Genomic DNA, 144179 nt, shown 5'->3' with positions numbered 1-144179 from the left:
TGGAAGGTATGCACACTACCTATGAAGTGGTACAGCATTACTTGAAAGTAGACTTAGATAAGTTATAAATGTACACTGCAAACTCTAGGGTAACCACTAAAAAAATACAAAAAGTGTAAAAGTGCTTGGCTGTCTTAGTTGGTAAAGCGTGCAACTCATGACCTCGGGGTTTTGCGTCTGAGCCCCACCTTAGGTGTGAAAATTACTTAAAAAATAAAAATCTTGAAAAAAATATTAAGGTCACCTGGGTGGATCATTTGGTTAAGTGTCTGCCTTTGGTCAGGTCATGATCCCAGGGTCCTGCAATCAAGCCCGTGCAGCTCCCTGCTCAGTGGGTAGTCAGCTTTTCATTCTTCCTCTCCCTCCGTCCCTGCCCCCTGCTCACATTCTCTCTCTCTCTGTCCTAAATAAATAAAATCTTCAAAAAAAATTTTTTGAGAAATAAAACTGATGGGAAGCCTGGGTGGCTCAGTCAGTTAAGCATCTGCCTTTTGCTCAGGTTGTGATCCCACAGTCCTGGGACCGGATCCTGCATCAGGCTCCTTGCTTAGCAGGGAACCTGCTTCTCCCTCTGTCTGCCACTCCCCCCTGCTTGTGCTCTCTCTCTCTGACAAATAAATAAGTAAATAAAATCTTTACTAAAAAAAAAAGAAAGCTAAAATGCTAAGAAAGAAAACAGAATCATGTAATATTCCCCAATAAAACCAACAAGGCCTTAGAAAGTACAGAAGACAAAAGTGGGAACAAATAGAAAACACTAACAAATATGGTGAATGTTAATCCAACTGCACTTTAAAAGTCAGTGGTCTAAATACACCAATTAAAAGGCAAAGACTATCAAAGGGGATCAAAACACAAGACCCAACTATATGTTGTCTACAAGAAATCCATTTTAAATATAAAGATACATATAGGTTAGAAGTAAAGGAATAGAGAAAGATATACCATATATATGCAAATGATCATACAAAAAGATGCTCAACATCATTTACCATCAGGGAATTGCAAATTAAGACAATGAGGGTCCCCTACACACCTATTAGAATGACCAAAATCCAAAATAATGACAACACCAAATGCTGGGGAGGATGCGGAGCAACAGGAATTCTCATTCACTGCTGCCATAGTCACTTGGATAACAGTTTGGCAGTTTCTTATAAAACTAAACATACTCAGGGCCCCTGGGTGGCTTGGTAGGTTAACTGGCTGCCTTCAGCTCTGTCCATGATCGTAGAGTCCTGGGATCAGGCCCCATATCGGGCTCTTTGCTCAGCAGGGACCCTGCTTCTCCCTCTCCCTCTGCTGTTCCCTCTGCTTGTGCTCTCTGTCCCTCTCTCTCTCTCTAATAAGTAAATAAGATATTTTAAAAAAAAACCTAAACATACTCATGCCATGCAAATGAACAGTTGTGCTCTTCGGTATTCACCCAAATGAGGTGAAAACTTATGCCCACACAAAAACCGGCACACAGGGGCACCTGCGTGGCTCAGTCCTTGGGTGGGCATCTGCCTTTGGCTCTGCTGTGGGACATTGACAGTTGGAGAGGCTGTGCACGCATGGAGAACAGCTCAAATAACAACAAAGGGGAAAAAATAGATGAATGAAGCATGTGCAGATGCTTGTAGCGGTGATCAAAATGACAGGACCAGTGAATAATTTGTTGACGCTATTAGAAAAAGTATATTTAAGTATCATTAAATGTTAAGGGGTGAACAGATAAAAATATAATACATAGCTTTTCAACCAGCAGAAAAAATAAAGGGAACACAGAAAGATTTATTAATCCACCCAAAGGTTGGAGAGCAGGAGTGGGGTAGGGAGGGGAAGAAGCAAGGAAAAATGGTTGAGAAGTGGAATGAAAACTAAGTGCAAAGATGTGAGCTGCAGAAATACACACACACACACACACACACACACACATATAAACAGACACAATTCACATGAAGTTCAAAAATTCCCAGAAGACCAAACTACTTAATGTTTATGGGTACCTACATGATAAACACAAAATTTGCGACAGCAGTTATCTATGGAGAGAAAGGAGAATAAGCTGAATGAATAATATAAAAAGTACAGAAACACTGAACATGCTCCTTTCTACTTTCTAAATCTTTTTTTAAATATTAAAACATAGGGGTGCCTGGGTGGCTCAGTCGGTTAGGCATCTGCCTTCGGCTCAGGTCATGATTCTGGCGTCCTGAGATTGAGTCCCACATCAGGTTCCCTGCTCAGCAGGGAAGCCTGCTTCTCCCTCTCCCACTCCCCCTGCTTGTGTTCCCTCTCTCGCTGTCTCTCTCCCTCTGTCAAATAGATAAATAAAATCCTTCAAAAAAGCGGGTGGGGGGGGACCTGGGTGGGTGGTTTTTAAGTGTCTGCCTTCAGCTCAGCTCACGGTCCCAGGGTCCTGGGATTGAGTCCCACATCGGGCTCCCTGCTCAGCCAGGAGTCTGCTTCTCCCTCTCCCACTCCTCCCACTGGTATTCCCTCCCTCGCTGTCTCTCTCTGTGTCAAATAAATAAATAAAATCTTTAAAATAATTATAATAAAATAATAAATAAATATTGAAACATAATATTAAGACTTAATAAAGAGGGGCATGTGGGTAGCTACGTTGGTTGAGTGTCTGCCTCTTGATTTCTGGCTCAGGTTGTGATCTCGGGGTCATGGGATCCAGCCCATTGTCAGGCTTCCCACTCAGGAGGGAGTCTGCTTCTCTCCCTCCTTCTCCTTCTGCCCTTTCCCCAGCTTGTTCTCTCTTGCTCACTAAAATGGATAAATAAATCTTAAAAAAAAAAGATGAAGATAGGTGGTGTGTTACCCAGGTCTTCATTATTTTACTTCCTATTCTTGTCTCCATGTTTGAAATAATTCCTATTTTAAAAATAAGTTAAAAAAGGAGGGCAAGGCATAAAAATTCATGCATATGTACATATTTTATATGAATACTTAAAGTAATGTGGATGTTGGGATAAGCACACAAAAAATGCACCCTTAACTGTTAAGATTGTCTCTAGAGGATTGCATTGCAACCTACTTTCACTATCTGTTACATATTGTAATTTTTTGTTTCGTTTTACAATGAGCAGGCATTACTATGGTAAGCAGTAACAGTAGTTGTTGTTTTTTTTTAAGAAGTAGGGAGTTGGGGTAAATTGGAAGGGGAGGTGAACCACTAGAGGCTATGGACTCTGAAAAACAATCTGAGGGGTTCGAAGTGGTTGGGGGGGAGGTTGGGGTACCGGGTGGTGGGTATTGTAGAGGGCACGGATTGCATGGAGCACTGGGTGTGGTGCAAAAATAATGGATACTGTTTTTCTGAAAATAAATAAATTGAAAAAAAAAAAGTAGGGACAATATGGGGTGCCTGGGTGGTTCAGTGGGTTAATTAAGCCTCTGCCTTCAGCTCAGCTCACAATCTCAGGGTCTGGGGATCAAGCCCCGCATTAGGCTCTCTGCTCAGCAGGGAGCCTGCTTCCCCCACCCAACTCTACCTGCCTCTCTGCCTGCTTGTGATCTCTGTCTGTCAAATAAATAAATAAAATCTTAAAAAATAAAAAGAAGTAGGGACAATAAAAAAGAAATCAAGGGAGTCTGAACACAACTTTAGTCTTCTTTTGGAAAACTCAAAGTAACAACAGTTAAGACAAAAGGGGGGGAAAAAAAAACAAACTTCCAGAGAAATGCTATTTCCGAGCAAACACCCTCTGAATGTATTGTCAAAATGCTGCGAGAAGCAATAAACAAATCAGGGCAAAATGTAGATATTTTCTTGTATTCTTGCTCAGCATTTCCATTATTACAAGGGGCAAATATGAAAGAAGAAAATGTTACAATTTTGATGAAAGGGGTGCCTATGCTATCCTATGGCAGCTGGCCTCGAAGATTAGGCCATTCTTGGGCCATAATCGGATAATGCTGGCCTTGCTGATTTGAAGTAGAAGGCTAATCTTGGCAGTTTACGGTGACAAGGAAACTGTTAAAATTGCTGGCACGGTAACAGGAAAAGAAAAAAACAAAATGTAATTAGATAGTGGCAGCTATCATTCATTGCACATTGGGCTTCAAGTATGTTTATATTCCATATAAATATTGTATATTTGCAAGTATAAAAGTCTTAGCATAGATCATGAACATATTGTATCACGAATACAGTGACATGCAATCACAAAGACTACACACTATGATTCCATTTTATGATATGTCCAGAATTGGCAAATCTATACAGATATTAGTATTTGCCTAAACCTGATGACCTTAGAGAAAAATTAGGAATGACCACTAATGACCAGAGTGTTTCTTCTGGGGGTGTGTCGTGAAAATTGTCCTTTGTGTCTTAAATGTCTCCGAAAATTGATTGTGGCACTGGCTGTAGATCTCTGTGAACACACTGAAACTATTATAGTGTACACTTTGGATACATTTGGAAACACAATACAATGGATGAATTGTACTGTGAACCACATCTCATGAAAACTGTTCTTTGTTTGTTTTAAAGATTTTATTTACTTAGTGGGTGCCTGGATGGCTCAGTGGGTTAAAGTCTCTGCCTTCGGCTCAGGTCATGATCTCAGGGTCCTGGGATCGAGCCCCACATTGGGCTTTCTGCTCAGCAGGGAGCCTGCTTCCCTTCCTCTCTCTCTGCCTGCCTCTCTGTCTACTTGTAATCTCTGTCAAATAAATAAATAAAATCTTTTTTTTTAAAAAAAAAGATTTTATTTATTTATTAAAAAGAGAGAGAGCACAAGCAGGGAGAGCAGCAGAGGGAGAAGGAGAAGCAGGCTCCCTGCTTCCATGAAAACTATTTTTAAAACACCATTTTATAGACACAGATAAAAATAACAAAATTAAAAAGAGAGAAGTATGCATAGAGATGAAATCAAAAGAATTACTGTACAATAATTTACTCAATTCTATACAAATAAATTTAAAAATTTATGTGAAATGGATAATTTCCCACAAAAATTTGAATCACCAAAATTAGCCCAATAAGAGATGAAAAATAAACTAATTACTATGAAAGAAACTGGAAATGTTGTCAATGGATACCCTAACAATCAAGGAGGCCCAGAAATATCAGGTAAATTTTACTAAATCTTCAAGTACTGAATAACTCTGATAGGATTGTACCTATTTCACGCCAGGGAAGAATCCAAATTACCTTCTTCAAATTTCAAGGAAAGCTTGAGCTAAATCTCATTTATGAGTAACAAGGCAAACAGATTATGCCAGATGTAAACAAATTACATAGCCTATTGAAAGAATTATACCACCAATCACCAAGTGGTCTATTTATGAAAGAAAAAAATATTAATGTCAGGAAATCCATTAATATAATTCACTATATTCATAGATCAGGGAAGAAAAATAATATGATCATCTTCATAGATGCCAAAATGTATCTGATAAAATTCAACATTGACTGTGTATTTCAAATGCTCTTAATAAACTCGGGATAGATAGTTAAGCAACCTGTTGCTTAACATGGTATTTAAAACCTTTGGATACTGATACATAAACAGAAAGACAGACATAGCAACAGAACAGAATATAGTCCAGAAATAGAGACAAACATATATGGGACTTTCGGAATAAAAGCCACATTTCCAATCAGTGGAGGAAACACTAATATTCAACAAATGGCATAGTAACAACTGGCTGGGCATACACTAGATCCCCACTACATTCCTTGTACCAAAATAAATTACAGATGGGATTAGTTCTGAAGAAACTAAAATATATTAGGAAAAATTAACGGGCTATGTTTATCATTTTGGAATAAGAAGAGTCCATTTAAACAAAGCACAAATTCAAAAGCCCTAAGGAAAATTTTCATATACTTGACATTAATAAAAATTAAAATTTTCTGCAGGAAAAAACACTCCTTACCTCACAATGGTTCCAGATGGATCAAAGATTTAAACATTTTTTTTAAAATTGTAAAAAAATAGACAGTTTCTTAAAAATAATCCCAAAGTGGGGAAGAAATTTCAACAGTGCATAAAATCTAGAAGCCATAAAGAAAATACTGAACAATTTGCATGCATAAAAATTTAAAAGGTCTGCCTAGAAAAAAACACTATAACCAAACTTAAGACAGGCTTGACAAATATTAGCAATTCATATCACACACATCACTAGTTTCCTTAATATATAAGGAAGCCCTACAACTCAAAAAGGAAAAGATCAATAAAGAGACAAAGGATATGGACTGACAGTTCACAAAAAAGGAAATTGCTTTTAGAATGTCAAAATCACTAGAGCTAACTCATTAAAAAGACACACGCTTACAATGAGATACCATTTTCACCTATTAAGTTGTGAAAGATCTGAAGGCTTAATAACACTATTCTTTATGAGGGAGTAAGAAAAATAGGCACTCATAAATATCTTTTCTTTTTAAGATTTTATTTATTTGAGAGAGAGAGAAAGAGAGAGCACGAGCAGGGGGAAGGGGCAGAGAGAGAGGAAGAGGGACAACCAGATTCTTTGCTGAGCACAGGGCTCCATCCCAGGACCTCAAGGTCACGACCTGAGCTGAAGTTGGACACTTGACCAACTGAGCCACCCAGGCGCCCCACCCTTTTATTTCTGATGGCAGTGTAAATTGGTGCAACCAGCATAGAGAACAATTTAGCAATACCTAGGAAGATTTAAAATAATTGACCTGGCAATTACATTTCAGGGAATTTATACTACTGTTATATTCCGACATTTATGAAATGACATATGTATGGGGTTATTTACTGTAGCACTGTTCACAACAGTAAGAGTCGGAAACAACCAAATGCCCATCAAATAGGGGACAGTATAAATAAAAGATGAGGGTCCCTGGCTGGCTCAGTCAGTAGAGCATGGAATTCTTGATCTCAGTGCCATGAGCTCATGCCCCACATCAGGCATAGAGCTGACCTAAAGAATAAACTAAGAATAAAATAATAATAATAAATATATACGAGGCCTGGGTGGCTCATTTGGTTAAGCATCCAACTCTTAATCTCAGCTCAGTCATGAGCTGGGGTCAGCGTAGGTCATGATCTAGGGGTCCTGGGATCGAGCCCCGCATTGGGTTCCCTGCTCAGCGGGCAGTCTGCTTGAGATTCTTTATCTTCCTGTCCTTCTACCCCTTCCCCTGCACTCATTCTCTCACTCTCAGAATAAATAAATCTTCAAAAACTTTTTTAAAAAAAGATCTATATGATTATATACATGATCTCTAGAGGACACATAAAAAATGATAGAAGTGGCTATTTCTGAGGCAGGAAACTGATGGACTAGGGTTCAGTGATTACAAAGAGATTTACTTCCTTTAGAACACATTTATCAAAATATTCCTTGAGTTTTTTACTATGTCCATAATTTACCTATTTTTGAAACTATTTTTATGTATTTAATAACCAATGAGAAATTGACATGTGCCTGGGGGCACCTAGGTGGCTCAGTGGTTAAGCATCTGACTCTTGATTTCGGCTCAAGTTGATTTCAGCTCAGATAATGATCTCAGATTGAGATTGAGCCCCCTGGTGGGCTCCACCCTCAGCAGGGAGTCTACTTCTCCCCCCCCCACCCCCGCTCCCACTTGCGCATGCGTGCACATGTGTGCTTCCTCTGCCTACTCTCCCAATAGGCTCTTTCTCTCTCTCTCAAAAAAAAAAAAGAAAAAGAAAAAAGAAACCGGCATGTGCCAAACACTATAAGCTTTCTAAATATTAATTTCAGGTATTTTCCATAACAACCCTATGACATAGGTACTATTATTGTCTCCACAGATGATAAACCCCAGGCAGAGAGGGTCACGTTATGACTTCCATGGGCCCTAGATAGCATAAATAAATACTGAAAATTATATTTTAAATATGTTTTTATATATAACAAATATAAATCAGGCTGGATTCATTATTATAGACTCATTAGTTTTATAGTCATTGTTTTACTTCTGTTTTTTAAAAGATTTATTTATTTGAGAGGGAGAGAGCAGGTACAAATGAACACATAAGCCGGGGAGGGGCAGAAGGAGAGGGAGACAGAGAATCTCCAGCAGATTTCCCACTGAGCCCACGTGGAGCCTCATTCGGGGCTCGATCCCAGGACCCTGAGATCATGACCTGAACTGAAATCAAGAGTTGGACGCTCAACTGGTTAAGCCACCCAGCTGAGCCACCCAGGCACCGTGCTTCTGATTTTAAAATTAAAACATTTCATAGGCTCCTAAAAGTATAACAAGTCCTAGGCAAGGTGTCTCCTACAGGCAACAGAAAGGTTAAGTAATTTGCCCAAGGTCACAGAGCCAATAAGTGGTAAATCTGGAATCTGAATCCAGGTAGTGTGGTTTCAGAATCTGTGCTTTTAATCTGTACGTTAAAGCAAATCACAGGGGGGAAATGTATGGATAGAGAGAGACAGACAGACATGGAATTACCTCAAGAAAAATCAAATGAAAAAATCATGAAGGAAAATAGTGTACATATTATGTTTTGTAAAAAGAAGGTTTCCACATACGCACTATATCTGGAAGAATTTTTTTTTTAAGAGAGAGAGTGCACAAGCAGAGGAGGGAAGAGAGAGGAGAGGGACAGCAAACTCCCCGTTGAGCACAGAACCGGAATTGGGACTCTAACCCAGGACCCTAATATGGTGACCTGAGCCCAAGTCAGATGCTTAACAGACTGAGCCACCCAGGCACCCGTGGAAGAATGCATTTTAAATGTCTGGAGAAAAGGACTGGGGAACTGGGAGCTCAAGGAACTTACTTTTTCACTGTATGTCCCTTTGCACTATTGGATTTTTTTTTTAAACCATAAGCATATATTTACCAATGAGGAAACTGAGGCTCAAACAAGGTTAAGTAACTTGCCCAAAGCTACACAGGTGGTAATGAAACTAACAGTATACAAGTATGAACCATTCAGCCAATCAATAAGACAGAGCTATTTCTAAGTATAGACCTTTGAACGTATCCCTGTTAAATTTCATCATTTGTATCCATAGGACCAGTTGGCTAAGCTTTCTTTGAGTCATGATTCTGGATCCATTTCATTCATCTTTATGACACCCTTAAATCTGGCAAGCATGCTTTCCAAGTTTCCACCCACATTATTGATGAAAATGTTTAACACATGACAAGGCTTTAGCACAGCTCTGCTGGTGAAGCTAGGATCCCTCCAGGATCTCATCAATCCATCTCTTTGGGTAATGAGCTGGCTACCAGTCCAAATGATTGTGCCATCTATCAATTCCACTCACATCCCCCCATTTACCCTTGCCCAAAGGTTATCTGAAGAGCCAAACATTTTACTGCAAAGTGTCCACAGCCTTCCCTTGCTCAGTGAGCTATTCTGAAACCTCTTCTATAGCGGTAAATGATTGGTTTCTTTCTTATGTTCTGCAGGCTTCTGAAGTTTACAACCTAGCCAATCCCCCGGAACTCAGACGGTTTCAGGAAGACTGATCTCCACCCCCAAATTTCTCATAATACATTTGAACAGAACATTTTAAAAAGCAGAGATATACAACTGTTTTCCCACTGGAATCAGCCCACTGCCACCCAAAATAACCCAGACAACTGAACACAACAGCTGGCAAAAGGACAGCCGTCTCTAGTCATGGGGGGAAGGGAGTGAAATGCACACTAGGGAAGAAGCGCTCTTTGCAACAAACCCTTGCTCTATTTCTAGCTAAAACACACAGGCTGTAGTCAAAGTGTTGAGGAAGACCATAGTTTCTGCCTTCCCCTGTCATCACACACCATGGCATTGAATGGACATGGGTAACCTTCATAGAACACAACTGCTATGTTTCTGGTAAGTTTACTGCAAAGCAGAATTTAAGGAATTCATTTTTGCCTTGACTTGCCCACCACATTGGAGCCATACTGCCCTGCAAAGAATTTGGTTTCCTGATGATTAAAAAAAATGTTACACATGCAGCAGAATTTTCAATTACATATTTTAGAGAAAAACAACGTGATTAACACTAAAATAATAAGTAACATGGTTTATTCAAAATGTCACAGAGTAGGATGACTAAGAGCAAAAGCGCTGTAAAATGTCAAATTCCAGTCATAGGATGACTTAGCTAATATTGCCTCATATGTTTTTCCGCTATGAGAGCTCAGTTTTGTGCCATTTCTAATGCTTTCCCCATTTTAGATCTGCCATTCCCCTTCTCAGACCGCTTCATCAGATTAAGTCTGTATCATTTGTTAAACAATTCGCTTAAGGGGTGCCTGCGTGGCTCAGTTGGATAGGTATCTGCCTTCGGCTCCTGTTGTGGCCTCGGGGTCCTGGGATGGAGTCATTGGGCTCCCTGCTCAGCGGGGAGTCTGCCTCTCCCTCTGCCCCACACCCCCGCCTTGTGCACAAGCCCATGAGTGCATACACACACTCTCTCTCAAATAAATAAATAAAATCTTTTTTAAAAAAACTATTTGCTGGGAATCTGGGTGGCTCAGTGGGTTAAAGCGTCTGCCTTTGGCTCAGGTCATGATCCAGAATCATGACTCAAAAAGAGCTTGGCCAACTGGTCCTACGGATACAAATGATGAAATTTAACAGGGTTCCGGGATCCAGCCCCAAGTCGGGCTTCATGCTTAGCAGGGAATCTGCTTCTCCCTCTACCCCTCTCCCACAACTTGTGCTTTCTCTCTCATTCTCTGTCTGAAATAAAATATTTTTAAAAACATTATTCGCTTTGATGGAAAAGAACAATGTATAAAGTAGGTCTGTTTAGGGACACCTAGGTGGCTCAGTCGGTTAAGCATCTGCCTTCCAGTGGGGTCATGATCCCAAGGTCTTGGGATGGAGTCCCACAGAAGCCTGCTTCTGCTTCTCCCTCTGCCTGCTGTTCCCCTTGCTTGTGCTCTCTCTCTCTGACAAGTAAATGAAATCATTTTCAAAAATTAAATAAATAAAATAAGAATTTTTTTAAAAAACTAAAGTAGATGTTTAAATATGCAGTTGACTGGCAGCTGCTTAATGTCCCAAAAATGATGAGTAAACTAAACTGTGACTCTACTATTCCCAATCTAATGGTTAAAATGGTTGTATTGCTCACTGAGCCATGTTAATGTATCAAAACAGTGGCCATTGAGACACAAAATGCCGATCAAAGTAACTCTTTGCTGTCTTTTATCATTCCAGGATAGAGCAAGGATAGCTAACTTTACTGAGCATTCACTATATACTATATCCTAAATACCGTGTGAAGTGTTTTATGTGCATTTTCACATTTAAGGCTGATAACAACCCTACAAAATAGAAAGCATTGTTTTCCCCATTTCACAGAAGAAACTGAGGCACAGAGGGGCTAAGCAATTTGACAAAGATCACATGGGAGGTAGCAGAATCTCGTATGAAGCCACATTAATTTCAGAGCCTAAACTCAGCCACTACCCTAGGAAAAGAATGGGGCCTTTCTTCCTTTCTTTTTTTGAAGATCTCATTTTTAAGTAATCTCTACACCGACTCAAACTCACAACCCTGAGACCAAGAGTCGCACACTCTACCAACTGAGCCAGCCATGCATCTCCGAATTGGGCACTTTTGTTGATGATGAATGGGGGGAATAGATATAAAAGCAGCAACTTTGTTGTTTTTTTAAACAATGAGGTTGTAAAAAAAATACGTGCACAAAAATGAGATTGCTGTTTGTATTTACTAAATGAATTTCTTGATTTCGGAGTTTATCTAAATCCATGAATGACAAATGAGAGACACCTATCTACTTCAGTTGGACTCTGTACACTTACCAGGAACACATTAATTAGTTCAGTGCTCTTAAGACTCAACTCTCTTAAAGGGAACCCTCCTGCACTGTTGGTGGGGTGCGAACTAGTGCAGCCACTCTGGATAACAGCATGGAGGTTCCTCAAGATGGTAAAAATAGTTACCCTATGACCCAGAAATTACACTACTAGGTATTTACCCCAAAGATACAAATGTAGTGATCCGAAGGGGCACAGGCACCCCAATGTTTATAGCAGCAATGTCCACAATAGCCAAACTATGTAAAGAGCCTAGATGCCCATCGACAGATGAATGGATAAAGAAGATGTGGTACATATATGCAATGGAATACTATGCAACCATCAAAAAAGAAAGCTTGCCATTTGCAACTATGTGGATGGAACTAGAGGTTATTATGCTAAGCAAAATAAGTCAATCAGAGAAAGACAATTATATGATCTCACTGATATGGACAATTTGACAAACAAGGCAGAGGATAACAGGGGAAGAGAGGAAAAAATGAAATAAGACGAAACCAGAGAGGGAGATAAACCATAAAAGAGACTCTTAATCTCAGGAAATAAACTGAGGTTTGCCAGAGGGGAGGGGGCTAGGAGGGATAGGGTGGCTGGATGATGGACATTGGGGAGGGTATGTGCTATGGTGGTCACTGTGAATTATGTAAGACTGGAGAATCACAGACCTGTACTCCTGAAACAAATAATACGTTATATGTTAATAAAATTAACAAACAAAAAAGACTGAATTCTCTTTTGCATATAAATTATTGAAAATCCCAATGTGGGGCTCGTTCCCAGGACCCCGGGACCATGACCTGAGCAGAAGGCAGATGCTTAACTGACTAAGCCACCCAGGCATCCCTAATATTGATATTTTACATTATTGTTTTATAGTTAAATAGTCATATTAGAAAACAGGGATTCTAAAACAATGATCCTCTGTTTTAACTGTACTTAAAAATATATATATACTAACCAGGGCACCAGGATGGCTCAGTCTGACTCTTGATTTCAGCTCAGATCCTGCTCTCAGGGTGGTGAGATCGAGCCCTGCATTGGACTCCACACTGGACATGGAGCCTATTTAAGATTCTCTTTCTCCCTCTCCCCCTCCCCTTCTCTCCCTCTCCAAAAAAAAAAAAAAGAAGAAGAAGAAGAAGAAGAAGAAGAAACATACACACACACACACACACACTAACCAACTGAGCTGCACCCCGACCTCTGAATTATACACAGGTCCTTCTCCCAACCCTCTATAACCTCTCTTCTCTATAAAGTCTCTCACAGTGCCTGTTGAGTAACAGCTCCCTGATTATCACAAAACCAGTCCTACATCTTTTCCCCTGAAATTTGTGCAAATCACCAATCTTTCACTCTCACTCTAAAATAAATCTCCTGTCCACATCCCAAATCAGTTACTGCTTTTATGCTGTGTCTCTTGATTTAGGAGAGGTAACAATTATTATTATTTCTAGTATTAGTCATGGTTTCCAGAGAAGAGCAAGGCTATAATTCATGCTTTACTGCAATTGGTAAATCAGGCAAGTGAAAAACAGCAGAAGCCCATAATTTAAATCCTCTTTAAGTTCTTAATCTAAGCCTCTGACATTTGAATTAGGAACAATAATATATGGTTAAAATTAAACCATGAAGCAAGTCTATATAAATTACTATAAAATCTAATTCTATCACCCAGACTCTCATAAATTAAGATGCGAGATTAAAACTCTGCTCTTAATTCTTAGTATTATACCTTAATACTGCAATATATAACATGTTAAATAGATGTATATTTTGGTTTCATTTAAATTGCCTGTTATATAGAGTAAGGCCTTTTGATCTTAACTAAAAGCCAGTAATTTGTGGCTGACAAGTTATTCCTCTGAAAACATATTTTTCCAATTAATGAAATTCCAGAAAGCATTTTTATATCATTAAATCTACACTCCACTTATTCTCAGTAACAGAAATTATATCCTCTTTTCTCTTAATTGTGATTTAAGTCTAGACTCTTTTTCCCATCCCCTACTGTTTCCCTTTGATGCTGGTTTTCTAAGAATCAGCTAAGATTAGCTAAATTGCATGAGACTGGAAATATAGCTTATAAAAAGAAAAACTACCACACTACTTCGGAGGGTGCAAGGGTAGGTGGTCTTTGATGCTGTGTCCCCAGATTTTTTTCTTTTTTTTTAAATATTTTATTTATTTATTTGACAGAAATCACAAGTAGGCAGAGAGGCAGGCAGAGAGAGAGGGAAGCAGGCTCCCTGCTGAGCAGAGAGCCCGATGCAGGGCTCAACCCCAGGACCCTGAGATCATGACCTGAGCTGAAGACAGAGGCTTAACCCACTGAGCCACACAGACACCCTCTGTGTCCCCAGATTATGTATGAATGGCCATCGCATTGGGGTGGCAGTCATCATTTCGCCTTAGTTCTATTGCAGGCCGCTCTCCCTCTCTTACTAGTTCCTTTTTTTTCCTGGGGTTAGTAGTACCTCTTCCATTTAGCCCTGGTCCCATCTTGCCTAAGTGCTGACAGACAAATGGACACCTAAAAGAGAAAGGTATGCCACTAAAGTTTCTCGAATCCTTTTTGGTGTCAGGCGCTGGGCCAAGCATTTTTACATGTCCCGCCACTTAATTCTATTATCAGCCCTGCAAAACTGGAGCTATTATCCCCATTGGGCAGGTGATACCCACGGGGTAAACTATCAGCTTCGCACACAGAGCAGAGAGGCCTGATATGAATTGCAATGAAGTATGTCACTCCCAATTGTTCTGCAGCTAGTAGGAGAGACATTGCTAGTTTCATGAGTGCCGTGGGCCCGCGGTATCTAGAACCAGGCTTCCTCCCTTTGTGCCCACAAAGCCAAGTTCAAGGGAGCATAATCTGTGCAATCACAGGGAGCTCCCACTCACAAAGGCCAGTGCTTGATTTAAGGCTCTGCTGTTGTCATCTTGAAATTCTTAATAATTTTATCTTTGAATTTATGTGTTGTAAGTTAAGTTCAACGGGACAATGGATCATTCATGTGAGCCAAGAAGATAATGTGGAAGAAAAAAAGCTTTGTATTTTAGTACTTTTAACAGTCATTTTTTTCTTGCTTGCTTTTGAAAAGATCATTTTCATTTTGCGCTGGGCTGGGCCAATGAGATAGCCAGTCCCACATGGCCGCCCCATTTTTCCTGCAAGACACATCAGCAACTACCACAAATCTGCCAACCAGATACCCTAGCTCTGCTTCAAGGAACCTGAAACTTTAGGGCCCTTATTGCCTTTTTTCCCCTTCATTTCACAAAGTACGCTCACTAGAAGGAAATCAGAAAATATATTTCATCAAAAAGAAAAATATAGGGGTGCCTGTGTGGCTCAGTCGGTTTGCTAAGCATCTGCCTTCAGCTCAGGTCATGACCCTGGGTTCCTGGGATCGAGCCTCACATGGGGCTCCCTGCTCATCAGGGAGTCTGCTTCTCCCTCTGCCTGCTGTCCCCCCTGCTCGTGTTCTCTCTCCCTCTCTCTCTCTGAGAAATAAGTAAATAAATAAATAAAATCTTAAAATTAAAAAAAGAAAATAAAAATATACAAAGATCATTGTAAATCCCGAGATCCAGAGAAAAATACTTCAATATATTGGCATCTCATTCCAGTGTTATTTGGAGAGTGAGCTGGCCCAGGTTCCAGGAACTTTCCAGAGCCTTCTGTAGGTCCCAGCTACATCAGTCTAAGTGTCATAGGAAACTAGGGGACGATTTTTTTCTTTCTTTCAATTCACCACCCCATCACATTCTTTTTAAACTTTTATCTCAATAGGATCATGTTGAACCCGATACTTCTCTAGGGGAGCCTACTGTTTCCCCAGCCTACATTTAGAGATGCAGGCCCTACTTACTGCTCTAAGCATCTCTCAAACTTCTTTGGGACCACTCCACTCTCCTTCTGAGGCCATTGCCTACAGGAACAAGAAAGAGTTTATATTTTACTTCTTCCTACGTGGACAAGACAAAATGTCCCTTCTCAAAGTGGCATTCCTCTCTCCATTTCCTAGAGACTTAGTGGTGGAAAGGTATCACAGTATCAAAAATGAAACACACTGAGAGGTATTTCAAAATTATCCATGTCACACACATTTTAAGGCCTCAAGACTTATTACCAAACTACCCTACAAAATACAGTACCAATTTAAACTGCCAGTAGCAATATATGAAGTGCCCTTTCTCATAGTTCTTGAACAATGGACACTAAACTTGGCCAAAATGTGCAAAATCTCGTTATTTCAATCTTTTAGTTTGCATTTCTTCAAGTACTAGTGAAATCGACAGACTGTGTTATGTTTATTTGTTCTTTTGTGTATTCCCTGCTCAAGCTCTTTGACTATTATTCTACTCATCTTTTTATATTTTTCTTATTGATTTATGAGTACTCCTTATGTTACCAACTAGACCCTAAGATCTGGCCTTCACTACCCACCGGCTTGTACCCACTAATCTTTGTCTTACATTTTCCTCTAAGCTCTTCATTCCGGCTTTCCTCTTGACTCTGGGCAAATGAAACCCAAAAGCACCCCCAGGGTAAGTGGCAACCTCTTGACAACACCTCACTGGCCCAGACCACCCAGATCCCTTTGAGCTAAACCTGACGTGCACCTGTGCAGATAGACCATGAAGTGACCTCTGGAATGACCTCCAATTACCTTTACCTCATTATAATACTAAAATCTCTTACATAACATACAATGCATATATAGGCATCTTTCCTTAAGGAACATGCGGGACTTTCTGCCAGCCTCTACACTGGATGACAAGGTTTCCCTATCTAAATATTCATCCTAACACTAAACCGAAGGAACCCATTCACCCTCTCCTGGGGAGTCAGAGCTTTGGAAGCCATTCCCCATGATCTCATTTGCTGCAAATAAGGTTTACTCTGTAGGACCACTCAACCTGGTGCCATTGGACTCACCAAGGAGCGAACCCACATTGGTTCACTAACACTTATATATACAAATGCTGACAAGTTTGCCATTTGTCTTTCAATTTTATTTATGGTATGTTTTCCTTTTCAGGATTTAAAAAAAAATTTATGAAGTCAAATCTATCATTTTTTTCTTTTTATATTTTCTTTGTCTTTGTATTTAGAAGGGCCTCTACACACTGATTATATGAATATGTAACATTTCGTACCATACTTTTGTGTTTTGCTGTTTCCATTTAAGTATGTATTTTGGTGCAAGATGTGAGGTAAGGCTCTTTGTTTCACCAAATGATTAACAAGTGGTCATAATGTCCTGGTGTTCTTTGTAAAGAAGAAAAATGGAGTGTTCTTGATTTTCCAGGGCACTGTGTCTTCAATGTATTAAGTATAAATGACCACCATAAACGTATTTTCTCAAATGACACCCACTCTGAGGCATCTAGGTCTAACCTAAATTCAGTCTCCTAAGGTACATGATCATCTGGACTTGAATGAATGGGGTAAATAGAAAGTGACCTTCCAGATATATCTTAGAGAGGCAGAATATCTGCTGATGCCCTCTGCCCCAACCGTTTTCCAAAGACCAATCACTGGGATTTCTCCCAGTTTCCTGGACAGAGTCTCACTGGTCTTGAAGAACTCTCTGTGTTTCTGCTATCATAATGTACCATTCCTGAGCCGATCCAGAAATGTTTCTTTTAGAAGGCTTAGAGGTACTAAGCACAAATTCTTCAGGGTTGCACTATCTTCAGGATGCTGGACAAAGTATCATTATCTTGGGAGTGGAAACCCCCCTAAACTCTTCAGGACATCAAACAATTACTGGAGTTCCCCCAATTTTCCATCACCACCCTAGTCACCTTCCTAGCAGCCCTTGAGAAGGAAAGCTTCTACCCAACCCTTGGCTGCAGTCATGACATGCCAGCAACTGAAATCATTGTTTTCCTCTGCCTTTACCCTTGCCTCCCATACCCCAACATGCTCCTAAGTTATTAAAACCAACCTCCAATTTAGGGTACCCAACTGGCTTAGTCAGAAGAACATGCCATACTTGATCTCCAGGTCATGAGTTTGAGCCCCACGTTGGGTATAGAGATCACTCAAAAAACAAACTTTTTTTAAAAATCAAAGAGGCACCAGGGTGGCTCAGTTGGTTAAGCATAGGACACTTGATCTTGGCTCCGGTCATGATCTCAGGATTGTGAGAGTGAGCCTCCACATCAGGCTCCGTGATCCAGCGGGAGTCAGCTTGGAATTCTGTCTCTCCTTTTACCTCTGTCCCTCCTCCCTGCACTCTCTCTCTTTCTCTCTCAACCTCTCTCTTTCTTTCTTTCTTTCAAATAAATAAATCTTTAAAAAATTTTTTTAAATAATAAAACCAACCTCCAATTCTATGGAGAGATGTATTAATCCCAGGCTTCCCCCAAAATGTATTACCTTACTCTTGTACCTACATCTTAAAGCATCTGGCTTCGGCTGAAGTTAAGAACATAGTATAGAAACAACAATTCTGGTCTTTTAACTGTAGACCTACTACTTCAAAGTACTCAATTCCTTGGGACCCTAAGGTTAGAACACCATTGGCTCAAGTAACCAGGGAAATCAGAAAACTGTTTTGATAAATAAGGAGGGCAATATTTGTAGATATATATTTGTTTCACATCCAATAGAGGCAGGACCACTCACCTGATGCCCTACCACATAAGCCAGAATACCAGGGAGCCTCAGAGTTCACTCCATCCCCAAAGATCCCCAGTCTAAAAAATTATATCCACCTAGTATCATGTGGAATTACAACACACTAGGGAAAGCAGAAGAACATTAAGTAGACTGATATATGGCTGAAGCGCAGAGCTTCCCAGGGCATCATTTGTTGAGATGGAAAGCAAACGGAAGGTTGGGAGGATAGATACACTCTTTCCTAAGGACTTTCCATAGGTCTGAGAGGAGCCCGCATGTAACTGATGTACATTCGTCACAAGTAACACCCCAGTTCTTCAAAAATGACCTCCCCAAATACCCTCCCATGCACCCACACTTGTGAAACATGTACCCAGATCAAGAATGCATTAATTCCACAAACACTGCACGTTGTTTCTGTGCCATATTCCAGGAGAGAGGGTGAGGGTGCAATGAGGAACTAACCAGTCGTGTTTCCAGTCCTCATGGTTTCGGGGATAGTGAAGGTAAGGAGATATTAGACACACCATTACAATAGAGTTGATCGTACTCCTATGATTCAGAAAGTATAAGAGATATCCAGAAGGCCCAAAGGGTTCCTATTTGGGGTCCTGCTCCCAATTTTAATGTGTGTGTTGGGGATGAGGGACGGTTCCTCCACACCACCAACAAACAATGCTCCAGACATCAGCTGGGTATCTTACCACTCACCTCAATTCAGATACTATCTACCCGGAGATGACATGGGGTCTCACAGGTTAAGGGTTCAGTCCCACAAGACTGCACCCCCCCCCAACACACACACATACACACACACTCTTCAGACGGCAGAAGTGGGCCCAGGTTGTTATCTGTGCTTCTGACCAACAGGATACAACAACCCTCCACCAACTCAGGATACCAGTTACAAGTCCAGGTTCTTTCCTGTACATCTAATGGCTATAAATCAGAAATCCCCCTGACCCCCTCCTTGGGTCCCTTTAATTTGCTAGAGCAGCTCTCAGAACTCAGGAATCCTGTGGTATCTCTCCCAGTGGGATGGGGGGGTGCCAAATGTGGGGCAACGATCGGGTGGGAGCCAGTGCCATGGATAGCGAAAGGACTCACCCAAAACAAAACAAAGGAGATGGAAGTTTATGGAATACACCGGAAGGGAGCTAGAGGCAGGACAGCAAAGGAGAAACTCTCTGCAACAGGGCACTGGGCTGGGGCTGTATTTAAAGTGGGAAGTTGAGAAGGAGATATGGAACCATATGGAATTTTCCTCGTTTTGGCCACTGTGCCTGGTTGTGAGTAGCCCATTGGTCAGTTCAGGCTGGATATACTGAGGTGGGGTGACAGATGGGCCTGTCTGGATTCAGCCACCAGGGGGTTGCTATGGGCCCTTTCTATATTCCATCACTCAAGCCTGTGGCCTGAAAGTGGCCTCTACAAACCCCCTTTACTTCTAGATTATTGGTTTAGTATGAAAGGATTTAATTTGGAAGCAGCCATAGGGAAGGGATGCACCAGACAAAGCATGGGGAGAGGGCAAGGAGCCTTCCATGCACTCCCAGTGTGCCGCTCTCCCCAGATCTCCACAAGTTCAAAACCCCAGAAGCTCTCCAAACCCTGTCCTTCTGGATTTTTATAGAGGCTCCATTACATAGGCATGACTGATTGAATCGTTGGCCACTGGTGATGGAGTCAACCTCCAGCTCTTATCCTCTCTCTGGAAATCAGGGGGTGGGACTGAAAGTTCCAATCTCTCTCCTATTCCAGGCTGATTTCCCTGGCAACCAGCCCCCATTCTTAGGTGCATTCTGAAACTTGCCTGCTTAACATGAGCCTTGTGGTAGTGGAAAGGGGCTTGTTCTAAATAACAAATCACCCGTTTCACCTTTATGGCTCTGAAAAGATTTCAGGCACTGAGGTAAGAGACCAAATATTATAATAAAAGATGTTCCCATTACCCTTACGTTCAGGAAATTCTGAGGGTTTTGGCAGCTGTAAGCCAGGAACCCGGAAAAAAAAAACCCAAGTATTTATGAGAATTATATTTTGATCATCTGCATGACCAAATATGTGTTTCCCTTTTTTTTTTTTTTACAATTTTATTTTTAACTAATCTCTATACCCAACATAGGGTTGAAACTTCCAACCCCCAGATCAAGAGTCATATGGTCCACTGGCTAAGCCAGGCACCCCTTTATTTCTTGTAAATCACAGTACCCTAGTTCCCCTACTTATTCTTAATTTCCGAACATTCCAGAAAATTGTCTCTATTGATAATACCATGTAGCTCTCCCTAAAGCTATGATTCATTGTGCTGTTAGCAGAATCATCTCTCTAAAACAAATCTCTCTCTAAAACAAAGCAGAATCATCTCTCTAAAACAAATCTGGTCATGATACAAATTTATTTCAAATTTTTTGGTGCCAACCAAATATATCAAGCTCCTTGGTTAGCTTGACAACGAACGTCCTTCAAAACCCACCCCTCTAGCCCACACTGAGCTCCTCCCAAGAGATACTGTCAGGGAGTTAAGACCTTCCTCGGCCCTATGGTTCTTTTCGCTCAACTTAGAAACATAGTGATATGAGACAGAGTAACAGGGGAAAATCAAATTTAATGGGCGTACCTACATGGGAGTCCACAAACGTTTGGAAATCCCCAAAGCAATTAGGCAAAACAAAAAGCTTCTTTGAGCTGAGGAGAGGGGTAAGGTCCTGAGGACTGCAAGGTGAAAGGAAGTATTTGGAAAAACAAAGTTGGCCTGATTATGCAGATAAGTTCCTTAGGTAAAGGGCGGGTCTCAGTGAACAGCTCACTTCCTGGTACAGCCTCTCCTTTCCAAAGTCAATCTAGGCAGATGTGGGGAGGCAGAGAGCTTGTCTGGCATCAGTTGGGTTTTGATTACTTTTCACTCAAAATAATCCTTATGCCAAAGTGGCAGGTTCTGGTGTGTCTCACCCTGCACCCCTTCAACACCATGGACTTTCAGGTTCCCAGCCAATCCTATCCTAGGGGTGGTAGGGATTGATCATTGCTGCTGTTGTTTGACTTCTATTCTAATCTAGCCTCAGCACAGTGAACATGACTGGAAATGGGCGTCTGACCAAGTAATTTCCCAGTGGTTCCCCTGCCTGTGCAGGATAAAATTCCCACTTTTTAACATGGCCTACAAGGCCATCCATGATCCCGCCTCCTCTGACTTCTTGAATGCCCCACCACTCTCTGCAATGTATTTCATGCTCTGGCAGCTCAAAGTGCTTATAACTCCCCACTTGGTATTTTTCTCTCTGACTTACTGGTGCTCTTCTCTCTAAGAATGCCTCAGCCCCTCCTCCCAACAACCCCTTCATCTGCTTAATTCCTACAGGTTTCTTAACACTTAGCTCAGCTGTCATTCCCTCCAGGAAATCTTCCCTGGTTGCCTTCTCAAGCATCTCTCGTTCCTCCTCCTAGAATACAGAATGTAAAGTCCTATTAAAGTTTGTTGTTCGCTGTATTATAATCGTATTTTTGTGCATGCTGAGGACAAAGCAGAAGCTGACACCCCCACAACCCTCCCCTCCCCACGGGATATATGTGACAGTCCTCATGTGCTCCTGGCCACCCTAAAGCTAAGGACAGGAAAAACAAATAGTTCACTTGTAGAGCTCACAATCCTGCAAGACCTGAGTCTCCCTCAGCTTATAAATGTCTTGGTGATCTACAGGAACAAAAGCATTTCTTTTTTTTTTTTTAAATTTTCAGCATAACAGTATTCATTGTTTATGTACCACACCCAGTGCTCCATGCAATCCGTGCCGTCTATAATACCCACCACCTGGTACCCTGACCTCCCACCCCCCCGCCCCTTCAAAACCCTCAAATTGTTTTTCAGAGTCCATAGTCTCTCATGGTTCACCTCCCCTTCCAATCTTCCCCAACTCCCTTCTCATCTCTATCTCCCCATGTCCTCCATGCTATTTGTTACGCTCCACAAATCAGTGAAACCATATGATAATTGACTCTCTCTGCTTGCCTTATTTCACTCAGCATAATCTCTTCCAGTCCCGTCCATGTTGCTACAAAAGTTGGCTATTCGTCCTTTCTGATGGAGGCATGATACTCCATAGTGTATATGGACCACATCTTCCTTATCCATTCGTCTGTTGAAGGGCACCTTGGTTCTTTCCATAGTTTGGCGACCGTGGCCATTGCTGCTATAAACATTGGCCCTTCTTTTCACGACATCTGTATCTTTGGGGTAAATACCCAGTAGTGCAATTGCAGGGTCATAGGGAAGTTCTATTTTTAATTTCTTGAGGAATCTCCACACTGTTCTCCAAAGAGGCTACACCAACTTGCATTCCCACCAACAGTGGAAGAAGGTTCCCCTTTCTCCACATCCCCTCCAACACATGTTGTTTCCTGTCTTGCTAATTTTGGCCATTCTACCTGGTGTAAGGTGATATCTCAATGTGGTTTTAATTTGAATCTCCCTGATGGCTAGTGATGATGAACATTTTCTCATGTGTCTGATAGCCATTTGTATGTCTTCATTGGAGAAGTGTCTATTCATATCTTCTGCCCATTTTTTGATATGATTGTCTGTTTTGTGTGTGTTGAGTTTGAGGAGTTCTTTATAGATCCTGGATATCAATCTTTTGTCTGTACTGTCATTTGCAAATATCTTCTCCCATTCCATGGGTTGCCTCTTTGTTTTCTTGACTGTTTCCTTTGCTGTGCAGAAGCTTTTGATTTTGATGAAGTCCCAAAAGTTCATTTTCGCTTTGAACAAAAGCATTTCTATCAATAACCTCGCTTCCAGAAGGAAATGCAGACACAATTAAATGTCATAACCTGCAGCCCATTGACAGATACTTGAAGTGGGCACAGTGGAAGTTTCCTCCAGGAAGCTCCCTACTATCTTCAAGTTAATGCCTTGCTAGAGAGGAAAACAACCTTAACTCGACAATGGCAAGGCCTCCATTATCTTACAGGTGATCTTTAGTCTATGAAAGTTCTTTTAAAACCTCCCTTTTCCCCTACCTCCCCCAACCTCTGAATCAGCCATCACTCAGAACCCTGCGGCAGCAGCTCTTTCTGCCCATGGGCCCTGTCCCCGTGCTTTCATAAACTACCATTTTGCTCCTAAGATGTCTCAAGAATTCCTTCTTGGTCGTGGGCTCTGAACTCCACCCTATCGAACCTCACCTATATTCCAAAACCACATCACCGTGAGCCCACCTGATTGTAGTTTTCTCTAAAGGGAGACACTGTCTTACCCTCCCAGTACCCCAAAGTCTAACAATATGTGGCACACAATAGGCCTACAGTAAATGCTTATTGATTAAATTAACAAATAAATTGACTGTGTCCTATCAATTGCTTGGCTAATGAATCTCCCTGCCCCAATCCAAAACTGAAAAAGTGCTTTGGAGGAGGGGGGAAATCAGCTACAAACTCAGTCACAAACACATTTTGAGAAACCTCTCAAATTTGGTTAAGATTCTTTAGCATAGCCCATATATAGCATCTCTACCCAAATATTTGGCCAAAAAGACATCTTCATTGAGGGAACAGACTGTCCTAATGAAGAATCATTTGTATTTTACATAATGGCTTGTTGTGCTGATCTGTTCCTGTATCTGTGTCTCAAGGCTGTCAACAACCCTTAAAAAACAGTAAGCACTCAATAAATGCTTATTGAATAAATCATATAAGACATATACTCATGCTGTCTCCTCTACCAGAAATGCCCCTTCTCCCTCTCCTTTTCCATCTACAAAAATTATACCTTGTCCTTCAGGGTTCAGCTGAAATGTCAACCTTTCTAACTCAGCAAAAAACGGAAATAATTGCCTTCTCAGAACTACTTTAGTTCTTTAAACATACAGTTTTCTCTTTTAAGTCTTTTTTTCTTTTTAAAGTAATTTCTAATCCCAATGTGGGGCTCGAACCCACGACCTTGAGATCAAAAGTCATGTGCTCCTCTGACTGAGCCAGCCAGGCACCCCTATACCTAGGGGTATAGTACTTGTAGCATCTACTACATGGTACTGTAATCAGTTAAATTTAAGACCCATTGCCCACTCTTTGTAAACTCCTCAAGAGCAGAAACTATCTTATTTACATTTTTTAAAAGATTTTATTCATTTATTTGAGAGAGAGAGAGAGAGAGAAAGAGAGAGAATACAAGCAGGGGGAGTGGAAGAGGGAGAAGCAGGCTTCCCTGCAGAGCAGGGAGGCTGATGTGGGGTTTGATCCCAGGACCCTGGGATCACGACCTGAGCTGAAGGCAGACGCTTAACGACTGAGCCACCCAGGTGCCCCTATCTTATTTACATTCGTATCTCCATGTGGGTACCTAAAAATTGAAGGCCCTAATTAATTAATTGTTTGTTAAATTAGATTGAAAGGGGGGGGTAATAGTAAGAACAGAAAGGAGGAGATATGTGTGATAACAATTGGTCAAGACCAAAGCAAGAGAAATTTCTTTCTTTCTTTCTTTCTTTTTTTTAACAAGAGAAATTTTTTTAAAGACTTTATTTATTTATTTGACAGAGAGACACAGTGAGAGAGAGAACACAAACAGGGGGGAGTGGGAGAGGGAGAAGCAGGCTTCCCGCTGAGCAGGGAGCCCCATGCGGGGCTCGATCCCAGGACCCTAAGATCATGACCTGACCTGAAGACAGAGGCTTAATCCACTGAGCCACCCAGGTGCCCTACATTTGATTTTGGACGTGCTGAGTTTAAGGTTCCAGGAAATATCCAGCCAACATTTAAAAACCCAAATCTTAATTTAAAATGCAAGAGAGCAGGGCACCTGGGTGGCTCAGTCGGTGAAGCATCTGTCTTCAGCTCAGGTCATGACGCATGGGTCCTGGGATCAAGTCCTGCATCAGGCTCCCTGCTCATCAGAGAGCCTGCTTCTCTCTCTCACTCTACTGCTCCCCCTGCTTGTGCTTGCTCTCTCTCTGTGTCAAATGAATAAGTAAAATCTTAAAAATAAATAAATAAATAAAATGCAAGAGGGGCAGAGTGCCTGGGTGGTTTAGTCAGTTAAGCTTCCTTTTTTTTTCTTAAGATTTATTTATTTCAGAGATTGGGGGGCAGTGGGGGGTGGAGAAGGGGCAGAGGGGAGGCAGACTCCCCACTGAGTACAGAGCCCCACTCTGGGTTCAATGCAGGGCTTGATCTCCAGACATGGAGATCATGACCTGAGCCAAAACCAGGAGTCAGATGCTTAACCAACCAACTGAACCACAGAGGAAGCCCAAGCATCTGACTCTTAATTTCGGTTGAGGTCATGATCTCTGTGTTGTGAGATCAAGCCCCACTTATTGGGCTCTGTGATCAGCGGGGAGTCTGCTTCTCTCCCTCAGCCTCCACTCTGTAGTGTCTCTGTTTCTCTCTAAAATAAATGAGGGGCACCTGGGTGGCTCAGTTGTTAATCATCTGCCTTCGACTCAGGTCATGATCCTAGGGTTCTAGGATCAAGCCCCACATCAGGCTCCCTGCTCAAAAAGAAGACTGCTTCTCCCTCTCCCTCTGCTTGTATTTCCTCTCTCGCTGTGTCTCTCTCTGTCAAATAAATAAATCAAATCTTTAGTAATTACTTAATTAAAGAAATAAATCTAAGAAATAAGTAAATAAAATAAAATAAAACAAAATGCAAGAGAGGAGTGCCTAGCTGGCTCAGTCAGTGGAGTGCATAACTCTTGATCTCAGTCATGAGTTCAAGCTCCACGTTGAGCCTAGAGCCTATTTTAAAATAATACTAATAAAAATTAAAATAATCTAAAAAATAAAATGCAAGAGATGCAAGCTTAACAGTCATCTATGCTTGGAATTATTAGTATTAAGTGACAAGAAAAAAATACCCACTTTCACCATATTGATCTTAGTTAAAAAAATTAAAAAGAAGAAAATTGAGTGCTAAATACTGGAAAGTAAGAGACAGCTTATTTGCTGATAATACGATGGCCTAACTTGAAAAGGTATAAAATAAAATAAAAACTAATAAAATTACAGGAGTCAAGATAAAACATGAAGACACAAAATCAATTGTTTTCAGTATAATGATAATCACTAACCAAAAATGCACTGAAAAAAGCCCATATTCATGACAACAGCAAAACTATAATAGGTATAAAATACCTAGAAAAACTGTGTAAAATCAATATCAAGAAAACTATAAAATTCACTGAAGCACATAAAAGAACATCTTCAGAATTAAAAAACAGGGACACCTGGGCAGCTCAGTCGGTTAAGTCTTTGTCTTCAGCTCAGGTCATGATCCCAAAGTCCTGGGATTGAGGCCCACATCAGGCCCTCTGCTCAGTGGAGAGAGAGTCTGTTTTTCCCTCTCCCACTCCCCCTGCTTGTGTTCTCTCTTGTTGTCTCTCTCTCTCTCTGTCAAATAAATAAATAAAATCTTCTTGAAAAATAAAATTTTTAAAAATTGAGATGTAGGGACATCTGGATGGCTCAGGCGGTTAAGCATCTGCCTTTGGCTCAAGTCATGGTCCCAGGATCCTGGGGTTGAGGCCCAGGTCAAGCTCCTAGCTCAGAGGGCAGACTGCTTCTCCCTCTCCTGCTGCCCCTCCATCCCCACCCTCTTGTGTGCGTGCTCTTTCTCTCTCGCAAATAAATAAATAAAATCTTTAAAAAAAACCCAAATCAAAGGATTAGAATACTTAAAGAACAGCATTTCCTCAAATCAATAGGAAACAACCATCCAAAGGAAAAAATAGGCAAACAGGTAATTCAAAGATGAAAAGTAGGGATTTCTAGTAAGACATTACTTAAATATTATTATTTTTTAAGAGTTTATTAATTTGAGAGAGAGAAAGAGTGAGAGAGAGCATGCGTGTGAGTGCTTGAGTGGGGGAGAGGGATGGAGGGACAGAGACCAGTGGACTCTGCTATGAGCAGGGAGCCACGCACAGGGTTCAGTTCCAGGACTCTGAAATCATTGCTTAACCGTCTGAGCCACACAGGTGCCCCACCAGTAAGAGTTTTTTTTTTTTTTTTTATTTAAGTAATCTCTACCCAACACGGGGCTCAAACTCATGACCCCGAGATCAAGAGTCACATGTTCTTCTCACCGAGCCAACCCACCCAACAAACCATTTTCCAAATGTTCAGCCTTCCTAATAATGAAAACATGCAAATAAAAACAATGAGCCTCTTCTTTTTACCATCACATTGGCAAAAATGAAAACAATCATGTTAACTAACCAGAATTTAAAGAAAAACTAAAAAAAAGGAAAGAAGAAAGAAAAGAACACGTGTGCGCTTGTTAATATCCAGTGGTACTGATGAGGGTGTGGAGAAACGAACTCTATTAAACTCTACTGGTGAGAGTGACTAGAAATTGCTTCGAACTTTTCAGAAGGCAAATTACTGACTATTAAAGCTCTACAATAAATTCTATTAGAATGTTCATAGGAGGGGCGCCTGGGTGGCGCGGTCAGTAAGTACCACATCCAACTCTTGGCTGCCGCTCAGGGTCATGGGATCGAGCCCCAGGTCAGCCTCTGCGCTCAGCAAGAAGTCTGCTAAAGGTTCCCTCTCCATCTCCCTCTGCCCTTTTCTACCCCTTCACTGCTCTTTCTCTCTCTCTCTCTCTGTAAAATAAATAAATAAATATTTTTTTAAAACAAATAAAATGTTCATTATATATTATCTATTTCAATTTTTCATATGTATACCCATGCATCCAGCAATTATGGTGTGCCTCATAGATCCTGTTTCCTTCAGTCACAGCAGCCATCCAAACCTCTTGTTTATCATAATTTATATTTTAATTTGCATACTGCACTCCTCCTCTTCTAAGGAAACCAAATCTCTCGCTCTCCTTACCCTCCCAAGTTCTTCTACTGTGTCCTCTAAAACTCAATTATTACCAACATGAAACTTTGCTAAACCTCAGCCTCTTCCCTAAATGTTTCCTTCCCCTTGTTCTCACTGAAACCTCACACTTCCCTAAGCACAATGCTTTCCCCAAAGCCCTGTCAAGCGGAAGCTGTTTCCCTTCCACAGAAGTTACACGACTAGACATGGAGGTAAAGTGCTCTCCTTGTTGCCCATTGTCCTAGCGGCCATCTCCACTTCCTTCCTCGTTCAAAATCACCGGTTCCACGCATTGTGACTGTCTTCTAGCCCTCAGTCACGATGACTCTGCCATCAGTCTGACATCTTGCTCTCTAAAACCATAGCATCATTCTTGGTGACTTTGATATTCCCATGGATGACCACTGAATCCCTCTAGTTGATCAGTTCCTTGACCTGGTCACATCCAGTGATGTTTTTCTCCAGGCTACCTCAGCTGCCCACTTCTACCGCCATAACCTAAACCTTGTAATAACTTTAACTGAACCACCTGTCAGTGTTAACACTGAAAACTGAAACACAATAGAGCAATGCCGGGGCGCCTGGGTGGCTCAGTTGGTTAGGCAACTGCCTTCAGCTCAGGTCACCATCCCAGGGTCCTGGGATCAAGCCCCGAATTGGGCTTCCTAAAAAAAAAAAAAAAAAAAAAAAAAAAAAAAAAAAAAAAAAGACAGGGCGCCTGGGTGGCTCAGTGGGTTAAGCCACTGCCTTCGGCTCAGGTCATGATCTCAGGGTCCTGGGATCGAGTCCCACATTGGGCTCTCTGCTCAGCAGGGAGCCTGCTTCCTCCTCTCTCTCTCTCTGCTTGCCTCTCTGCCTACTTGTGATCTCTCTCTGTCAATAAATAAATAAATAAATAGATAGATAGACAAAACAATAGAGCAATGCCTTCAAAATTTGAAGGAAGACTACTTCCAAACCAAAATTCTGTACACGGTCAAACCATTAATCAAGTGACAGGGTAGAGTAAAAACATTTTATTTATTTTTTTAAAGATTTTTATTTATTTATTTGACAGACTGATCACAAGTAGGCAGAGAGAGAGAGGAGGAAGTAGGCTCCCCGCTGAGCAGAGAGCCCAATGTGGGGCTTGATCCCAGGACCCTGGGATCATGACCTGAGCCAAAGGTAAAGGCTTTAACCCACTGAGCCACCCAGGCACCCTGAGTAAAAACATTTTAAACAGGCAAGATCTAAAGTAACCTCTGATGACCCAATCAGATAAAGATTCTCATTCCCCTTCTCCCAAGGCACACACACAGAAGTGTTACCTTAGTTTTCCTTTGTTTTGTCTGCTTTTAAAGATTTTATCTCTCCATTCGACAGAGAAAGAGAGTGTGAGGGCGCACGCAAAAGCAGGATGAGGAGCGGCAGGCAGAGGGAGAGGGAGAAGCAGACTCCCCACTGAGCAGGGAGCCCAATGTGGGGCTAAATCCCAGGACCCTGGGATCATGACCTGAGCCAAAGGCAGACGCTTACCTGACTGAGCCACCCAGGCACCCTGAAGTATTACGTTTTGATCTGAAGAGCTGGAGGTTGACCATGGTGAGCTTAAAAAAATACAGGGCAGCGTGAATGCCAGGGTGGCTCAGTCCATTAAGCATCTACCTTCGGCTCAGGTAGATGAGCCTGGGGGTCCTGGGATTGGGCCCCCTATCCTGCTCCCTGCTCAGTGGGGAGTCTGCTTTTCCCTCTCCCTCTGCTCCTCCCCTCTCTTGTTCTCTCTCTCTTGCAAATAAATAAAATCTTAAAAAAAAAATAAAATTTTTTTATCTTTTTATTATTTTTAATTTTTTTCCTTAAAAATAAAATCTTAAAAAATAAATGAAAGTAAAAAACCTGTATCTGTGTTATATAAATAACATATATAAATGTTATATATATGCTATTTTTGTTTTCTATATGCTTTTCCTTCAAAACATTTTTCTATGCTTTTATATATGTGTATGTGTTTTTCAATATACTTCTATATGTGTATAAATATATAATGTATATATTTATATTATATTTATTTTATATTGTATATTACAATTTATATAAATTTATATAGATATAAATTTATATTTATATTATATATTGTATATTAATGTATATGCTTTAATATCTGTATGAAAGCATAATATTATATATTATAATATATAATAAAAATACATATTATATGTATTAAAAAGCATATCAGAAAGCATATACACATACACGTATTATATAAAAGCATGGAACACTTTGAAGGCAACTCACTAAACTCTTATGGTCACCACATGTTGGGGAATGTGACTGGAAAACAGCCAGGGGAAGACTAACAATTACAACATTTAAATTCTGTATTATATGAATCTTCATAAGCATGTACCTGAAGATTTCTTGTACAATTATAATGTAAAATGTTAATATTTGCATAGTTGGTAGTGAAATTTTTACAAAAATATATGTTTAATAATGCTTAACTTAGTATCGATTTGACTGGGACCTCTTTTTTTTTAAGATTTTATTTTCTTATTTGAGAGACAGACAGAGAACGAGAGAGGGGAAGAGCAGAGGGAGAGAGAGAAGCAGACTCCCCACTGAGCAGGAAACCTGATGTAGGGCTTTATCCCAGGACCCTGAGATCATGACCTGAGCTGAAGGCAGACCCTTGACTGAGCCACCCTGGTACCCTAACTGGGACCTCTTTTATTTTTTTTTTTAATTTTTAGAAGATTTTTATTTATTTATTTATTTGACAGAAGGAGAGAGACAGAAAGAGAGGGAACACAAGCAAGGGGAGTTGGGAGAAGGGGAAGCAGGCCTCTCACAGAGTGGGTAGCCAGATGTGGAGCTCGATCCCAGGGCCCGGGGATCACGACCTGAGCTGAAGGCCAACACTTAATGACTGAGCCACCCAGGTGCTCCTGGACCTCTTCTAACAGTAATCCAGATTAGTTCTGTCAAAGCAGCTTATGGATAATTTGAAATCACAATCACAAAATAGCATATCTCTGACTCCACTTCCTCTGCTCTGCAGAAGTTATAAATAACCCTTCTTAAGTTTTTCTCAAATATTTCTGGCAGTAAGTCCTCTGAGGCTATCTCACATATGCTCTGTAAATGAGTATGCTTTGCTGCTATGTGGTGCCTGCCATTTTTCTCCAGTAATGATGTCTCCTGTTCCTTTCATGACCAAGAGCGGCTTGTATGGTAACAATGCTCATGAAGGCCATGTGAGCTGATGTCTGAGCTGAAGCCACAGATGCTGGTTGTCAAAGACACTGAAGGTACCGGGGCGCCTGGGTGGCTCAGTTGTTAAGCGTCTGCCTTTGGCTCAGGTCATGATCCCAGGGTCCTGGGATCAGGCCCCACATCGGGCTCCCTGCTCAGCAGGAAAGTCTGCTTCTCTCTCTCCCACTCCCCTTGCTTGTGTCCCATCTCTCACTGTGTCTCTCTCTGTCCTATAAATAAATAAAATTTAAAAAAAACAACAATAAGACACTGAAGGTACCATTACTGAAAGAGTTACTGTCCTCAACAATGACACTACCAAAACTGCTGCCATCATTGCCAGCATCCAAGACCCCATATCCCATTTATCGATAAGTTGTATGGATTCCGTTGCCTGAGTGGCTCAGTTGGTTAAGCGTCTGCCTTTGGCTCAGCTCATGATCTCGGTGTCCTGGGATTGCGCCCTGTGTTGGGCTCCCTGCTCAGATGGGAGTCTATTTCTCCCTCTGCGCCTCCTCACACTAGTTCTCTCAACCTCTCTCTTCCTCTCAAATAAATAAAATCTTTAAATAAATAAAATCTTTAAAATATATATACATATATGTAGGTGTGTGTATATATATATATATATATACACAAAGTTGTATGAAGTCAACATCCAAAACATATCTCAAATAGGCCAACTTTTCTCCAAGTCCACTATTATCACCCCATCCCAAGCCACTACCATATCTTATTTGTGTTCTCGTAATTACCCCAGTAAGTGTTCTCCCCATTTCCTTTCTTTCTCCAATCCAATCCATTTCCCACAACAGTAGTAGGAATGGTCCTTTAAAATATAAAGTAGGTTTTATCATTTCCTTGCTCAGAACCATTCAGTGACTCTCCATCACACTTAGATCACAATTCAGACTTCAACAACAACAGCAAAAACCAAATTTCAGAGTTTACCATGACCTATTCGACCATACATGATCTGGTTTGTGACTTGCGTCAGAGGCTCATCGTGCGCCGCTCTCTCCTCCATCAATCCAGTCCAGCCCCATAGCCTCCATTCTGTTCCTCAAGTGTGAAAGCAGCTCCTACCTTTGGGTCATTATATTTGCTATTGCCCTTGCCTACAGTGTTCTTCTCCCTGAATTTTCTATGGCTCCCTCCTTCTTGTCATTCACACATTATAATGTCCTCCCTGCAGACAGCAACCTCCTTGACCTACCAAACCAAGGAGACACTCATTCTCTATCATATAACTCCATTTAATATCCTGCATAGTACTTCTCTCTCCATGATGGTTTATCAGTCCTTCTGGACCAACACAACTACTACAGTCCATGATCCAAGAGAGAGGACCTGGTCAATCCTCTTTGCCTAGCACACAGGACAGGCTCTCAAGAAAATGCTGCTAAAGGAATCACCATCACCATTACTACCGGTGTTGCTGCCAATGCCATAGCTGTTAACTCCTTATGTTCTTACTACTATCCTGCTGAGTTTTAGAGGACACCATGTTTTGGCTTTTACTCTTTTTTTTTTAAGATTTTATTTTTAACATAATCTCGACGCCCAATATGGGGCTTGAACTCACAACCCCCAAGATCGAGAGTTGAATGCTCCACAGACTGAATCACCTAGGCGCCCCAGCGCTGATGCTTTTGTAGCTCCTTAGATGTAGGTCTCAAGGACGGCAATTCAGGTGTGGCCACAGGTAGGAACCCCCACCACCCCCCACCCCATGCCCCGTGGGAGCTGAACCCAGGGGTAATTGGATTGGTAGACCCTGGCTGCACCCAGAACCACTCCTCTTGCCACCTCAGCCAATATCCTTATCTCAGCCCTGTGTATTGGTATGTTCTTATCCTCTACAGCAGCCGTTTCTCAATGTTGGCTGTACAAAGAATTACCTGAGGAAGCTTAATAAATATTAATGCCTGGCCAATTAATTCTGATTAATTGGTCTGGGATGCATTGTGGGCATCAAAATTTTTTTTAAGCTCTCCAAGTGATTCTTTGTAGCCGAAAGTGATGACCACAGGAGTAGAATACATTCTTCCACGGAGGACTCCTTGACTTTTCACATAAATAGATTCCTGGTAACTCAATTTCAAATCCTCTTGACTCTCCCAGAATTAGTATAACTAACAACTTTTTTTTAAGATTTCATTTATTTGACAGAGAGAGAGACAGTGAGAGAGAGAACACAAGCAGGGGAAGAGGGAGATGGAGAAGCAGACTCCCCACCGAGCAGGGAGCTTGATGCAGGGCTCGATCCCAGGACCCTGGGATCAGGACCTGAGCTGATGACTGAGCCACCCAGGCTCCTCCAAATACATCTTTCGTAGCCCCTTCTTTTGCATACTAGGATCTGATGTCACCAGCCTTGCAGTTCCCCCATCCGCACCTTTGCAAGCAAAATTTCTTCACCCTATAAGGCCCTTCCTCTTCTTTTTTTTTCCAAAGATTTTATTTATTTATTTGACAGAGAAATCACAAGTAGGCAGAGAAGCAGGCAGAGAGAGAGGAGGAAGCAGGCTTCCCGCTGAGAAGAGAGCCTAATGCGGGGCTCGATCCCAGGACCCTGAGATCATGACCTGAGCTGAAGGCAGAAGCTTTAACCCACTGAGTCACCCAGGTGCCCCCCTCTTCTTTTTAACCTGGTGAAATACTCCCCCTTCAAAATTCAGCTACAGAGTGTCCTTCTCTTCCCAGGCAAAGGCCATCCCTCTGGTGCCATCTGGGCATCAGAATTTTTCACAGCTCCCCAAGTGATTCTGATGTGTGTCCAAGGTTGAGAACCACTGTCATCATATATTGCCAATACTACACTGTATTTCAATCACTTTTCAGCATATTTGTCCTCTTTTCTACACTCTAAGGTCTGCAAGGAAATAAACCAAGTCTTACTCAGTTTTGTAATCCTTATAAGGATTGAATGAATGAATGAATGAACCTTATAAGTAATAGAAAAACACAAGTTTCCATTAATATTGGTTTTTAAGTGGGCTTCACACCCAACATGGGGCTTGAACTCATAACCCTGAGATCAAGAGTTGGATGCTCTACCAACTGAGCCAGCCAGGCGCCCCTCCATTACTACTTTTGTTATAACCATGTAAAGTTCTCTTTTCTAAAAATATGATGCAATGTTACCTTGTAAGAATGTAAGAACCGTCTTGCTCATTTAAATATTGTCACTAATAGTATAAAGAACCTGATTGTCCTCACTGACAATATCTCAATCTGCTCAAAGACATGGCCATAATAATTCTAGCTTCCTGTAATAATTTATCATCAAACCATTGTAGGTAAATTAATAAATCTCTTTAGAAGCTATTTATAATTCCAGCTAGTCTTGTTTTGTGGGGATAGATTTACTATTGGCATGCAAGAACGTTCCAGGGCCCGGTATTTGACACAGAGTGCAATGAAGCCACCTAAAATTTTCTTTTTTAGACAGAACTTGATCCTGGGACCGAGGACAATTTATCCCCAGAGCAGCTTCCTTGGATGCTTTCATTACACCATCACATTCTTATCAACAGCTGCTTAGATAAAAAGTCCTGAGGACAGCTCACCCAGCCTAGCCCAAGGAACCTGAAGATATTTCTGGGATTAGAAGAGAGATAGCTGACAGACCATGGAAATAGAGGACATCTGTTGTTGTCATTCCACAACAAAGAAGACACCAGAAAACTGTGGCCTTTATCCTAGGTGGGAGTGCCTAACCATGATTTGGAGGTCTCTAGCCATGGGGAAATGTGAAGGCCCGACCCAGGCTGGGTCTGCGACTCTAATCTGCGCCCTGCTTTGGCAGGGGTGTCCTACTAAAGGGCCCTCTCGAATCCTTTCACCCCGTTTCCCTAGACACACACACGGTATTTGTGGACCAGGACCATTACCCCTCTCTAAAAGAACAGATCCCTGAATATTCAAGAAGGCCGTGAACTGGCAGTAAGAAAGTGCCTTGGTGCGTGTGTGGTCAGAACAAGAAAGCCAGTGTTCAGAAGGAGTTGGGGCACATATCCACACACGCACACAGGAGCATAAACTAAAGCTACAGACAGCTGGGAGCCTAGTTGTTGGTCGCAGACCTGGTCTAAGGAGGACTGTTTGGATATAAAGGCATTCTTCCTCTTTTCAGGACTTAAGGGGTGAGCATCGTGTTCTTCAAATGAAGGGTCTGTGGGGGCTGTTGATGGAATGAAATGGACCTGGAGGGGTACCTGGGTGGCTCAGTCAGTTAAGTGTCTGCCTTCAGTTCAGGTCATGATCCTAGGGTCCTGGGATCAAGACCCTTAACGGGCTGCCTGTTCAGTGGGGAGCCTGCTTCTCCTCGTCCCCCTCCCTCTGCCCCTCTGCCCCTGCCCCCTGCTTGGGCTTGTGTGTTCGCTCTCTCTCTCTCTCTCTCTCTCTCAAATATGTTAAAAATCTTGAAAAGAAAAGAAGGAAGGAAGGAGCCTGCATACCCTCCAGCTGGGGTCCTCATTGTTGTTTCTCTACTGACCAGGTCCCTTGGTCTATTCCTGATGCAAGTAAATTTAAAGCAGTTAGAGGAAAATCCGGGTCGGGGAGGGAGCTATTTACATTTGTAGTGATGGCAAAGTACAACTCAACTAGGTCTTTCTGGTAGTCCTGCTAACATTACTTATAGTATAGAGGACTCCCCATAGTGAGTAAACCCTTACCAGAAGACCAGTTTTGCTAATTAATTTTCCCTACTTGCACTTTCTAATCTCAGATTACGATATAAGCCTTTTGGTCTTTTGAGGAGCAAAGTTCTTTCTTTTTTCTTTTTATTTTCTTTTCTTTCTTTTTTTTTTAAAGATTTTATTCATTTATCTGACAGACAGAGATCACAAGTAGGCAGAGAGGCAGGCAGAGAGAGAGAGGAGGAAGCAGGCTCCCCGCTGAGCAGAGAGCCCAATGGGGGGCTCGATCCCAGGACCCTGAGATCATGACCTGAGCCAAAGGTAAAGGCTTTAACCCACTGAGGGGCTCAGGTGCCCCTTCTTTTTATATATATTTATTTATTTATTTATTTGACAGAAGAGACACAACAAGGGAGGGAACACAAGCAGGGGGAGTGGCAGAGAGAGAAGCAGGCCTCCCGCGGAGGAGGAAGCCTAATCCCAGGACCCTGGGATCATGACCTGAGCCCAAGGCAGCCACTTAATGACTGAGCCATCCAGGGGCCCCAAGCAAAGACCTTTCTTGTCTAGCCTTAAGCAGACATGGTTTTGGGCTTTGAACTGAAGCAGCACTAACTTTCTGCCCACCTCTCAACACCCAGAGGGCTAGTTTCCCTCTGGCTGCTCCCAGGATGTCCTGTTTCTATCTCTTCCTCCCTGAGGCCCTGAACCCACACTGTCCCTCCCCCTGCCCCTAGGATTAGAGCATCCTGAATGGTCCGCAGTCTTTCTCTCTGTTGTCTCTCTCCCTGGCTGCTGCACCTTCCAGCTTCTAACATATATTCTGTACCTAGCTTTCTAAAGCTTCTCCCTGTCCCTGACTCTGGTTGTCCTGCACATTTTCTGTCTCTTCTTTTTCAATAAACACTTTAGAATTTTGGATCTGTTTTTTTTTTTCCAAATCTACCCCTAGGGAACACACCCACCTCCCCCAACATTTCCTTACCTCCCTCTAGTTCAATTTTTCCCCCCATTCAGGCTTGAATAACATTTATCTTCAGAACCATCCTACATATATATGCTAACTGCCATCAAGCATTTGCAAAGACTTAAAATACTTATATTTATATTTTAATAGTCCTGGGGTGCCTGGCTGGCTCAATTGGTGGAGCATGTGACTCCTGGTCTCTGGGTCATGAGTTTGAGCCCCACAGTGGTGTAGAGATTACTAATCTATATATACTCATTTATTACTAATATGTATGTATATATATATTTACACTAATATATATATAAAAGAATTAGGTTTATAAGTACATAAGTATATTTCTATATAAATATATGTAATATATTTGTTATATATAACATACATAAATATATATTAGAGTATACATATACACTAAAATATATATATTTTTTAATAGTCCCACTTTTAGACCCCTCCTCCCCACTGTCACAAGTCACTTAGAGAAAGGAAGGCATTTCTTCTATAAACGTCTCTGAGTATTTATGGCTGGGATCTTCAGTCCAATGGCCAAATGGCAATCCTTAGGTATGAAAACATAACATGAAGCTTCTTCAAATCAACCTTGTTTAAAGTGTTGCCAAAGCACCACCTGCATCACAGTAAAATTCTGATTTCAGGGGCGTGTGGCCGGCTCATTCAGTAGAGCACGTAGCTCTTGATCTCTGGGTTGTGAGTTTGAGCCCCACACTGGGTGTCGAGATCACTTAAATAACTTTTTTTAACTTTTAAAAAATAAATAAATAAAATGCTGATTTCAGGGTCTTCTCGAGATCAGATTTGACAGGTCTAGGGTAAAGTCCCAGAATCTATATTTTAACAGGCTCCCCACGTGAGTATATAGTTTGGAAAGCACTGCAGTGAGACATGCTGCTTCACGGCTTTATTTCCTTCAGGTGACCTTGACTGTGGTCATCATGACAAACCCATTAACAGGTGTCTGTTAGAGAGAGAGAGGGAGAGAGAGAGACAGTGTGACCGGCAGAGGTTGGGGGCAGAGGGAGAGGGAGAGAGAATCTTAACCAGGCTCTACGCCCAGCACAGAGCCTGACTGGGGCTCCATCTCACATCTCTGAGATCATGACTGGAGCCAAAATGAAGTACTGGGTGCTTAACCGACTGAGCCACCCAGGCGCCCTGTGGTGTTGTTTTTTCAAAGATTTTCTTTTTTTTTTTTAAAAGATTTTATTTATTTATTTATTTGTCAGAGAGAGAGAGAGAAAGAGAGGGCACAAGCAGGCAGAGCAGAAGGCAGAGGCAGAGAGAGAATCAGGCTCCCTGCTGAGCAAGGAGTCTGATGTGAGACTTGATCCCAGGACCCTGACCGTAGCCGATGGAAGACACTTCACCAACTGAGCCACCCAGGCGTCCCAAGATTTTCTTTCTGAAATCAGTTTCTAACAGATTGAACCTCCATTACTTCCTAGACAGACTAGATACCCTTATACTCTTCCAGAGAGAATGGAGTCTCACTTTCTACCCAAACAGTGCTCGAACCCCTTTCTGCAATTCTCCAGTCCAGAAAAGTAGCCTTTTCAGAACCAGCTGCTGGGTGAAGTAGTTGACACACTACCTGATCCAGGGCCTCAAACATCCTTATTTTTTCAGAGACACTGTAAAATCTGTTGACAACATCTCCGCCACCACAGCTATGTTATAGACTGATCAAGAGAAACCCAAAGGCTGAGCTTCTGTATAGTCACTTTTACTATATGCCAGACAGACTGCATCCATGACAATTCTCCCAGGACTGAATCCCCCTCTCCAAAGCCCTATCTTTCCGTGGAACAGAACTGAACAGAGGTAATAGAGCAGCGGAGATGGCTGAAGAAATACCTGTAGTACAGCGCATCTTAAAATGAGAGATGATTATGCTGGGTGAAATAAGTCAAGCAGAGAGAGTCAATTATCATATGGTTTTACTGATTTGTGGAGCATAACGAATAACATGGAGGACAAGGGGAGTTAGAGAGGAGAAGGGAGTTGGGGGAAATTGGAAGGGGAGGTGAACCATGAGAGACTATGGACTCTGAAAAACAATCTGAGGGGTTTGAAGGGGCGGGGGGGGGGTGGGAGGCTGGGGTACCAGGTGGTGAGTATTAGAGAGGGCACAGATTGCATGGAGCACTGGGTGTGGTGCAAAAATAATGAATACTGTTATGCTGAAAATAAATAAATTTTTAAAAATTGGGAAAAAAATGAGAGATGAGACAGAGAGAGGACAGAGAGACTATGTCCTTTTAAAGATTTTATTTATTTGAGAGACAGAGAGCGCGCGTGATCACCCACGTCGGGTTGCGGGGGTGGGGGAGGCAGAGGCAGAAGCAGAGAAACAATCCTAAGCAGGCTCCACGCTCAGCATGGAGCCCCCCATGCAGGGCATGATCTCAAGACCCTGAGATCATGACCTGAGCTGAAATCAAGAGTCAGAGGCTTAACCGACTGTGCCACCCAGACACCCCAGACAGTGTCCTCTTAAATGCGGGGCTGATGGTTGAGATGGTGGGAAAATAAGAGCCAATAAGAAGACATGAGCACTAATTCAGAGGAAACAAAGGAAGCTATAAAGCTGGCTTTTACCCTCCATAGTTACTGCTTCTTCAGGATCCCAGAGAGTAGTTTTAATGGGTCAATCAAGTGCAAGGGACAAAAGGAACAAATGGCCCAGGCAAGGTTACAAGCTGGATCAGGCACACGGCATCTCCCTCCTTCTCTGCTTAAAGTCACATCTCCAGGGATGATGTCCTTAATGGATGAAAGGGGTGGAGGGACCAACAACAACAACAAAACAGTACCTAGAGGCAGATGGAAGAGATATGTGCTGGTCTTGGTTTTGTCTCTGGGTAGAACAGAAAAGGGAGGGGGGAGAGAGAGAGAGAGAAATTCCCTTTAGACATCATAACCCCAAACTTGTACTCAGACATGTTTGGGTCCAGAATTCACATTACGTATGCAGTCAAAACCCCACACATCAGAAATGTAGCTTAAAATAGGTTGTATTGGCAGTGCAATTGATCCTTGAACAACACAGGTTTGAACAGCAAAGGTCCACTTACATGCAGATTTTTTTAAATAAACACAATATAGTACTGTAAATGTATTTTCTCTTCCTTATGATTTTTTAAAAAGATTTTATTTATTTATTTGTGAGACAGAGAGCACAAGCAGGGGGAGGGGCAGAGGGAGAGGGAGAAGCAGCTCTCCTCTGAGCAGGGAGCCCACCATGAGACTCGATCCTAGGACCCTGGGATCATGAACTGAGCTGAAGGCAGACGTCCAATAGACTGAGCCTCCCTAGGTGCCCCATCTTCCTTATGATTATTTTTTAAGTAAGCTCTACATCCATGTGGGGCTTTGAACTCAGGACCCTGAGATCAAGAGTCGCATGTTCTATTGACTGAGCCAGCCAGGCGCCCGTCCTATGATTTTCTTTCTTTCTTTTTTTTTTATGATTTTTATTTATTTGACACAGAGAGAAAGAGCACAAACAGGGGAAGTGGGAGAGGGAGGTTTTATTAATAGGCTTTCACGCTGAGCAGGGAGCCCGATGCAGGGCTCGATTCTAGGACCCTGAGATCACAACTCGAGCTGAAGGCAGATGCCCAACCAGCTGAGCCACCAGGCACCCCTTATGATTTTCTTAACATTTTCCTTTCTCTAACTTACTTTACTGTAAAATACAGTGTATAATACACACAACATGCAAAATATGCATTAATTGGCTGTTTATGGTATCAATAAGTCTTCTGGCCGACAGCAACCTATTAGTAGTTTACTTTTTTAGGGTGGCAAAAGTTATACAGATTTTTACCACATGGGGGTTGGTACACCTAACTCCCAAGTTGTTCAAGGGCCAAGTGGATTTCCAGGTGACTCGTAGGAGGAAATACAACTCTCTTCTGAAAGAATTCACTTCAAACCCAGATCTCAAAGAATCTCTGAAGAGAAGGGTCCAGTAAAGGTGTGCTCTCGAATAAATATCACATCCACGAAAGGAAAAACATGAAGCACAGGTTAAAACATATAAAGGATCTAATGAGAAGGACCAACATGCATCTAATAGGAATTCTGGAAGGAAGTATTAAAGAAAATAAGAGAGGTGGGGTACCTGGCTGGCTCAGTCAGTAAAGTATGTACCTCTTGATCTTGGGGCCTTGAGTTCAAGCCCCACACTGGGTGTGAAGATTATTTTTTGAGACTTTTTTTTAATTAAGAGAGAGAGAGAGAGACAGTATCTAAAGGCAATGGCTGAGGAGGTTCCGAAAGTAAAGAAATGAAAAAATCCTCAGATGTAGGCCACATTTAGTTAGCAGCCTTACTCTGTCTACTAAACTTACTAGGCTAAAGCCAACCCTTCACTTGCCCACATGAGGTACCCAGTCATGTCTCATCCCCAAAAGGAACAAAGGACAATTAGCATAGTTGCTTGAGTAAGTCTCAGAAGGACTAGGCCGTACCATTGTCATCCTACCACATGGCACATAGTAAGCCCTTAATAAATGTCTGCTGAATGAATGAATGGATGATCAAGCCACCACAGGGAAGCCGGAGAACAATACTGAAAGGTCATAGTAACATTAACAGTGAAACTCAACCCAGATTCTGAACGCAAGGAGGTTCATTCAAGGGTAAAAGACCACAGAAGCAGGGGCTCCTAGTCCCTAATATTACATGGGTAGCAGGATTACAAGGCTTCAGAGATTTTGCAAATGGGGTTGAATTTGGGGGTATAGTCTGGGTGGGAGTGTACATGAAGCAAGATACTTCTTTTATATTGTAAATGCATATTGGGTTATTTTTTCTAAATTCGCTGTTTTTCTCTTCTGTTGCATTACACCTGAATGTTCGCTCCAGCATGAACATTCATTTCTGAGTGCGCTCAAGGACTTCAGAAAGCAAACAACATCTGTTGATCTATTACACTTGTTTTACCATGACCTACTTAGATCTGTTGTCCTTTTTTTTTTTTTTAGATTTTATTTTTTAAGTAATCTCTGCACCCAATGTGGGGCTCGAATTTACAACCCAGGGATCAAGAGTTGCATGTTCTGCTCACTGAGCCTGCAAAGCACCCCTAGATCTGTCGTTCTTTTTTTTTTTTTTTAAAGATTTTATTTATTTATTTGACAGAGAGAAATCACAAGTAGATGGAGAGGCAGGCAGAGAGAGAGAGGGAAGCAGGCTCCCCGCTGAGCAGAGAGGCTGATGCAGGGCTCGATCCCAGGACCCTGAGATCATGACCTGAGCCGAAGGGAGACGCTTAGCCGACTGAGCCACCCAGGCTCAGACCCCTAGATCTTAAGGGCTTAAGACCCCTAGATCTGTCGTTCTTAACTGGCAGAGGGAGAATAGGGATAGTTATCCCTGTAATTGTTTTTTGTTCTTTTTTTAAGTAATCTCTACGCCCAACGTTTGAGCTCACAACCCTGAGATCAAGTCACAAGCTCTACCCACTGAGCCAGTCAGGTGGCCCTCCCTGTAATAGTTTCAATTGCTTTGTAACAAATTACCCAAAAGTTAGTGGCTTTGAAAAATACAAATTTGTTATCTTGCAGTTCTGTAAATCAGAGGTCTTGGGGACAGTGCTGGCCAGGCTCGGCTCAGGGTCTCACAAGGCTGAAACAAGGGTGTTGGCCTGGCTGCATTCTTCTAAGGAGCTTGGGGTCCCTTTCCCAGCTTGTTCAGACTGCTGGCCGAATTCAGTTCCTTGCAACCACAAGACTGAGGGCTCCAATTCCTTCCTATCAGCAAGGGGTCATTCTCAGTTGGTAGAGGCCACATTCCACACCTCATCAGCAGTTCACAGCATGTTTGCTTTCTTCCAAGCCAGCCAGAGTGCATTGCTCTGACTTCCTCTTCCCCACCAGCCAGAGAAAACTTGGCTTTTATAGGGCTCATGTGATTAGGTCAAATCCACCTGTATAATCTCCCTATCTTAAAGTCAACTGATTTAGGATTTTAATGACATGTGCAAAATCCCTTCCTAGCAGCACCTAGATGAGCATTGAATTGAATAACTGGGAGGAAGGGTGAGTCTACTGGAGCTAGGAAATCTTGGGGTTTATCCCACAATTCTGCTGACCACAACACCCAATGTTGAGATGTATCCATTTAGATTAGGAATACATAAAAATAGAAGAAAGAAAGAAACATCAACTAGTTGCTTTAATCTTTTTGTTGTAAGTTTATCATTTCCGACACTTCGCTCATTAACATGGCTCAGTTGCTACAGGCTAGTAAAACTACGGGAAACTCTGGGGAGATAATGAATAAAATAGAACAAAAGTGTGACCTTAGGCTCAAATCTTGACCACTAAATGCCAACTGTGGGCAAGTTACTTAACTGCTCTAAATTTGTTTCCCTAATTATAAAATAGTATATTCTTCATACATTATATGGATTAAGTGAAATAATACATGTAAAGTACTTAATAAAGTACCTAGAACTAACTTTTTTTAAATTTTTTTAAAAATATTTTATTTATTTATTTGACAGACAGAGATCACAAATTGGCAGGCAGAGAGGCAGCGGGGTGGGGGGGGGAAGCAGGCTCCCTGCCGAGCAGAGAGCCCGAATGTGGGGCTCGATCCCAGGACTCTGGGATCATGACCTGCGCTGAAGGCAGAGGCTTTAATCCACTGAGCCACCCAGGCGCCCCCTACCTAGAACTAACTTAATGAGAACTATTATTATTATATTATCATTGAATGACGTAAGAGATGTGAAACTATCTCAGAAAGTATAGTTATTCTAATGTAATATATTATTACTAGGTACACACAGAGAGTATACTGTTAGGCAGGTACTCTACATATGGGTAGACATGTTTAGCATGTACACATTTTAGCTCATACTTCTTTTTTTTTTAAAGATTTATTTATTTGACAGAGAGAGACATAGCGAGAGAGGGAGCACAAGCAGAGGGAGAGGGAGAAGCAGTTTCCCACCAAGCAGAGTACCCGAGGTGGGGCTTGATCCCAGGACCCTGGGATCATGACCTGAGCCGAAGGCAGACGCTTAATGACTGAGCCACCCAGGTGTCCCTGTCCCCTACTTCTTTAATGTACATTTGTGCATTTGAAATTCCCATTTGTCTTTGTCTCTGAACACATTTAGTGTAAACACATCAGTGCATATTCTCAAAATAAAAAATAATAGAGGACGGATAACCATGTTTAAATAGATTAAAGGTTTTATATAGACTTACTAACCAGAATTATAACCAGTAGATGTAAATTAGAAATACAGATTCGGGCTAAACACAATGAAGAAATTTGTCAACATTTATCAAAAAGTGGGTTAGGAAAAGAAGAACAAAAAAGTGGATTGGGTAAGGGTGTCCTGGTGGGCTCAGTCAGTAGAGCATGTGACTCTTGATCTTTAGGTCATGAGCTCAAGCCCCACATTGGGTGTAAAAAAATAATTTTTTATTTAAAAAATAAAATAGTAAAAAATAAAATAAAATAAAATAAAATCAGGGGCACCTGGGTGGTTCAGTAGGTTAAGTGTCTGCCTTCGGCTCAGGTCATGATCCCCAGGTCCCGGGATGGAGCTCTGCATTGGGCTCCCTGCCCACTGGGGAGTCTGCTTCTCTCTGCCCCTCTGCCCCTCTCATTCTACCCCTCTCCATGCTCTTGCATGCTCTCTCTCTCCCTCTCTCTCTGTCTCTTTCTTGCAAATAAATAAATAAATAAAATCTTTTTTAAAAAGTTAAAAAAAAAAGTGGATTGGGTAAATAGTAAACTCCATGTCCCTGAACAACCATTTATCAGGGAGGCTTGTAAAAGGAATTCATGTTTCAGATATGAGGTCTGGACTAGTGGTTTTTAAAGTCCCTTCCTGTTATAAGAGTCCATGAAATTCTAATTGTTGCTATTGAGTGTGTCTGTGTGTATGCACACACTTGTGTGTATTAGCCTGATGACTAAGATTTCTAAATAAATGTTTGTCATCTGATTCAGTTTTAGCAATTAAAAATACATGTAGGGGAGCCTGGGTGGCTCAGTGGGTTAAGCCTCTGCCTTTGGCTCAGGTCATGATCAGGGTCCTGGCATTGAGGCTCTCTGCTCAGTGGGGAGCCTGCTTCCTCCTCTCTCTCTGCCTGCCTCTCTGCCTACTTGTGATCTGTCTCTGTCAAATAAATAAATAAATTCTTTAAAAGAAAATACATGTAAATGTCAAGGTGAGGAAAAAAAATCCCCTTCTCTAGTTTTTGACCTTAAGTAATATTTGAAGCATAAAGTTCGTATGTTTTAGTTTACCCCTGTTTAGATCAGGCCATATATATTGCTTGTTGTTCTGAAAAACAAAATTATGGTTAGTTCATATTATTAAAAGTGAACCTCTAATATTATACTTTGCCTCTAGAAGCTTCACATCAATCCATCATTTCATAGCTGCTTTGGAAATTTCTATTATCATTCTCTGTGTGTCAGGCCTGCAGTGCAAAAAAATAGTACTTTTTACTGGTAGACTAACTATATTCCAAGATTTGCTTTATGGGTATTTTTTCCAAGTTCAGCTTTAGTGGCACTTACTGAACTGGTCTTGAAGCTAAGTGTGACACCTTCAATAGGCCCAGGACTCATAGTTGTGTATTATACAGGCAACAAATCTCAGCTCTTGATTTTGTATTTAAGTCTACCTTGGATATGATCGGTTATTATTTCTTTTACTATTTTCCCTCATTTATTTTATTTTTTTAATTTCTTAAAAGATTATTTATTTTTTTATTTATTTGAGAGAGAGTGAGAGAGACAGAGGGAGAGAGCATGAGCAGGGAGAGGGAGAGGAAGAAGTAGACTCCCCTGCTGAAAAGGGATTCCAACTTAGGGCTCAATCCCAGAACCCTGGGATCACGATCTGAGTTGAAGGCAGACGTCCAACTGACTGAGCCACCCAGGCGTCCTTATTTTCCTTCATTTAAAAAGTAATATGGGGCACCTGGCTGGCTCAGTCAGTGGAACATATGACCTTTGATCTCAGGGTTGTGAATTCAAGCCCTGCTCTGGGTGTAGAGATTACTTAAAAGTAAAAGTCTTAAAAACAAAAAATAAAAAGTAATATGCATTCACTGTAGAAAATGCAATCATTATATGAAGATATAAATAAGGCACATATCTCATTATTTTAATTAGCAGCCAAAGACCATCATCACCAATCATTTCTGAACACTCTTCCAAAATTCTCTATGCTTATACACGCATATACATAGATAAATGATTTTACATAAATGGGATTATTCCACATGCAGTATTTCATAACATCTGTTTTCAATTAACACATCATAAGCTTTTGTCATGTCAATGACTACAGAGACCAAGCCATTAATAACTGTGGTTAGCACATTGTTCCTGTCTGCTAGTAACCCTCTTTTGGAAAAAACAACCACTGCATATTCCATGTGGTCCTAGTGAGAAAGATATTCACAGTCATCTCTTCCCACTTGGTGTGTAGCAGGGAATCAGCCTGCCTTAGCCTGACAAATAAGAGTTCTCTATGCCTTTATCTAGAGGAATTTCCTAAGGCCAATCAACATCATCTCTGAGACTTAATATATGACCACTGGGACAAAAAAAGTCTCGCTTCTTTTAGGATTATTAGGACATTATAAACTCAAGTTGCCTGTAGCCCTCTTCACTGACTTCAAGAAGGAAGCTGTCTGTGATAGGAAAATTGAAGTCACATGACAAAAAGAAGCAGAGATAAGCAAAGATGAGAAATGGGTAAGAGGAGAGAGTACTCATATATTGGACCCTGGATCCCACTATATCTAAAGCTACTTCATCTGGACTACAGTCAGTGCTGCCATGTGGTGACATATGCTTTCCTAAAAATCACTCCACTATACAAAGTTGTTCAGTAAAAACCCCAGGGTTTATATGGAAAATGCGGCTAGGAGTACACCATTCAAAAACTTCATTTATAGACAGGGTGCCTGGGTGCCTCGGTCGGTTAGGCATCTGCCTTTGGCTCAGGTCATGATCTCGGGGTCCTGGGACTAAGCCCCACATTGGGCTCCCTACTCAGCTGGGAGTCTGTTTCTCCCTCTAATCCTCCTCCTGCTCATTCTCTTTCTCCTTCATGCTCTCTCTCAAGTAAATAAAAAATGTTTTAAAAAAACAACTTTGTGTATAGAGATGTGAAGTCACTATATTGTACACCTGAATCTAATGTAACACTGTTAACTATACTCAAATAAAACAATTTTTAAAAATCATACCAAGAAAATATGTGTTTCTGAAAACTGAATAACACCTAACTGCTCTAAAAAAAAACCCCCAAAAACCCACACCGAAAACCTTTGTCAGTGGCACATACCCAAAAACATACAAACCTAATAAAAATGATAGTGGCAGGATTTTACACTTACTAAGTGGTTATGAAATAAACAGATAAATAATGAAACAAATAGGGCACTTTATTTTGAAAAAGACCCAAAGTTTGCTTGTGGAAATGGGTATCAGAGGTGCTGTAGCTTGTGAGTTATTGTGAACGGGTAGAAGGAAGGTTCCCTGAAATCAGACTCGGAAGGAAAGTTCTAGTGCTTCGATATGGACGGGTGGTGACTCAAAGCACACACAATGATCTGAGGTAGCTGCTGGTTGTCTGAGGTAGATGGGTGTGTATTTTGTGCATTCCTATGGGACTTGATTGAGCTGGCTGTACTTTTCTGCTTTCACCTAGCGCTGACAAAAATCTGGCTGACAAAAATCACACTTAAGGAAATGCAAAATTTGCTTTATGCTCAAATTCTTTTCTAATATATTAATCACAAAGGAACAGACACGTGTTATATCGCAGTCTATGCTTGATTATGTGAATGAATAAATTCCTTTTTTGTTGTTTTGTTTTGTTTTGTTTATGATAATCCCAGTTAGTTTGATTCCAGAGTCCTGAACAGAATACACGGCTACTTAGTACTCCACTACATAACAGTAAGACAATTTAAATCCCAAACTGACTTTCCTGCATCTCTCTTTCTTTTTCCTGCCTCTCTTAACACATTTCTAGACATTTCTCTACTTTCAGTTCTTGTGTGTGCAGATATTGAAAATTCACTTTAGGGGCGCCTGGGTGGCTCAGTGGGTTAAGCCTCTGCCTTCGGCTCAGGTCATGATCCCAGGGTCCTGGGATCAAGCCCCACGTCGGGCTCTCTGCTCAGCAGGGATCCTGCTTCTCCCTCTTCCTCTGCCTGCCTCTCTGCCTGCTTGTGATCTCTCTCTCTCTATCAAATAAATAAATAAAATATTTTTAAAAAAAGAAAAAGAAAATTCACTTTAATATTAATATCAAGAAAACATCCTTAAGAAGGTGGTATGGACCTAAAAAAGGTATAAAGATTCCAAAGCCAAATAGAAATGATTTTTTTTAATATTTACCATCATAATATGGAACACAGCTGATCTTTCCAACATAACTGGTGGTTGATGATTACAGAATTTTAGCTTGGTCCCGAGAAATTTTGGCCAGTTTCAGAATTATTTTCTTTTACGGATTCTTTTTTTTTAATATTTTATTTATTTATTTGACAGAGAGAGAGGATCACAAGTAGACAGAGAAGCAGGCAGAGAGAGGGGGGAAGCAGGCTCCCTGCTGAGCAGAGAGCCAGACACGGGGCTCGATCCCAGGACCCTGAGATCATGACCCGAGCCAAAGGCAGAGGATTAACCCACTGAGCCACCCAGGCGCCCCTCTTTTACGGATTCTGATACTCCAAAATCCATAAAAACTCTCACAGAAATTGCAATATTAAATCAGGTCATGTCAATATTGTATCTCAAATCCTGACCCTGTGTATAAAGTTTCTCCCTGCATTATCACTTTAACTCCTGTTTGTAACAAAATCCTACCCCCTCTGACAGTCTTGTCACTGATCTTCCCAGTGATTACCCTTGAGGTTAGAGCAAAGTTGGCCCCAAGTATACTTCTGGTTTGTATTATTCTTGCCAAGTGAAGACAGAGAGCATCCCACAGACAAACTGTTCAATACCTTGACTGTAACTTCTCACTTTTTAACTCCTAAGTAGAGTTTATGCTGTGCAGATGAGACAGAAAAAGCTTCCTTAAACCCCCTTTAACCTTAGACCCGGGTAGTTTTTATTTTATTTTATTTTTTATTTTTTAAAGATTTTATTTATTTGAGAGAGAAAATGAGAAAGAGAGAGAGCATGAGAAGTAGAGGGTCAGAGGGAGAAGCAGACTCCCTGCTGAGCGAAGCCTGACAGGGAACTTGATTACGACCTGAGCCAAAGGCAGTCACCTAACCGACTGAGCCACCCAGGTGCCCCTAGACCTGAGTAGTTTTTTTTTTTTTAAAGACTTTTATTTATTTATTTGACAGATAGAGATCGCAAGTAGGCAGAGAGGCAGGCAGAGAGAGAGGAGGGAGCAGGATCCCTGCTGAGCACAGAGCCCGACGCGGGGCTCAATCCCAGAACCCTGGGATCATGACCTGAGCCGAAGGCAGAGGCCTCAACCCACTGAGCCACCCAGGTGCCCCTAGACCTGAGTAGTTTTTAAAGCTACTAGGAATGAGCCGGGGGGGGGACATTTTATCCTCATTCTTATTTGTATATATGATTTTGTGGCATTGTACAATTCTGTTTTGAAACGAATTCAAATAACCATTTAATATGCATGTACTTTCAGTTCTGGGGTACCCTAGACAGTAGCATCCTATGGACCAAAGGTGGGCAAAATGTTGTGTAAAGAGCCTGGTAGTAAATATTTTGTGGTGGGCCATGCAGTCTCTGTCCCAATTACTCAACTCTGCCCTAAAAGCAGACATAAAATACGTAGACAACTAGGCCTGGCTGTGTTCCAATAAAACTTTACAGTAGTCCTGCTTTATCCATGGGGAATATGTCCGGGGACCCCCTGAGAAACTGAACCCTGCAGTACCTGAAACTACGTATAGGACTGAACCCTATATATACTCTGTTTTTTCCTATACACACATACCTGCGATAAAGTTTAATTTATAAATTGGGCCCAGCAGAAGATTAACAACAATAACTAATGATACAGTAGAATAATGATAACAAGATAGTGTAAGAAAAGTTATGTGAATGCGGGCTATCTCAAAATATCGTATTGCGTTGTACTCACCCTTCTTGTGGTGGTATGAAATGATAAAATGTCTATGTGATGAGATAAAAGGAGGTAAACGATGGAGGTGTTCTGATGTACTGTTAGATGACACGTCAGAAGGAAGAGCATCTGCTTCTGAACCACAGTTGATCTTGGACAACTGAAACTGCAGAAAAGAGAAACCACAGATAAGGGGGAATTGCTGTTTTTACAAAAACAGACAGTGGGAAAGATTTGTCCAGTGTACCATCATTTGCCAATCCCTGCTTTAGATCAGTAGCCTCTGGTTTTTTTTTAATGGTTCCCTGGGGCAGTCTCTGGACCCTTAGGGACCTGAACTATTCCTGCTTCAACTGGAGCAGTTTTTCTTCCTATGATAAGTAGACTTTAGGTTTAATTAAAAAGTTTCATTTCTAACAAGGAGAAAAGCTTTAAAACTACTCCCTTGGACTAAACCTAAAACCTGCTGCTTTAAAACTTTAGATGATTCAGGCAGAACATCTTTAAAAATGATGACACGGGGTGGGGGGGTGGCTGGCTGGCTCCATTGGTGGAGTGTGCAACTGTTGGTCTCAGGGCTGTGAGTTCAAGCCCCATGTTGGGTGTACAGATTACTTAAAAGTCAAATCTTTAAAAACAGTTATGAAGGGCACCTGGGTGGCTCAGTGGGTTGAGCACCCAACTGTTGGTTTGGGGTCAGGTCATGATTTCAGGGTTACGGGATCAAGTCACTGGTCAAGCCCCTGCCCCTCCCCCAACTTGTGCTCTCTTTCTAAATAAATAAATAAATCTTTTAAAAAAAAATTATGACACGTAGTACACATGTGTTTTGATTTTACCAGAAACTGTCTCACATAACTGATAAAAGCATTTAAACAGGCAACTTTAATAGCTCTAATAGGTTTTCTGTTTATCATTTCTCCACTTTAATTTTTTCTAAGCATGATGTTTATGGTAAGTGAAAAGGTCCAAGAGGAAAAGAAAGATCTAAGAAAGGTGATATGGTATAGTGAAAAAAAAAGGCACCAAATTAGGAAGCCATATTTGGATCTGTTGCTAGATTGTGAGCTCCTGGAAGACAGGAACTAAAATATCTTACTCATATATTTTTTTAAAATGATCTCTATGCCCAACGTGGGGCTCAAACTCAGGACCCCAAGATCAAAAGCCATTTGCTCTACCAACTGAACCAGTCAGGCACCCCAACACCAAACTTAATTTTTAAGGCAAACATAAATTCACTACTAGATGACTAGGAGGAGAATACACTCAAGTAGTTTATCTTCCCATAATCCGTAAGGAAAAAAGTATATCTTTCCTAGTGAGCAATAAAACACATAAAAGCTAATAATTACTAGATTGTGACAAAAGGACACAAGGACCCAGAAATCTGCCATTTTGAAATCCAAAAAGCTCTGGAAACTAAGAATTTTCTTTGTAGTTTTAGTGACTTATTTGACAGTCTAATTAATTTTACCTAAACTTATTTGGCAGTACTATCTGACCTGAACTGAATGAGGTTATTCACTGCTATTCATTTACTCCATATGAATTATTATATTGTTTGCTGAAAAAAATTACCATATTTGAACATGCAGTGTTTCCCCTGAATTCCCTGGGATGTTACAGAAGTTACAGTATATGGCATTTGGTTTTAATCCAGTACACCAGACAGCGCCAGGTCTTTCCCTGATTGCTTTACAAGGAGAAATTTAGAACTTCATTGTAGCCTCTCAGGCCAAGTGCCCAGACCCAATCCAGTCTTTCCTGCTGCCATCTTGAGCAGTAGTTGAGTCTGAGCAAACAGACCTGAGAGCCTTCCTGTGATGACGTCAATGGTAAACAAATGTGTTTCAGCGATCATATAGAAAGTCAATTGTTATCACTTCGGTGGTTAATGATCCGGTAAGAAAGAACATCTTGGTCTTTCAAAAACAATTTTTCTATTTTCATCACTGGACATTGGGTAATCAAGGGTCAGAATAAAGTTACTAGCTCTTAGCTTTGCAACGGTATCTGTTCAATGTATATTTACCATTGACTGATCCACCTCTTGGCCGGTCTAAGAATTTCTCTCCCATTAAGCATGGGCAGCAACAAATATTTGCAGAAGAGAGTAACTGGAGGCCCTATGCTGGCTCTGATCCAGCAATAAATCCATCATTACTTCATGGAATTGGCACACTCCCCACGTATCTCTCTTGGACCACACCCTCTGGCCCGCAGAATATTATCTAGGGGTCTCAACTAGAGATCCTGTAGTAAATAGGGAGAGTTATTACCGTAACGCTAGAGAAGGTGGACCTGCCTATGCCCTAGGGTGGGATATTCTGGGCTTGGATAAATTAAGACGACGTAAATAAATGTAAACTACAATGCCAATGCTTCCAGACAGCATTTCCTCTCAAGGGAAAAAAGCAGACTCAAAACCACCCCTCTGAAGATGCCTCTCTTTGGAACTGTAAAGTTACAGTTAAGATCATCTGCCGGACCCCACCTACGTCGGGCTCGCTCGCTCAGCTCTAAGGTACCACGCCGCTCCTGCGCAGGTTGTAGGCTCCACCCTCCTCGGCTACTTCCGGCCTTCACCGAACGCCCTCAACGCGCTTGCGCCGTTATGATAGGCCTCTCGGGTAGAAGAAATCTGAGCTCTGCCGCTTTGGAACCGCCCCCGCCTCTTCATCGCCCCGCCCACGCTTTAACCGGCCCCTCCCGAAATCTCGCGAGGTTAGGTGCGCGTCCGTATTTTGCGGGCAACTGACTCTCAGCTGCTGTAATTGCTGCTGCGGGAGAAATTGGAGCTGCTGTCGTCGGCGCGCCCGCCCTCCCCCACAGAGAGCCACCGCCTCTTCTCTCGCTCTCCTTGTACACCTATCGCCGGGAGCGGCGACTGCAACTGTCCGTGGACCTACCGCCGCCTTCTCAGGCTGCCGCTCGGCCGGTCATTCCCGCAGCCCGGCAGCTGACGGCGGCCCCTGCCCCTCGTCGGCTCCTCTCTCTAGATCGTCTCCCCGGTCCCTGTCCTCGCCCGGGACCCACCACCCCACGGTCTCGCCGGAGCGGAGGACGACGAGGAGGAGACGAAAGTCACCCTCCCTCCAGGCGGCGCCGGCCCCCTCACCCGCGGGTGTGTCCTATAAATGGCGTCGGAAAGCGACACCGAGGAATTCTTTGATGCCTCTGAAGATGTGCACCTGGGGGGCGGCTACCCTGTGGGGTAAGTAACTGGAGCTATGGCCCAGAAGCCGCGCGCTCCAGTCCCCGGGCTTCCCCGGTGCCTTCCTCCGGCACCACTCCCAGGTCCCGCTGTGTCTGCCACCGCTGCTCCTGTGTCTCACTCGGGCACTTCAGAGGGAGTCGGGGGAGGGGGAATCGCCCACCTCGGCCAAACCCCCGCCTTTCTCTGGTGAGCGGCCCCTGGGGCTAAGGATCCCCTCTCTCGTCTGGTCCAGCTTTCTTCGAGGTGGGACAGCTTACGTGCCCGAGGGCCGGCGATTTGTATTTGTGGGGTTTCTGCGCTTTACATTCGAAACATCCGTTTTGGCCCTGGGGACCACAGATTAAAGGAGCAGTAACAGGACAAATTGCATTTCCCATGGGTTTTTTTCTTTTGCCGCTAACTTACCTGTTCGTTTCAGAGGTAGCTGTAACTATCTGCCGTCCTCGTCGTTGCACCGAAAGAAAAGGAGCGGGGGAATGGTTGGGTATTTTACTTGGGAAAGTCCTCTTTCCCAAGAGAAAGCTGAAGAGAAAGCTGATGTACTGTAGATCAACAGTGTTTAATTAAAATAGCACCTTACGGTGAGGCAAAGGAAATCAAAGACAAGGTCCTTACCATTAAGGGAGAATGCCGTCTTAAAAGTAGCTGGACTCCGTTCTGCATAACCAACTACAGAGATACAAACAAGTGCTGAGTAATCTGGTGGTTGGAAGGAGAGCCACAGCTTTGTGTTATTTATCTAATTCTGCAAGATGTTTTAGTGATGATTCGAATGAGAGATTCTGCGTAAGGAAGCGCAGTAGTTGGAATGTTTCGCTTGACTGGGACTTCTACTTACCCACTCCTCCACTTTTCAAAGTTGAAACAGGATTTAAAGCTATTTTGCCGAACTCTTCTACCGACTTGTGTGGAAGTAGAGGCAGTGAAATATATTTTCATGCTGTAAGAACTTAAGAATTGGTAAAATTTGAATGTTAATGTAAGTAGACAGTAATATGGTTACAAGAGTTCCACTGCCTTCAATTCCCACACTTACCCCCTGGAAGAAATACCGTGTTCGATGGAAATAAAATTTATCTGTACTTTCTAGAAATCATTCTAAAGCCTAATATATTTTATATATAACATACACCGAAAAAGTTGGGACAGCAAAATCAGAAAGAAATGTACATTCGTGGATCGCAGATGTGTTTCCACCAATCTCCTATCACTATTATGAGATTTTTGGGTGGCAGTGACCAGTCTTGAGGTGGTACTGAGTCTCCAAGTTCAGTATCTGAAACGAGTTCATAGCTAGGTGGTATAGGATTGAAAATACTTTTGAATTTCCAAGTAGATTGGATTCCCTTGAAATTAAATTTTGTTTTCCCTCAAAGTAATGAACTGTTGAACTGTCGATTTAGGTTAAATGACATACCTAATGGTTTAATGCTTTTGAGTGTGCGTATGTGGAGTGGGGGAAGGAAATAACTATATGATCTTAATCAGTTTAGAAATATGTGAATATTGTTCCTTTTCAATGAATGAAACATTTAATTTTGAAGGACAGTTATATCAGGAGTGTATATTGTCTAGCCTAGAACCTGGCACAGAGAAAGAACCCAAATGTCCATTCCCTTCCTTTTTTCTTGGAATTAAAAAATTTAACTTCACACAGTGGTTACTTTGTGAGGAAGTATGCAGAACTTGGAGCTGTTTAACTTATTTAAACTCAATGAGTCATTTTGATAGAATTGATAGAATCACTTCTTGCTTCTTGGGATAATAGAGCTTCTCAGGCACTTTGATCCTTTGCTATTAGGTGAAAAGTAAAAACGTCTCTCCCATGGGACCCAGCCTTCTAATTTTAACTCTGACCTCTCCAACCTCTCCAAATACTAATGGTGTTGAGCTCTATGGGTAAAGCTTTAGAGTCAGTCTGTGAATTTCATGGCTCCATTCTGTATTAGTTGGGGGAGGGGGTTGGAAGAGAATTAGATTCATCTAGAGAATTGCATCTGAAAAGAATTAGCAGTACTGGGAGGACTGAAAAAGTTGGCATCATTAACATTTCCTCTGTCCTTTGTGACTGCTTTTGTCTTTTGCATAAGGTACCATAAGGTACCGTGAAGAGAAAGGCAGTGAGTAATCTTAATTTGTGGAAACAGGTGGTATCACTAGATAACTGGTCATCAGAAGTATCTTCTGTCCCTTGATAATGAATCGGAGTGGCACACCATACAAACTCTGAGAGGTTAACAGACTGAGTTTGCAAACTTTAATAAATGTTCCTTGCTGTTGGGTGTGCCACAGTACACAGATCATTTCATCAAATTGTAGTAAACGGAAGGGCAAGTGAGAGTTCTCATATGTTTTGTTAATCAGAATCCAAATACACAATCCTTTGTGTTTCCTGAAATTTATTTATTTCTTCTGTTCCCCTCCATTGGTGTCTTCAGCTTTGTTGTTCTACTCTTTGAAAGTTCAAAATCAGCCCAGTTTTTTAATAGAAAGACTTGATTCCAGTACAGCCTACTTTTCCACAGTGGCAGATCTCCAGTCTCCCAGTTTTGCAATATTACCATGTTAATTTTTTTTTAATTTTTAAAAAGATTTTAATTTATTATTTATTTGAGAGAGAGAGCACAAGCAGGGGGGTGTGTTGTGGGGGAAGAAAGAGAGAAGCAGGCTTCCCACTGAGCAGGGAGCCTGAAGGGAGACTCGATTCCAGGACCCTGGGATCATGACCTCAGCTGAAGGCAGAGGCTTAAATGGCTGAGCCACCCAGGCGCCCCTTGTACCACATTTATAATGCTTTATTTTGATTTGTATTTTGGGTCGGATTTCCTTGTTTTCTCCATTTTTACCTATGAGGAGCCTTTGGCTCAGAGAGGTTAATGAATTGGCCTAAGAGACACAGTTTGTAAGTGACAGAACTGGGATTTGAAGCCAGTTCTTCAGATTCCTCATCCGGTATTTTTTTTTCCAGTACATTATAGCTGTCCCACACTGTGTGTATGCATTTGTGTGTAGAGATTCCGGAGTAAAATGCTTTAGGACCAGTTTGCTGAATTGAACTGATAATTTCTGTATATAAATTATTGTGAAAATCGAAGCCTAGGGACTTGTCCAAGGTGCCACAGCAAATTAATGGCAATTAGAACCAGAATTCAGGTCAGTTTCAGTCTAGCATTCTTTTTGCTACTATGCTGTCTTTTGATAAAGCAGGAAAGGGAGGAGGAAGTGTGGTATAATAGAAAAAAGCCCTGCATTCTGAGTCATTTCATTTCTTCATCTTTAAATTGAGATTACACTGAGAACTCTTCTTAATTCTAAAAGTTTCTCATCGTGTTGAGGTTTAATAGTGTGCTTTTACTGATAAGCTTTTGTTCTTGGGAAATCTTTCCATTTGTTTTTTTTTTAATATTTTGTTTATTTGACAGAGAGAGAGAGACAGGGAGAGAGGGAACACAAGCAGGGGGAGTGCGAGGGGGGAGAAGCAGGTTTCCCGCTGAGCAGGGAACCCAATGTGGGACTCAAACCCAGGACCCTAGGATCATGACCTGAGCCGAAGGCCGATGCTTAATGACTGAGCCACCCAGGCGTGCCCCTATTTTCTTAAAGTTTTTGAAAAAATATTTTATTTATTTAAGAGAGAGAGAGAACGCACAAGCAGTGGGAGCGGGAGCCAGAGAAGCAGGCTCTCCTCTGAGCAAGGAGCCAGATTCGGGGCTCCATACCAGGACCCCGGGATCATGACCTGAGCTGAACGCAGCCATTTAGCGGACTGAGCCACTCGGGCACCCTTTTTTTAGTTTTCAGTTTAACAAATCTGATACTATTTAGTACATGATTCAGGACCCATAGACTTTATTTTTTGTTATTTTAAGATCAATAGATTTTATTTTATTTAAAATTTTTTTTAAAGATTTTTTATTTATTTGACAGAGAGAAATCACAAGTAGGCAGAGAGAGAGGGGAGGAAGCAGGCTCCCTGCGGAGCAGAGAGCCCGACATGGGGCTCGATCCCAGGATCCTGGGATCATGACCTGAGCCAAAAAGGCAGAGGCTTTAACCCACTGAGCCACCCAGGCGCCCCTATTTAAAAATTTTTTAAAAAGATTTTGTTTGAGAGAGAGAGCGTGCATGTGCAAGAAGGGAGAGGAGCAGAGGGAGAGGGGAAGCAGACTTCCCACTGAGCAGGCAGTCCCACATAGAGACCAGATCCCAGGACCCTGAGATGGTGACCTAAGCCAAAGTCAGGTGTTTAACCACCCAGGTGCTCCCAGACCCATAGATTTTTAAATTAAATGTTTACTGGGTGAATTATATATGAGATGAATGCTCCTCCTATTTTGTGTGAATTATACATACACATACTAAAGGCTGGCAGTGAGAACATGTTATAAAAATGAATGTGACATTTTGAGCAGTCTTTATTTTTTTAGTGGCAACCAAAATATTTTTGAGGCCTTGAAAGGATGGATAGAATGGTAACATTTTTATTTTAATGGAACACAAGCAGGGGGAGTGGGAGAGGGAGAAGCAGGCTTCCCACTGAGCAGGAAGCTTGATGAGGGGCTCCGTCCCAGGAGCCTGGGATCATGACCTGAGCCAAAGGCAGGCACTTGACGGCTGAGCCACCCAGGAACCCCTGATGGCAACATTTTTAGAAAGGAAAGGATCAGAGATCATTCAGTCCAACCGTCCCATTTAACTGAAAGAGAAACCTAGGCTCAGAGAGGGGAAGTCAACACATTGCTGATTAATGGCAGACTTGAAACTGGAACCCAAGTCTCCTGATTCCTCATTTATACCATGCTGCCTTTTCTCTGGAAGGAGGGAAGTATTGATAGCTATTCCTGCTCTAGGTTATTGGCACTTAACCTGTTAGTGGGGCTCTGTTTGTTTATTTTTTTTCTTTCTTCTTTTTTTTTTCCTGTTAGTGGGGATCTTAAGGTGGTCTTCTATCCAACGTGATTCTGTTTTGTTGCTGTCAGAGGACATGGACTGTTCTGTCTAGGGTTCTAACTTTTGCTCACTAATTTTCTCCGAATCAGGATGGTGGCAGAATAGTTGATCTAAGAACAGTGATTATTATCTAGCTCAGTTTCAGGAGTCTATAATTAGTATGAACCCCACTTTTTTTTTTTTAAGTAGGCTCCATGCCCAACATGGGGGCTTGAACTCAAGACCCTGAGATCAAGAGTTGCATGCTCTCCCAACTGAGCCAGCCAGGCGCCCCACTAGTCTATCGTAACGGGTGAAATCTTGATTTTCAAGTCAAGAGAACCGAGATCAGACTGTCCTGAAGAATTGTTCAATCTGAAAACAAAAAGTTGCATAGCCGCCTCTGTTGAAAATGTAGCTTCTCACTTTCTTAGGCATTAGAAAGATTTCCCTCTGAAGTGAAAATTGATACAAGTTTGAATTTAAAAAACGTTTGTGCAAATGGGTTACTTTAAGAATGTTTACTTCAAATGGCTGTTCAGGGGTTGGATTTAATCAGATTATATTTATAAATCCTGGATTATTGTTGATTGCTTTTGGCTTTGTGGATTGATAGAAATACATTTGTAAAAGCTGTTTATCACACCCACATAACATCATGTTGAAGTGAAGGGAACCTACATATAAGGTAAATTCAGGCTCTAAATTTAGTGTCCTCCAACTGTCAATTGGTGACTCATGGAGACAGGACAGTCGTTATTAGTATGGCAATTTGGGGGGTTCTCAATTTGAATCCATACAAACTCCTATAAACTAAAAATTTTACTCTGTTCTTGTGATAACCTACTGCATAAAATAGAGTAGATAAAATTTGATTTTGGGGGGTACCCAGGTGGCTCAGTGGGTTAAGCCTCTGCCTTCAGCTCGGGTCGTTATCCCAGGGTCCTGGGATCAGCCCCATATCGGGCTCTCTGCTCAGCGGGGAGCCTGCTTCCCCCTCTTTCTCTGCCTGCCTCTCTGCCTACTTGTGATCTCTCTGTCAAATAAATAAATAAAATCTTTAAAAAATTTTTGATTTTTGGAATGTATTTAGTTTTAGGATGTTGACAGTTCAGTGGTGGACCTACAGAACAGAAAGAAGTTTGTAATTGTTGGTATTTGAGACTTACTGTGTAACCTTTACATTACACAGCCATCCATGTGTTCTCTACATTATTTTAACTTTGAAAAAGTCAGGTGAATTTGCCAGGCAAGCCCCTTAAAGACGCTGTTTGTTTCCCCCTCATACTGGGCTGCAGTTCTAGTAATCACTTCCTGGGATAGTGTAGGTGGAGGATGGGTTTGGTTGGTGGGGGTGTGGTGATGGAGGTAGAGGTGGTGGAGGTAGGCCCAGCAGCCACCATGGAGACCAGGTTATAAGGCTGCTTCTTGGAGTGTAGATAACTGAGATAAAACAAAGCACACCATTTAGTATTGTTTTAGATTCACACCTACACAGTGTGAATTAAAAAATCCTTTTTGTAAGAGATTAAGAGCCCACAAAGAATAACTCAAAATTTAAAGTAACAAAAATTAATAGGTACTTTAGGATGTTCTCCTGATAACTAACTTGATAAATAACCTACATTCTGTTTTTCTACCCAGAGCTAAACTAATTTCTACAGACTTTCACAAGGCCTGTTCTTTTTTAGCTGTGGGATACTAATGAGCTAAACAGCTAAACCTTTAATTGGGTGCTTTCCTTACTCTTCAGAGCAGAAGCCCATTCTCTTCTTTCAAACCGAGTGGTCTTTGTGTTATTTTGTCATCTTGTGATTGAAAATTGAGGAAAGAAGCACATGAAACATAATGTGGGTCTCATACCTGATGGCAACCCCAGTGTTTTTCCCAAGTCAGTATACAAATTTACCTTGGTTACCCTAGCAACCAGCCTATCAGTTATTCTTCCAGCTCCTTTGCCTTGTCTCAGATACTGGGATTACCATATAATCAGGTTCTGCTAAAGCTCTTCAGTTTTTAGCATTTTATTACCAGCTGCAGCTGTCCCGCAGTTTACAGTTTGGCATTCCATCAGGGTCAGTTAGTTTTAAGTCCACAAAACCTTTTTGTCTCCCAATATTTTAAGCATACAGAATTTAACAAGAAAGCATTTAGGCAACAGTTCCTCACTCTCATGTTCCCAGTTCCATTGTTAGTCCTTGTCCTTGTCACGGACATCCAGTGGCCATCCTTTTGTAATATCAGCTAGAGTAAGTTTCAAGATCAAGAGTGGCCATGTAAGAAATAGTATTTGCAAATGTGATTTTTAGACTAAGTATCATCAGAAACTAGCTCAAGTGATTTAAAAGCCACCTTGATTCATCCGCAGCTACCAAATAAGTAATCTGGCTTATAACAAAAATAATTTCTGTAGGTTATAGAAAGAATGGCCCTTAGATTAATTCATTCTAATTTGAGAAGATTGTTTAGATATGTAATAGGAAAGGTTATCTTTCTTTTTCAGCCTTTGAATAAACAGGAAAGGTAAAGACTGACTGTGGGTCATTATCATGAGCCTTCCTATTTACTTGACAAGCACATTTTTTATTTCTTAAAAACCTCAGAATTCATATACATACATTAGTTTTGAATTATAAATGTTTACTTGTCTTGCTAAAAATAAGAATATTGAAGGGCCATCTGGATGGCTTTGTTGTTTGTAGAGGGTGTGACTCTTGATCTCAGGGTCATGAGTTCAAGCCCCACATTGTGTAGAGTTTATTTTAGAAAAAAAAAGGATATTGAAATATTTAGGATTTATAAATGGTTGGTTTATGTATTAGTGTTTGTGTTACTGTTTGTCTTTGGTGCTAATGCTTGTTAATACTGTATGGTGTAGTAGTGACTTCTAAATATGCACAATTAATCTCTTGGGTTACCTGAATTGGACATGGTTAATCTGCTAATGATTTAGCTAATACTGGTATCTGTTTCCGTATATAAGTAATGTCAATTTAAAAATCAAAGTAGGGGAACACCTGGGTGGCTCAGTCGGCTAAGCTGCTGCCTTGGGCTCAGGTCATGATCCCTGGGTCCTGGGATCGAGTCCCACATCAGGCTCCTTGCTCAGTGGGGAGCCTGCTTCTCTCTCTCTGCCTCTGCCTGCTCGTGCTCTCGCTCTCTCTCTGACAAATAAATAAAATCTTTAAAAAAAATCAAAGTAGAATTTCAGTCTTAGGATTTTTTTTTTTACTTTTCAAAACATGTTTATCTTGTTAAACTAGAAAATTACATACTAGGATTGTAAATTTGTGAAATGATTACATCTTCCTGGTTTGAATTTTTGTTGAAATCATGATTTGAATGTCTTCATTTTAGGACTGGTTTATCTTAATCAAAACTGTGGTTGAAGTCTGATAATTCTCCAAGGAGAACTTTATTTTAGTTGCACAGATAGATTTAGGGTCAGTAGAAGTTTTACTTTCTCCACAGGGCCCTAATCCTGAACATTGTTTTATAGAAAGCGGGGTGGGGGGGGTGGGGGGTGGAATGGGGAGGAAGATAAATTGTTGTGTTGTGTTGTGTTGTGTTGTGTTTTGTTTTAGAAGTGTGAAGAGGGTGCCTGGGTGGCTCAGGTTGTGGTCGCAGGGTTCTGGGATCGAGCCCCAAATTGAATCCAGTCGAGAATCAGGCTCCCTGCTCAGCGAGAAGCCTGCTTCTCCCTCTCCCATTCCTCCTGCTTGTGTTCCCTCTCTCTGTCTCTCTCTCTCTGTCTAATAAATAAATAAAGTCTTTAAAAGTATATAAATAGGGGTGCCTGGGTGGCTCAGTGGGTTAAGTCTCTGCCTTCGGCTCAGGTCATGATCTCAGGGTCCTGGGATCGAGCCCCACATGGGGCTCTCTGCTCAGCAGGGAGCCTGCTTCCCCCCTCTCTCTCTGCCTACTTGTGATCTCTCTCTCTCTCTCTCTGTCAAAAAAAAGTATATAAATAAAAGCATGAAGCATAAAATTTTTGGAACTTCTGACTGAAAACCTTAACAATATTTTCTAGTAGGCAGCCTGTATAGAGCAAGCCATTCCTGTGTAAAACCTACCTGAGCACTACTAATTGTCATAGACCGATCCAGTGCAAACTAATTGTACTGTGGGCATTCTTTTGAACCCCACAGGTCAGACTTTCTAGAGAACCAATAAATAGAATGTAGAGCTGTATTCAAACCCACTTTCTCAGAAGCAAGCATTCTGGTTACTAAGTAGGTTCATGAGAAGAGGTAGGAGTGTTTTGTTTTGTTTTTCCTGGCATTGCTCTTGAACTGGAAAAATTAGCCATGGATGAATTTAATATCAATAGTTCTCTTTTAAATTTGTTCCTGAAAGTGTGTTAAATTGGGAGACTGAGGGAATCATCTTTCTGGTTATTAGCAGTACTATTAATTGTGTTTTTATTTATTTTTAAAAATTGATTTATTAATAAACATATAATGTATTATTAGCCCCAGGTGTACAGATCTGTGAATTGATATTTATTTATTTTTAAAAAGATTTTTTTAAAATGTGCTTATCTACTCGTGTCAAACTGAAAATGTCAGGTTGTTTGAACATTACTCCAGCCCCAGTCTCACCCCTTTTACCCCCATCTTTCTCCTTTGCTTACCCAATGTCATTAATACAGAGATTCACTACATATAATAACTTAGTGTCCCTTAGGATGGAAAAGGGGCCCTGATGGCTGAAATATAGTGGGTGGGTCTTTGGGAAGAGGTAGAGAAAGATTAATTAAATAGGGTATAGTGAATGTGTTGGTAAGTGGGATAGGTTAGCATCACAGGTTGGGTAGATTTATTGGATTAGTGGAAGATAGGTGAACGGAGTGAATAAATAGGTAGTTTGATAAAACTAGGACATTTGTGAGTGAAAGTGAGTAGTTTGTCAATATTTTGCAATTGGTATTTTATCTTTATTGGGTTGGCTTTAGAGATTACAGCTAATGACTGAGATCAGTTTTTTTTCCCTTTAGGTGAACTTTACTATCCCTATTTTGTTTCAGGTCATAGCTCTTGGCTATTGACTTTTAACCTTTGCCTTATTTCCCAGCACAGAGAGATGTCTACAGCCGCTGTGTAGTAGCAACAAAGGGTTTAGATGGTGATAGGGATGGTGAGTAGGCATGCTCTGTGGTGTTCCACTTCTTTTCCCATTTTCTTCTACTTTTGAACTTCCTGGTTCCCTCAAATCTGCACTCCCACCCCCACCCCAGTTCCTTTAAGAGCAAAGAGGGAGGAAAAAGAGGGGGCTGAGGCAAGGACAGTGGTTTGGATTTATGGAACCTTTGTAATTTGAGGACATTCGCTGTACTCAGCGAATATTAAATGTTAACAGTGAAGCCTTGGGAGGTGTTGCCAGTTATCCTGTAGTCCTATCAATTTCTTGTTTTCAACTTTTTCTTCCAGTGATGAATGGGTTCATAATAAGAACCCGTAGTAAGAATATAGCCCTACGTGTTGTTACATGTAAAGAATGATGGTATACCATCAACCAGTGTTGGTCATTACTTTACAAGGTACTTCTTTAGTCTCCTTATCTCTTCTGATTTCTTGCAGCTCCGTGAGACAAAAGGACAATTTTTGTGAGATAGGCAGGACAATTATTATGCTAATTTTTGCAAATAATACTCACCTGGGGTAGATTAAGGCCAGCCAGCAGAAGTGGAACTTCACTACTTTGTGATAATTAGGTGATGGTTTTGAATGAAGTTCTAAAACATTAGATCTCACGGCTCCTGGGTGGCTCAATTGGTTAAGCATCTGTCTTCGGCTCAGGCCATGATCCCAGGGACCTGGGATTGAGTCTTGGCGTCAAGCTCCGAGCATCGCAGGGAGCCTGCTTCTTCTGCCTCTGCCTTCCTCTCTTTCTCTCTGTCTGTCTCTCATGAATAAATACATAAAATCTAAAAAAAAAAAAAAAAGATTAGGTCTCTCCTTATTTTGCTTTTCTAAACTATAAACATTTGTGATGTCATTTTTTTTTAAGATTTCATTTATTTATGTGGCAGAGAGAGATCACAAGTAGGCCAAGAGGCAGGCAGAGAGAGAGGAGGAAGCAGGCTCCCTGCTGAGCAGAGGGGCTGGATCCCAGGACCCCCAAGACCATGACCCAAGCCGAAGACAGAGGCTTTAACCCACTAAGCCACCCAGGCGCCCATCATGTCATGTTTTAAATGTGAATTATTAGAATGATGAGACTAACTCTTCTACCATTTGGGTGTGTATAATTTATTGTTTAAAACAATAAAAGCAGGGGCGCCTGGGTGTCTCAGTGGGTTAAGCTGCTGCCTTCGGCTCAGGTCATGATCTCAGGGTCCTGGGATCGAGTCCCGTGTCGGGCTCTCTGCTCAGCGGGGAGCCTGGTTCCCTCTCTATCTCTGTCCCTGCCTCTCCATCTACTTGTGATTTCTCTCTGTCAAATAAATAAATAAAATCTTTAATAAAAACAATAAAAAGCAGTATTTTTAAAAAAGATTTTATTAGAGAGAGAGAGAAAGAGAGTGCACACGCACACACAAGCAGGGGGAGTGGCAGGCAGAGGGAGAGAAAGAAGCAGGCTCCAGGCTGAGCAGAGCCTAGACCTGAGCCAAAGGCAGATGTTTAACCTACCGTGCCACCCAGGCTCCCCTAAAAAAGGAGTATTTTTAATGTTCTTTTCAAACTTTGACGGAATTAATTATGGTACAGTAGCTAGGTCAGAAAATGACCTTGCTACTGCAAGAGCTGGAATTCCAGATACTGCAAAGTACATTTCTTAGGGTATGTTCTTTGTTCCTAAGGGAAAACCCCTCAAGATCTGAGCCACTGCTGATGGGGCTTCTGTGCCGCATCAAAGAAGTCTTAATCCTAGATTTTTTCCCCCCGTATTTGTTTTATAGCTTGTTGTCAGTTGTTTACTTAGACCACAGTTGGGGGGGCGGGGGTTAGGGCTTTTGTTTTTTGTTTTTTAGTATAACTGATTCATATTTTTGGCTACAAGCCACTAATTGGAAACACAATGCTTCTTTTTTTCCCCTACCCCTTCAGAGGTGTTTTCTAGCAGTCACAATGAATGCATGTGGTAGTTATTAATTTTTTCCACCTAATCAAACCCCTGTTGGCTGTCAAATTAATGGGGAAAATGCATTCCTCGTAGCTAAGTAATTAGAAAAATAACATTATCAGTAATTACTATTTAAGATCTAAATAAGATTGAATAACCATTTTTATGATAAATAATAAACTTGCCACTCAGAATGTTATTTTAAAGATTTTATTTATTTATTTGAGAAAGAGAGAGAGAGAGCACGTGAGGGGCAGAGGGAGAAGCCAGCTCTCTGCAGAGCAGGAAGCTGGATGCGGGACTCGATCCCATCCCAGGACTCGAGGCAGTCGCTTAACCAACTGAACCACCCAGGCGCTCCCACTCAGAATGTTTATGTAGGTAAGCATTCTAGGTGATTCGATATTTTTCTAGAGAATTATCAAGTCTTTAATACATATTTCATTAAAGAATGCAAAAGTAGAAATTCAAATACATAAAGCATAGTAATCAAATTTATAAAATAAAATGCTTACTATTAAATGTACTGAAATCTGATCATTTTTCTATTATTCATGATATGGGTGGAGAACATGAATAATTAAAAACTAGCAGTTACACCAATGCCTCAGTTCACTCATTAGTTTACAACCTCCTTTCCCATCAACCTTTTATCACAGATAGCAGTAGATTTTTAAAAAATCAAAAACAAAATAAATGGTTTCGTTTGATTTTTGTCCCTCTGCCCATCTTTGGTGATAAGCAGTAAACTCAGAGAAAAGTGAAGAATCTCAAAGTCTGAATAAACCTGTTCACTGATCATAGAATTGATTTATGTAAAACTTTTTAAAGGAGTGATTGTGACAGATTTTTTTTAAGATTTTATTTATTTATTTGACACAGAGATAGAGAAAGAGCACAAGTAGGCAGAGCATCAGGGGCAGAGGGAGGAGAAGCAGGCTCTCCACTGAGCAGGAAGTCTGACGCAGGGTTCATTCCCAGTATCCTGGGATCATGACCTGAGCCGAAGGCAGACTCCTAACGGACTGAGCCAGTCAGGTGCTTCATGAGAGATTCTTTAAAGCTCTAATTTTTATATAGGGTGACCTTAGATGTTATAGGGATTTACTTTTTTTTTTTAAAGTAAGCTCTGCCCAACATGGGACTTTTATTAGAGAGAGAGAGAAAGACCGAGGATCAAGAGTCGCCTGCTCCACTGACGAAGCCAGACAGGCACCCCTGGCATTTACTTTTTAAGATTAGTACACTACTGGATGTTTTAGATAACTTACAAAATCATATTAGCACATTAACTTGCTAAAGCTTTTGATATAACCTGTAGACCAACCTCTTGTTTACTTTTTAAAAAGTAGGTTGCAGAGTGATTTAGCATGACTGCATTAGTAATGACTTCTCTAGGCAGTCAAAAATTTAGTTACCTGTTTCTGTTATGGTTTTACTAAAAATTACTTGAAATCATTAAGAGATGTGATTTTATCTAACCCACTCTGACAAATTGGGACATTGTGAGATAGATGCCCTCTCCTTGAATTACTGTTTTAATGTGGGTATTTATTGAAAGTCTGTAAATGTGCAAAGTAGAATGTTTTGAGTTTAGAATTCTTGAGTAGGCCCAGGGAGTGGATATATTTTTCTGTTATTTTTGTCAGTAAATAGATTATCAAGATGTTCTTTCAGGAATATGGCATAAAACGACATGGATTATGTAAATTAGTTTTGAAAAATCAGGTTGTCATTTTAGAAAAAATACATATCATTAAGGATCTACTTTAAGTTTGTAATTACTTCACGTGACTATATTTATATTTATGAAGTTTTCTTTTATTACAGATTATTTATAAATGTAGCCACAAAAATACACTTTGGAAAAACAGCCATTGTGCCAAATTTTTTTCACTATCTATTCCCATTTATATCATGGATAAAATAGTTATATTAGGTATTTTAGATATATTCTACTTCTTCACTTTCATCGTATTTAAAACTTAAAATGGTCTTTCAAAGAATAATAGAAATAATAATTCACATCTCGAAGATTCAGTTAATTCCCTATTTGATAATTATAACTATATTCTTGGCTTTTGTTAATGTTAATAAATCAGTGTTGCCATGTATCTAGGGAAATATGAGTCCTATTTTCAACTGCTTAGTTAAAACATGCCATTATAGATTGTACTAGGAAAATTGACTCATTTGTGATTGCCTAACATTTTTTTTTTCTGCTATTCCTAGACTTTTCCGGTTGGGATTTTCACTTTTGGTAGCAGCCAACTTCAAATAGAGCTGTGAGAATGGGTGTGGTACTGTCACAAATTATTTTTTTTATCTTTACAAATGATTCGATTTTGAAAGGCCAGCAAATAATTTTCTCTTAGATCTCATTTCTTTAGTTCGAGTACTGTTATTAGTTGAAGGTGTTCTTTGACTTACCACTTTCTGTGGATGATTTTATTGCTTCATATTTGATTAGTAAAACTTACCATAAGAATCTGCCTGGGCAGCTGGGTGGCTCAGTAGGTTGGATGTCTGACTCTTGATTTTGGCCTGGGTCATGATCTCAGGGTTGTGGGATTGGGCCCCGCATTGGGCTCCACACTCAACGTGGAATCTGCTTGTCCCTCTTTCTCTGCTCCTCCCCAAGTGCGCTCACATGCGTGCTCCATCTCTCAAATAAATATTTTAAAAGTCTTTTTAAAAATGTGACTAATAAAATCAGTGTATATACCTCAAGTCCAATGAATAATACTGCACACCAAATTTTATTTATTTATTTTTAAGATTTTATTTATTTGACGGAGATCACAAGTAGGTGGAGAGGCAGGCTGAGAGAGAGAGAGAGAGGAGGAAGCAGGCTCCCTCCTAAGCAGAGAACCCAATATGGGGCTTGATCCCAGGACCCTGGTATCATGACCTGAGCCAAAGGCAGAGGCTTAGCCCACTGAGCCACCTAGGCACCCCTATTTATTTATTTTTTAAGATTTTATTTATTTGACACAGAGAGAGACAGAGGGAGAGGGAACACAACCAGGGGCTAGGGGAAAGGGAGAAGCAGGCTTTCCGCTGAGCAGGGAGCCCGATGCAGGCCTTGATCCCAGGACCCTGGGATCATGACCTGAGTCCAAGGCAGATGCTTAACCAACTGAGGCACCCAGTCACCCGCCCCCCCCTTTAAGATTTTATTTATAGAGCAAGATTTAAAAGATAAAACTATATCTTATCTAAATTTGAACTGTTTTCAATTTTTGTTCAACCCTGGGTTTTTGTTTTTGTCTTTGGCTTTCTGTTTGATGTTCTTTTCCTGCCTGACCTAAGTGGGGAGAAAATCTTCATGTCAAGGTTTTCTGATCACCAGAACGCTTCTGATTCCTAATTTAGACTTAGCCACTTGGGTGTTGGTCTTAGTTTACCATCATATCTTCCTGTTTCAGCTTACTGGTTTTTAGAAAGCAAAACTGTTTAATACCTGTTTACTTGAATGACTTGGTAAGGCCTTATCTATGCTCATATCCTATTCACCTCAGGGACCTTAGAATCCCAGCACCCACTTTGTACAGGCCAGCTGTTCTTTGTTCTGCTTGATTCAATTCCCTGAAAAACTGCTTAAGCTCATTTTACTTTTATATTTTCCTGATGGCAAAGGCAAAAAGAAGAGGAGGATAAAAACAAGATTAAGCTATAGGGTAATTCTCTGTTAAGCCGTTGGTAGTCACCTTCTTATAAGAAAAATGTTCTTATGTCCCAGCTTTGTTCCAGTTGATTCACTCTATATTCCTTCTTCCATGTCATTGCTGCTTTTTACCCCTTTAGGACTCTGCCAGGAATTTTGCAAGCTGACAAGAGGCTTCTTCAGAGCCAACCACCTTTTTTTTTTTTCCTCAGAGCCTAGAAAAAGGTGCATCCTCTTACTGACAGAAAAAGACTTTGTTCATCCATTTTTCTTTGTGTTGCAAAATTGTTTTGGTATATTCTTTTCATCTAGTATAGTATAAAGTCTGGAAATGTGAATGTTAAGTATGAGATTGCTTTTAATATTTTGTGTGCTTTAGGAAGTGGATCTTTGAGTTCCTAGTTGTTTAGTTGACTATGAACCAGGTGGCAAATGTAGGTTTAGTTTGCACTCTCCTTCCTTCCTATTGTCAGAAGGCTTACAGATTGTGTTTGTTTGCTTTTCAGATAACCCTCAGGTAAGAGGTAGAGGAACAGCAAGCCCAAAGGCATGATCTGTAACTAAAGGATGAGAAACTAGAGGTAGGGTGGTTTGTGGGATCTGGTTTTTTGAAACCACAGAAATGCAGTATTCTTTTCTAAAACAGACTTAAGCACTTGCACCATGATTTTAAGGCCTGATTACCATAAAGCCATAGCATGTGAGTGATGAAGATTTAAGTTTAAAATTGGAAAGGTGGGGCGCCTAGGTGACTCAGTGGGTTAAAGCCTCTGCCTTCGGCTCAGGTCATAATCCCAGGTTCCTGGGATTGAGAGCCCGCATCAGGCTCTCTGCTCCTCAGGGAGCTGCTTCCCTTCCCCTCTTTGCCTGCCTCTCTGCCTACTTGTGGTCTCTGTCTGTCAAATAAATAAAGTCTTTCAAAAAAAAATTGGAAAAGGTGATCCAGTGATTGCCTGGAGAGAAACCACTTGCTGAAGCTCTGAAAAACCAAGACTCCTATCTATAATCACACAGGTCAATACCTGATTTCAAAACGTGGGTTTTGCAGTAAGCCAGGCAAAACAGTACATGCAACTAGCTTCTATTTGGGGAATTTAATCTATAAAGGTTCTTAATACACACTTGTATTGATTGCCATTCAAATCTAGGAGCTATTAGTGCTTGTGGTTGTGGAAGGATTTTGAGATTATGTAATGACAGACTTGGGAAGCAAATCCTTCATATTGCAGAAGACTGCAAAAAAAATTTTTTGGTTGACAAATAATGTATCTGAAATATTTCTAGTATCCTTTTTATAAAATGAAGAGTATCCTGGGGTGCCTGGGTAGCTCAGTGGGTTAAAGCCTCTGCCTTCAAATTCAGCTCAGGTCATGATCCCAGGGTCCTGGGATCAAGCCCCGCATCGGGTTCTCTGCTTGGTGGGGAGCCTGCTTCCCCCCCGCTCTCTCTGCCTGCTTCTCTGCCTACTTGTGATCTTGGTCTGTCAAATAAATAGGTAAAATCTTTTTTTAAAAAATGAAGAGTGTCCTAAAAAGATATTGTATATATAATAATTGAATCTCCCCTCTTTTTTTTAAAGATTTTATTTATTTGGGAGAGAGAGAGAGAGAGGGCATGAACAGGAGGAAGCTGCAGAGGGAGAAGCAGATTCCCTGCAGATGCCTAAGGGATTGAGCCACCCAGGTGCCCTGAGAGAATCTTCAGCAGGCTCCATGCCCAGCACCGAGCCCAAGCAGGGCTTAATCTCACAAACCTGAGATCACGACCTGGGCCAAAATCAAGAGTCGGACACTTAACTAACTGAGCCATTCAGGTGCCCCTTATTTATTTATTTTTAAGGGTTTTAGTTATTTAAATAATCTTTATACCCAATTGTGGGGCTTGAACTCAAAACCCCAAGATCAAGAGTCATATGCTCCACCTACTTAGCCATCTAGGTGCCACTTGGATCTCTTTTAAATGACAACATAATTTTAATTGATACTGATCTAGAAAGTTGGCTCTTGATGTTTATTTGAACTATATAGGTTAACCTCACTTTGAACATGTTGACTGAGAACAGCTTCAAAATGATATAAATATCTTTAAATAATGGTTATAAGTCAATTTGCATATCTAGAGGTTTTATCAATTTGTTACAGTAGCCCTCTTGTTTTTTTATTTATTTTTTGATTTTTGGGGAAGGGGATAATCTAAGCCAAAATAATTAAGCTATTAATATGCCTTCGTACTCTTTGCTGAGCACTTTTGAAAAACGTACTTAACTACATATATACAGTAGTATTTGCTTTTGGGCATATGCACTGAATGCATTGTGGGAAAGCTTTAAATTCACACATGTGCAAGGTTTTTTTTTTTTTTCTTTTTTTCTGGTCAGTGAACACTATTGAATACTTCAATGAATATTTATGCAATGATAGTGACCATTCAATTCCTCCCACTTTTTCCCTTTACCACACACTAACAGATCATAGGATTAGTTGTCCACTTAATTAACTTGGGTGTGGAGTAGAGTCACCAAATAAAATATAGGACTGCCAGTGAAATTCCAGTTTTAGGTCAATATACCAAAAATGTATTTGTTATTTATCTGAAATTGGACTTTAACTGGACAGCCTATATTTGTAGTTGCTAAATCTGGCAGCGCTTGGTGGGAGAGAAGCAGAAGATGACTGGTGGTTATGGGCACAGTTGTGAGATTTAAATACAACTAGAGTATGCAATGATAAAGGTAGCCTTCACTCTAACAGGAATACTAAAATTTTTGAGTGCAGTGTTTAATTTTGAGTCCAACACTTTTTTCTTTGGAAGTGCATTGTGAAAACAAAGCTCAGAAACAACAATGTATTGTTTAGGGATACCTTACTTTTTTTTTAAGATTTTGTTTATTTACTTGACAGAGAGAGATCACAAGCAGGCAGAGAGGTGGCAGAGAGGGAGAGGGAAGCAGGCTCCCCACTGAGCAGAGAGCCTGATGCGGGGCTCAATCCCAGGACTCTGGGATCATGACCCGAGCGGAAGGCAGAGGCTTAACCCACTGAGCCACCCAGTCGCCCCGATACCTTACATTTTTAAATGATAAAGTAAGGGAACAATAAATCAAATCTGGGCTAGTGGTTTCCTCAGAGGGAAAGGCAGCAGATAGGATAGAGCAACACAGTAGCCGTACTGGTCTTGATGCTATTCTCCTTCTCAGGTGACATGGGGAATCATTGTTCATTCTATTTGTTATGTTTCAGAATTACATGCATATGCTACATGTACTTTTTTGTACATATCAAAAATAAAGTAAGAGTTTAGAATATGTTTCAGTGAGAAAATTAGACTATATGCAGAGTTTCACTGCCTGTACTTTCCAAAATAAATTCCAGATCCAAAAAGTAGAGTCATTCATTTCCTTCCTTATCTTCTCCAGGTTAGCATCCTTAGTTTTACGTATAATTCTGCTTGGTTTCTAGAACATTCACTAAATTGTTTCTCTTTTTCAAATATGTTCTGTTTCATCAGTGTTTCTCTTAAAATGTGGTATCCCAATTGTACACAGTATTCTTATTTATTTATTTATTTATTTATTTATTTTACAGAGGAAGAAAGAGAGTAGAGTGGGTAGGCGGAGGGAGAGGGAGAGAGAATCTCAAGCAGACTCCCCACTGAGTGCAGAGCCTGACGCAGGGCTTGATCTCATGACCCTGAGATCATGACCTGATACCTAAATGTTTTTACCTGGTTTTCTCAGAAATCACATCTCCCCAATCATGCATTTTACCTTATCCCTACTACACTGCAGTCTTTTAAGATTTGGTTTATTGTTCTAATGTGTTATAAAATATTTTTGGGCCTTGTTAGCTAGTATATTCCTTATCCCTCACTTTGTGTCATCTGTAAATTTGGTAGATAGGCCCTCAGTGTCCACGTTCAAGACATTAATAAGAATAAATAGGATGGAGTGCCTGGCTGGCTCAGTTGGTAGAGCATGAGACTCTTGATCTCAGGGTTGTAAATTCAAGCCACACATTGGGTGTCAAGATTACTTTTAAAAAAAAAAGGAAGGAAGACAGAGCACAGGAGAAATTATTTAATAGTTCCTTATGATTTTTCATTGATTCATTAATCAGCATACCTTGAGTAATGTTTAACCAGTTACAAACCTACCTAAGTGTATTCTAGCCTACCTACATCTCTTTGCTGTCTATAAGGATATCATGGCTGGCTCAGTCGGTCAAGCATGTGACTTTTGATCTCGGGGTTATGGGTTTGAGCCCCACATTGGATATAGAGATTACTTAAAAATAAAACATTTATTTATTTATTTCAAGATTTTATTTATTTGACAGAGAGATATAGCGAGATAGGGAACACAAGCAGGGAGAGTGTGAGAGGGAGAAGCAGGCTGCCCACCAAGCGGGAACCTGATTTAGGGCTTGATCCCAGGATTTGGGGATCATGACCTGAGCCGGAGGCAGATGCTTAAGGACTGAGCCACCCAGATGCCCTTAAAATCTCTTTTTTAAGAAAAGGGATTTAGTGCTTAAATCCAGATTTTTTTGTATGTATATGGTATTCCTTTTATTGTAGGTCAGTAACCCTATCAGAAAAGGAAATTAGGTTAATCTCATATGATTGGCTTTCTGTGAATGCTTACTGACTCTTAATTATCTTTTACCCACACCTAGGGCCCTTAATCCATTTAATGGTATACTGAAGAATTTTGCTTAGAATTGACTCTGTTTATAGCTTTTAGCATCTACCTGCTTTCCAATGTTGACTATCTAGTGTTTTTCTCATTTTCTTCTTCCAGACTCTGATTCTTTAAGGTTTTAGATAAGGAAGTAAGCTATGAAATTCTTGGGGGTGTGCTAGGGTATAATTTGTCTGGGACAGGAAAACTGAACTCATTTAGATTATCTAGGTACTTTTATCTCCTTGAATGCTTTGGGATTAAATTTCCTCATTCTGCAGTTTTGCTTTTCTTTTTCTGGTTTGACTGTCAGTAATCTTGATTGGAAAAAGAAGAAGAATTAAGGCAGCCTTTTACATTATACTATTTGTACATATAAGCAGACCTGTACCTTTTCTTGTTCTTGTTCTGAATATAAATTAAAATAAAATTTGTGTCTGTTTTTTTTTAAATCCTAGCACATTTTGAGCACCAGTCTTTGTGATATTGTTCTTACAGGTGTTTGCAGTTTTCTTTGGACAAGTACCCGTTTCCTCCTTCCAATTTCTTCTGCATGTTTTCCTTTATTTTTTTTTAAGATTTTTATTTTTTTTAAGATTTTATTTATTTATTTGACAGACAGAGATCACAAGTAGGCAAAGAGGCAGGCAGAGAAAGAGAGGAGGAAGCAGGCTCCCCACCCTGCAGAGAGCCCAACGTGGGGCTCGATCCCAGGACCCTGGGATCATGACAGGAGCTGAAGGCAGAGGCTTTAACCCACTGAGCCACCCAGGCGCCCCCTGCATATTTTCCTTTAAAATATTTTTTATGATATGACATTGTGGAAATGTAGTCAACAAAATTCAGACCATAAGAATTTCTACAGGATGAACAACGTAGTTTCTTTTTTTGTTGTTATTTGATTGGTTGGTTTAAGACCTTTTTTTTTAAAGAGCAGTTATAGGTTCACAGCAAAATTGAGAGGAAGGTACAGAGATTCCCCATTTACCTCCTCCCACTCACACAGGCATAACCTCCCACATTATCCGCATACCTTACCAAAGTGGTACACTTGTTACAATTGAGGAGTCTGCATTGACACATCATAATCACCCAAAGTCCATAGTTTACTTGAGGGTTCACCCTTGGTGTTAGACATGCTACAGGTTTGGACAAATGTATGACATGTACTCCTCATTATGGTATCATAAAGAGTAGTTTAACTGCCCTGAAAATCCTCTTCAGGATGAATAACCTATTTCTTCCAATACATGAACTGCAAGAAATAAGAGATTGAAGGGGACCCTACTGATTGAGAGAGACGTATCAACTGATTATAACACATGGACCTTATTTGGATATTAATTGAAAGAAACCAACTGTAAAAACTAATTGAGACAATCTGGGTAATATGAATTCGTGACTGTATATAATAGAGTATTGTTAAATTTGATAATAGTATTGTGGTTATGTTTTATTTTTTAATATGTTTTTTTAAAGAATTATTTATTTATTTGACAGAGAGAGAGAGAGACAGAGTGAGCGCAAGCAGGCAGAGTAGCAGGTAGAGGGAGAGGGAGAAGCAGGCTCCCTGTTGAGCCAGGAGCCAGATGTGGGACTCCATCCCAGGACCAATCATGATCTGAGTCGAAGGCAGTCACCAAACCAACTGAGCCACCCAGGTGCCCCTGTGGTGTTATGTTTAAATAGAAGTCTCTTTTAGATACATAACATTTTTATGGGTAAAAATAAAACAGTTTCTGGGATTTGCTTCAGAATAATCTGGCAGGGGTGTGGGGAAAGGGTATTGGTATCATTATTGAACATAGTCAATATATTGTACATGTGGGTTCATAATATTCTCCAATTTTGTATACGTTTGAAATGGCCATAATTGAAAGTTGGAAAAACTCCCCCAGAATATGTTTTTATGGTCAGTCACATTGTTACTAGCAGATCCAGGACTAAAAGTCCTATCTCTTGATTCTAGCTCATGTTATAAACTTCTAGCCCTTCAACTTCCAAATTGATGTTATGTTGCCTTCTCAGTCTCTGGGCCCCCCATGTCTTCCCCAGGCAATTTGTGGTGGCACTTTGGATTATCAAAGCTGTAATAAGTGGCCAGTTCTACTTGGTTGGCTACATACCCATGTGAAACCATGGTTTTTAGAATTATTAGGGTAAGTTCACAGGCTGCATGGGTTGTTAGAATCAGCAAAGAGGCTTGTGTCCTAGTCCTAACTAGGCCTTTGATCTTAGCTTAAGCTCTTCAGTGGTTGGGATCATGTTGGCTTTGTTCATTGTTTTACACCCAGGGCTTAGCACTGTGCTGGTACATGGTAAACAGTAGGTAAATGTTAAATGAATGGGTTAATGTCTCCTTATTTAGCCTCATTTTCCTCACATATGAAATGAGATCATTAGTATAAATGATTCTTAAACTTCCTTCAGACACTTTAAAAAAATTATTTTCCCCATGATACCTGAGTGGCTGGATTGGCTAAGCGTCTGATTTAGGCTCAGGTCATGATCTCAGGGTTGGGAGATCAAGCCCCGTGTTGGACTCCGTGCTTAGTGGGGAGTCTGCTCCCTCTTCCTCTGCTCCGAACCCTGCTTGCTTGCCCACTCGCTCTCTCAAATAAATAAAATTTTCAAAAAAATTATTCTTCCCTTAAAAAAAATCCTTTTAGGATTTCAGAGTTTGGTTTTGTTCTGTTTACTTTTTAGGATTTTGAAAAGAATTACTATAAATTTCTTTAACGCCAGGCAACATCAATAGATAGGTATATGCACTTCTGTGCCCTGTGACAGAAAACCCACAGTTATGTTGCATCCACATCTCTTAAAAATAGCCTGCTGCTCTGCATTTTCTGTAAGACTGATTTTGTTTTTCCAAAGTAAATGAGTATGTTCTTGCAGTTACTAGAGGCAGGTTTAGCGAGTAACAAAGTCAAGGTATCTAGGAGGATTAACAAAGTGTTGTTGGCTTGCATATTTGTTAAGCTTTCACTGAAATTGTATTGAATGCAATATTATTGTGTCAGAGCTTATAAAGGATTGGACATTGTGCTTCCCATGGACACTTGGTGAGCAATTTTTAGGTAAGTTGCAGTTATTGTCCTCAGATCCAAGTCTAGTGACTGGGCACAGGAAGTGTGACCTTATTATTTTAACGAAATTGTGCTGAATGTATGTATAGGCTATTGCTGGATCAGGTCAGAGTTTATAAAAGAAAAGTAACTCCTGTATTGTCTTGCACAATCACCAAGGCAATGTTTTGAAGCCATGTAAATTTAAAAAATAATGAATATTGTGCAGACATTAAAATGAATTGTTCTAAATACAAATACTCTAGCTGCAAAAGGAAAATTATAATTAAAATGCTAAATGGATAGGGACTTAGAGAAACCATCTGTCACATTTATTTTATATACAAACATGAACTTTGTTAGTGTAAGCTCAACATAGTAAGTACATGAAAATAACTTTCTTATACAAAACAGAATATAATGAGGGGTGCCTGGGTGGCTCAGTACATTAAGTATCTACCTTTGGCTCAGGTCATGATCCAGGGGTCCTAGGATGAAGCCCTGTGCTGGACTCCCTGCTTAGCAGTGAGTTTGCTTCTCCCTCCTCCTCTCCCTCTGTGATCTCGTTCACTCTCACTTTCTCTCAAATAAAATCTTTTTAAAAACGGTTTAATGACTTGAGATACTCTCTCTGTATTGAAAATTACTGAAGTTCTAGTTTGATAATTTTATTTTTATTCAAAACCCAAGTGGAAGCCACAGTTAAAATAATTTTAATGTTTGATCTGTAAGCCCTGTGGGGTTTTTTTTAGTAGAATACCAGTAATTTTTTTTACAATGGCCTTTATTATAAAGCTATTTTAGAAATTGCTTGTTTTTCATGTCTAAATTTAATAGTGTCATTGGTAGATATTGTCTTCAATTTCAGAAACTTGCAAACTCAAAGATTTTCTTTCTTTGTAACTAGTATTATTAGTATGTTTGAAGTTTTATTTATGCTATTAGGTAGTCAAGGAAGTTTAGCTTTTATGTTTTTGTTCAACTTCATAAGAAACACATTTATTATTTAAATTAAACTTAATCAGGTATTTAAATATGTTGAAAATATTTCATTTAAAAATACCCTGTTGGGGCACCTGAGTGGCTCAGTCAGTTAAGCATCTGCCTTTGGCTCAGGCCATGATCCCAGGGTCCCGGGATTGAGCCCTGCATCAGATTCTCTACTCAGCAGAGCCTGCTTCTCCCTCTCCCCCTGCCTGCCGCTCCGCATACTTGTGCTCTCTCTCTGTGTCAAATGAATAAAAAAATCTTTGAAAAAAAAATTATTAAAATTGCCCTATGATAAAACTTTTCAAATGAAAAAAATGAACTTTTGAAGCTCTCATTTTGGTTTGTTAGGTTTTATTTAAGTAGGGGTATACCACCAATACATATGTATGTCTACCTATTTGGAGTTTGGTTTGGTTTGGTTATTTTAAGCAGGCTCCATACCCAGTGTGGGTCTTGGATTCAGGACTCAAAGACTTAAAGTCCTTTGCTCTACAGACCAAGTCAGGCAGGTGCCCCACTTTAGAATTTCTTTAAGATTTCACTTGTGTGGGGTGCAGTAAAAGTTATTTTTATGTAGGCATTTAGACTTTTCCTGGGGAAAAAGGTACTGACCTTAACCTGTAAAAACAATGAATCTAATTTACAATATTTAGCGTCTACAAAATTTTGAAGGAATATTTTTCTAGTTAACTAGATGTATGAAGTAATACTGGCCGTTTCTGGATGTGTGTTGGATTATGTCAGTGTTTCCTACAATATATCTCAAGTTTAAGGGAAATCTGAGGATATAAGATTTAGATCATTAATCATGGTATAAATCAGCATCTTCTCTCCCAAGCTAATGAACGGTCTTAAAATTTCCTAAAATTACAGGAACTCTAAATAAAACTCCTGCTTAAAGGTCATGCAGCTGTTTGTTGGGAATACCTAAAGTAGAACTTAATTTTCTTGACCTCTAGACACCCATTTCTCCTGTCCCCAAACTTGAACATGAATAGTTTAGGCCCATAATCGCCTTGAAATAGTATAGTGTTATCTCTACTTTGAAGTTAGAGACTGAGAAATAGAGGCTGAGTTGAGCTATTGTCCAGAGATACTTAAGATTACAGACTCCTCCCTTACCTGGCAGCCACTTCTTTGGAAATGGATTCTCTAGTACAGCCGAAAATAAGAAGTAATAACTTAAGCAGTCTGACCAATCAAAAAAAGTGCCACAAAGTCCACAGTAAAATCGTGTACAAAAATTCTCATGGGGAGACCCCCACTCAGAATTTCTGGATTCTTCCTTTAGATTTATAATTCCAGTTTTGAAAACCTGGTTTCCCCTCTCAATGAGGATTAGAAGCAAAAATTAGAAGGGGATGGGGTGTCTGGGTGGCTTAGTCAGTTAAGTATCTGCCTTTGGCGCAGCTCATCATCCCAGGACTCCTGGGGTTAAGCTCTGCTTGGGCTCCCTGCTCCCAAGAGGGAGCCTGCCTCTCCCTCTCCCACTGCCTGCCACTCCCTGTGCTTGGACTTGCTCACTTTCTCTCTCTGTCACATAAATAAATAAAATCTTTTAAAAAAATTAGAAGGGGATGGGGAGAGAAGCTTGTTTTTTTTTGGGGGGGGGAGAGAAGCTTTTAAAGACAGGTACATGGCCAACTGTAAGAAGTGACCAATTAAAATGACCACTTAAATTGAGGAAATAGATTCAAAACTGTAAAACAGAAATTCCAACCATAATAGCCTAGGGTCCTATAGTGTGAAGGCAAATAAAGTCCCTGCAAATAAGTGTCCCTGGAAGGCATTACTATATTAAAATGTAGTGTGGTATTTGAACATAATTACTCTAAGTCAGTAAGAAAGGGAAAATTTTATATCCTTTAAGAAGGTATTTTCAAGGGAAAGATTACTGAAATGGCAAGACTTAGCCCATGATGTGCTTATTTACAAACAGCTTTTAAAATGGAAATTCAAAAATAATTAAAATACTTTCAAAAAATTGGCACTGAAAGAGAACCTTCATCTCTTGAAATATTATATATGGAATGTTTGATTATTTTATTCCCTAGCAGTGCCAAATCAATTAGGTGTTAATTGTAATTGTAAAAGGCACATTAGGATTCAGAGCTTTTGACTTAATCAATCTGGTCCAACTCAAGAAGCAGCACTAATTGCTTTTACTTCGGTGTTCATTCATAGCACTAATTAGGATATTTTCATAATCATCATCTTAACACCTTACCCAGAAAGAAGGCAGTATTGCGAAGTATTTTAGAGAGTGGGCTCTCAGCATCAAACTGCCTGGGGTCTAATTCTGGCCCAACTATTTATTAGCAGTGCAATTTAAATGACCTCATCTGACCCAAGCCTCAAGTTTTGTTGTGTAAAATAGGGAAGGTAATAAAACTACCTCATAGGAAAGTTGTGAGGACGAAAGAAGCTGGAACAAGTCAAGTCTTAGCAAGGTTTGGGGCACATGCTTAATAAATGATGGGCATTGTTTTATTATTATTACAATGCCCCATTAGGAACACTTCCTGTGGGAATACTAAGTAATGATTTACTGTTTCTTAGGGTGAAACTAATCGTCCTTTTCTAAACTTGGCACATAATACAAATCATTTTAGCTAAGATTTTATTTATTTGACAGAGATCACAAGTAGACAGAGAGGCAGGCAGAGAGGGGAGGGAAAGCAGGCTCCCCGCAGAGCAGAGAGCACCACTCGGGGCTCGATCCCAGGACCCCAAGATCACGACCCGAGCCGAAGGCAGAGGCCCAACCTACTGAGCCACCCAGATGCCACTACTTTCACTTTTTACTAGATGCCAATGTTCTATAAATGGTTCCAAAATATGTATCATCAAAGAATTCTGGTCTTACCTGCAGGCTACCGTGGTAAAGACCATCTTAGGCTTGATTAGCCTAGAAGAAGGTATAGTAGTCTGAAATGTTTTACTGCCTACCAAGACCATAACAACTTCATAACACTTAAAATAATGTTTCAAACATGAGTGTCTTTTGTTACTAGTTTTTTGTTTAATGGCATCACAGAATATAAGCCAGATCCATTTTAATCACTAGCTCAGTACAATCTGATTTTTTTCATATTCCCTGTTGGTAAGTGGGCTGGAGTTTGACAGCCTTTAGGGTATCTTTTCTGTGTTCAAAAACTGGACTTGGGCTCCCCGCTGCTGACAAACTGCCAGAGTATCTTGGAGGCACTTGCTGAAGCTCATCATTTGTTGAGTTTGGATGAAGCAGTTTAAAGCTGCTAAAGAAACTCCCACTTACTGTGGGTGCCCTGTGGCTCTCACTTAGTCCTTACAGAAGTTCTGTGAAATAGAGTGCTTTTACCCTTTTACAGAGGAGATTGAGGTTTGGAGAAAGTAAATGATTTGATCAAGATCACATGTAGAGTAAATGGAAGAAAGACTATTGAAGCAGAGTCCATATGCTTTTGAAAGCTCTTGCTCTTTTCATTATGTCCCCTTGGCTCTCAGAAGGAAGTAATAAATTACTCTTTACAGTTTGTACATCGCTATATGTAAAGTCCTGTTAGAACCAATTTGGACTATTTCCATTGTCAACAATTGGCCCATAATTTAGATCCTGTGACTAAACGGCCAGAAAGTGTTCTTTTTTTTTTTTTTTAAAGATTTTATTTATTTATTTGACAGAGAGAGAGCACAAGTAGACGGAGAGAGAGGCAGTCAGAGAGAGAGAGGGAAGCAGGCTCCCTGCTGAGCAGAGATCCCGATGCGGGACTCGATCCCAGGACCCTGAGATCATGACCTGAGCCGAAGGCAGCGGCTTAACCCACTGAGCCACCCAGGTGCCCAGAAAACGTTCTTTATGAAATCAGTTACGTAACAGATAAATGTGGCTCCACATTCTGTGTGTATTTCTTTTTCTTTGACAGCTAAAAAACCTGGTCAGATTTCTCAAAGTGAAGGCCATAGGGAAAGTAGATTTTCTTTTTCTTCCCTTTTCTACCTCATACAGGGCTTAAGTTTTGTTTTGTTTTGTTTTGTTTTTTAATCTTACTTCATCTTGCATCTACACCTCTGAGGCGGGTGATTTTTTTTTTTCCTAATTGGCATTCAGAATATATGCCACAGGGCACCTGGGTGGCTCAGTGGGTTAAAGCCTCTGCCTTTGGCTCAGGTCATGATCTCAGGGTCCTGGGATCAAGCCCCGCATTGGGCTCTCTGCTCAGTGGGGAGCCTGCTTCCTCCTCTCTCTCCGCCTGCCTCTCTGCCTACTTGTGATCTCTCTCTGTCAAATAAATAAATAAAAATCTTTAATAAAAAATAAATTTTAAAAATTAAAAAAAAACAGAATATATGCCACATAGAAATTCAAGCCCCTTCAAGGTTTTTGTTTTTATTTTTGTAATTTTGATTGCACTTACATTATTCTAGACATCCTTTGTGTGGAATCTTTTTTCTTTTTTTAAGATTTATTTATTTGAGAGACAGTGTGCTTGAATGGGGGGTAGAGGGAAAAGGAGAAAAGCAGACTCTGCATGGAGGGTAGAGCTGAATGTGGGGCTTGAGCTCACCATCGTGAGATCAGATCAAGAGTCCAAGGCTTAACCTACTGAGCCACCCAAGCACCGCTCTTTTTTCCTTTTTTTAAAAATCATCATGGCCTTGGTCCTAATCACCTCTGGATAAAGAGAATTTTGTTACATAGCAGTATAGGTTTGCCCAGGAAGCCAAATAATTGGGAATATATTTTTCATTTCTGGAAATTGTCCTTTGTTAACATGGAATTATATTGTCCAGGTACTACAGTTACATGGTGCACACTATTTTATTTAGCTACTGGGGGTTTTGTTTGTTTGTTTTGGGTTTTGTTTTAAGATTTACTTACTTTTAGAGAGAGAGAAAATACACATGACATGGGGAGGGGCGGTGAAGGGAGAGGGAAAGAGAGACTCTTAAGCAGGCTCCATGCCCAATGTGGAGCCCTACTGGGGTCTTGATCTCACAAACCTGAGATCATGACCCAAGCTGAAATCAAGAGTTGGGAGCTGAACTGACTGAGCCACCCAGGCACCCATAGAAAATTTACTTTAAAGACATTTGTCATGGAAGAGCACAGAATTTTCTTTCCAAGGATGCTTATTATAGTGTTAAATATCATAAGTACCTGGGAAGAGAAAAGGTACATACTCAAATCTTTAGATTGTAGGATTATGGGTCACTTATATTTTCTTCTCTACTTCTTTATGTTTTCTACATTTTCTATGTGCACAGAAGACTTTTTTCAATCACAAACTATATAAATTTTTTTAATGTGGGCTTCTCTTTAATAAATGTATAGAAGTATTTCCTTTCTTGATTCCACTATTCACCTCCTTCCTTTTATTTCTGTACAGGTCTCCAGGAAAGGTTGGGATTTCAACATTAAAGGTAAGTTGTGTTTTCTGAGAGTCATATTTCTACAAGTAGTGTACACTTCTCATTCATTTTTCTATTTTATGTAAATCTTCATTTTCTTGCTTTTGCTGTTACTTATTTTTTGGTAAATAATATTGTCCCTGTGTCTTACTAGGTTTTATTAGGTACTCTAGAAATAACAAATATTGTGTTATAAGGAAGGGACTGTAAATATTTTAGATTTCCACTAATTTTGTTTTATAATTTTTAGAATAGAAGAATACTATAAAATACATGTGTATGTTAATTGAAAAAATAATTCTTGCATGACAGAAATGCAGAATAACCAAAACAATTGTATACTTTTTATAGGCACATGCCTTGGTATCATCAATCTATATAAAAATCAATCCCAGCTTTATTTCCAAGCAAAGGAGTTTGATATTGAGATGTTATGCAAGTGAGAGCCATTTTAGGTCCAAGAATATCACCAAACAAAACTATTTCCATCAAACAGAATATATACTGTATGTGTATGTTTGAGTATGTCTGTGTATAATATATGTATAATTTCAAACATGCTATATATTTTTTTAGTACCAGTGTCCCAACCTTCTATTTATACACAATGGATACTGATCTCTTTTATAAATTGTGATATGTTCATATGGCATATTCTACAGTAGCAGATATGAATGAATTGGTAATATACAGTGACATAGATGAATTTCAGCACCATAGTGTTAAGTGGGGGAAAAACAAGTCACAGTAAGATACATACAGTAAGATTCCATTTATATTAAGTTCAAAAACACGTGAAAGAATATATTCTTTAGAATGTAATGTTTAGCGATAGAAAATGGTAAAACTGTAAAGAATGGCAAGCGATGATAAACACAATATTCAAGGGATCTGAGGGGGAAAGAATGTAATAAAAATGAAGAAGGATATGCAAGAGGTTGAAAGCTAATGGTAATGTTCTTTTTCTTAAACTGAGTGTTTAAGGGTGTTCTTCATTCCTTATATTTTTTAATAAAAGTTCTCGTATTTACTCTATTTGATGAAAACAGTTTTTAAAAATAATTCCTGACATGGTTAAAATCTGCTCAGTACAAAAAGTAGATGGTTGAAAATGTAGCTTCTCTCCCATTCATCATCCTCCACTTCCCAGTCCCCACACCCAGAGACAATTGCTGTTTATGCCTATACGTTTTAAAAGCCTCTTAGCTCTAAGATATTTATAGGTTATAAGAAATAGGTTTGCGAGAAAAAAAAATAGGTTTGTGAAATTTACTTTGTCTTAGTAATTATAGATTGTGCTTAACTTGAATAAAATTAGATAGAAAATATACATACTTAGTAAAAAAAAGTTGGATGGTGTTCTTTTTTACTTTTTATTTTGAAATAATTACAGATTATAAGAAGCTGCGAACAGAGTACAGAGGACTCCTGTGTATCTGTCATGCATTTCACCCAGTGGTTATATCTTAATTATAGTATCATATCAAAATCAGAAATTTAACATTGGTACAATATGAGTGTATGGTTTTGCTTCAGTTTATTACATATATATATTTGTGTAACTACCACCACAAGGTGCAGATCTATTTCATCACCATAAAGATCTCCCTTGTGCCACCCTTTTATAAAGTCCCACCCGCCCCCTCCCTCACATTATCCCTAACCCCAGGCAGCCACTAAGCTGTTTTCCATTCCTGTAATCTTGTCATTTGAGAATATCCTATAAATGTAATTATATAGTGTGTGACCTTTTGAGACTGGCTCAAAGGATTGTGAGCCAAATTGTTGCTTGTATCAACAGTTTATTCCTTTTTATTAAATAGTAGTCTATGGTATGAATGTACTCAGACTATTGAGTGCATATCATGTATAACAGCGTATCTATTGATATTAAGCAGTCCAAAGACAGATTTGGTATAGTCCTGATTTTTTTCTGATTTTACAGTCTCACAGAAGAGGGATGTATATGAGGTATTGGTGTTTGTAGAATAGAGTACACTTTAAGTGCTCCAAGCAGTTTGGAAGAGGAAGGGGGTACTAGAACAACAGGAGAGAGCATGGGTACCTGGAATTGCAAAGAAAAGTTTCAGGAAGGAGGTAGAACTTGGGCTGGCTTTGAAAATTGGGAGAGAACTGCGTAGGCAGATAGAGAAAAATTGGGAAAGCATTATATGTTAGTCAATAGCATAAGCTCATTAATATGCAAAAGTATAGAATTTGCTGGGAGCATTGAAAAGCTGGTGTGACCTATATAAATGTTTCATCAGTGAAATGATGGAAAAGTAAAGTGGGGGCAGATTTTGATGAACCTCAAATGTCAGTTTAAGAACTCTGGGCTTTGGGACATCTGGGTGGCTCAGTTGGTTAAGCTTCCAACATTTGGTTTCTGTTCAGGTCATGATTGAGCCAGGGCTCTGTATGACGTCAACTTGTCCCTTTCTCCCCTACCCCCCACTTTCCGATATATAAAATCCTTAAAAAAAAAAACCTCCTGGCTTTAAAATTTTGAAGCAAGACATTTTAAAAGTCAATTTTTATATGTCTTAACAGTTGTGCTCTTCAGAGTTTTTTGGCTGGGGGACTTAGCAAAAGAGTAAATGGTGGAAGGGTGGGAGATAGTTTGGAGGAAAGAGACTAAGTGCAGAGAGAGCTGTTAAGAGGCATTTGGAATGTCAAGACTTGAGACTTGGACAAAGGATCTGTGTTGATAGGAATTGATGGATGGACATGACCACTATTTTAAGAATTATTCTTGGTTGTTTTTCTTTTTTCCTCTTCGCAGCAAAAGAGAGTAGAGGTCATGTCTCTAAATAAAATGTTTTTTATTTATTTTTTATTTTTTTTTAAAGATTTTATTAATCTGACAGAGAGGGACACAGCCAGAGAGGGACACAAGCAGGGGGAGTGGGAGAAGGAGAAGCAGGCTTCCCGCTGAGCAGAGAGCCTGATGTGGGGCTCGAACCCAGGACCCTGGGATTATGACCTGAGCCAAAGGCAGAGGCTTAATGACTGAGCCATTCACTTTTGGGGCATGTAACTGCTTCAGTCGGAAGAGCATGCGACTCTTGGCTTGATCTGAGAGTCATGAGTTGGAGCCCCACACTGGGGGTAAAGGTTAACAAAAAATAAAAACAATAAATAAACTTTTAAAAAATTAAGTAAATACATAAAATTTTACTTCAGTCACTGTTAATATCTTCCCCTTCCTCACTAGTAAGAACTAGAAGTGACCTGAATTTTTTAATAACTGACATTTTGAGCTTACTTTAGTAGATAATAATGAAAATCTCCTAGAGTGTAGATTACTTTTTTCTTAAGATCTTATTTATTTGGGGCACCTGGGTGGCTCAGTCGGTTAAAGCCTCTGCCTTCGGCTCGGGTCATGATCTCAGGGTCCTGGGATCGAGTTCTGCATCGGGCTCTCTGCTGGGCGGGGAGCCTGCTTCCCCGCCCCCCCCCACCTCTCTGCCTACTTGTGATCTCTACCTGCCAAATAAATAAATAAATAAAATCTTTTTTTTAAAAAAGATTTTATTTATTTGACAGAGCACAAGGAGGGGGAGCAGCGGAGGAAGAGAGAGAAGCAGGCTCTCTGCTGAGCTGGGAGTCAGATGCAGGACTTGATCCCTGGACCCTGGGATCATGACCTGAGCCCAAGCAGACACTTAACAGACTGAGCCACCAAGGCACCCCAGGTATAGATTACTCTTGTACAAATTATTTGTTAAAATGATTAGTCTTTTATTGGATGTGCTCATTAAAATTAAAAAGCTCAAACTGTAGAACTGGGTACTGTGAGGAGGGTGCAAGTGGCTTTCTAATAATCCAACAGAGATGGAGGGAAACCGTGGACTGAATTGCTGGACACTGAATGATCCTACCATACCTCTTTTTTTTTTTTAAGGTTTTATTTATTTATTTGAGAAAGAGCGGACGAGGTGGCTGAGTGGTTAAGGCGATGGACTGCTATTTATTTGAGAAAGAGAGCATGATCAGAGTGGGAGGGTGGATGCCGGGAAGGGACAGAGTTTGAGGGAGAAGCAGACTCCCCACTGAGCAGGGAGCAGGATGCAGGACTCAGTCCCAAGGCCTTGAGATTATGACCTGAGCTGAAGGCAGATGTTTAACCAGCTGAGCCACCACCCATGCACCACCCCTCCCCCAACTAGACCTCTTAAGGAAATCTATTCCTGAGGTTGTGATAGGCATGGGTTAAAGCAATGGCCTGATGGTGGGAAGCTGGGATTTGGTAGGCCTTGTGCTATAGTAATGCAGCAGCCCATCTTCTGAAGGAGGTAATAAATGAGGCATGTCTGAAGTTCTAGTTGGTGTTGGTTGTCTGCAGACACACTCTTGGCTTCCATTGCTTTACCTCCACAGCCTGATCATTGTGCTAGGGGAAAGACCTGAACCTTAGACATACCTGAGAGAGAATCACAGATGACTATTTATGTGCTGAATAAGGTTTTACTAAGAAACCTTCTGATGAACTTCTCTAGAGATTAGATCCTCTGGTAGGTGCCATATCACTCCATTAAACTTGTGACTTAACCGCAGTTTACCTTATAGAGGTTGATACCTTTCAAAGGTTCAAAGTCCAGGAGAGTTTTGTTAAAGCTAGATAAAATAGAAGTCTCACCACTGCTTGGCAGTTTTGATCAGTGTGACAATGTTAATCTGTGATGGTTGTAAGTACTTAATTCAAACAAATTAAATTGAGGCACAGGAATTATTAGTGTGTATGTTTGCTAGGTTTACTTTAGGGAACATACCCATGGAATTAATGTTGTATAGTGCTTCTGATTTTCCTACTAATGAACAGTTATTGGAGGATAATTGTATAAATATACTTAATTCGTAAGATAGTTGAAGCTGGTTCTCTAATATGCATTAACTGTACTTGATGACCATCAGCCTTTCAAGTATTCTCTGTCCTTCATTTTATCAAGATTATCTTACTAATTGGTTTTGATCAGAGTTCTTTTTCTTTTAGTTTAAAACCAGAATTTGATTAAAGATATATAAACTTAAGGTATGTGTATTTACTAAAGAAATGCCAGAGCCACGCATTATTCAGCATTCATTTAGCAAATGATTACCTTTCCTGGCACTGCTTTAGGTGCTGGGTACATAGTGGTAGACAGAACACAGCCCCTGCTCTCATGGAGCTTACATTCTAGCGGGGCAGGGAAGAGACCAAAAAAAATAAGCAAGTTAACAGGGTCGTTTCAGATGGAGATAAGTATGATGAAGAAATGGAAAATATAGATAATGTGATAGAAAGTTAAGCAGGTAAGGATATTTTAAGGTGGTCAGGGAAGGTTTTTCTAATGTGATAACACTTGAGCTGTCAACCTAAGGCGGTAAAAAACCATCCAGTTGGCCACAGTGTGACTGTGGGGTTATGGTGGCCAAGGGAGATGAGAAATACAGAAGGTGTCAAAGATGTAGGCCTTCATAGGTTGTGGTAGAGTTAGGATTTTTTTAACCTGACACTTTAAACTCCATGAAACAACTTTTCAGCTTGAAGATATCGGAAATCCTAAGGAAATGTCTCTAACACATTAAATCTTCAGCATTATGTTGATCTGGAGTAATTTTATCACATCACTTAACATGATCATATCCTAATACTTGTGTAAGTGCTACCTTCATATGTACATCGTTATGTGCCTTAGGTTGCTTATCTGTTAAAAATGGTTATTGTGACCTTCTCTGACTCAATCATGTGTACCAAAAATTATGAAAAGTTTTTTTCTCAGTATCATTAATAGCATTCAAATTGCTATACTTCTGTAAACATAATGACATTTTAGAATGTAGACAAATACTATGTTTCCATTTGCAAATGTGTAATTGTCTTATTTTACCAGAATTTTTTTCCCAGCAGAAAAGCCGTACCCATTTCTACGTTGTCTAACCTCCCAAATATATATATATATGTACGTATGTGTATATGAATGTATACGTAGATATATATGTATTTTTGGTGGGTTTAATTTTCATCTGTTACTGTTTGGAGGACTTTATTTAACTTCTGTTGTCTTGATTCCTTTCATCTAAAGCATGTAGCATTTTTAAGAAAACTATTCTCTGAATATGGTTTTTTACATTATGTACTTTTATATTTATGCATATTTATGGAACAATACTCTGGGAAAAATAGGAATTCTGATTCTTGCTTTAAATCCTTCATCTTTTTTTAAAAAAATCCTTCATCTTTTTAAACTACAGAGGTACTCAGTAGTTTTTACCTTCCTGTATGGTTCTTAATGTTAAAAAGATGGGCACAGTTATAGGAAAATAACTTATTGCCATAGAAATCCGAAAATTGGGTGCCTGGGTGGCTCAGTGGGCTAAGCCTCAGGTCATGATCTCGGGGTCCTGGGATGGAATCCTGCATTGGGCTCTTTGCTCAGTGGGGAGCCTGCTTCCTTCTCTCTCTCTCTGCCAGCCTCTCTGCCTGCTTGTGATCTCTCTCTGTCAAATAAAGAAATAAAATCTTAAAAAGAAATACCAAAAATTGCTGACTAGTAGTAACCTTATACAAATCACATTTTCCTGCTTAGCATAAAATACCTGGGCATCTTCCTCAGACAAACATCTAAGCCCTTTGTGGGCCTTTGTTTTATTAATGCTGTGTTTTCTAATTTGTACCCATCTTAAGCAGAATTTTAAGGAAGTCATCATTTAATCTGTTTTTCTTTTCTTTTTAATGTAGGAAACTGAGAACACTGCACACCAAGTTGGAAATGAGTCTCCTGTGCAAGAACTCAAACAAGATGTGTCTAAAAAGGTTGGTAAGATATAATGCCAGTATTAGTTTAACAGATGTCATATGTATATGTTGTATTTAAAGTGGAAAACTTTCTATATCATTTTAGTACAGTGCTGTGTACTTGGCAGATGTTCAGTAAATGTTCCTTGAATCTTGAGTTTGAGATTGAAGACACATCAGACTTTTTAGAGGTCATTTCAGAAGCAAACTAGTCTATCATTGTTCCTTTAAACAATATTTTGAAAAATGTTTTGTAATGTATTTTTATTTTTAATGCTCTGTTTTTCTAGAATAAGCTTTGGCTATTCTTGAAGTTACTACCCAGAGTTAAAAAGGTTTTGAAAAGCTCAGTGCAGCAAATTCTGATGTCTTTAGGAGCTAGTGGTTACAAGAAGTCATTACTCTGAAAATGTCTTTGATACCTTTTAAAGAATTAATGCTTTAAAGCTTTAGAGTTCAGTTTACTAGAAGAGACTGAGCACAAGATAAAAATTTTGACAATGGGTAGTTCATAGAATCAGGAGAAAACCCGAGGAGAAAGGATGCCTTGTGTTCATTCAGTTATACTGCTTGTGAGTACTTTCTGGGCTTCTGGCCCCGTGTTAGCCAGTGGGTTTCTGGAGACAAGCAACATGACACATTCTCTGTCCCAGGGTTTCTCAATAGTAACACTTTGGGCTGAATAATTTTTTATTGCGGAGGGAAGGAGTCACTTTTCTGTGCATCATAGGATATTTAGCAGCATCCCTGGCTTCTACCCACTAGACATCAGTAGATTCCTCCCTACCTGCACCTTACCGTGACAACTAAAAATGTCCTACAGGCATCACCGGAATTCTGGGAAGGAGTACTAGGCCACATCACCCTCGATGAAGATCCATTGTTCTTCCCTTATGGAATTTATAAATTTAATGAACTCCATATTTTAAGTGTTATTTTATTTTATTTATTAGGGAGGGAGAAAGAGTGGGGAAGAGCAGAGAGAGAGAGAATCTTAAGCAGACTCCATGCCCAGCATGGAGCCCAATTCCACAACCCTGAGATCATGATCTGGGCCAAAATCAAGAGTCAGATGCTGAGGAATGCCTGAGTGGCTCAGTCAGTTGATTGTCTGCCTTCAGGTCAGGGTCATGATGCCAGGGTCCTGGGATCAAGTCCCACAATGGGCGCCTTGCTTGCCAGGGGGCCTTCTTCTCCTGTCTGCCATTCCTCTTGCTGTCCTCTGTCTTCCTCTCTGACAAATAAATAAATAAAGTTTAAAAAAAAGAGTCTGATGCTGAACCAACTGAGAGACCCAGGTGCCCCATTGGACTCTATATTTTAATATTGATCAGCTTTTTTCCTTTAAAAGGAATTTTGAGGGGAGAAATGGTATTGTGTATCAGCATAAATAAGACAACAAAACTAATACCATTTTTTCCCTTTTTAGATCAGAAGTTGCCCACAGTCCTACACTGTATCAGTCTTAATTTTTCAGCATTCCTTTCAGCATTCCTCTCACCCATTTGCATGAATTTTGGGTTTTTTGGTTTTCTTTGCTTAATAATAGTGTAGATAGAATTCTGTATTTTACTTTTTCCTCTTACCATTATTAGTTTTCATCCTATTTCTACACAATTTCAGTATTCAATTTTCATTTGATAATGTCAGTTTCTATCTAATGTATTACAAGGCATCTAGCCATTTTTATTGTTGAAAACTTGAAATGTTTCTATTTTTTCCACTAGGGTTCTTCTTTTCCTTCTTAAGAATTTTTTCTTAGGATAAATAGTAGTGTCCAAAAAAGGTGATTTTTAAGGAGACTTCAGAAACTGAAAAAATAGTAAACATTATGGAACAGTTGAGTGAAGCTTAAGGCTAAGTCTCACTTTAAGTTCTAGTCTTTTCAGTTGATTTAAGTATCACATCTGAATGATAAAGGCTGTAGGCAGGACATAGTCCCTGTCTCCAGGAGCTTATTATGTTTTAGTAGAGGCAATTAGTTAAACACAAAACTGAATGTAAAGTGTTTATATAAACTTACAAAACTGTAATAAGAACATAAAGGGAGACTTAACTTCCTGCTTGAGGATAGGAATGGGGAAGACCTCATGGAGGAAGTAACATCTGAGCTGGTTCTTGATGAATGGATAAGATTTACACAGGCAGGGGTGAGAGTTGAAAGGCATAACCAAAGGCATGGAGAAGAGAAAATGAGCAGAATGGTTGCAGATGAGACTAGAGCCCCAGGTTAGGGCCAAACTATGGGAATGCCTCTTATATCATTCTAAAACATCTGGTTTTATAGTCACTGGAAAATCGGTTTTTTGAAGCAGGGGGGGTGTTGTGGAGCTAACAGTTGCTTTAGCATGTTTATCTCTATGTTGGTCTCTTTTTTTAAATTTCATTTGTCATTATGTTCATTATGCCTTTATTAAATACAAACAACAAAACAATTTTGGGACTGACTCAAGCACCATTTGCCATAGAGATCCTTTTAGTTTAAAGAAAGTACATTTTGGAAGTATGTCCAGGGGAGAATATGATAATTCTTTTGTAATACAAAGGGTGAAGTGATGGAGTTCGTATCACAGAAGATGAGAAGGGAAGATAAGAGGGTATGTCCCCTGTTAGTGTGTCTTTTTTCCTCTTCTATTTTTTTAAATTAACATATAATGTATTATTTGTTTCAAGGGTACAGGTGTGTGATTTATCAGTCTTACACAATACACAGAGCTCACCACTACACAAACGCTCCCCAATGTCCATCATCCAGCTACCCCATCCCCCTCCACCCCCTTCTGCTCCAGCAATCCTCAGTTTGTTTCCTAAGATTAAGGTTTGTCTCCCTCTGGTTTGGTCTTGCTTCATTTTCCCTTCCCTTCTCCTATGATCCTTTGTCTTGTTTCTCAAATTCTTCATATCAGTGAGTTCGTATGATAGTTATCTTTCTCTGATTGACTTATTTCACTTAGCATAATAACCTCTAGTTCATCCACATCTTGCAAATGGCAAATGTTCATTTCTTTTTTGATGGCTGCATAATATTTGTGTGTGTGTGTGTGTGTGTGTGTGTGTACACATATACACATGCATACACCACATTTTCTTTATCCATTGATCTGTCGATAGAATTCTAGGTTCTTTCCAGTTTGGCTGTTGTGGACATGCTGTTAGAAACCTTGGGTTGCACATGCCCCTTCGCATCACTATGTTTGTATCTTTGGAGTAAATACTCAGTAGTGCAATTGCTGGGTCATAGAGTAGCTCTATTTTCAACTTTCTGAGGCAGCTCCGTGCTGTTTTCCAGAGTGGCTGCACCAGCTGGGATTCCCACCAACAGTGTTGCATCCTCACCAACATCTGTCATTTCCTGACTTGTTAATTTTAGCCATTCTGACTGGTGTGAGGTGGCATCTCATTGAGGTTTTGATTTGGATTTCCCTGATACCGAGTGGTGCTGAGCACTTTTTCATGTGTCTGTTGGCCATTTGGATATCTTCTTCGCAGAAATGTCTGTTCATGCCTTCTACCCATTTCTTGATGGGATTATTTGTTCTTTGGGTGTTGAGTTTGATAAGTTCTTTATAGATTTTGGATACTAGTCCTTTTTATCCAATATGTCGCTTGCAGATACCTTCTCCCAGTCTGTCAGTTGTTGTTAGGTTTTGTTGACTATTTTCTTTGCTGTGCAAAAACTTTTGATCTTGAAGTCCCAATCTATGTTGGTCTTGATTCTCACTGTTCTTTTGGTCTTTCCCTGCTTGCTACCTCCTGAAGCCCAGAAAATAAAAATTACAGGGTTAGGTACTACATGTAGGTGCCATGAGGGCTTGTGGAGAGGGGGAAAATATGGGCGTTGCGTTTCAAAAGCTAATATCTGCTATGGAGAATATATAGAGAGAGCTAGCCCATATACTACTTTGTGTTTATATTATAGTTCATACTGTAGTGAATGGTAAGACTGATAATAAGTTTAGTGAAGGGATAAGGGATTGGGGAAGACTTACGGTTTTTGGCCTCATTTTAACCCCTCTTCTGGCATTAGCCTTTCCATTATGCATTTCAGACCTTTACAGTCACTTCATGCTCACTGCGCCCACATGTATCCTGTTCACTTTCAGCAGATAACCTTGTTTCTGACTGCAGGAAGACATTAGAGACTAAGAAGCCTGAATTTACACCGTTTCTTCTCACACTTCCCTTATCTGCAATTCATTTTTATCTTTTGCCTCTTTTTCATGTCTGAGAATATAATATTTTTTTTTTCTGTCCAAAGTAGCATGGTATGGGGACGCCTGGGTGGCGCAGTTGGTTGGACGACTGCCTTCGGCTCAGGGCGTGGTCCTGGAGTCCCGGGATCGAGTCCCACATCGGGCTCCCAGCTCCATGGGGAGTCTGCTTCGCTCTCTGACCTTCTCCTCGCTCATGCTCTCTCTCACTGTCTCTCTCTCTCAAATAAATAAATAAATAAAATCTTAAAAAAAAAAAAACAAAGTAGCATGGTATAATATAAAAAACACTGGATTTTGGGGAAAAACCTGGATTTCAGATTTGACTTTGTAGTTTACTAGCTGTAGGACTTTGGACAAAAATTTTTTTTCTTGGACAAAATTCTTAATGCCTTTACCTCAGATTCTTGTTTCTATAGAAGGGAGATAATCTAGCTATCTCAAGGCCTGTGTGATGATTAAATAGAAAATATGTGCACAGGCCTAATACACAATAGACCCTCTTTCTTTTGTTCTCCAGAACTTTGTTATCTTACTTTCCATTGGCTCCTTCCCCTCAGCTTGTGAAAATGCTGGGTCACTTTCTTGCAGCCTCTTCCATTTATAGTCAAGCCTTTTGAAAACATGGGTTGTGCTGGCTATCTCTATGTTGTCACCTCTTACTCATTCTTAAACCCACTGGCTTCTGTTATCACTGAGGTACTCAGTGCTCAGTAACCACCTAATTGACAAAGTAGGTGGACCTTAGTTAATATTCCTGTGTTAAAAGTGTGATCAAAACTAAGATAAGGGGCGCCTGGGGGGCTCAGTTGGTTAAGTGACTGCTTTCCACTCAGGTGGCCCTGGGATCCAGTCCCATGTTGGGCTCCTTGCTCAGTGGGGAGCCTGCTTCTCCCTCTCCCTCTCTCTCTGCCTGCCACTCTACCTCCCTCCCCCCACCCCAGCTTATGTTCTCTCTCTCTCTCTCTCTCTGATAAATATTTTTTTTAAAAGACTAAGGTAAAAATTTGAAGGTTGAGAAAAATCATTATGTGGACTATGCTGGGAAATCAGAGAGGAATATTATTGAGCAGCAGTTATGTTGGGTTCAAGTCAGCAAGAATTTGTGGTAAGCGAGATCGGGATGGCTCTGTGATACATTCTGTTAACTTTCTGGAGCCAAGGAATTGAGAAAGCAGAAGTCATCTGTAGTTGGGCATGGTGGAAATATAAGTGGACTGAGAGATTTTATGTGGTAATAATGACAGTACTGGGTAGAAAATACCTTTTCTTTTAAATGTTGGTAGAACATATAGAAACCCCATCTGTAAGTTTCAGCTACAGAGAAGAAATAAAAAGGGAAAGGCCAAGGTGAGCTGAGGGTTTGAACTCTTTTCGTGGTCCTGCCGTTTCTCTGAATGGTGCAATATTAGGTGTAGTTTGTTTAAGAATGTTAATCTCCCTGCATCTGCTGGCTTTTTCTGTCTTAGGCTTGAGTTCAGAAGTAAACAATTCTTTGTGCTAGGTGGTTTTGAGTCTTATGGTTTTGTTAACTAGGCTCAAAGCAGTAGGTTGTTACTGGAACTAACTTGGCATAAATATGTAAATGAAGAATGACATGAAGAGTCTGAATGTAAATTTAGGTCTGAACTTTATTTTACAAGGTTGGTTGAACTTTGTGATTATACATGCTAACAGATTCCCTATTATAATGGCTAAAAGTTCAGATTCTGGAACCAAACTCCCAGGATTTTTGCCAACTTCATCACTTACAAGCTCTGTGTCCTGGGACAAATCACTTGATCCCTCTATGCCTTTGTTCCTTTATTTGTGTAATGATGATATTAAGAATGCAATCGCATATGGTTATTTGTGAAGATTAAAAATGTAGGGATGGGGCGCCTGGGTGGCTCAGTGGGTTAAAGCCTCTGCCTTCCGCTCAGATCATGATCCCAGGGGCCTGGGATCGAGCCCCACATCAGGCTCTCTGCTCAGCAGGGAGCCTGCTTCCTCCTCTCTCTTCCTGCCTCTCTGCCTACTTGTGATCTCTGTCTGTCAAATAAACAAATAAAATCTTTTTAAAAAAATGTAGGGGCGCCTGGGTGGCTCAGTGAGTTAAAGCCTCTGCCTTTGGCTCAGGTCATCATCTCAGGGTCCTGGGATCAAGCCCCACATCAGGCTCTCTGCTCAGCAGGGAGCCTGCTTCCTCTTCTCTCTCTGCCTGCCTCTCTGCCTACTTGTGACCTCTCTATCTCTGTCAAATAAATAAAATCTTTTAAAAAAAAGATTAAAAATGTAAAGTGTTAAGAACATTCCCTGGCACATAGTAAGTACTATGTAAATGGTTAGCTGTTATGTTCTTGTAAATAGCCTCATTTTTTTAAAGCTGTTTTTTTTAACCTTTCATCAGATTATTGAAAGTATTATAGAGGAGAGTCAGAAAGTACTACACCTGGAAGATGACTCCTCAGATTCCAAAGGAAAAGGGCACTCTGACCAGGCTACTGCCAGTTCTGTCGTGGCTGGAACAGATCTTAGCAATATACCTGGACTATTAGCCATAGATCAAGTACTACAGGAAGATTCCAAAAAGGCAGAGAGTCAGAATGCAACAGAAGAAACTGAATTAAAATCAAAAAGACGTTTTCCTTCTGATGACTCCTATGAGAAGTCAGTAGATGAAATCACTAAGTTAACTGAAGTAAGTTCAACTGAGCCACATCATGTGCCTGAAACGGAAGCAGAAGTATTGAACAAGGAAGCCGTGGAAGTCAAAGGAAGTGAGGTTCTAGAACCTGTGTCCTCAGACTCTTCATCTGCTAAAGATTTTGCTGCCATGGAAGAAGTGGCTCCCGCCAAACCCCCTAGACAGCTCACTCCAGAGCCTGACATTGTGGCTAGCACAAAGAAGCCTGTTCCAGCGCGCCCTCCCCCTCCAGCTAACTTCCCTCCTCCGAGACCCCCACCTCCGTCTCGGCCTGCTCCGCCACCAAGAAAAAAGAAAAGTGAATTGGAGTTTGAGGCCCTTAAAACGCCTGATCTAGATGGCAAGTATTTAACTGAGAAATAACTTTTTGCGGAGAGATTCTAGAGTTGAAACTCTGACTTTCTGGTTTTGTTTCAGTTTATGCTATATACAACCACATCATGACCATGCCCAAGTTTTAAAAGTTATTTTAGTGATGAAAAGTGAGAATGTTTACATTGGTAGTAACTATGTTCTAACATTTTAGTAGACTTCAAACTTTCAAATCTGTTACTATGGGAGACTTAAGAGGAATTGAAATGACTTGTTTGAACCCTGGTTTCTCCATATATAAGATGAGAGTAATAAAACCACTTTCCTCATGGGATTGTTGGTAAGAATCAGACAAAGGTTAAAACACTTTTCAAGCTCTATATAAGGTCCTGTATAGATCCTAGTTATTGCCATTATCCTCCTCCTCATTATTATTATCATCGTCATCATTGCAGTTCCCAAAGAGAATATTACATCTGATACTCTCCTAAGTTCGAACATGGCTTCAGAGAATACAGTCAAGGATTCCCAGCCCTCTCTTGACTTGGCAAGTGCTACCAGTGGAGATAAAGTAGTTACTGCCCAGGTTAGTGAATTCATGTTATATTTGATAGAGGCTTTAACTTTCTGTAGCTGCCCAGTTTGTTGCTTGTTGAACCTTCTTCTCCAGGCATAATATTTCCTTGTCCTTAAAATCTGGCCTTCTTAAACCCCTTTTTTAGCTCTGCTACTGCATAGCTAGGTGATTCTAACAAACTATTTAATATCTGAGTTTCAGATGTCCCATTGATAAAATGAGAGGAAAACCTTCCTTGGAAGGTGTCTTGCAAGGACGAAATGAGCTGAAGTATACCAAGTACTTGGCATGCAGTAGGCAATCAAAAAAATGAAAGATGCTGCTATTTGTAATATTATTATATTGTTAATAAACATCAACTATAGTCTTCATTTACCTTACCTGTGATGGTCAAAATTGAGGACTTTTATTTATAATATCCTCTACCTAATCATGAAACAAAACCTTCATATATAGGCTATATATCTATATATGAAGCAATAGAAAGCACCTGATAGCATGAATTTTTACCATAGCCCAATTTCTGGGACTGAAAGCTTACTTGTGTGGTAGCTGTGGTAGGGACAGGTTAGCAAACTGGGAGATAACGGCACTTCAGTCTTGTCATAGCCTTAGAACGAGACTGGCAGTAGTGTGTTTTTGTAGAGTCCCTGAACTAAGAATAGGCTTTACATTTTTAAAGGATTATAAGGGGAAAAAAAGGAATATGTGAAGCAGAAAGCCTAAAACATTTACTATCTGGCTCTTTATAGAAAAAGTTTGCCAATCCCTGCCTTCGAGATAAGCACAAGTATAACCCTGATGAATGGCACTCTTCGTGTTGGCATTCTGCTAGTAGAGAACTGCTTTCGGGTCAGGTTCAAATGGAACATTTATTTGCTTTCAAGACGAAGACATTATTTCGTGGGCAGCAGTGTTTTTCAGCATGTTGGGAATAATAAAGGACCGAAATGGAGTATTTCATTTAAATTTTCAGTAGGCTCCATTATGTGAATTATGGAATTCTTTAGAGCTATGTGTGGTAATGAATAATTGAGTGTTTATAGAAATTGACTCCATCTACTTTCTGTTTATAACATTATAATTTTAGGAAAATGGAAAAGCGCCTGATGGGCAGACCATAGCAGGGGAAGTGATGGGCCCTCAGAGACCTAGGTCCAACTCCGGGAGAGAGCTTACTGATGAGGTATAATTAGATTTGTTTTGTTCTTAACGTAAAATATAAAAACCATAATGAGAAGATGAAGAAGTTCTTAAGATGAATGGTGGTGATGTTTGCACAGCATTGTGAATGTGCTTAATACTGCTGAACTATATATACAACTATAAAAATATTTTACCATGATTAAAAAAATTTTTTAAGTTTATTGCTGTTAAGCAAAAAAAATATAAAGTAGAGCAAAAGATGAAAATTGATGATTTTCTTAGTTTTTAAACATTTATTTATTTATTTATTTATTTATTTTTAAGCACTACATCCAGTGTGGGGCTCAAACTCACAACCCTAAAATCAGGAGTTACGTGGTCTACTGACTGAGCCAGCCAGGCATCCCAGTTTTGGGGTTTTTTGTTTTTTTGGTTTTGTTTCTTTGTTTTTAAAGACTTTATTTATTTATTTATTTGAGAGAGAGAGAGAGACAGAGATAGCAAACGGAGAGAGAGAAGCAGGCTCCCCACTGAGCAGGGAGCCTGACTCAAGGCTTAATCCCAGGACCCTGGGATCATGACCTGAATCAAAGGCAGATGCTTAACTGACTAAGCCACCCAGGTACCCCAGTTTTTGTTTTTTTAATATTTTGGAACTTGTAACTTTAACTTAAAATTATCTTTTTTATACCATTATGGGGTAGAAAAAATGTATTGAGAACAAAGACCAAATTTAATAGAGAGTGGGCTTAAAAAGAACTTGATGTTATAATTACATGTTTTTATACTTGTTGGGTGATAATACAGTGTTATACAGACTCAGTACTTACTTACCGTTAAAATTTAGTATATATTGATTGGCCAATTCTGAATAAAGTTTTTGAAGCAAAATCTTAGTTTTGTTTCTTTTTTTTTTTTAAGATTTTTTTAAAGTAATCTCTACACGCAATGTAGTGCTCAGACTCAACCCCAGTATTGAAGCTGCATGCTCCACCGACTAAACCAGTCATGCGCCCCAGTTTTCATTTCTTTTAAATGATACATTTAAAAAAATTATTGTACTTTGGAAAACAGTATGGCAGTTCCTCAAAACCTTAGACATTGAGTTACCATGATCCAGCAGCTTTACTCCTATGTGTACACCAATAGAAATGAAAATATATGTCTACCCAAAAAACGTACACAAGTGGGGTGCCTGGGTGGCTCAGTCAAGTGTCTGCCTTCGGCTCAGGTCATGGTCTCAAGAGTCCTGCATAGGGCTCCCTGCTTAGCGGGGAGTTTCCCTCTCCTTCTGCCCTCCTTTCCCCCCCTGCCTGTGCTTGTGTGCTCTCTTTCCTCCCCTCTCTGTTATATAAATAAAATCTTTTTAAAAAAATCACAAAAGTGGAGCACCTGGGTGGCTCAGTGGGTTAAGCCGCTGCCTTCAGCTCAGGTCATAATCTCAGAGTCCTGGGATCGAGCCCCGCATTGGGCTCTCTGCTCAGCAGGAGCCTGCTTCCTCCTCTCTCTCTGCCTGCCTCTCTGCCTGCTTGTGATCTCCGTCTGTCAAATAAATAAATAAAATCTTTTTAAAAAAATAAAAATAAATTTTAAAAAATGTACACAAGTATTCATAATAGCCAAATGTGGAAAGCACACAAGTGTTCATTGCCCATGAATGGATAAATAAAATGTGGTATATCCAGTCCACATGGACTGTTTTTTGGCAATTTAAAGGAATGAAGGGGCGCCTGGATGGCTCAGTTGTTAAGCGTCTGCCTTTGGTTCAGGTCCTGGGATCAAGCCCCGCATCAGGCTCCCAGCTCAGCAGGGAGCCTGCTTTTCCCTCTCCCACTCCCCCTGCTTATGTTCCCTCTTTCGCTGTGTCTCTCTCTGTCAAATTAATAAATAAAATCTTTTACAAACATTAAAAGGAATGAAGTTCTGACACATGCTGCAGTATGGACGAACCTTGAAAACATGGTGCTGAGTGAAAGAAGCCAATCACAAAAGACCACATACAGGATGACTTTACTTATATGAAATGTCTGGAATAGGCAAACCATAGAAACAAAGAGTAAAATAGTCATTGCCAGGGGCAGGGAGGAGTGGGGAATGCGGTATGACTTTTAATGAGTATGGGGTTTCTTTTCGACATAGTGGAAATATGCTTAAATAAAGTTGATTGTTGCACAACTCTGAATTTACTCAAAATCATTGAATTACACACTTTAAATGAGTACATTTTGCAGTGTATGGATTGTGTATCATGAAAAAAGTTAAAAATTACTGTACACAATACTGAATGTATCTAGAAAGTCCTTAGCTTAAATGTTTGAGGATTTTGAAGACTCAAAAAGATAATTAAATTATAGGTCCTCTTGGTGTTATTTTTTACCTCAGGAAATTTTAGCCAGTGTCATGATTAAGAACCTGGATACTGGAGAAGAAATACCTTTGAGTCTTGCGGAAGAGAAACTGCCAACAGGTATTAATCCTCTCACTCTACACATCATGAGAAGGACTAAGGAATATGTAAGGTATGGCCTATTGTTACTATTTATCATTCGTAGTATTTCAGAGTGTTGAAGATTTCTCTGTTAATGAACTACAACAGTTCCTAATTTGGTTTCACTCAGTCTTCTTTTTTTAAATTTGGGATTAAAATAGAGTTAGTTAATGTATGTATTCAACATTGTTCTCTCTTAAGAGCATACAGTTACTTGGGGGAGAACAGTATATATCCGAAATCTCTTAGTATTTCGTTTCTCTTCTAAAATGATTTCTGTAATACTGGAGACATTATTGAAGCATTTTGAGGGTAAAAAACCATGTGAAATGAAGACCTGGTTTCTGAAACCTAATTGTATTACAATTATAATTGTAATACAATTATCCTAATTGTAATTGTATTATCTGTGTAGGTCAGAAAATGGCTTTAGAGTGAGGTGATTGACTTTACTGTGAGATCTATGTAGATCAAAGAAATGATTATTGTGAAAGGAAATCTTAATAAAGTGTAATACATGATGTACCTGAAGAGCAAAGAGGAAGCTAATTTGTCATTTCTGTGCAGCACGTTTTATCCAGCAAAAAGCCTTGTTGGTAGTAGGTTTTCCATAAGTTCCTAAATTGTTTTCACTTGCATTTGTACATTACATCATGCTTAACGATTCTGTTCTGTGATCTCTCAAGTCTTACATTCTCAGGATCATCATTAAAATTAAACTTAAAGTGTGTTAATGTAGTTTTATTCTGAGTACCTGAGTATATCGTATACATGGATTGTTGGGAGGTGTAGGGGAAATGGCTTCTTTTAAAATGACTTCTTCCCCTTCTGGTAGTAATGATGCAGCGCAGTCAGATGATGAAGAGAAGTTACAGTCTCAGACAACAGATACTGATGGTGGAAGGTTAAAACAGAAAACGTAAGTTACAATACTTTCCTTTTCTTTATTTCACACATGAGTTACGGTACAACTCTTTATTTCAAGCATTTATTTAAAAAATATGTGACTTGCCATACTATTTTAAATCTGCGTTTTATCTAGTTTATATGTCCATCTGCCATCAGTGTTTCCTGTCCCCAGCCAAGGCATTAAGAGTTGTTCAAGGCTGTGTTGGTGGTCATTTCTATATTATCTGACAAATAGTAAATGATTAATAAATTCTGCATCATGCCTGCATTATTTTTCTGATGGTAGGTCCCAGAAGTGTTAGTAGAACATGATTGTTCTTGAAATTGCTTTCAAATCCTGTTTGTTTTTCTAAACTCCACAATTTTTCCCAACTACTCCGTGTCCTAGTAAATTTCTCTTTCTCAATTTTAGTGACATCTGCAGTCTGCATAACTTACACTTAAATTTTACCTTTATTTTATTTTATCTTAAAGTGTTTTCTGAGTTTTTTAAATTTTAAAAAATATTTTATTATTTATTTATCTATCTATCTACCAGAGAGAGAGAGAGACAGACAGACAGACAGACAGCAAGAGAGGGAATATAAGCAGGGGGAGTGGGAGAGGGAGAAGCAAGCTTCCCACTGAACTGGGAGCCGGATGTGGGGCTCAGTCCCAGGACCCTGAGATCATGACCAGAGGTGAGGGCAGACGCTTGACTGAGCTACCCAGGCGCCCCTTCTGAGTTTTTTTTTTAAAGATTTTATTTATTTATTTGAGAGAAACAAACAGAGCATGAGTAGGGGGAGGGCAGAGGGAGAGGAAGAAGCAGACTCCCCGCATGAGCAGAGCGCAGGACTCAATCCCAGGACCCCGGGGTCATGACCTGAGCCAAAGGCCAACCCTTAACCAACTGAGCCGTCAGGCACCCTGTTTTCTGACTTTTATTTTTTTAAAGATTTTATTTATTTGTCAGAGAGAGAGAGTAAAGCAGGGGGAGAAGCAGGCTACCCGCTGAGCAGGGAGCCCGATGTAGGACTCGATCCCAGAACCCTAAGATCATGACCCAAGGTGAAGGCACATGTTTACCGACTGAGCCACCCAGGCGTTCTTGTTTCCTGACTTTGAAAAACAAGATAAATGGGTGCTAAATAACTAAATCATATGTTGCAAAAGGATTGTAATCATGACATCCTTCTGATTTCCTTACAAACATCCAGCAGAAATGGTGGGCATATAGATTTTGCTTGACTATACACTGGTCATTTACTTGGCAGTAATTCCCCAAAGCAAATTCTCCACTATACTGATCTTTGCCTAGTGTGGGAAGTGTATCAATGAAACCACTGAGAATTCTTATAAAAGATCTACCCACAATACAGGTGTATAGATGAAACCTCAGAGATCTGGAGCTTGGCTGTCCAGCAGTGGCAACTATCAGAAATCAGAATTAGGAATGATTAAAGAGATAGGTAAACACCTAGGAGAACTGTCACGTATTCCATGCATTAAAGCTCATTCTTTTTCTTCTTTTTTTTATTTTAAGTCCTGCATGAGGCTTGAACTCAAAATCCTGAGACCAAGACCTAAGTTGAGAGCATGAATTTGTTAACCAATTGAGCTACCCCAGCACCCTGGCTTATTATTTTTCTAAAAGAAAAGCTCTTTAGGTTTATTCAAAGCCATTATACTTACTTTTTACATAAATTTTTAAAAATCTGGTCATCTGGTATCTGAGGTCAAAGCAAAATAGAAGTAGCAAACTGTGACAACATGTAAGTCGACACATAAGAATGTGGGTTAAGCCGCTGCCTTCGGCTCAGGTCATGATCTCGGGGTCCTGGGATCGAGTCCCACATCGGGCTCTCTGCTCAGCGGGAAGCCTGCTTCCTCCTCTCTCTGTCTGCCTGCCTCTCTGCCTACTTGTAATCTCTCTCTGTCAAATAAATAAGTAAAATCTTAAAAAAAAAAAAAAAAGAATGTCAGATAATATTTTGATCACACGAAGGGAATCCAGAAAATGATAAAAGGACTCATTACATAGCATAGCAATTCCATATGTTACTGCTTTCAACTTTTTCTCAACACACACAAAACACGGTAATAGTTCCTCTGAACACTGGGCAAGCTAATGAATCTGCTAATGGCCAGAGGAGTCTGCCCAGGGTTCTGGCTTCCCTGGATCCTGCTCTGTCACCTTGAAGGCTGAGGGGAAGCTAATATTATGGCCCACTTACAATCCATATGAAAGGCCCTGGATATATTAAAAGTGAAGGTGGTAACTGGCTGTTTTTAATAAGGAAAGCAATTTATCGAACATTGAGTACCATTGAAGAAGTCTCAAAAACACACATTTTAGAAATGTTCTCATCCAAAATGATTAAAATATGCTTTCTTGCCTAAATAGTAGTAAACCTATAATTATCCAGAAAATATAACTTCTGAGTTATAGGTAGCAGAGAACTTATAATGATTTTTTTTAAAAAAGATTTTATTTATTCATTTGAGAGAATGCATGAGAGAGCGAGCGAGTGAGAGAAGGTGAGAGAACACAAGCAGCGAGAGGGGCAGAGGGAGAAGCAAGCTCCCTGCTAAGCAGAGAGCCTGATGTAGGGTTCGATCCCAGGACTCCGGGATCACGACATGAGCTGAAGGCAGATGCTTAACTGACCGACTAAGCCTCCCAGGAGCCCTATGATTTTTTTTTTAAGATTTTATTTTTAAATAATCTCTACACCCAACATGGGGCTCTAAACCACAATCCTGGGATCAAGAGTCACATATTCCACCAAGCCAACCAGACACCCCAAGACCTTATAGTGATGTTTTTTTTTTTGAGCAAGAGAGATTGAGAGCACACATGCAAGTGGGGGGGGTGGGGGTTATTAGGGGAGGGCAGAGGGAGAGAGAGGGCATGGAGCCTGATGTAGGGTTGGATCTCATGATTCTGAGATAAAATCAAAAGTTGGACACTTAACCCGCTGTGCTACCCAGGCACCCCCTTATAGTAGTTTTAAAAATGGTTTATCATCTGTGTTTTCTTACTATCAAAACTAAAACAGAGCCACCTGGCCTGGCTGGCTCAGTCAGTGGAGCTGCAACTCTTGATCTCAGGTTTGTGAGTATAAGCCCCATGCCAGGTGCAGAGATTACTTTAACAACAAGAACAGAAAAACTAATACAGAAATATGGAAAATGAGGGTCTCATACTCTCACTCCCAGAAATAACCAGTGTTAAATAATTACGTGTATTCTCCACAGAATTTTTTTTCCTCACAAAAGTAGAATTAATACTGTGCCTGTAGTTTGTTGGCTCGCTTTTTTTTGTGTGTGACCCCCACCCCCTGCTTTATTTTAAAGTAAACTCCGTGACCAACGTGGTGCTTGAACTCACAACCCTGAGATCAAGAGCCACATGCTCTGCTGACTGAGCCAGCCAGGTGCCCCGTCAGCTTGTCTTTGTTTGTGTTTTTTAATTTTTATTATTTTATTTATTTATTTTAAAGGATTGATTTTATTTATTTGACAGAGAATGAGATAGCACAAGCAGGGGTAGCAGCAGAGGGAGCAGGAGAAGCAGGCTCCCTGCCTGCTGAGCAGGGAGCCTAATGGGAGGCTTGATCCCAGGATTCCAGGATCATGACCTGAGCCAAAGGCAATCACTTAACCATCAGAGCCATCCACGTGCCCCAAGCTTGCTTTTTTAAGAATACGTGATACATAATGTACATCTTTTCATACCAGTATCAACAGTAAATATATTATAGCCTTTCTGTCAGCCAGACATGGGAGTGCAGTGCTGTAAATATAATAGTTAAGACAGTCATAGTCTCTGCCCTCCTAGAGCTTCCAGTTAAACAGGAGAAACACATACTTAAACATAATTGCACAGATAAATCTAACTACATTTGTAGTAATTGCAATAAAAGAAATACATGGAGTACTCTTGGCATATAAAACAGGAAAACCTGCTCTGAAGAGTCAAGGAGGGCTTTTCTGAGAAATAATGTTTGGTCTGAGTCCTAATAGATGAGTAGAAGTTAGCCAGGGGAGGAATGTTCCAGGCAGAAATAACATGTGCATTGGCCCTGAGGTGACTTGAGAGCTCAGTACTTCGGAAGAACTGAGGTTTGCCTCATTTATTTTATTGCATTCCATTTTGAGAATATGCTGGCGTTTACTTACGCATTGCTCTGTTAATGAAAAATCCGTTTGTCTCTACTTTTTATGCTTTTTTTCCCTACTTTTTACACTTTGTAAATAATGCTGCAGTGAACATCTTTGTATATATAGCTTAGCAGCTTAATCAGGTAGTATCCTTTAATATCATGAACTCCCATGAATTGGTAAAAATTTCCTCCTATAAATTCTGTTTTGGTTTTAGAGATCATGTATATACTGTGCTTTGTTTTTTATGATCTTAATTTATGAAATTGGAGACTGAGATTATTAGAAAGGCAATAAGTAAGTCCTATTTATAGAAGCTTGAGATGCATCCTTGCATTACCTTGTGTTCGGGAATACTTCCTGGGAAAGCTCAACCTAACTGTATTGCATGCAAATACCCAAACTGAAAGAGAAGAAACAAACGGCCATTGTAGGGTACCAAACATTTTATTCTGTAAGTAAATACCTCTTTATAGATTCTTTCTTTCCTTTTTTTAAGATTTTATTTTTAAATATTCCCTCTACCCAAGATGGGGCTCGAACTCAGAACCCTAAGATCAAGAGTCTCGTATTCTTCTGACTGAGCCAGCCAGGCATCCTTATAGTTTTTTTATTGGTAGAAATGTGTTTTTAAGGATTACTCCTTTTTTTTTAAAGATTTATTTACTTATTTTAGGGGGAAAAAGAGCTGGCACTCACAGTGGGCTGGGGAGGGACCAAGGGAGAGGAGAAGCATCTCAAGGAGACTCGATGCTGAGCTCAGAGGCCAAAGTGGGACTCAGTATCATGACCGGAGATCATGATTTAAGCTGAAACCAAGATGCAGACATTCAACCAACTGAGCCACCCAGGCACCCCAAGGATTATTACTCTTTAAATCAGTCTTCTCAAAGACATTCTCATTGCAGATTAATGGTCTGACCTGAGACACTCTAAATCATGTGATCTGCAGATGGGTCTCAGTTTCATGTGCTTTAAACACTCCCCTCCCACCCATCCCCACCAATTTTTTATTCACCGTTGAAAGCCAGTGCTTGAGGAGTGCCTGGGTGGTTCGGTCAGTTAAACGTTAGACTCCTGATTTCACCTCACGTCATGATCTCAAGGTTGTGAGATCAAGCCCCTTGCTGGGGAAGGAACCTGCTTGGGATTCTCTCTCTCCCCTTCTTCTTGTGACCCCTAACCTTTGCTTGAGCTCTTTCTCTCCCAAAGAAAGAAAGAAAGAAAGAAAGAAAGAAAGAAAGAAAGAGGGGGGAAAAGGGAAGGAAGAAGGGAAGAAAAGAAAAGAAGGAAAACCAGTGCTTTAGAGCACATGAGGCTGTACATCCAGAAGTATCTGTATTTTCTTTGTAGCCATATTGACTTGAATGTATTTATTCCATAGAACAAAGGATAAAGGAACTCAAAGACCTATTTTTTATGTTAAAAAGGAGTTATTTCAAAATAATATACTATTCTTGTGGCCGTTATGAAATTATCTGTGAATTATTGAGCTTTTACAATTAGTTAATAATTTTGGTTTTGGGGATCACCTGGGTGGCTCAGTTGGGTAGGTGTTCATGATCTCAGGATCCTGGGATGAAGCCCTGGGTCAGGCTTCTTGCCAGCAGGGAGTCTGCTTGTCCCTCCCCAATGCCCCCTCTCTGCTCATGAGCTTGCTCTCTCTCAAATAAATAGGTAAAATCTTTTTAAAAAAATAATTTTGGTTTTTTGTATTTTTGGTAAGGACTCAACTAAAGAAGTTCTTAGGAAAATCAGTAAAGAGAGCAAAGCACCTTGCAGAGGAATATGGTGAACGTGCTGTGAATAAAGTTAAAAGTGTTAGAGATGAAGGTAAGTGAAATAGAACATTGCAAGTGAATATTTAATTGATTTGTAATCATCCAAAGTTAGTCTGTAATTTATAAGAGGCATTCTTCTTATTGAAATTAAGAAACCTTGGTAGCAGACATCTTAGCATTTCAGTAAATCATGTTATTCTAGGTATCACTTATTTTTATGAGCAGGAAGAAAAATAAATTTGTTCGTCTTGAACATGAATTTGTACACACTTTGTAAGTATGGCAACCTGGAAGAGATGAGTGTTCATTATTCAGTTGTAAATTAGTTTTGTAAGGTTAGTTTTTATAAATATTTTCCAAAATTTGGAAAATTTTCTAAATTTGTACAGATCTTCACTTCCTATGTCATTTGTTGTAATTGTACTCATTTATTTTATTTAATAAACACTAATACAGTAATTATTTTGTGCTAGACACTGTTCTAAGCACTTGAAACTATATTCATTCATTTACCCTTCATAAAAACCCTGTGAGGTAAGTACTATTATTATCTCCATTTTACAGATGAGAAAACCAAGGCACAAAAAGGTCCAGTGCTTTGGCTCTGGTCACACAGAAAATAAATGACAGAGCTGGATTTGGACCCAGACAATCTGGCATGAGATCCTGTGCTCTTAACCAATATGCTATTTAGTAATAGACTGATACTGTTTTTCCATTTAATAAATTTTCTTGGTTAACAGTAGAATGAAAATCTTGATAGTAACTTTATCTACATTAGCCAGTGATGATTTCTGTATTGCCTTTCTGTTCAGTGTTTCATACTGATCAAGATGATCCTTCATCAAGTGATGATGAAGGAATGCCATATACAAGACCAGTCAAATTCAAAGCAGCGCATGGTTTCAAAGGACCGTATGATTTTGATCAGATCAAAGTGGTACAAGATCTTAGTGGTGAGCATATGGTAAGCAGTCTTTGTATCTTTCAGGATTGATTCTGTTTTCATTGAGAGAAGTACTTTGGCTTCTATAAAGCCAATCTCGTATGTGCATAATTTTGCTAACCTGATTCAAGGAAAGTAAATTAATATTAATAATGATTTAATGCCTAGGTAATGCAGAGTCTATCTCTGGGTTATTGTTTAAGAACTGAAAGGTTTTTAAAATTATTTTTAAAGATTTTATTATTTATTTATTTGAGAGAGAGAGAGAGTGAGAGAGAGAGAGGATGAGAGGGAGAAGGTCAGAGGGAGAAGCAGACTCCTCGTGGAGCTGGGAGCCTGATGCGGGACTCAGTCCTGGGACTCCAGGATCATGACCTGAGCTGAAGGCAGCAGCTCAACCAACTGAGCCACCCAGGCGCCCCAGGTTTTTTAAATTTTTATTTAAATTTTAGTTCACTAATATGCAGTGCAGTACTGGTTTCAGGAGTAGAATTCAGTAATTCATTACTTATATACAATACCCAGTGCTCATCAAAGCAAGTGCCCTTCTTAATACTCATCTAGCCCATCCCCCCTCCACCTCCGTCTGTCAGTCTTCAATTTGTTCTCTATTGTGAGGAGTCTCTTACGGTTTGGGGCAGCTGGGTGGCTAAGTCAGTTGAGCGTCTGACTCCTGTTTTCAGGTCATGATCTTGGATTTTGGGATTGAGTCCCTTGCTGAGCTTTGTGTTCAGCAGGGAGTCTGCTTGAGATTCCCTCTGTTTCCTTCTCTCTCAGCCCCTCTCTCCACTTGTGCGCGCATGCGCTCGCTCGCTCTCTCTCTTGCTCTCGCTCTTTGTCTCTAAAATGAATGGATAAATCCTTAAAAAGAAGAGTCTCTTACGGTTTGTGTCTCTGCCCCCCACCCCCCGCAACTTCCCTACTGTTCATCTGTTTTGTTTTTTAAATTCCACATATGGGGGCATCTGGGTGGCTCAGTCGTTTCAGTGGCTGTGTTGGGCTCAGGTCATGATCCTAGAGTCCTGGGATTGGACCCCACATCAGACTCCTTGTTCAGTGGGGACTCTGCTTCTCCCTCCCCCTTCTCTTGTGTTCTCACCTGTTCTCTCTCTCTTTCTCTCTCTCTCTCCCCCTATCAAATAAATAAAAATAAAATCTTAAAAAATCTTAAAAAATTAAATTCCACATATGAGTGTGAAACCATACGGTATTTGTCTTTCTCAGATTGACTTACTTTTATTTAGGATAATACATTCTGGCTCCATCCACGTCATTACAAATGGCAAGATAACATTTTTTCTGATGACTGAGTAGTATCCCATTGTATATATGTATATACCACATCTTCTTTTATCATTCATCAGTCAGTGGACATTTCGGCTCTCTCCATAGGCTGTTGTTGATAATGCTGCTGTGAACATTGGGGTGTAAAAACCCTTCAAATCTCTATTTTTGTTTCCTTTGGATAAATACTTAGTAGTATGCTGGATTATAGGGTAGTTTTATTTTTAGTTTTTTGAGGAACCTCCATATTGTTCTCTGGAGTGGCTCCACCAGTTTGCATTCGCATCAACAGTGCAAGAGGGCTGCCCTTTCTCCACATCCTTGCCAACACCTGTTGTTTCTTGTGTTAATTTTGGCCATTCTGACAGGTGTGAGATGGTATGTCAACATGGTTTTGATTTATATTTCCCTGATGATGAGCGACGTTGAACTTCTTTTTATGGGTCTGTTAGCCATCTGGATATCTTCTATGGAAAAATGTCTATTCCTGTCTTTTGCCCATTTCTTAACTGTGTTATTTGTTTGTTGGGTGTTGAGTTTGGTAAGTTCTTTATTTTGGATACTAACCCTTTATCAGATATGTTGCTTGCGGGGTGCCTGGCTTGGTCAGTCATTAAGCCTCTGCTTTCGGCTCAGGTCATGATCCCAGGGTCCTGGGATCAAGCCCCACATGGGGCTCCCTGCTTCACGGTAAGCCTGTTCTCCTTCTCCAACTCTCCCTGCTTGTGTTCCCTCTCTGGCTGTGTCTCTCTGTCAAATAAATAAAATCTTAAAAAAAATTTAAAAGATATGTTGCTTGCAGCTATCAAGAAGTGAAAGTTTTTGTTTTTAAAGATTTTACTTATTTGAGAGAGAGAGAGCATGAGCAGGGGGAGGGGGCAGAGAGAGAGGGACAAGGAGACTGTGCTGAGACCATGGAGCCCAATGCTGAGCTTGATCCCAGGACCCTGAGATCGTGATCAGAGCTGAAGTCAGACACATAACCAACTGAGCCACCCAGGTGCCCCTTAAGAAGTGAAATTTTTTGAATAAGTAAACTCTAGTCCCATATCATGAAGAAAGCTATGTAAAGGTACCAACTTTAAAGGAGTTAAATTTGCAGGGTGGTCTGTGTCTTTGGAAACCATTTAAAATGTTCCCAGGGTATATTTTTAAAAGATTTTATTTATTGAGAGAGAGAGAGAATGAGTGAGCAGGGGGAGGAGCAGAGTGAGAGGAACGAGCAGATGCCATACTGAACCCGGGGACCGATATGGGGCTCGATCTCAAGACCAGAAGATCATGACCTGAGCCGAAATTGAGTTGGATCTTAACTGACTGAGGCACCCAGGCGCCCCTTCCTGGGTGTATTTTAAATAATGAACACAAATACTGCAGTAGGTTCGTTTATTTTGTAAAATGGCAGCTAAAACCAGGAGAGAGAGGTGTAAGTTTTCTACCAGAGTTAAAATGTACGAAAGTGGGAATAAAGTAACACAAGTGATATTGTAGTTATACCCCTTAAAAATGCCAGGAACACAGGGAAGCTGGTAATAAACTGCTGGACAGGACAATGATGCTGTCAGTCTTTGATCAGGGAATCTATTTATCTATTTAGTTTTTAAATCCAAGATGTGGCGTAACTGGAAGGAAGCGACCCTAAACATATCAGATGGAGGCCAGATTGGAATTTAAACTTCAGTACTTATGATCTCCACATAAAATATTTGATTTGATTATAGTAACTTCCTTAAGGAACTGATAAACTTCCTTGTACTGTTTTGATTCACTTTCATTATTTCCAGTTTTAAGTAAAGTCTCATTGTAGTAGGTTCCCAATAACAAATTTCTTAATATGCTTGCATTTTATGGAAATGAATGTTATTTTATTATATGAACTATTGCCTCTAACTTGGATAATCTTTTTTTTTCAAGTTTATATTTATTTTAAGTAATCTCTATACCCAACATAGGGCTCAAACTCATGACCTAGAGACCAAGAGTTGCATGGTCTCCCAACCAAGCAGGCACCCCTAAGTTAGATAATCTTTTTAATCTGCATACATATGTGTTATAATAGGAGTTCAAACAACCTTTGTTGTAATAGCATTTGGCTTTTCCAAGTTAAGGGTTCATGTTCATAAATCACGCCACCTCCACCTCCCAGCACATACCCACACACTTCCCTATTGCTAGCAGTTTCTGGGAATTCTAACCATACACTGTAAAATCTTGTTTCTGGGGGAAAAACAGGTTGAGATCACACCATTCCAACACTTGCAAATGCCCAGTGCCACAAGGGTCACTGCTAACGTGGGCCTGTATTTCCCTCAGCCTTGGTCAAGGGTATTAGTTGCATTCTGAGGGCTCTGCCTCCTCCAGTGCCACTCCCTCTTCTGTTCAGCTAGGAGACTGAAATCCCCAACTAGGATTTCTGTTTTCACAATGATTTATGGCCTCCTCGGAACTCCATTTCCATTAATTTGTAGACAAAGCTTGGGGCTTTGAACTTGTTAGTTTAGATTACAGTAAACCGCTGCTATCTTATCCTACTTTTCTCTTAAAAGTTGCTCTTTGTGCTGTTGTGTCATCATTGAACTGTTGGCCTTAAGTGGTATTAGTAATATGAGGATTATCTTAGTATCATTTGGAAGAATTCTTTACTTTGGCTTTAAAATAATGTTTCAACTCTTAGGGGTGCCTGCTTGCTCAGTCGGTAGAGTATGCGACTCTTGATCTTGGACTTGTAAGTTCAAGCCCCACATTGGGTGTAGAGATTACTTAAAAATAAAATCTTAAATATTTCAACTTCTAAAGAAATAACTCTGAACCTTTCTTTGTTTTTATAGGGAGCTGTTTGGACCATGAAATTTTCTCACTGTGGCCGATTACTTGCCTCAGCTGGACAAGACAATGTAGTGAGAATATGGGCTTTAAAAAATGCTTTTGACTATTTCAACAATATGCGAATGAAATACAATACCGAAGGTATTTTTTATTTACTTGTGGGCCTTAAAACTCTAGAGACATCTGGTATTTTTACATTTTAGGTATAATAATGCCCTCTTCTCGGGCAACCGTTTGCAGCAACCACTATTTTTAATAGTGGCCACAAACCTAAAAGAACAGAAGTCAACACTGAAAAAGCGTCTGAATCCCATGGAAAACGCTACCATAGAGCTTTTGACTTTATCCCATTCGAAGTATTGTGCAGAGTTTAATTCTTCAACTATTGAGAACAAAGTTGCTTGGTTTCTCCTGACAACTTTTAGTTCTCTCCTGGGTTTAAAAATGAAATAACCTGATTAATTTAGAAAAGGAATGAGAATGATAATATCCATCCAGTAAGGAAAGAAAAAAGGAGACCCAGCCATGAAAAGGAAATATGATTTGTCAGTACATCAGAGGTATACGAAAAAAGGTTAAATGGCAGAGAGAAACCTCAGAATGTGATGTGTGTACACCATGAGTACAACAATATAAAATATTTCTGTATATTGGTAACTTACCAGGAAAGCATGTAGAACTGATGTAGGTAAGAGCTTTATGTTTATGGGATTTTTTTCTTATAATTATTTAACTACAATAAATTTTCTCCACAAACCCCTCCCTTCCACTCCCATCCTCGCCCTAGCCCACTAAGACTGAAACCAAGAAGATAAGGGATGGGAGAAAGGAGAATAGGTGGCCATGGGCTGGAGGATAGGACATATTTAAAGCACCGATTGAGGAACATAGAAATCTGGGGAGATCCACTAAACTGGCAAATGATCCGTGTATACTTTAGTGGCCCTATGGGTATTGCTTGCATTATAATACATAATTGAAGATGAAATTGGGTTGGCAAAAAGTTAAACTATGTTTACAATACATTTTTTTTATTGCCCTGCTTGGAGCAGACAGACTGTTCAGCGGCCCTTGCGACTTCTACCACCCCAGACCCTTTGTGTCCCTTTATTGTTCATCTTATTTGTATTCACTATGAATAATGAAGATTTAATAATATTTTATTAAATTGATGATATGGTTATTCTAGATTTTATGATTAAAATGATAAAACCTATTATTTTGGTGCCCAGAGAATTAATGCTTCACTTATTTAGAAAATGTGTTTTTTCAGAATGTTACATTCTATGACTATTAATTAGGTGTTCATGTGTCATTATTTCTGATTGATGTGTGTGTGTGTGTGTGTATGTACATGCCTGTTTATAATTATTATTTTGTTTTTAGGACGTGTATCCCCGTCACCTTCTCAGGAAAGTCTGAATTCATCAAAGTCTGATACAGATACAGGGGTATGTTCTGTATTTTATGGCTATTCTTGTTAAGTACTATAATTTGATTTATTTACCATGAAATACCTTGTTGTCTGTCAGAAATTACAGTTACATGAAAACAGTTCATTAAGATACGTTAGAGACAAGAGTTTCTTCTGTTAGAAGTGGTAAATGAAAAATTGTGTCGTACAGTGCGTGATACTACTCCAGCGACCAAACTACTAATACAAACTTAATAAACAAAATCTCTTCCCCTCAAATCCATGTTACAATTTTAAAAAATATTGGATACTGAATAAGGAGTGATAGAGGAAAAAGTACAGAAATATTTTAATTTTTCCATCTTCTTGGTTTAATAAATGCTTCAACACAGTTTCAGGTAGTTTAAAATATTTGGTGGTTTTCATTTGGTCTGATAGCTGGAAGGTTTAATATAACCAATGTTACACCTAAAAAGCAAACTGGAGAATATTATTCTAAGCTGTCCCTTGTGCTTCTTGTGTATTGACCTAGACAAGGGTGATGTAAAACGAAGAACCTAAAATGTCCACCTGCTCAACAGTATTTTCCTGAAATTTCACTGTCTGCATAGTATTTGACTCTAATGTTTCCCTACTCTAAACATATTCCTCTCAGCTTTCTAAGGTTCTATTTTCCCTTGTTCTCTTCCTACACCCTTGCTGTCTCTTCCTCTTTCTCTCACTCAAATGATGCTGTTTTTCAGAGTTGTGTCCTTGGCCATCCTTGTCTGACATACTCATTTGTTGCCTCCAGACCTGAATTGGCTTTTACCTTCATAATTCTTGTTGCCTTTGAGAATAGCTGGTTTCTAAACAAGCAGAAGATCTTACTGGGCATGCTACCCTTTTCACGTAACAGTGTGTGTAGGATCTCTCCATCGGTGTATTCACCATGCACACTGGCTGAAAGGTCTAAAACTAAACTCCCTCAACAAATGTTTTTTGAGTGCCTCTTAATGTGCCAGATACTGCTAGATTGTGCAAAGTCAAATGAGACATAGTCTCTGCCTGGGGACTGTGGTGACTGGTGAAGTCAGTGTATCCACAATTCTAGTATTGGATGGGAATATTCTACAGAAGGTACTACACAAGTACAGGAGTTTTCGTTATCCCAACACATCAGAGCGTGAGGAAAGTCTTCCTGGAGGCGTTCTGTGCGAGCCAGCAGTTCGCTGTGTGAGAGAAGGCAGCAGCGCGTGGGAGTGACCAGCTAGTGCAGAGGCCTGGAGGCAGAGACGGCCCAGCACTGTAAGGGTGCTGCCCACGTTCCAGGTGGCTGGAGCCAAGCGGGCACGTGTGAGACTTGGAGGAGAGGGAGACAGGATTAGGATTGTCAGTGGTCCTTTGTATTAAACCAGGAAGTTTGGACTTTGTCCTGTAAACTGCGGGGGAGTGGGAGGGGGCTTTCAGGGGCTTCAATCAGGAGCTTAATTAAAATATTAAGATTTTTGTTTCCGGGAGCGCTTTCTGGTAAATACTGTAAAGGATCAGCTAGAATGGGGGCTCCAGGCTAGAGACAAGGGAGACTGCTTCAGAGGGTATTAACCCAGGAGAGAAACAGTACTTGGATTATGAAGCAGTGAGTCTAGAAACCATAATGATGAGCTGAATTTGAGAGACTGTGGAAGAGATAGGATCTCTGGCACTTGGTGACCCGCTCGCTGAGTTGGCGGGTGAATAGTTTAGGAAGATTCCCAGCTGTCTGGCTTGAGTAACTGGCTAGATGTTAATGTTCACTCATGGAAATATTTTTATTACCTACCCAGAACCCTGCTTCCCTCTTTGAGTCTTTAATGGCATCACCATCCATAAGTTACTTTTTTAACGTTGTGAGAAGATACTCCATTACTTTCTTCCTTACCCAGATACCAAATGAGTTACAAATTTCTATCCACTCTGCCTCCATTTACAAATGCCTATGGAATCTGTTCGCTCATTCTCTGTTGTCACTCACATTATCTAGGCCTTCAACATTCATTGAGATGTTTGCTGTAGCTTCCTAATTGCTTTTTCTGTCTCCGGTCTCTACGCAATTAAATTTTCTGTACTGCCACCAGCTTTTTTTCAAAATCCCAATCTGATGCCATTTTGTGGTTTAAAATCTTTTGACGGCTCCTTGTCACCTGCAGAATAAGACCCTTCCTGATACTGCCTCATCTTACCCTTTTAAAAAAATTTATGATAGCAAGTGAAATTTAAAAAAAAAAGATTTTACCTATTTGAGAGTGAGAAAGAGAGAGCGTGATCGGGGGAGGGGCTGAGGGAGAGGCAGACTCCCCCCCCTGAGCAGGGAGCCTGACGTGGGGCTGGATCCCAGGACCCCAGGGTTATGACCTGAGCTGAAGTCAGAGGCTTAACTGACTGAGCCACCCAGGAGTCCCCTCATCTTACCTTTTAAACTCTGTTCTAATTCCCTGCTGCCTGTGCCCCGTACTCACCATGCTGGACATGGGTCTATACCCTAGCTATTCTTTTACTTTCCTGCCTTTGTCCGTGCTATTTGCTTTGCCCTGAGTGCCCTCCTTTTCTCACTGCCCTCCCTTTTCTCACTGGTCAGAGCCCTATTCATCCTTCCAAGATTCAGTTCAAAAAAAAGAAAAAGGATTTGGTTCAATATCTTACCATCTCTTAATATTTTCCCTGAATCAGGCAGGCAGAATTGTTCCTCATTTTTATTCCAACAGAACGTTACAGGTATTTTGACACTGATATTACTTACCATGTCTTCTTTGGCAGTTTGTCTCACTGGCTAGACTCTGGGCTGATTTAAGACAAAAAACTATACTTCACAGATCTTAGTGTCCTTGGAACCTAACCCCATGCCTGACTGTAGTGGGCCTGAATCAGCGTGGAACTCCTCCTTCTGTGCCTTTGTTCCTATCTCCTTATCTGGAGGCCTGTAATCTCCTTTCTTTCTGTTCGAAGCTTGCTGGTTCTTCAAGGCCCACTTCCCTCCATAAAGCCTTCACTGACTAATGTAGCAGTAAAAATTTTAACCACTTTGCTTTGGGGGAAAGGTTTTGCTTTTATTAGTTTAATTCACCGTAAAGCTTCCAGGCATTGATGATTATTAAAAACCGGAACTATTTGTCCCAACATGTATTAAGCTTATTTCAGCAGTCCTACTAACAGGTCATTTTATGTATTTTTTTGCAAAGATTTTATTTATTTATTTGACAGAGAGAGAGGGAGATCACAAGTACACAGAGAGGCAGGCAGAGAGAAGAGGAAGCAGGCTCTCCCCGCTGAGCAGAGAGCCCGATGTGGGGCTCGATCCCAGGACCCTGAGATCATGACCTGAGCCGAAGGCAGAGGCTTAACCCACTGAGCCACCCAGGCTCCCCGATCATTTTATGTATTTTTTATTTTTTTAAAGCTTTTACTTATTTATTTGACAGAGATCACAAGTAGGCAGAGACGCAGACAGAGAGAGAAGGGGGGGGAGCAAGCTCCCTGCTGAGCAGAGAGCCTGATGCAGGGCTCGATCCCGGGACCCCGGGATCATGCCCCGAGTCGAAGGCAGAGGCTTTAACCCACTAAGCCACCCAGGCACCCCCATTTTACATATTTTTAAAGATTTTATTTATTATTTATTTTAGAGAGCACAAGTTGGGGGTAGGAGTGGAGGAACAGGGAGAAAGAGAATACTAAACCAGCTCCGAGCTGAGCTCCGAGGCCTCAATCCCAGGACCCTGAGATCATGACCTGAGGTGAAATCAAGAGTTGGAAGTTCAACTGACTAAGCCAGCCAGGCTCCCTCCTACTGAACAGATCCTTAACTATGTCCATCTACCCCACTTCATCCCTGCAAAAAGCCTAAGTAACTTCCCACCTTGTTTGAATACAGGCCTTTTATTATTTTTTTTAAAGATTCATCTATTTGAGAAAGCGAGAGTGCAAGCCTGTGGGGTGGGGTGGGGCAGAGGGAGAGGGAGAAAGAAACTCCAGCAGATTGCATGCTGAGCACAGAGCCCGATGCGGGGTTTGATCTCACGACCCTGAGACCACAACTGGAGCCAAAAATAAGAATCGGACACTCAGCCACCTGTGTCAACTGGGCACCCCAAATACAGGCCTTTTAAATGAGGAGCATAACAGTTCTTTGGCACAAAAGGTAGTGACCCCCCTGTAGTACTGAGCATTTTTCCTGTAGTAGTTGAGAATCATTTATATCTGTTGTTTTCAAGAGTAGATTTATTTCTTTCGCTTCTGTCATTTTGATTGGGGATGGTTAGAAGAGGCCTGTATTTCATATGCCTTTGGATTATGGTACCTGCTGTGTTATCTGGGAACCTAGTGCTAGCTATAATGAGGGGTGGTATGCACAGTGTAGTTTATTCATTTATTAATTTTCCTGATGTGTGTGTTTTTTCTTTTCTCATGATAGTGATGTATTTATCTCTTTTTAACTATATCCTCATTCTTGTTAGCACTCATGTAAAATAGAGTACATGAAAGTGTACCTAGAGTACTGTTGGGCATGTAGAGTGGCACACCCAAGATCCCTAACTTGGTCATGCCAAGCCTAGAATTCTGCCTGCTGTGCTCTCTATTCCTACTGATTTCCAAAAGTAGCTCAGTGCATGTATGCAAGAAAGGAAGAGCGCCTGCCTAGCTTGCTCCATTATGGTAGATTTGTAAAATTTCTGCTGGAAACTAGAAGTTGTAACTATGCTGTTAACCTAGGAATTGGCGCTTTGCTCGGGTTCGATCTGTGTTGGGTGTGCTTGACTAGTGGAAACATCAGTATGGGTGCCTCAGCATTTCACTGCTGCTCGGAATTCTTGAGAGAAGATTGTAGGGAGGGAAAAAATTTGCTCTACTCTCTTGGGTTCCACAGCAATGATTTTGCAGCTGAGATCCATGAATAACCTGACAAAAGACAGAGTCACAGGAGAAACAGTTTACTATGTATGTGTGTATATAGACACACACACACACACACACACACACTCTATATGGAGGCCTTCATAGAAAACTTCTGAATGCAAAAAAAAAAAAAAGAAGAAGAAAAAAGAAATAAAAATACTGAATGCCTAAAGAGGCAGTTAGACCCAGGGGTTTATATATAATTTTAATAAAGAATGGTAAGTTTGTTGAGAAGTGACAAGAAAAAGAGGGGCGGTAGGCATTAAGGGCAGTATATTATGACCAGGTAAAAATATTGGGGGAAACTAATGGAGGATAATAATTACTTAGTACTATCTCCAGAGGTAAGATTATTTTCCCCTTCCTGGCAAGGAAGAGGTAAAGGGGACACACCTTCACAAAGAGAACTTCATGCCCTGCTTTCAGGTAGAAGTAGGGAGGGCAAAGACTTTTTCTTCTGTCTGCTTATTCTCAGTTGCCTTCAGCCCCAAATGATCTTTATGCAAATGGAATATTTTGGGGTGACATAGTCTGGTCTCCTTCAAGATTATTAGGATCTAAAACTTGGATGAAAGGAGTTAACTATAAGGGGGTGAGGTAATTTTTGTGAAATTGTACATGTGCAACATTTTATTTAAAAAATATGTATTGATGGGGCACCTGGGTGGCTCGGGGTCGTTAAGTGGCTGCTTTCAGCTCAGGTCCTGATCCCAGTGTCCTGGGATCCTTGCTCAGCGGGAGGCCTGCTTCTCCCTCTCCCACTCCCCCGCTTGTGCTCCCTCTCTCGTTGTGTCTCTGTCAAAGAAATATAAAATATTTAAAAAAAATATATATATATATATATGTATCACTGGGCACCTGGGTAGCTCAGTTGGTTAAGCCTCCCACTCTTGATTTTTGGTTCAGGTCATGATCTCAGGGTCATAAGATCAAGCCCCTCGTCAGGCTCTGCACTCAGTGCAGAATTTACTTAAAAATTATCTCTCTCGGGGCGCCTGGGTGGCTCAGTGAGTTAAGCCACTGCCTTCGGCTCGGGTCATGATCTCAGGGTCCTGGGATCAAGTCCCGCATCGGGCTCTCTGCTCAGCAGGGAGCCTGCTTCCTCCTCTCTCTCTCTCTGCCTGCCTCTCTGCCTACTTGTGATCTCTGTCTGTCAAATAAATAAATAAAATCTTTAAAAAAAAATTATCTCTCTCTTCCTCTGCCCACTCCCCACTTTCTCTTTAAAAAAAAAAAAATTGGCTGCTCCCATATTGGGGGCATAGATATTTACAATTGTTAGATCATCTTTGTGGATAGTCCCTTTAAAAATTATGTAGTGTCCTTCTGTATCTCTGACTACAGTCTTTAGTTTAAAATCCAATTTATCTGATATGAGAATCGCTACCTACCCCTGCCTTCTTTTGAGGCCCATTGGCATGAAAGATGCTTCTCCATCCCTTCACTTTCAGTCTGGGTGTATCCTTAGGTTAGAAATGGGTCTCTTGTAGACAACATATGGATGGGTCCTGTTGTTTTATCCAGTCTGCAACCCTGTGTCGTTTTATGGGCGCATTTAAGCCATTCACATTGAGAGTGATTATTAATAGATACGTTTTTATTGACATCATATTACCTTTGAAGTCTTTACTGCCTAGAGCCATCTATACTTTTAATGCCATTCTGATCAAAATTCCACTGGTATTTTTCAAAGAGCTGGAGCAAATAATCCTAAAATTTGTATGGAATTAGAAGAGACCCCGAATTGCTAAGGAAATGTTAAAAAACAAAACTGGGGGCATCACGTTAACCTGATTTCAAGCTTTACTACAAATCTGTGATCACCAAGACAGCATGGTACTGGCATAAAAACAGAGTAGAGAGCCCAGATATGGACACTCAACTCTATGGTCAAATAATCTTCAACAAAGCAGGAAAAAATATACAGTGGATAAAAGACAGTCTCTTCAATAAATTTTAGGATTATTTTGCTGGGAAAATTGGACAGCTATATGTAGAAGAATGAAACTCGACCATTCTCTTACACCGTACACAAAGATAAACTTGAAATGGATAAAAGACCTCAACGTGAGACTGGAATCCATCAGAATCCTAGAGGAGAACATAGGCAGTAACCTCTTCGATATCAGCCACAGCAACTTCTTTCAAGATATGTCTCCAAAGGCGAAGGAAACAAAAGCGAAAATGAACTTTTGGGACTTCATCAAAATCAAAAGCTTCTGCACAGCAAAGGAAACAGTCAAGAAAACAAAGAGGCAACCCACGGAATGGGAGAAGATATTTGCAAATGACAGTACAGACAAAAGGTTGATATCCAAGATCTATAAAGAACTTCTCAAACTCAACACACACAAAACAGACAATCATGTCAAAAAATGGGCAGAAGACATGAACAGACACTTCTCTAATGAAGACATACAAATGGCTATCAGACACATGAAAAAATGTTCATCATCACTAGCCATCAGGGAGATTCAAATTAAAACCACATTGAGATACCACCTTATACCAGTTAGAATGGCCAAAATTAGCAAGACAGGAAACAACATGTGTTGGAGAGGATGCAGAGAAAGGGGAACCTTCTTACACTGTTGGTGGGAATGCAAGTTGGTGCAGCCACTTTGGAAAACAGAGTGGAGATTCCTCAAGAAATTAAAAATAGAGCTTCCCTAATACCCTGCAGTTGCACTACTGGGTATTTACCCCAAAGATACAGATGTCGTGAAAAGAAGGGCCATCTGTACCCCAATGTTTATAGCAGCAATGGCCATGGTTGCCAAACTGTGGAAAGAACCAAGATGCCCTTCAACTGACAAATGGATAAGGAAGATGTGGTCCATATACACTATGGAGTATTATGCTTCCATCAGAAAGGATGAATACCCAACTTTTGTAGCAACGTGGACGGGACTGGAAGAGATTATGCTGAGTGAAATCAGTCAAGCAGAGAGAGTCAGTTATCATATGGTTTCACTTATTTGTGGAGCATAACAACACGGAGGACATAGGGAGATGGGGAGGAGAAGGGAGTTGAGGGAAATTGGAGGGGGAGATGAACCATGAGAGACTATGGACTCTGAAAAACAATCTGAGGGTTTTGCAGGGGCGAGGGGTGGGAGGTTGGGGGAGCCAGGTGGTGGGTATTGTGGAGGGCACGGATTGCATGGAGCACTGGGTGTGGTGCGTAAACAATGAATTCTGTTATGCTGAAAATAATTTAAAAAAAAAGAAGAAGAAGAAAGTCACGGAGGTGTAGATGGGGAAACGAAGAAGAAGAAGAAGAAAGTCACGGAGGTGTAGATGGGGAAACAATGTGTAAGCCATTATAGGGATTGTGGCTTTTACTCTGAGAGAGATGGAAGCCAGTTGAGGGTCTTTGAACAGAGAATGACAAAATTTAACATATTTTGAAAGGTTCATTCTGGCTTTTAAATAGTGAGAATAGATAATTAGAAACTAAGAAATGTCTTATTTATTTTGTTATCTCAAATAACTAACACAGTATCTGGTATATAGTCAGTGCTAATAAATATCAAAAGGCTTAAAAGTTTTCATAGCAGTCCATCTTTAAAATGACATTTTTAGGGGCGTGGGTGGCTCAGTGGGTTAAGCCTCTGACTTCCACTCAGGTCATGATCCCAGGGTCCTGGGATCGAGCCCCACATCGGGCTCTCTGCTCAGCGGGAAGCCTGCTTCCTCCTCTCTCTCTCTGCCTGCCTCTCTGCCTACTACCTACTTGTGATCTCTCTCTCTGTCAAATAAATAAATAAAATCTTTTTTAAAAAATGACATTTTTAGATAACCAGGATATTTTAATATGGATTAGATATTAGATGATATAAATGGTATTTTTTAGGTGTGATACTAGTATAGTAGTTATATTTGAAAGAGGGCTTATTAGTTAGAAATACATAAAGAATATTTACTGATAAAATCAATAGTGTTTAGATCTTGCTTCAGTGTTCCAGCAAAAATAAGCAAATATGTAAAAGTGGGAGGACTGATAAAACAAGATGAGTAAAATACTGATAACCATTAAAGCAGGTGACGGATGTATGGGATTTGTTCTACTATTTATTACATTATTCTACTTCTGTGTATATTTGAAATGGCCATAATAAAGTTGTATAAATGTTTATATAGAGACATAAATATATATTTATCTTTCTAGATACACATACCTGTTTATAGAGATGTATATGTATAGATAAAACGCATAACATTTTACTTGGTGATTATACCTTTAATAATTCTACCTTTAAAAATCTATCATAAAGGGGTGCCTGGGTGGCTCAGTGGATTAAAGCCTCTGCCTTCAGCTCAGGTCATGATCCCAGGGTCCTGGGATCGAGCCCCGCATCGGGCTCTCTGCTCAGTGAGGAGCCTGCTTCCTCCTTTCTCCTCTCTCTCCGCCTACATCTCTGCCTACTTGCGATCTCTGTCTGTCAAATAAATAAATTGGGAGGTTGGGGTACCAGGTGGTGGGTATTATAGAGGGCACGGCTTGCATGGAGCACTGGGTATGGTGAAAAAATAATGAATAATGTTTTTCTGAAAATAAATAAATTGAGAAAAAATAAATAAATAAATAAATAAGAATAAAATCTTTAAAAAAATATATATCATAAAGAAATAATCAGATTGGGATACCTGACTGGCTCAGTCAGTAGAGCAAGGGACACTTGACCTCAGGATCCTGACTTGAAGCCCTGCCATAGGTGTAGAACTTCCTTTTAAAAGAAAAAAGGAGAGGTGCCCGGGTGCCTCAGTTGGTTAAGTGACTGCCTTTCGCTCAGGTGGTGATCCCAGGGTGCTGGGATCCAGCCCCCCCACCACTTCCTTCCTCAGCGGGTAGTCTTGTTCTCCCTCTCCCACTGCCCCTCCCCCCACTCGTGGGCATACTGTCTCTCAAATAAATAAAATCTTTTAGGAAAAAAAACCATCAGATAGGCTCGGATGTAAATAAAAAGATTTTCATCTTAGTGTTCTAAAAATAGCTAAAATTTAAACAACTACATTTTTAACAGCTGGAAAATAAAAACTGTGGTGTTTAAGTAGAATACTCTGCAGTCGTTAGGTTGTTTTCAAAGACTATTTAATGACTTTAAAAATATTCAAAATAAAATGTTAAATGAAAAAAGCAGAATGAAAAAGTGAAAAAAGCAGAATGAAAAATTGAATTATCCCAGTTTTTACTAAGCATATCTAAATACTTTGTAGATTAAAATTTCAAAGAAATACACTAAATTTGGGGCATCTGGCTGGCTCAGTCAGTAGAACATGTGGCTCTGGATCTCAGGGTTGTGAGTTTAAGCCCCACATTGGGTGTAGAGAGTACTAAAAAACAATCTTTGGGAAAGAAAATAAATATACTAAATTATTACGAGTATCAACTCTAGGTGGTGGGATTTTAGGTCTTCTTTTTTTCTTTTACTCTTTATACTTCTCTGTACTTCTAAAATTTTCGTTATTTTTAAGATTTTTTACTTATTTATATGACAGAGAAAGAGATAGAGGGAAGGCACAAGCAGTGGGAGCTACAGGCATAGGGAGAGGGAGAAGCAGGCTCCCCACTGAACAGGGAGCCCGAAGCAGGCCTAGATCCCAGGACCCTGGGATCATGACCTGAGCCAAAGGCAGATGCCTACTGACTGAGCCACCCAGGCACCCCTAAAATTTTCTTTAGTAAACACACCTGTTTTTATTAAAACAGATAACAGAAGATACTGTCAAAGTCTCAAGCTCAAAACCTTTTGACCATAATACCCTTTATATTAAGATAAATAAATAATAAAATAGACATAAAGATTCATGTTCCAGGATGTTCATTGAATTGCTATTTATGCTAGCAAGAAACTTGGAAATATCTAAATGAACAACCAGTTGGAGAATGATTAAATTATGGCACTTTGATGTGCAGCTAGTAAATGTTTTCAGAGAGTGAATTACTGAAAATACTCATGGTATAATAGGAAGATACTGAATCGTGTGTGATTTTAAATGTTTTTTAAAAAATGAAAGATGAAGGCGGTCATCATGTTAGCAAAATGTTGTTTTAATTTTTGTTATTACTTCCTGTGCTTTCTGAATTATCTACACTGGCCATGTATTTATAATCAAAAATGCAATTAAGTATTTTGAAACAAAATACAGAGTACAAGGAGAAGAACATGGATGTTTGTGGAGAAAAATAAGATCTGGAATCACTGCTAGATGAATAATGCTGAGGACTTAATGAAATGTAAATGATTATTAAACAAAAGGTTGGACTTTTTGTAATGGGTCAGGCCTGTTTAGTTTTATGTGTTCCAGCTGTGCTCACCAGGCTGGCAGCACAAGGAGAGGCCAGAGCCTAGTCCTCTAGGATTAGGAGTGCTTGGCAAAAGGTCAGGGCACCATTGTAGCTGCTGTACCTCCACAGTGGTATGAAGATGCTTTTCTACACTGTCAAGTTCTAGGCAAACAGTAGTGGTAGTTCTCGTCTGTCCCTCGGCTCCAGGCCTAGTTGCAGCCCTCCTTATTCTTACTCACACTTACTGACTGCTCTTTCTGGCTCCACGGTTCCTCCCTACCATCTTTTACCTTCCTGCTTAGCTTTCTCTTTCTCAAGCACCAGTCACGCTGTGTTCTTCTCTTTTCAGAAGCCTGTGCTGGCTCTCCATCTCCTTAGAATATCTGAACTTTTAAAGCCACAAATGCGAGGCTCATTAGGATCTGGTCCCAAAGTACCTTTCCCGCCTGATCCCCTGCTGTATATCTCCATACACCTTTTTCCTGGGCCTCGCCATCCTACCTGTCCTTCCCTAATTAAGCAAGGCTTGTTAGCTGACAACTCCATATTTTTGCTTTTGCTACATCCTCTGGAACATTTAAGGGACAGTCTTTGAACTTAACAGTTGTTATTTCTGCTTTGGTTCTGCCGTTTACAGGTGGCTGTGTGAGCTTTAATATGTTGTTTTGATCTCTTTGAGCGTCAGGTGTTTTTCTTAATTTCTTCAACTTCATAATGTTACTACCTACCTGACCGAGTTGTTAGGAATTCACTCGGGTAATGAATACAAACGCATGTTGTAAGCTAAATGCACACACGTATGGCATTATTTTCTACCTACTTCTGTCAGGATGCTTTTGACTTCAAATAACAGAAATCCAACTGAAAATGGCTTAAACAATGAGGAAGCAAGTCTGGAGGTAAGGCAGTTCCAAGGTTGGTTTATGCAGCAGCTCAGTGGTGTCATCAGGGACACAGGGTCCTGCCATCGTCCTGCTCTGCTCTTCTTTGTTATTCTTAGGTTTGTTCCCCTCGTGGTAGTAAGATGGCAGCTACAGTGTTAGGTGTCACACAGATGGCTATGTTCAGAGGAAGGAGAGAACATCCCTTTAGTATGCCCCTTAGGAAATCTTTCTGGAAGCTTCTCCCCTGTCTCCACCCACCCTTTTCGCCCTATAAACTTTCCATCATGTCTGATTGAAAAAAACTGCCGCACATGCCCATGTCTAAACCAGTCATCGCTGGGAAAGGGAATGAGCTCATCTTAATTAGCTCAGACCAATCATGACTCACCCCCTGGTGCTGGCTCCCATCTCTCCAAAAGGAACCAATGCTCAGAAAAGGACAAAGTAGGGGCTCTGTTAGGGAGGGAAAGATTGCGATAGCACAGGCTTCAGGGATGATCCTGGTTTGTTGGAACAGGGAGGTAAATGAGTGATAAGTAGTGGATTCATCGTAAAGGGGAGTTTGTTTCTGGTAGATCAAGATTTTGGCCACGCAGCAAATGATGAGAGGACAGACGGGGTGGGAAGAGTGTGAAGTTTTTGCTTTTCTACTTTTAACATTTGTCTTTATATCTAAATAGGTGTGCAGTGGAGCTGATGAAGACCCTGACGATAAAAACGCACCGTTTCGGCAGCGGCCATTTTGCAAATATAAAGGACATACCGCTGATCTCCTTGATCTTTCATGGTCTAAAGTAAGAAATTCTTACTTGGAGAGTGTATTGATTCTACATAACTATGACTTCAGGATAAAAACAGATGTTTTGTTTTTCAAGTGTTTTGTTATGTATACTACATGGGAGTTACCTACAAAGTAATCGGTTAAAAGAGGAGAAACATTCAATTAGGCTAATACAATGTTTATATTAAGAGCTTCTGTCTGGATGTGTCTTTATACTTGTATTTTTGGCTTCTTTATAAACTAATTTTGTTTGCAAAGCTGCTGTTCTTACAAAATGAATATATGATTTCAGCTACAGTGCTGAAGTCAGATCTATCTAATCAAGACTGCTTTGGTTAATCTGCTATATTTATTAAATCATTAAGTTTAACAATATATGACTCTTTGATAAGTCATCACTTTATGTGTTTTTTCCCTAAGAGCAAAATTATTTCAGAAGTAGAGGGCCTGTTTTGCCACTGAACAAGTATCTTAGCAGTTTTGCAGAAATTTAAAGAGATACTTTAAAAATTTTATTTAAGGCATTTGAAGCATGAAGCAGTGTTTGGAATTCCATCTCCTACCCAGCTCCCCTCCAGCAACCCTCAGTTAGTTTTCTAGAGTTAAGATGTCTCTCTTTCTCAGACTGATGTAGTTCACTTAGCATAATACTCTCTAGTTCCATTCACATCGTTGCAAATGGTAAGATTTCATTCTTTTTAATGGCTGAGTAATATTGTACCAGAATTCTTTTTTTTTTAAGATTTTATTTATTTATTGGACAGACAGAAATCATAAGTAGGCAGAGAGGCAGGCAGAGAGAGAAGAGGAAGCAGGCTCCCTGCTCAGCAGGGAGCCTGATGCAGGGCTTGATCCCAGGACCCTGGGATCATGACCTGAGCGGAAGGCAGAGGCTTTAACCCACTGAGCCACCCAGGTGCCCCTTGTACCAGAATTCTATTTTTTGGTTGTATAATACACTATCTATTTATTTTTATTTTTTTTAAGATTTTATTTATTTGACAGATCACAAGTAGGTGGGGCGGGGTGGGGGGAGCAGGCTCCCTGCTGAGCAGAGCCCAATGCAGGGCTTGATCTCAGAACCCTGAGATCATCACCTAGCCAAAGGCAGAAGCTTAACCTGAGCCACCCAGGCACCCTTACACTATCTATTTAAAAACAAGTAGGGGTACCTGTGTCACTCAGTTAAACATCAGACTCTTGATTTCTGAGAGTCTGCTTAAGGATTCTTTCTGTCTTCCTCTGCTCCTCCCCTCCATGTACGCAGGCAGCACATGTGCGCATGCTCTCTCTCTCATTAATTAATTAAATAAAAACAGGTATACCACATAAAACATACACTTTTACAGCTAGCCCCCAATATCATATATTTATCAGTGCAGTAATATATCCAAATTGATATTTGCGCTTAGTATTTAACATCTCTGTGCCTCAGTGTTCTCATTTGGGAAGGAGGATAATGATATACCTAGTTCATAGTATAGTGTTAACAATTTTTAGTACATTACAGGTACTCAATAAATGTCATCATGGCTTTGACTTGTTTAGCACCTTTAGGAATACCAGAGAATACTAGGGTCTCTTTGTGTTGCCTCATTCAGTATAACACATAGGTCTTAAATTATGCCAAAAAGTTAAAGAACTTCTGCCAACTGGAAACTTTTGACAGATGGATGTTTGGTTCCTGGGTAATGGGCCATCAGCATGCTAACTCCCCTCTTCTAGCTTCTAGAAAATTCTATGATCTATTCTGAGATGTTTGACGATTTCTCTTCTCTCATTTTCTTGCCTTGGGTGTGACAGGTGCACAATAACTTTTCATTTCCATGCTGCATTATAGGGTAATCTTTTTGAAGGCATTTTAAGTAGCAGGGAATTCTTGTGAGTTAAAATTCACCAGTGTTGCCAATGTCAGAATAGCTAAAGTGACAATCATGTGAATGGATGTCTTATATTCATAGCCTGGTTTCACTATATGGGGACTCTAAAAAGTAAGGCACACCTTAGTCGTCTTGGTGCTTAGCAGATTTGTTTTAACATAGATCATTAAGATAATCCTAATTTTAGAACAGGTCATATAAAAAAAGTCTTAGAACCAAAGGAGTATGGCATGTAATGGGAAGAAAAATGGGATCTTCCAAGTGAATTGGATAACCTTTTGTTCTTTCTAATGCTAGGTATAACAATAATAATAACAAAACTGTTGAGATACATAGAACTGAAAGTTTGCTTTTATTGTGCATGTCATGTTTTCTTAGGGTGATAAAATGATCAATGTCAATTTCTCACTAGAACTACTTCCTGCTTTCTTCTTCGATGGATAAAACAGTCAGGTTATGGCACATTTCCAGAAGAGAATGCCTTTGCTGTTTCCAACATATAGATTTTGTCACTGCCATAGCTTTCCATCCAAGAGTAAGTAATTTTTTTTTAATTTTATTTATTTGACAGAGAGAGAGATCACAAGTAGGCAGAGGCAGGCAGAGAGAGGGGGAAGCAGGCTCCCCACTGAGCAGAGAGCCCAATGCGGGGCTCAATCCCAGGACCCTGAGATAATGACCTGAGCTGAAGGCAGAGGCTTTAACCCACTGAGCCACCCAGGTGCCCCAGAATTGTTTTTATATATTTTTTATTAGACCATAAGGAAGGTGAGGGAACCTGGTTTCTCTGGAGGGCTGTTGAACTATAGGAAAAAAATTATTAACAGCCACATAGTTAAGAATAACTTAATTTAGTCTTTCTCTTTCTTTCCTTCTTTCCTCCCACCTCCCTTCCTCCCTTCCTCATTTATTTATTTTAGAGTAGGTTCCACACCCAGCATGGAGCCCAGTATGGGGCTTTAGCTCACAACCCAGAGATGAAGACCTGAGCTGAGATCAAGAGTTGGATTCTTAACTGAGCCACCCAGGCAGCCTCTTTTTTTTTTTTCGGTTAAGATTTATTTATTTTGAGAGAGAGAGAGAGACACCAGCATGAGGTGGGGTGGGGAGGGAGGGGAGGGAAAGAGGGAGGAAGATTCTCCAGCAGACTCCCTTCTGAGCGCAGAACCTGACAATATGCGGCTCAATCTCACAACCCTGAGACTGCAACCTGAGCCAAAACCAGGAGTCAGATTGATGCTCAACCGCCTGAGACCCCAGGTGCCCATTAAGCATCTGACTCTTGATCTCAGCTCAGGTCTTGAACTCCAGGTTGTGAGTTTAAGCCCCACCTTGGGTTACAAGCATGTAGCCTATTTAAAGAAAAGAGAAGAAAGGAAATATTCTGCTAATCTGTATTAGAACTAGAAATGTTACAGTCTAACTATAATAATGAAAAGCCATCCCGAATCTTTAATAACATATGCAGGGTGTAAATAACGTATCCTGTTAAAGATGAGAGAGATTGGAGGTGGAGGAAGAAGAGACAGCAGGTGGGTAAATAAGCTAGGGAAGCATATAGGGAAGAATAGTGGGAGGGGTGGGGTGAGAAGAGACAAAGAAGAAAAGGTTGAAAGAGGTAAAGACCAAAATGCATTATAAGGTATACTGAATTCCTGTTTAATGTCTGGAAATACTGTTTTTGGTTTTTTGCTTGGGTGTTGTGGGTTTTTGTTCTGTTTTGTTTCAGTGAGCTCTGCGCCCAGCATGGGGCTTGAACTCAGGAGTCTCGTGCTCTACCGACCGAACCAGCCAGGCACCCCTGGAAATACTGTTAATCATGAGATCCATGTTAATTCATTTTCAGTGTAGAAAATCCCTCACAGTCTTTCCTCTGAAAAGGAAGTATTTCATATGATTTCAACCAAAGGAGGAAAATTCATCTTGGAATTGCTGACTTTATTATGTTCTTATAGGATAAAGCCACCAAATGAGTAAGGCTAAATTAACTTTCACCCTTTACAACTAGAAGCACAAGGGAAGGCTGGTGCCGGTGCTGCTCCACTAGCTGGGATGAGCTAAGTGGAGGACTTGAGCTGACCTGACTTACCCTCCCCCATGTTGATGTATAAACCCTATTTCTGTTCACATCCCCATCTCTGTATGTTTAACACCCAATGTCATGTTAATGCAGCATTTTATTTACACTCACATTTCTTCTTCTTTTTCCCCAAATTAAGAGAGAAGAATGACTTTTTTCCCCCTTCAATATCATTTCGCTCCCAGGGCTGGCTTATAATACAGACCCTTAGAAGACTTTGGTTCAGAAGTTGGCAAATTAAAAATGCTTAATCTTTGCGGATACCTTATCAGTTTGGACCGTCAAGCTTTTTGAGGCTTCTTTCTGAATAACACCCCCATCCTGTCAGCCAAGGATGCAGCAAAAGAATGGCTTTACTCCTGTCAGCAACTGTGAACAAAATCCTTCCCTCACCTCTATTTTAACTAATATGTCAGGGTGGAAAGGGAGAGGTATTAGTTGTGATAGTTACCTATGTAGTACTTTATTATTAAGGTTCCTGTTTAGTCAGTACTTTTTCTATACTTACATTTGGTTTCATTTTTGGAAACTGAAAAGCCCTAATTCTAAAATTCCTTAGATCTGAAGGGTTTTTAAGAGGGGCTTCGGTAGGATGGTATGGTGTTAACATTTTCGTAGGAAACATGACTCTATTAAAATAATGTTATCTAGAAAGAAGGAAGCAGAATTATAAAAGAAATAGCAAAATGAAGATAATATATGCATGCACATATACACACACGTATGCATGTATGTAAATAAAATTCTGATTTTAAGACCAACATGAAGTCTTTTTACTTGTTCTGCTCTTCTACTGGTAGTCATTAAGTAGAGCCTACTATACCACAGCCGTAAAAATGTCCTTTCTCCATAAATTGTCTTTGACAAGCCTCGGAGGTGAGTAAAAATGATAGTCTTTTTTTTTTTTTAATAATCATGAGCTTTCTTCATTCTTTTTTTTTAATTTATTTATTTATTCATTTGACACAGAGAGAGAGATCACAAGTAAGCAGAGAGGCAGGCGGAGAGAGAGGGAGAAGCAGGCCCCCTGCTGAACAGAGAGCCCGACTCCCAGGACCCTGGGATCATGACCTGAGCTGAAGGCAGAGGCTTTAACCCACTGAGCCACTCAGGCGCCCCTAAAAATGATAGTCTTAAGCAGAAGGGAATACTTCTTGTTTTGTCATTCCAATTATTTTACTCTTAATTCTTACGTTACCAACAGACCAGTTTAGGTGATCATTTTTGCAACATATACAAATCTTGAATCAGTGTGTTTTTCCCCTGAAACTAATATAACATTGTCTGCCAATGATCTCTCATTAGACCAGTTTAGTAGGCCTGGTTTAGTGTATAGCAGGGTTTCTCATTCTTGGCGCTTGACATTTTGAGCTGGATCATTCTTTGTTGTAAAGGGAATAAATTCTGTCCTGTGCATTGCAGAGTGTTTAACAGGATTCCTGTCCTCTCCCCACTAGATGCCCAGAACATGCCATCCCCAGGTGTGACAGTCAAAAATGTCTACAGGCATTTCTAGGTGTCCTCTATGGGGCCAACTTGCCCCCTGTTGAGAAGCCCTGCTTTGGGATTGAGAACTTGAATACTGAAGCAATTTCCTACTGACATGGTGTCAAAATTAACCACAAAACAACTGGTTCTCTGGGCTAACCAGCTTTAGTCTTTTATCCAAGTACTACATGGATCCCAGAGGAAGATCCGGACAAACATATCATTACAGGATAGTTTCTCCCAAAGCGTGTTCCTTGAGGGTGCTAACCCTGCTAGGTGTTCCTGCCAACGCTCTCCCAACCACAACAGCCACCCACCCCGCAAAAAAAGGTGCATGGTTATGTAAGTTGGAAAATGCTACCTACCTTATTCCTCTTTTGGAGACCGAGAATGCATATTAACTGAGAATCCTCTCTAACTTTCTGTAACCCAGAATCTCTCAAACTTAAGTGAACCGTTGTCCCACACAACCATTCTCCAGCACATTATCCATTAACATCCATACTTTGGGAAAAGCAGGTTAAGGATATGATAAAGTAAATAGAAAGTCCTTTTTCTTTTTTGTTAAGATTTTATTTATTTATATGACAGATCACAAGTAGGCAGAGAGAGAGAGAGAGAGAAGCAGGCTCCCTGCTGAGCAGAGAGCCCAATGAGGGGTTCGATCCCAGGATCCTGAGCTCAGGACCTGAGCCGAAGGCAGAGGCTTTAACCCACTGAGCCACCCAGGCGCCCCTAGAAAGTCATTTTTCCAAAGCGAATACTGAAGTTTCTAATAGTTGTTTTTAGTGAATAAAATAATGCTTGCTTGGGGGTGCCTGGCTGGCTCAATCCATAGAGCATGTGACTCTTGATTTCCTTGGGGTTGTGAGTTCAGGCCCCACACTGGGTATAGAGATTACTTAAAAATAAAATCTGGAAAAAAATACTTAAAGATTAGTATTTTATAAATGGGATCTAAATATTTTTAAGCATTAATTCTAACAGGCTTTATGTTTTGACTTGCTAATGAATTTTTCTTGATCTAGTAAAATGAGAGCTTTCTCTTTTGCAACATTTTTAGGATGACAGGTATTTTCTAAGTGGATCATTGGATGGAAAGCTCCGCCTTTGGAACATACCTGACAAAAAAGTTGCTTTGTGGAATGAAGTAGATGGTCAAACAAAATTGATCACAGCTGCAAATTTCTGTCAGAATGGCAAATACGCGGTGATTGGGACATATGATGGCAGATGTATTTTCTATGATACAGAGGTAAAGGATTATGTTGTGTAAATTGCATGATGGATACTTAGCACTTTCGTATAATTTGGTATATCCTCTCTGGGCATATAAATTGGGGTGAACAATACTTGGCCTCTCTGTAGGTTGTATCAGATGATCTTTGAGGTTCCTTCTAATCCTCGTATTTTAAATTTGTGTTTTCTTTTCAGCATTTGAAATACCACACACAAATACATGTCCGGTCTACCAGAGGACGCAACAAAGTTGGAAGAAAAATTACTGGCATTGAACCTCTACCTGGAGAAAATAAGGTACTAAGTATTCAAAACCATCTCTCCTCATACTGTATATAGACTCCTGAAAATTCTTACTGTCTTGGCTTAAGAATGTATTTTCTGTCATGTGGAATAGAGGCTTTTCTAGTTTTGAGGTATATTCTCTCTGTATATGTGTATGTAATATCCTTTTTGGTTATTCCTTAACTTAGATTAAAAGATGGCATTTTTAATTTTTCCTTTGATTTATTTTTAGATACTGGTAACCTCAAATGACTCCAGAATCAGACTATATGATCTTAGAGATTTGTCACTGTCCATGAAGTATAAGGGTTATGTCAACAGTAGCAGCCAGATCAAAGCAAGTTTCAGGTAAACTGGCAATGAGAAATTCCAAAAGAGATATTTCTCTTCTACTCCTATATTTTCTTTGATCTATGCCTTACACATTTCTATGGTGTTTTTCCTTTCTTTGCACTTTTAAAACTGGCCGCTCACATTGTCACCCTGCAGTCCTAACCGTGTCCACCTGTTCAGTCGACAGAGTTGGGTTGCCCCTACTCTGCAGACAAAGAAACCGAGACTCAGAAAATGAAGTGATTTGTCTGAAGTCACTGGTAGTTGCAGAGCTGGGATTAGAAGACTCACTGCCAGCTCTGGAATTTGTGGTTTTGTACTTTTATGTCAGCTTTTCTAAGAGGAAGCTTACCTGCCACCCACCCATGGTCTTGATCCTTTTAGGTACTGAAGCTGATAAACTATTTTAACACCCTGAAGTACGGCATCCTATATTTATACCTTTATATCATGTTATTATTTGAACTCTTAATTGGGGGTCTGGAGGCGCTCCTGAAATTACTGCATCTTCTTCCTCATAGCCCTCTTTCATTCAGCCCTTTCCTTAACAGTTTCCTTTCTTCTTGAATTACCCAGTAATTACCGAGAAATTTAGTTGGTGAAGTGTTCTGCTTCTCTCTTTCATCTCTTAAGTAGGCGTTTCTCCCCGTGTGGGCTAACAGGCAGCACAGTTATCTAGAGCTTTCGTGAAAATCCTTGTGCCTCTGGGCTCCATGTTAGACCTGCATGTTCAGAACCTCTCGAGTGAGACTAGGAGTCTGTATATCAACAAGCTCTCCTGGGTGTTCACTTGGGAGTCTTAAAGTAGGAAGGGCTGATAGAAGGAAACCTGAAACATCCAAAACTGACTTCTTTTTCTTTCCCAAATTTAGCCATGATTTTAGTTACCTCGTCAGTGGCTCAGAAGATAAGTATGTTTATATCTGGAGTACTTACCATGACCTCAGCAAGTTTACTTCAGTCAGGAGAGACCGGAATGATTTTTGGGAAGGTATTAAGGGTAAGTAAATGCCCGCTCCTGTGTGTCCTCCAAATGAGTAAAGTTAAGATGGAGATGTATTAGGGGCACCTGGGTGGCTCAGTGGGTTAAAGCCTCTGCCTTCGGCTCGGGTCATGATCCCAGGGTCCTGGGATCGAGCCCTGCATTGGGCTCTCTGCTCTGCAGTGGAACCTGCTTCCTCCTCTCTCTCTGCCTGCCTCTCTACCTACTTGTGATCTCTCTCTGTCAAATAAAGAAATAAAAATTTTTTTTTAAAAAAAGATGGAGGGGCGCCTGGGTGGCTCAGTGGGTTAAGCCGCTGCCTTCGACTCAGGTCATGATCCCAGGGTCCTGGGATCGAGTCCCGCATCAGGCTCTCTGCTCACCAGGGAGCCTGCTTCCTCCTCTCTCTCTCTGCCTGCCTCTCTACTTGTAATCTCTGTCTGTTAAATAAACAAATAAAATCTTTAAAAAAAAAAAAGATGGAGATGTCTTACAAGTAAGTGTCGTTACTTCAGAGACAGTCTGGCAGCCATAACTGCTTTTGCTTTGTATTTGGCTTTGTTTGACTTTTCTATACCAAGGCTGAACTTAAACAGGCGCACCTCATTTTAATTAAGCTGGGTACGTTGTTTTTTACCTAATTCTGTTGCACATTAATTGGCTGCAGCACAGGATAGATACAATTTTTATATATGCACTGGCAAACAGAAAAATTCGTTTGACTTGCTTAACTGCAATGTCCGCTTTTTTACAATGATCTGAAACAAAACCTGCAATATCTCTGAGGTATGCCTGTATGTGGGTTTTTTTTAAGCACATATATTTGGGTTTTAAATAGTTCTTAATTACTTAAGTGCTAATTTTAAAGGATACTAGCTAATAACATATACTGTTTAAAAAATACACTATTGTATTTTTTGCAAATGATGCTTTCTGTCTGGATGTTTAGGATCAAGTTTATTAGTTCTGCTGAAGTACATTTTTTTCCCCAGCACATAATGCAGTTGTTACATCAGCCATCTTTGCTCCAAACCCAAGTTTGATGTTGTCTTTGGATATGCAGTCCGAAAAAGCAGAAGGGAATGAAAAAGGTGAAGATGCTGAAGTTTTAGATACCATGCCCTCTGGTAGGTACTCATATTTTATTTGACCTACATTTTTTCTAGTCAGCACTTACAGCTTCATTGACCTACGTTGGGTATTGTGAGGTTTTTGTGTGTATGAAGAAATATTTCTTGTTTACGACTTACATGTGAGTTTCCCCTTCCAAACATTTCAGTAACCTTTTTGTTGCAAGTTTTACTTCATTTAGATTTACCTTTGAATTAAAAATGAAAATTTTGGAAGTTCTTTTTTTTCTAAAAGTTTTTTTTTAAAGATTTTATTTATTTGACAGAGAGAGAGATCACAAGTAGGCAGAGAGGCAGGCAGAGAGAGAGAGGGGGGAGGAAGCAGGCTCCCTGCTGAGCAGAGAGCCCGATGTGGGGCTTGATCCCAGGACCCTGAGATCATGACCTGAGCCGAAGGAAGAGGCTTAACCCACTGAGCCACCCAGGAGCCCTATTTTTTTTTTTTAATTTGAAAGAGAGCACAAGCCAAGTGCTTGATCTCAGGACCCTAGGATCATGACCAGCCGAAGGTAGAACCACCCAGCTTCCCCCATCATTAATTGTTTTTTTTTAAGATTTTATTTATTTGAGAGAGTGAGATCATGAGCAGTGGGGCAAGGATAGAGGGAGAAGCAGACTCCCCGCTGAGCAGGGAGCCCAGTGCAGGACTCGGTCCCATCATGACCTGAGCTGAAGGCAGATACTTAATTGACTGTGCCACCCAGACTCCCCAAAAGTTCATTATTTTTTTTTATGGGCAGTTGTTCCCTTTGGAGAAGTGCAAACAAGGCATACAATACAAAATTTTTTTGTGTCTGTCTCTTCTAGCAGACTCTCATTCTGAGGACAGAGACTTATATATGTCCTATATATTATTCTAATGCCATTGCCTACATATAGTTGGTCCTAAGAAGCATGTGTTGAACAAATGAATTAAACCAAATAAAAGTAGCGTCCTTTTCTACTTGCCACAAACTGATAGCTTTATAACTTCCCAGGTAGCTATTTACAAGCCTGTGATTTCTTGTGATTTGCAGCATATGTTTAGGGAAATAAGGAGTAATTCCAGTTATATAAAATGGTCAGATTAGGAATTAAAAAGAAAACACCAAAAAGTTGTACCGAGTGTCAATTATATAAAAATGGTTCCTGTTAGGGGTGCCTGGGTGGCTCAGTCGGTTGAGCGTCTGACTCTTGATTTTGGCTCAGGTCATGATCTCAGGGTCATGAGATCAGCAGAGAGTCTGCTGGAGAGCCTCTCCCTCTCCCTCCCACCCAGCTCTCTCCCAAATTAAAAAAAAAAGAAGAAGAAGAAGAAGTCCCTGTTAGCCCTTAAGAGTGTGGTGAGACCATATAAATTTGGAAAACAAATGTATTGTTGAAATGAATTTCAGAATAGTTTATTAAATGTTCTTTTTCTTTCTAGAGACTATAGCTAGACTTTTTAGAGAGTTTTAAAACCACAACAAAAGTTACAGTATACAAACAGCTCTTCTAAAAGTATTTGAATACTTTAGAGTTCACAAATATTTTATTTCATTTAATCTCAAGTAATTTCCCTTGTGGTATTATTTATACTGTGCACTACACTAAATACACTATTTCTTCTGTCTGTGATAGCAAAGATGAACTTCAGTCTAGCACTTCCTTCAGTTACAAGATTTAGAAATTACCAGGTCAGCATTATTAAACCTTTACTAAATGCCTGTTTGGCAATTTTTCTTTTTCTTTTTCTTTTTTTTCTCAGAACCAGATCCAGTGTTCTCCTTTAACTCGTCATTTGGGCTATTTTTTCCCTCCCAGTGATACCTATTTATACTCTGTGCATCTCCCCTCCACATTTCACTGAAAATTCTAGCCTTTTTAAGGATTTTTTTCAAAGATTTTATTTATTCATTTGACAGAGATCACAAGGAGGCAGAGAGGCAGGCAGAGAGAGGAAGGGAAGCAGGGTCCGTGCCGAGCAGAGAGCCTGATGTGGGGCTCAATCCCAGGACCCTGGGACCATGACCTGAGCCGAAGGCAGAGGCTTTAACCCACTGAGCCACCCAGGCACCCCTTAAGGATTTATTATTTTAGAGAGAGTGTGAACTGGAGGGGAGAACCAGAGGGAGAGAGAGAATCCCAAGGAGTCTCCATACCCGAGTGCAGAGCTCTCACAGAAGTCTCACAGCCCTGATATCATGACCTGAGCTGAAATCAAGAGTTGGCTGCTTAACTGACTGAGCCATCCAGTTGCCTCTGAAAATTCTCATGTTTAAAACAACTTGAAAGATGAAAAAGTCCTTTTTAAACATTTTTTTCAGAACTCCACCATATTAACAAGGTTCAGTTGACTTGCTGAGTCCTTTTTACAGAGGCACAACTTTTAATGAATTATACTCAGATTTGTGTTTGTGGTTTTGTACCCATCGAGGTAAAATGTAAAAAGAAAACTCTGAAAACTGGTATGAGATCATAAAATATATCTGATTGCCCTCTGTCTGACATAGTTTGCAATTTATGCTTCAGTTTTTCTTATGTATAAAGTCATGATAATCCCTAGTTTATAAGTTTGTGATAAGAATTAAAGAGAATATATAAAGTGTCTAGCAAAATGCCTGCTGTGTAGGAGACGTCTTTATTGTTGTATCTTACAGAGCATTTATCTGTATACTAGGAATTACATTCTTCTCCAGCCTTTCTCGTCATCTCTTATCTCAAGTCCTTTGCTGCCTCCTGCTGCCTAGCACAAGGTTGATATAGGCCAGAGAGTGGGAAGGAATGTTCACAGGCTTAGGATATGTTTTTAGCAGATCTAAATGAAGCCATTTTGTCTTAACGCATTCTGTACCCAAATTTCCAGTTCAAGTTTGGATTACTTTCTTCCTTACTAATCAGTCCTTCATAAACCTGTAGTTTTTACCCATGCATAATGGAATTGTGAATTTTGTTAAATGCTTTTTACTGGTAAATGTCAGAGGTAGGCATTTCGCCCTTCAGCATAGCTACATGGCTCTTCATACAAACCATGGAAGCAAGTTGCTGTCAGCATTCACAGAGGCATCATGTGTACTTCATTTCCTGGCAATTTCAGTATGTCTGCTGGACCATGAACCTTACTGTCAACCTCACTAGAGACCCCTGATAACAGCACACTTGGCCCAGCTGATCCCATTTTGCCTGCATTCCGGTCCTGGAGCTGAACGACATGCTGTCCTCTTGCCGTGAAGTGAAGCATTGGACAGTTTAGAGGCCTGGGCTGCCTGGGAGTAAATCTAGGCATCCAGGCCCCAAGGGACTGTAATCTCCCCAAGCTAGGGAAAGACTGGCTAAGGCACCGGAAGTGGAAGTGAGCCTCAGAGAGGAAGAGAGTACAGGAGAATGAAAGGATTACTGGAGCGAGCTGGAAAAGAGACTGCACCTGGCTGGCTCGGTCAGGGGAATGTATGACTCTTGATCTTGGGGTTGTGAGTTTGAGCCCCCCTTTGGGTATAGAGATTACTACAAAAAAAAAAATCTTGGGGCGCCTGGGTGGCTCAGTGGGTTAAGCCGCTGCCTTCGGCTCGGGTCATGATCCCAGGGTCCTGGGATCAAGCCCCACGTCGGACTCTCTGCTTGGGGAGCCTGCTTCCTTCTCTCTCTGTGTCTGCCTGCCTCTCTGCCTACTTGTGATCTCTGTCTGTGAAATAAATAAAATCTTTTAAAAAAATCTTGGGGGGAAAGACTGAAAACATGGGGAAAATGTGTGGGGTCACGGGCACGTGACACTTCAAACAGCAGACTTTATATTCAACTAAAAACTTTTTTTTATGCTTTTAAGGTATCATGAAGACAGATAATACAGAAGTTCTTCTTTCTGCTGACTTCACTGGAGCAATCAAAGTGTTTATTAACAAAAGGAAAAATGTATCTTAATTTGAAATGACATTTAAAATAAACATATCAGTAAGTGTATGTATGTATCAGAACTGAAAAAAGTATATTCTAGTGTTTCAGGCTAACATCCTTTTTTTTGTTGTTTAATTTTTATTGGAAGTTGTTCAAATATAATATATTTTTTGAGCGGCAGTGTTAATGACCTATAAACCCTGGACTGATAGACTAGACAGAAATGTGACTAGAATAACATTGCCAAACATTAGGCTTTATGTTTTGTTATATTTGTGTTTTTGTTACATAATTGTGAACATGCACAGGTTTCTGCATGAAAATATATTAATATATTAATCACATGTGTGTGCCTTTTGGTTACATGCACTAAATCTAACAGAGTTAAATTATTTCAGTGGCCCTTTTGGCCTCTTATGGTGGGAGGGGAGGAGTCTTGTTTCTAGCTTATAAAGTTTCTTTTGCACAAAACTTCATTTTTCAGAAAAGTGGTATTGACTGAGTTACTGTTTTGAAAATGTTATACAGGTTTTCAATAGGTCAACAACCATGTGTAAATGGTTTTTATAAACTTCTCAATTTGGGGACAAGATTTTTTTTGTGTGTGGTCTAAATTGTGGACTTAAGATTCTTTTCTATGTATGTATATATATAATTTTTCTTCCTTTCTCTTTTCTTTATCTTCTTTTGTTTTTCTTTTTCTCATTTTTTTTTGCTACACTGGAGCACAATGTTTCTATGTAAAAAATTCTTTTCATTCATTATCCATGAGCACCAGGCTTTGCTCACTTAAAAAAATTAAGCCACATTAAGGAGTGAGTCTTCTTTTTTACAATAATGTAAAAATGAACTGTTTACATTTTTTTAAAGCATTGTAGTTTTAAAAATTAAGCTGTTTTGTTTTGTGTTGTTGAATTTGAAAGCCTTTGTAAATATTGATATAATGTACCAATGAAATAACATCTGGGGCAATGGAACCCTGATCATGTTGTTGATGGTTAGCATATGTTTCTGAAAATTAAATATGTATTATTAAAAGTTGGTCACCAAACACTTGTTAAATATGTGACTTTATTTTCAGATGACCTTGGAAAACTGAGGAATGTAGAAAAGCAAAGTCTTACTTTATACTTTGATTTTTAACAAGATTTTGGACCCCTTACTTACAGTGCATTAACCACATACCTTACGAAAAAATATTTTTCTAATTCTAAACTGATAAGAGTTTACCTGTATGCATATGTGTTCTTTATTGCATTTGTTTTTGGTATCTGCATGAGAAGCTGGAAAGCCATGATCATAACCTTATTAATCAGCATGGTCTTGGAGTGTTCTGGATATTCTGTTTCATTTCATGTTGTTTGCCTTGGTTTCACCCCTGTGCTGCTTTTTTTTTTTTTTCTTCGCTATTGCCAGTGCTGTGCTCTCCCCCTTCTCTCCTCACTCTTCTGTACTCTCCCTGACACATGGAGTTGTTAGGCCATTGGCTCTGTAACCGGTCTGTTGCTTTAGTCTCAAGATCTGGCTGGTAGTTGCATTGATCTAGTGTTTCAGAGTGTTTGATGTCTTCAACTCTTAGAGGCAGCTTGGCTTTCACTGGCTTCTGCCCAAAGACTTGTAGTACTATTGTGGCACTAATCATTTCAATTGCAGATAATTGGGGCCTTGCCGTATGAATATTTCCTGATAGGTTTCATGTGGTTTCTGGAAAGAAAAGGCCAAAAATAGTGGCATGCAAGTTTGAGAGACTAACACTAACCTTTCTAGGTTTAGTTTTTTAAATGTTTGCTGACACTACATAAATAACATGCAGATTTACAAGTCAGAAGGTGAATTTGAAAACAGAGACTGAAGATGTATACTAAGAAAACTGATTAATATTTCTCTGTAAAATGAGTATTAGAAACTCACTATAATAAGTGGTGTGGAAGAAAGAGCACAGAGTGTAGAATCAGATAAAAATCATGTATGTCTAAAGCTTGGTGCCTAGTAAGTAGGTGTTCTCAACAGATGTACATTTCTCACTACCTTTCCCAAATCCCTTCATGCCCTCTAAACCCTCTTCCCCCGTAAAAAATATACAGAAGTGCTTTCTAGACGTCTGAGATTTCTTGGGTGAATACTCTTTTAGGGGTTGACATAAGGCACCAACTTTTTTTTTCCAACTTGATGCTTTAATCTTAAACCATCTACCATCACCTCTTCAGAAGGGAGAACATTTTAATAGTTAAAAAAAGTTAGCTATAATCTTCTTAGAGCAGTGAACAATCTATTAAAGTGAATAAACCTAGCTTGTGAAAAGAAGAAAAAAAGTAACCATACTCTCCTTTCTTCCAGTTTCTCCTTCTGTGTATTAAAAGCTCTTTGAAAAAGTCATTTTGAGCTTCTCTCTCTCTCTCTCTCTCTCTCTCTCATTTACCTTAATTGGAATTAAAATATTAATGACTCAACATAATTTAGCATGCCTTTTTCTATGATCTTCAAATGGTACAGCTGGTCAGAGACTTTTTTATTCTTGAAATAACCTGTTTAACAATGTATTCTCCCTCAAATCCCGATTTCAGTTATGTAACTTTGAGAATCAGAGGCCAGATATCCCTACTCACGAAAAAAAGAACATTTTTCTTAAGGATTTCAGTTATTTTTAGTTAAAGAAAAGCAGCCTTTTCCAAGGGTTAGAATATTTTTAAATAACCTCAGTTACTATTAGGATTCAAGGTAAAGACCTGTTTGAGATTTAATGTTTCCCCATCACTTTTCAAAAGAAAAACATTAACAGTTTTACTGGTTTCTAGCTCTCTGACTTACTTATTCATGAAGCAGGTGTTTATTGAATACCTACCACACACACAGCACTGCTGGGACGATCACAGAATAAGACAGCATTCCTGTGCCAGGAGAACTCACAGTCTGGCGGAGAAGATGCCCACAGAAACAAGTAAGAGGCTTGGAACCATCTTGTGGCTATGCCCCCAGAAATGCCCCTTCTCGTCCTCACCCCTGTCTGTTGCACCCTTCCTGATTACTGGTGGCAGCCACTTGATCTCAGGCCAATCTTTGTTCATCTGATAGTACCAGCAGCAAGGATAGTATGGGTAACAGAGTTTATAAGAAAGGCAGAGAAAACCGAGTACCTCCGTAGTGACATTTTCCCTGGTCTCTGGTCCTCTCCTCCCGGCCTGAAATCTTTGCTTATTTCCCCCGAAAATCTTAACGGTCTTCTGCTTTGAGCTAACTGCAGCTTAATAGACCCCTGCGGGGGCACCTGGGTGACTCAGTGGGTTAAAGCCTCTGCCTTCAGCTCAGGTCATGATCCCAGGGTCCTGGGATTGAGCCCCAC

The 144179-nt window shown here is 40.2% G+C and overlaps 1 protein-coding gene across 3 annotated transcripts; it reads left to right on the top strand.

Annotated features, from left to right (window-relative positions):
• Nucleotides 1-52953: 52953 nt before the first annotated feature.
• On the top strand, nt 52954-141890 carry WDR44 (WD repeat domain 44). Of its 3 annotated transcripts, none has more exons than XM_044235862.1 (21): nt 52954-53413; nt 83183-83216; nt 89926-90000; nt 92529-92579; nt 96583-97219; nt 97647-97777; nt 98859-98954; nt 101297-101433; nt 102238-102321; nt 108184-108290; nt 109054-109205; nt 113297-113435; nt 114681-114745; nt 127473-127586; nt 129866-129988; nt 134085-134276; nt 134456-134557; nt 134778-134893; nt 135751-135878; nt 136853-136987; nt 140772-141890. In XM_044235862.1, exons 1-21 carry the CDS (start codon nt 53337-53339, stop codon nt 140864-140866), a joined length of 2790 nt encoding a protein of 929 aa, XP_044091797.1. In that variant the 5' UTR covers nt 52954-53336; the 3' UTR covers nt 140867-141890. The 3 variants fall into 3 exon arrangements, with proteins under 3 accessions (XP_044091797.1, XP_044091798.1, XP_044091799.1); XM_044235864.1 differs by lacking the exon at nt 52954-53413 and adding an exon at nt 77561-77564; XM_044235863.1 differs by lacking the exon at nt 92529-92579.
• Nucleotides 141891-144179: the final 2289 nt, after the last annotated feature.

Source organism: Neovison vison, chromosome X, assembly GCF_020171115.1.
Source record: "Neovison vison isolate M4711 chromosome X, ASM_NN_V1, whole genome shotgun sequence".
NCBI classification, from domain to species: domain Eukaryota; kingdom Metazoa; phylum Chordata; class Mammalia; order Carnivora; family Mustelidae; genus Neogale; species Neogale vison.
The sequence above is the reverse complement of the archived record's forward strand: the minus strand, read 5'-3'. Positions and strand labels throughout refer to the sequence as shown.

Excerpts from the sequence above, each read along its gene's own strand:
- WDR44 (XM_044235862.1), top strand. The coding sequence starts at position 53,337 with ATGGCGTCGGAAAGCGACACCGAGGAATTCTTTGATGCCTCTGAAGAT. Across the intron at positions 83,217-89,925 it reads TTGGGATTTCAACATTAAAG|GAAACTGAGAACACTGCACA; the intron begins GTAAGTTGTGTT and ends TTTTTAATGTAG. Across the intron at positions 134,558-134,777 it reads CTCTACCTGGAGAAAATAAG|ATACTGGTAACCTCAAATGA; the intron begins GTACTAAGTATT and ends ATTTATTTTTAG.